At 37.9% G+C, this 121896-nt stretch overlaps 2 protein-coding genes across 2 annotated transcripts in view; one reads left to right on the top strand and one right to left on the bottom strand.

Moving 5' to 3' along the window:
• The first annotated feature begins 10388 nt into the window (after window positions 1-10388).
• LOC127454863 (transmembrane protein 260-like) lies at window positions 10389-78443 on the top strand. Its single transcript, XM_051722345.1, has 16 exons — window positions 10389-10941; window positions 17758-17789; window positions 25138-25289; window positions 53021-53198; window positions 53352-53465; window positions 53830-54009; window positions 54152-54192; window positions 55995-56081; window positions 56401-56509; window positions 56613-56785; window positions 61993-62164; window positions 62502-62641; window positions 65752-65928; window positions 73352-73405; window positions 73532-73616; window positions 76508-78443. Exons 1-16 carry the CDS (start codon window positions 10830-10832, stop codon window positions 76760-76762), a joined length of 2061 nt encoding a protein of 686 aa, XP_051578305.1. The 5' UTR covers window positions 10389-10829; the 3' UTR covers window positions 76763-78443.
• A 41441-nt stretch (window positions 78444-119884) lies between these two features.
• The window catches only part of LOC127454879 (homeobox protein OTX2), a 5455-nt gene continuing 3443 nt past the window's right edge, over window positions 119885-121896 (bottom strand). The window contains exon 4 of the mRNA XM_051722373.1: window positions 119885-121822. Within this exon, the coding sequence (XP_051578333.1) occupies window positions 121202-121822 (621 nt within the window). The 3' untranslated portion in view covers window positions 119885-121201. The remainder of the gene's footprint in view (window positions 121823-121896) is intronic.

Raw genomic sequence — 121896 nt, 5'->3', positions numbered from 1 at the left:
CTCCAGAACCTTCATCTTTTTCTGCTGTAACCACTGGAGGATCAACTTGGCCTTGTGCTTAGGGTCATTGTCGTGCTGGAAAGTCCAAGAGCGTCCCATGCGCAGCTTTCGTGCAGAAGAATGCAAATTGTCTGCCAGTATTTTCTGATAACATGCTGCATTCATCTTCCCATGCCTTTAGAGCTCACACACCCCCAAAACATCAGTGAGCACCACCATGCTTCACAGTGGGGATGGTATTCTTTTCACTATAGGCCTTGTTGACCCCTCTCCAAACATAGCGCTTATGGTTGTGACCATAAAGCTCTATTTTGGTCTCGTCACTCCAAATTACAATGTGCCAGAAGCTGTGAGGCGTGTCAAGTTGTTGTCGGGCATATTGTAACTGGGCTTTTTTGTGGCATTGGCGCAGTAAAGACTTCTTTTTGGCAACTCGACCATGCAGCTCATTTTTGTTCAAGTATCGTCGTATTGTGCTCCTTGAAACAACCACACCGTCTTTTTCCAGAGCAGCCTGTATTTCTCCTTAGGTTACCTGTGGGTTTTTCTGGCAGTTGTGGCTGAAATCTTTCTTGGTCTACCTGACCTTGGCTTGGTATCAAGAGATCCCCGAATTTTCCACTTCTTAATAAGTGATTGAACATTACTGACTGGCATTTTCAAGGCTTTGGATATCTTTTTATATCCTTTTCCATCTTTATAAAGTTCCATTACCTTGTTACGCAGGTCTTTTGACAGTTCTTTTCTGCTCCCCATGGCTCAGTATCTAGCCTGCTCAGTGCATCCACGTGAGAGCTAACAAATTCATTGACTATTTATACACAGATACTAACTGCAATTTAAAAAGCCACAGGTGTGGGAAATTAACCTTTAATTGCCATTGAAACCTGTGTGTGTCACCTTGTGTGTCTGTAACAAGGCCAAACATTCAAGGGTATGTCAACTTTTGATCAGGGCCATTTGGGTGATTTCTGTTATCATTATGATTTAAAAAGGAGCCAAAAAACTATGTGATAATAAATGGCTTCATATGATCACTATCCTTAAATAAAAGACAGGTTTTTTTGCATGATCAGTCATATTTTCAAAATCAATGCCAAAATTTCACAATTTCTGCCAGTGTATGCAAACTTTTGAGCACAACTGTATATCAGAACTGCACTGTCATAATTATATTTCTCTCAACAACACACTGGCAACTGACTATCAACCGACAGCCTGAATGTCAATACAACACTATACAAACTTACTGCACATATATATATATATTTTTTATTGTATACTGTGTATTGTATATTGTGTGTATTGTATACTGTACATTGTATATTATTATTTGTATATTTTGTTGAGTAATTATGTGTATATTAGTTTTGTAACTTGTGTTGTGTAAATCTGATGTTTATTGTAGATTGGTATATGTCTCATCACTGTCATGACTGCTATTTTGCTTGGAACTGCACCCAAGACTTTCACCCACTGTTGCACTTGTGTTGATTTTGGTTGATTTGGAAGGTGAAATCCACGGCCTATGGCTAATGCAGTGCAAGCTGAGCACTAGGTTCCCCGGACCCTTGGCAAATACAGTGTGAGCTCATAACTAGGGACCCCAGGACCTTTGCTAATACAGCACAACTGACCACTAGAGTCCCAAAGCCTTTCGGTGAAAACAGAAGAATGAGCTGATTGCTAGGGGCCTGTGATGATATACTATAAGGGGATCATCTGGGCCTGACCCTTTGGTGCATTTACAATAGCTTGGTCAGAAAAGGTCAATATGTAGCAATAGGGGTACTCTAGGGGGGTGTTGATGATACTACTCTTGTACTATTTACTCAAAACTAAACATTTGAAGGTAATGAACTCTCTCATGAATGGGCTTAAAATATTGTCATGGACAATTACGGTGGCCCAGGGGTGCACAACACTAAATTATTAAAGCAAATAGCCACTGCACACGTATGTCTTTAACCACCTCGTATAGCTGTTTTTTCAGTGTCTCACACAGGAACGCCGTGTTTTTAGATGCCATGTGATAAGTTAAAAAGAACTTAAACTGTTAAAAATATGTCTTGAGTAGGGTTGTGTCTAGGGTTGGGGAGTAACTGAATACATGTAACAGGATTACATATTTAAAATACTAAATATTAGTAACTATTGCACTACAGTTACAATTTAAATAGTTGGTAATCAGAATAAAGTTACATTCAAAAGTATTTTGATAACTGAAGAGATTAATTTGCCTTTTATTGTAATTTGTTTCATTTAATATTTAGTCTTTTCAGTTGAAAAACATTTATCCATATATATTATGTGATTTGAGGAGCTTTTGAACAGCGGTGAAACATTTTCTTATGATTTGTCTAATTCATATGAGCACTTTCACACTGTGGTGAGTGAAAAGATGGATACGACGTCATTGAGGAACTTTTCCCTTGGGAGCTCAGTAGAGAAGCTACATCATCCAGCTACAGCTTATCAAAAAACAGTTAGAAACGCTTAGACAGATGAAACATAAATCCAGTAAATATACGATAACATGCCTTGCCAATGTTTTTTATGCGATTAGTGAATTTTTACATGACATGCTAACCAATGTAGCCTTTAACATCGTATAGGAAGCTTGTATAATATATTTTCTGCCTCATTCTATGAAACAAAAAAACACAAACAATCAGAAAAGGATGTCATTGTGTACACTCTGTGGAGTTTTGAAGTTTGGAGCAGCAAAAACAGTTAACCTTATGTAAACTGTCATGTGAACATTTAGCTTTATGCTAAGCTAAAATGCTATTTCTCGCCTTTACATGCATCTATTACCAGGCGCAATATTTTACAATAAATTCTATGAAGAAAATTAATGTTAGAGCATAACCTTTTTCTCTAGTAAGATCTTTGATATTAGGGCAAAGATGTGCCGCAAAAAAAATAAAAATAATAATAATAATTTTTTAAAAATGAGAATTTAATCATGTTTTACTGTAAAAATATCGAAAAATATCGATAAATTTACTTGAGTAGCACAACTGCATTATTTCAACTGCGTTGAAGCACTCAAAAATGCTCCAGTGTCCCGTATTCGCATGGGGGAAAGTTAGCATCCCTATTCGTTGCGCTGCATCTTTCTTTTCTTTTCTTTTCTTTTTTAGCGCAAAGGACGCGTTCGGTGTGATTGCCCCTAACTCGTGCGGGGAAACATGTCTAAGCACTATGAAGTCCCTCCACTTTTCCCTGTCCACAGACTGTGAACTGGCAAGGCAATAAAGGCCACAGGTGGTCTTGAGGCTGGACGCCAAATTATCAATAGGGCACCTTCGTTCGACCGTGTTGGTGCACGTGATATTTACCTCTTTCCCCTGCTTGAGGCCCCGCGAGATGAAATGCAGATCATCGCCTGTAGCGATAGTAAGCGCGCGCGCGCTCTCTCACACTCACACACACACGTTTGTTTCCCCCGCGCTCCTAATTTTTTAATCTCCCGGCAAATTGAAGCGGTAGGGGATGGTGGCAAGTGTTGGATGCATGTTATTAATTCCTCGCTATTTCTGTCTAGTGCAATTAGTCACTGTTTGCCGCTGAAAATTTCCTATTAATTATCTACGGCCTGTAAGTGGAGTTGCGCTCATGGCTACTGTCTGAAGGTTTAGGTGCGGTGGGGAGAGGTCCGCATTCACTTTCCTCACAGACATTCACCTCTGAAAATGGGAGACGGGTTTGAAACGTCTCTTTAATTGCTCCTTTACGTGTAATCTTTGCCTCGGTATGAACGAACAGCGTGAGCCTGCTCAGTTGTAATCGCAGATTGTTTACAAGGACACAAAGTGGAGGTGCACTGCTGTTTATATATATATATATATATAAACCGTTTGATAGCATACATGACGTCAAATTAAACATCTACACACACACACAAAAATTGGTTTGTGTCATATTAGCTGTTCCATGTTATTTGCAGAGGACAGAAAACCATTATGGCAAATATTTCAATATAATGGCAGGCTATATGGGAGACTAGTCACACTTTTTACTCCAGTGAATATTTCTCAGGGTGTGATTATTTTTGAATGTAATTTTCTCAATAGACACATTACTTAAAGTCTTGGCTTCAAGAGTTTCTTCAGTTTCAATAGTGTTGACCCTGGTTGAGTGGTTGTCATACTGCATTATGGGTCAAGATTCTGCTGTTTATTGACATTGATTTGAGAAGAAATTTGAAACACTACTCTAAAGTAAAAAAAAAAGAAGAAAAAAAATGCTTTTAATAAAATAACTGTATTTAAAAGTTATAGGCTATTTAATGTTTTTTCCCCCCAGAAAAATAAAAATGGTAAAACAGTTATGGAATACAAATACACCAAGATGTAAAAGGTATACAAAAATAGAAACCATTGTTTTGGTCAACAGACAATGTAATTAGAGAATTGTATAAAATCACAGCATTTAAAACACACATGACAACTAGTCCCAATATCAGTTGGTAGATTACTTCTGAAATGTAATCTGGTATTGATTACAAACTAAAAGTGTAATCATTAATGTAATCATTTTGATTACACGTGGTATATAATATATTTGATTATCTGATTATTTTGGAATACTTTTGAGATTAGTTCCATGTTTTGATGAAAATTTCATTTTAAGTGTATTAAACGGGTAGTTCACCCATAAATAACAATTCTCTCATCATTTGCTCACTCTCATGCCATCCCAGATGTGTTTGACTTTCTTTCTTCTGCTGGACACAAATGAAGATTTTTAGAAGAATATATCAGCACTGTAGGTCCATACAGTGTAAGTGAATGGTGACCAGAAATGTCAAGATCCAAAAAGAATATAAAGGCAGCATAAATGTAATCCATATGACTCCAGTGGTTAAATCCATATCTTCAGAAGCGAAATGACAGCTGTGTGTGAGAAACAGATTCATATTTAAGTCCTTTTTTACTTTAAATCTCCACTTGCAGATTCTGAAAGTGAAAGTGAAAGTGGAGATTTATAGTAAAAAAGGATTGAAATATTGATCTGTTTCTCACTCCAGTGATTGTATTGCTTCAGAAGACACATATTAAACCACTGGAGTCATATGGATTACTGCCTTTATATACTGAGCTTCAAAGGTCTGATCACCATTCACTTGCATTGAAAGGATCTACAGAGCTGAAATATTCTTCTAAAAATCTTTGTTTGTGTTCAGCAGAAGAAAGAAAGCCAAATACATCTGGGATGGCATGAAAGTGAGTAAATGATGAGAGAATTTTCATTTTTGGGTGAACTACAGTATCCCTTTAAGTACCAATTTAGACTCTTTACACACTTTCATTAAGCATTAGTAACATTAGTAACACAATTCAACACTAAATGTGATAACTTGCCCTGAACTGACATTTATAATATACTGTGTGTGTGTATATATATATATATATATATATATATATATATATATATGCAATCTACCTTCATAATTTATATGACCTATGCCTTAATGTATGCCAGAGTGGTTTTATTGTTTTGACTCGTTTTCACAATAGCTTTTATAAAAAAAAAAAATGTATGATATTGGTATTTTAGTGTGAAGCATAGAATTCACACACACGCAAAGCAAAGCAAAATTACAAAATAACCACTTAGTCAAAACTGCCATTTATTTATACTCTTCAAACTAGGGCTAATACACAAACACATCACAAGCATCTTCCCCCTCCTCTTTTCACCTCTCTAATTTGCAGCTCTATATCAGCAGTGGCACTCTCAGCTCCACAAGAGGACAAATGACTTTAATTACAGAGTAATTGCCGAGCGTTGTGTTAATTAAATCTTGATCAGTTTAAGTAACTGGATTGCTCCCACATCGAGCCCACGCTGTGATGTGCTGTCTCACTCTCCCTCACGCACCTCCTCTGTCCCACACACACTCCTTGAACCTGGCAGTCTTTCCACTGTGTCTCAATTTAAATCTTTTTTTAAATGTTTTATTCTGTCGTCTCTTGAAGTTAAATGAAGTAACAGCTGGTTGGGTTCCATTACGTATCAGAATTCGTCACAACCCAAACCACTTTCATTTGTCCAATTTGAACAATTTCATTTACTTTTTTAAGGCTTATATTTAAGTTAAAAATACAGGTATTCTAAATTTTATGTGTTCTAAAACATGTTACTTATTCTTTCTGCATGCTTTCTGCCTCGATACCAAAACTTTATCGGCACCAGTTCCCAATTGCAACATACCTGTAAGGTTAAGAAAACTTCGGCCACATCCACACTTTGTGGATGAAAACGCATTCATTTTGCTTCATTTTACGCCTCTGATCCATGCTCGAATACATCATGCTCCACCAAACCTGCTATTTCCAAAAACACTTTCTAGTACCGCATAGTTTAGAAATCAATGACGTTATGAAACGGAAAATTTAAACCTTTTAACCTGAAAACTTATTAGTGTGGACATGGTTGGAATTGTAAAGTTATTATCACTGTAGGAGTTAAGGGGTTTGCTGCAACTGGCATCTACTGCAATTTAAGATACATGCATTATCTTTAGGTTCCTGTTGCTTTGGCTAAATTGAATCCTCTTATTTTAATTGGCCTCCATTAGGTGTTCTGCTCATGGCAATTTCAAGCAACCCCCGTTTTTGTTGTTTCCTATACCCCAGGCCCCACCGCAGAATATTAATCACAATTGTCCTAATCTCTGGGATTTTAATTGGAGTGCTTTGTAAACTACAAGGAGGTAAACAGAAGACAAAGGTGACCTAAATGTACCTTGAATAGTCAGTCAGTTGATGTATGCAAGAGCGCCTTTATGTTGTGCGTTGGTTGTCAAGAATCTGAGATCCCAATAAATTGTATATCATTACATGCTTGTCTCAGAGATTGTGAAAAGCTCGTCTGATAGAGCTGTATGTTAATAAATAGGGTACACTGCTAATACACAGGGTTCACTACATGAGAGAAATATTGCATTTACTAGTGCAATTAATCTGTTTTGCACTGAATCCTTTCATTGCTCTGCATATTTGTGTAGCTAACACAGAGGATCATGGGATTTTTCACTACAGATTTTAAAGGGCTTTATTGAAAATCCACTTGTTTGCTAGGCTCTTGGGTTTAGATTAAAACAGACTGTCAGTATACAGTAAGTAAGCAACAGGCTGTTAGCTGAAACATATTGCAATGAGTGGTGGATTTATCTGCGATTTAGGAAAACCTAATCCAGTTTTCATTGATGCATTGAGTGATTGAATTTATGTGCAGATGTCAATATATGATGCGTTACCATTTAGCACACTGGATTTGCACTTAAAATGCTGTGATTTTTTTTGGTGTCATCCTTGCACCAGCTGTAGTCAGCAGGCACATAAAAAAAAAAAAAAATAGTTTAAAATACATATTTGACATTTGTGGAAACCTGCCATTTTCTTCAGTCGACACATTTTACATTCAGATCCCTTGTTCCCATGTCCTTTGGCACAAAAGACGCCCCCTGAATCTAGATATTTCTCCATTCTGGCCCCTCAATGGTGAAACGAACACCCAAACTTTCTGAACAGCAGACTTAGTTACAATTTGCTGCAGAATTAAGACACACCAAGATTTACCCAGAATAACCTGTCAAAATAATAATATCTAAGCCTACCTTCAACATTTCAACCTAAATCTCACATCCTCTAAATGTCTCCTAGTGTTTAAACCTTAAAAATGAAAGTTCATATTTACAGTACATTTAAAATGTATGCATTTAGCACTACAGATACTAGTGTTCGCTGTTTTAATACAGTATTAATACTTTATTCTCATCGGCTTCTGAGGTTGAGTCTTAGTAACTGACTTGTTACTAATCCTAAATCACCTGCTTATGTTACTGCCACCAATGCAAATTATGCTCTTCCTTATGAATCAATTTTCCTGAGAGCAATATACCAATATCATAATGTAAATGTTATTTATGTGCATATTATTTCACTGTGGCTTAGAGAGGAAACTGTATGCATTAGTTAAAATGTGTTGTTATAAATGAGTAGTATTACGACCAGAGTGAGATGGATGACATATGCAAGATTTAAGGAATATGTCTTGAATATGATATATTTCTCTTAGTAATTTCAAAAAAAGTATTTACTGTAATATATTTTACTTTGAGAAACAGGTTTGTGTATATGTGTTAAAAAAGACAGAGAGAGAGAATGTGTGTGTGTCAGGTAGGTGGTTTAAACAGTGATTAGACAGTAGGGACGGTAGTAAGAGGGGGAGCGTGGAGGATTAGGAACTCTGAGGTGCTGACACATCTCTACCTCTCCAAGCTCTTAATTTAGTCAAGGATCAGACTCACTTTAGATGACATTTTTATGAGGGTAACCCTTCCACTCTTGAAACTTTCCACTTGTCAGGCATTGAAGGGTAAGTCATTAAGGTAGTAAGATTAACTTCATTTTTATTTTGAAAGTTTTTGCACACAGTTTTTCTAGAGAAAAATAACTAATAATAAAAATATCTGAATATTTATGCGTGACTCTTTTAATAGTAAAAACAACAATAGTAATAATAATAATAATAGCAGCAGCACAAATTTTTTTTTTTTATCATTACATCGACAGCTGTGGCCCTTGACTTTGTATTGTTGACCGAATTTGGCCCTTGGTGAAAACTAATTGGGGACCCCTGATTTACATGGTACTTAAATAAATTTAGTACAATTTAAATGAACATTTTATTGGAACATTTCACATTTTTAAATTTCCTTATAAAAATATGATTAATCATGTACCTCATGACATATGGAAGCTTTCCACAGGGAAGCTTATAGGGATAGTTCTCCTAAAAATTCTCATGCCTCATGCCATCCCATATGTGCATGACATTCTTTCTTCTGCTGAACACAAATGAAGATATTTAGAAGAATATCTCAGCTCTGTAGGTCCATTCAATACAAGTGAATGGGTGCAAAAATTTTGAAGCTCCAAAAATCACATAAGTCAGCATAAATGTATTCATACAACTCCAGTGGTTAAATTGATATCTTCAGAAGCGATTTGATAGGTATGGGTGAGAAATAGATCAATATTTAAGTAAATTTTTACTATAAATTCTGCACACTGCTCAGTCAATCTCCACTTTAACTTTCACATTCTTCTTCTTGTGTTTTTAGTGATTCACATTCTTCATGCAAACGCCCCCTACTGGGCAGATTGATGAATTTCTAGCAAAAATTGACTTAAATATTTATCTGTTTCTCACCCACACCTATCATATCACTTATGAAGATATAGGTTTAACAACTGGAGTCATATGGATTACTTTTATGCTGCCTTTATGTGCTTTTTGGAGCGTTCAAATTTTGGCACCCATTCACTTGCATTGTGAGGAACTAAGAGCTGAAATATTTTTATAAAAATCTTTGTTTGTGTTCTGCAGAAGAAAGAAAGTCATAAACATCTGGGATGGCATGGGGGTCAGTAAATGATTAATATTAATAAAAAAATATATTTTTGGGTGAACTATTCCTTTAATGCATGCTATGTAGTCAACTGGACAACATTACTTTAAATAAATGGCGATAGTAAAAAGATACAAGTCCGTGCAGGAAAACCTCAACACTTGGCACACCAAACACAATGACGGTAACAAGCAAAAGGTAATTTACTTTTATCATGAATGGGTAATTTTGAGTAGAAAATGAACGTCAGACTTCACAAAACAAGAAGTTACCAAATGTAATGACAAAATCAACTATAAAAAGGTGTAAATAAACTGACCATGCCAGCTAATGCTTGGAACACCAGCTTCAAAAAGTTAAGTAAAACTGACATATTTTATTTACCTGTGAAATTTACTCAAATTAGCAAATAAATATGACAAGGTTTTCTACTTTAGGATTGATGACAAATTGTAAAGATAACAAACAATCATGAATAACATTTACTTATAAGCTAGAGCATGAATTTTTACATGTTTGAAATCAGTACAAATTTAGAATTTACTTAATATTTTCAAGTTCACGCTTTAACTTATTCTATGTAGAAAGCACTTAATCTAATACTAAACTCTGGTTCTGAGAGACTCACAGGACTGCAGCTGCTCATACACACTATCCTGAGAGTGCATTGTTGTAGTGGGCTATACTGTAGTATGGACTCCCTAACTAAAAATTACCAAATTAACCATAGTTTATTAGTGCAGATAACACTACAGTTATTGTTACTGCAATAAACCTCTTTAAACTTATTAACCACCACTGTAAATAAAAAGATAGCGATTCTTAAAGCTTCATACACAGTTTGAAGGCGATGACATATTCATTTATTATTAATTTATAATGGTTTTTAGTAGTTACGGAAACTATGGTTACTATGGTAATTTTTTGCTAGTGCTCCAACAAACCCCGCCCAACCAGGAAGTCAGATTCAGCACCAGCTTCAAGTCCAGGCTGAAAAAGTCTCAAATAAACAATGCAGGTGTAAATATTGTCAGTATTTATATATATATTTGCTCTGTGTTTGATTGCGATTCTGCGAATATTAATATTAAGCGTAATGAGGTGATATTGATTACGGTCAGTTTGGCGCGAACGCTGCTGTTAAACGCAACATTTGCTATGCTATCTACAGAAACAAATGCTGCTGCCAGTATACACACTTGAGCGATACTTCTGTTCATTTTACTTTATTTGAACGTCGATAACATCTTTCGTGTACTGGCGTGCATTCGTGAAACAACATTAATTTATCAACATATTTTAACGACACGCGAAATGAATGGGTCTCGAGCCACGCTACATAACACGACACGTGCATAAACGTGCAAAGAAGAAACATTCACGTTAGAAGACGCCGTGTAAAATGTCGTCGGAGGCGGACAAGCTGACGTGGACGCTGACAGGAGCTACATTCGCTTGTGTTTTAGCGGTGTATGTAGCTTGCGCTGCTCGAACTGTACCCGGTGGAGACTCAGGTATGGCTACAGTCACATGTGTTTGTGTTTATATCACATGCAGCCTATAACAGAGCAGCATGCTGTAATATCACATACATACACCATATGGCATGATGAAATATGAACTGCAAGAGACCTTTTGAAATCTCATTTAATCGGAATGAATCTCCAGCAGTGGCCCCCAAAAGTATTTACACACACACACACACACACACACTCAAACTTGTTTTTATATCATTGTGGGGACTCTCCATAGACATCCATGCATTTTATGGATGTTATACAGATCTAACGATAATTTCTATCCCCTAAACCTAACCCTCACAGAAACCTTTTTGCATTTTTACATTTTTATCGTTTAGTATGTTTAATAAGCCATTTCCCTCATGGGGACCATTGGCTGGGCCCCACAAGGTAGGTGATCTCAGGTTTTACTATCCTTGTGGGGACAGTTGGTCCCCATAATGTAGTATAAACATACACACACACACAAAATAAATGCATGAATGGCATTTCATTAAATAATAATAATAAAAACACAAGTGTTTTTTATTATAAAGAAAGATAGTACAAGCACATTTTTCAAGCAAAACAAACATTTTACTGTTTAAAATGAAGACAAAGTATTTCTGCCTGTCAAACATTATTGGAAGATGTCTATAAATGATTTGATGAACCACACTTGTGGTTACTCTGCTAGAACACCTGTGTGACCTTTTCAAGGGAACTGACAAAAAATGACTTTTGCACCATATGTTTACAAGTTATTGCACAAATGGCTCAGAAAAGAGTCAGAGCACAGATGCCACTTGGTTTGATATTTTGTTATCTAATACAATTCTTACATTTTTAAGTGTCCAAATAGTTTTTGGGGCCACTGTACATGTTGATGCTTTTATGTTAAATTTTCACGTTCTATTTTATTTTAGCACCTATTTTTAAATGACTTATTTTATTATTAAAATATTTTTAGGATTGTCAGTCATACAAGATTTTTAGTTATGTTGTGAAATTTGTTTATGAAATTTGTTTACTTCAGACATTATTTTAAATAATTGAAGTCAAGAGGTTAGCAGACTTTGGCAGCATGACCATGGAGAGAAATATATTGTGATATTAAATAAATATTCTGGGTTCAATACAAGTTAGGCTCAATCCACAGCATTTTTTGCCATAATGTTGATTACCACAAAAATCTATAAAAAAAAAGAAGAAGCCAAAATCGAGGTTACAGTGAGGCACTTGCAATGGAAGTGAATGGGGCCACATTTTTAGAGGGTTTAAAGGCAGAAATGTGAAGCATAACATTTTATAAAAGTGCATACATTCATTCTTTTGTTAAAACTTGTGTATTATTTGAGATGTGAAGTTATTTAAAGAGTCGTTTTTATCGATGTTTTAGAGTTATAGGATTTACGGCATATGTCATCATGTCAGCGAAGTTGTACAATTGGATGTAACTTTAAAGACAAAAGGTTATTAACCCTTTAAACTCTGAAAGTGTTTTTAAAAATGTCCTGTTTCAGTGGCATGCCCAAAATTAAAGGCATATAACTCACCAAAAAAAAAACAAAAAAAAAAAACAAAGAGGGTCAGATGTTTGGGGTCAGATGTTTGGTATCATGTTAAAGAAAACTTTTAAATTATGTAGATTATAATAAATTATGAGATTCTCAGCCTACGAAACTACTAAAAAGTCACAAAAAACCTTTTCCTTATTTTTCTGATTTGACATTATATATTTCAGGATGTAAATGAGGTGGCTCTGAAAAACTGCTTTTGTTTTGTTCCCTAACAGGTCACCTGTAACTGAGTAAAACTTTGTGTTGATACAACAAAGCAAGTTCTAGCATTACAAAAATAATTCATTCTACTGTCCAAAAACATCTCCAAGTGTTTAAAAGCCTCTCCAAATAAATAAAACATAATAATTGTACATAAGAACTAATTACACATGCAAATACAACAATGACAAAAGGTATGCTCTCTCTCCAAAGCATGCAGGCATGAGTAACAAGATCTCATTCAGTTCCATTCTGTGTCATTTGAGTCATCATTGAGTCTGTGTCATGTACTTGGCGTCATCTCCTTGTGGTCATATGTAATTACAGTGAATGATCCTCTCTGCCCATATTTGGATGACTTCCACTTCTGGTTGCAGCGATCTGAATCCTAATGCGATAGTGTTCCATGACACTGGACATCGTACTACATAATTTCCGATGAAGTCTTCTGATCCAGGAAAGCAAATGTGTTTTTAGCCAGATAGCATATTATGTGCTGTTTGGAATATATAATGATCAATGCATCTGAATACATTGTGTGTGGGCTCGTTTTAACAGGAAATGTATTACTAAATTATCAAAACGAAACACTTCTGATTTGTCTGCAAATTTCAAAGTACTTGTTTAGTTTTGGTAATAATGTCTACATGCATTGTAAATTACAGCTTCTAAGCTTAAAAACTATACCTATTTTGTGTTGGTCAAGACTGTAGTTATTAGTATTTTGACAATTAATTTTTCTGTGCGGGCTATTCTGAGCTTAAAGAGTTAAGCAATTTGTCACACTTAAATCATGTTAACACGCATATTGTTTACTTCTTATGGCTATACTTTTGAAACAGTATGTATTTTAACATTTACGGATAGGCCCCATTAACTTCCATCGTAAGTGTCTCACTGTAACCCAGATGTTTGCTTTTTTTTTTTTTTTTTACAGAAAAGGAGGGACAAGTTCAACTTAATTTTTGTGGTAATCAACATTATGTCACAAATGCTGTTGATTGAGCTTAACTTGTGTTGAACCCAGAATGTTCCTTTAATGCTAAATTGGTGAAAACATGAAGTCTGGTTTCATGTAAGTCACATGTGAATGTGAATGTCATCAGAATTTAAACAGTATTTCATTGCTTAAGACAGTCAGCTGTATATAGTCAGTTTGGAACAAATGTTTCTTTTAATCAAATATTTTTAGGGATGCTCTCATTTTTGTATTTTATTGAACTCTCCTGCATATAGTTTATGAATTTTGATTCTTTATTTTCTTAAGAATGATTCTCACCGATGAGTTTGTTGTTCTTAACATTATGGTCCCATACGACTATTTCCTTTGAAGGCACCATTATTTATAGTGCTTTTGATTTGCTCAGAATAAAGTTAGTCTTCAAAAGATATACCATTTTCCTTTACTCAAGCAAGTATAGCCCTGTTTTCTATTATTGCAAAATACCCCACCAATGCTTTTTTTTTTTTTAATATTCCCCTCTAAATATCCAGGTTCAATAATGGAGAAGGACAAAATAATAGTTTTTCTTCTGGGGTGTGCAAACAAGAAGCAGTTGTTCTGTGAGCTTTTACAGCATCTGAGCGGGCAGGGTGGCTTTTGGAGGCTTTGGGGGGGGTGGCAAGAAGCTGTTTGGGGTTTACGGAGAGAGAGAACAAAAATCAGCCAGCCCCTTAAGCGTGGCGTTTAGGGACATTGCAGGATGCTGGCGTGATAGCGGTAGCTGAATGCTTGGCAGAAATTCTCCAGGTCTCCGTCTCGCAGTCCTAATCTCTTTAGGTGTGCTGCGCCCTGGAGAGGCTGAGCGGGTGCCCCGCGGGACCGCTGTTGTCTAGGAATGCGAGTGTGGAAATTATGGGGATTAAAGGGAGGAAAAAGGCTGCTGTTGGTGCCGGATGGTGTGCTATCACAGACACTTGGTTCCTTACATTTGCTGCCCTGTGCTCAACTGCATTTGCACCCTTTTCCCTATTAGCCTTCCTTCTGCGGGACTGCGCCCCGCATTCAGCTGTAGACACATTACTGCACTGCTGTGAATTAAACTGTGATGTATAACATGGAACATTTTGATTACAGGGAGATCCACACGCTTAGAAATGTGGTCGACCTGGCCTCACCGTGTGTGTGTGTGTATTTATTGCTCTTCTAAATAGGAAAGTGAAAGCAAAGAAAATTCAGGCACTGAAGTGTAAGGGGTCTGCACCTACAGATAGAGGACTTCCAAAACGACAACGAAAACATATGACAGCTAGTGATACGCAGGAAGTGCCAGCTAACGATTTAACATTTTTGTGATGCACTGAACATTTTGTATTGCATCAGAGAGCACAGTTTATAGGATTATTCTGTGTTTAGGCAAGTATTGCATCAGGCAGCATTGCTTGGATTTTTGCAACAGGGCAAAAACATTTGTGATTACTAAGCAATTAGACTTTTATTCATTGTCTTAACTGTAGTTTAAATACAGATTTTTTGTTTGTAGATTTCTAGCTATGTATATATAATGTGTAGTGAATTAATTAATTTCTGTCATGTTAAAAACTTTAGTAATGAATATGTCACCACATACCTGTGTAGTCATCTTTTGGAAAATATTTATTTTTTACCCTTAGCATCCTTTTAAAATGACTAGTAAGATTTACTTAATTTTTATTTCACAAGTTTTTGCTCACAGTTTTTTAAACCTTAATGGTATAAAACTAAGTAAAATTTATTGAACTTTATTACATTATTATTTTTTTATTTTCTCCCCAATTTGGAATGCCCAACTCCCAATATGTCCCAAGTCCCCATGGTGGCGCAGTGACCTGCCTCAATCCGAGTGGTGGAGGACGAATCTCAGTTGCCTCCATGTCTGAGACATCAATCCGTGCATCTTATCACGTGGCTTGTTGAGAGCATTACCGTGGAGACATAGCGTGTGTGGAGGCTTTACGCTATTCTCTGCGGCATCCTTGCACAACTCACTATGTGCCCTACCAAGAGCAAGAACCACACATTATAGCGACCACGAGGAGGTTACCCCATGTGACTCTACCCTCCCTAGCAACCGGGCCAACTTAGTTGCTTAGGAGACCTGGCTGAAGTCACTCAGCACGCCCTGGACTCGAACACGTGACTCCAGGGGTGGTAGTCAGCGTCTTTACTCGCTGAGCTACCCAGGCCCCCACTTTATTACATTATTGGTTAAAGTGAGTAACTTCAACTTAAACATTTTTGTAAATTCAGTACATTTTACTTACAAAAATGTTATACGTAGTATTTAAATAAACAGTAACATTTAAAACATATTATTAGAACATGTCACATTTTGAATTTTCCTTACTAACATATGTTTAATCAAGTACTACATGACATATGACATATATTATATTATTCAAGCCCAGTGCATGCTGGGAACACCAGCTTCGAAAAGTCATGTAAAATGTACTTATTTTATTTAACAATGAAATTTACTCAAATTAGCAAAAAATATGACAAGATTTTCTACTTTAGGAATAATACACACTGACACATTGTAAAAATATCAAACAATCATAAATAATATTTACTTATAAGCTAGAGCATTCATTTTTTACATGTTTGAATGTAGAATTTACTTAATATTTTCAAGTTCACGCTTTAACTTATTCAATGTAGAAAGTACTTTTATGCTACAGTATATTTACTTCAACACAAAATATTTTTTTTTCAGTGCATTTTTGTCCAAAATATATACTCTAAATTTGAACATTTTGATTTCTATGGCTGGATAAGACATAACAATTAATAATATATTAAAAAATCATGGACATTTCAATAATCAATATAAATTTTCTTGTATTGCTCTGCTCGAAAACTGTGATTCTTATCTGGTCAGCCATAGACCAAAAATGGGTTGCAGGTCTGTTGTGATAGGGCCAGGACAAAATGATAAAAATAATGCTAAATGCAAATAATAAAATGGAACTAACCATAGAATTTAAATAAAAAGGCTTATCAACTTTTTAAAGTATGGTGAGAATGCTTCCCATATCTATTGTTGTTGACTTCAAAGTCTTATAATCAAACTCTGCTTTCTTTGTTATTTTTGCACAGATTAATTTGTTCAATCATTTGGTAGAAGCTAGCCAATTAAGCAGATGCCAAAATGTACAGGTAATGCGACAATACCTCTTTCTCAAACCATGCAGGAACAAAACTATGCAAGGTAAAATAAAATTTAACACAGCCCAAAAAAAAAACAAAAAAAAAACTTAATGGTAATATTAATACATTGACATTAATAAATTAATATGAATGTATTTCACTGTTTGATTTTAAAGGACAGTTTTGTACTATGTTGGGTCATTAATTAGAGTAGAACATGCTCATGAAACAATAACACCAGTCTATTCATTGAAGGTTTTATTGGCGATATTTGCACATTAAACAATGATTAAACAATGGTTTCTAAATCATCCTTATCCAGTAATCATAACGACTGGAGATTTCATGAAAAAGTCATGGAAATTCATTGGTCAAAAAGTGTGGTTACAGTGTACGTGGGATAAATTTTATTATAACCTGGTTATAGTATGTTCTGGTCATGGTTTACAGGTCTTGAGATACGTGTGAAAATTGTGTGAGCATTCAGAGATGAGGAGAGGAAACACAGAAGTACATTACAGGCACTCATTGATTTTCAGTAGAAGCTTTTTGTATGTGTGGGGCTCTGCATAGAGGGACCACGCTCACGGGCATATGTTTACGCCTGTGTAAGCTATACGGTAATGGATAGGGTGCTACGCGTGCACCTCGAGTCACAGAATATGGAAAGACTGAATAGAATTGCCTGTGTATGTGTGCATCTGTCTGTTCAGGGATCAGGGGAGCTGTGTGTGCTAGAAGAGAATGAACGTGTCGCTTAGGAAATGTCACACTGGGAAGATTTTGCCGGTTTTGATCCGGGCAAATTAATGCAAAACCCAGTGCAAGTATTTGATTTGGGAAAACTTTCAGGAGCGGACTTGTCTCTTAATAATAATTATTGGGTTTACATTAATTTCCCTCTCTGTTTTTCTACCACAGGAGAGCTGATCACTGCTGCTTGTGAGCTGGGGGTAAGCATTAGCTGCATTGTTTAATCAATCCACTCATTAACTCATACACATTAAGAAAGTTTAATTAAGTATGGGGGGAGAAGAAAGATGATTAATTTACTTTTCAGGCCACAGGTTTTTTTGATCCTCTCTTCTTTTCGACGCACTTTTTTTTGACTAAGTTAGGACTAGAGAATGCTATAATTTGCAACCCTGTTCTTCAAATCCAATTAGACTGAATGGTTAGGCGATGGCTTTTGTAAGCTTTGCCTTATGTACAGTATAAGGCTTATTATACTCAACCCCTCTCTCTTTTTGTGCATGCGTGTGTGCGCTTGTGTAAGCCGCAAAGAATGAACTAAATCGGGTTAACAGTTATAATAAGTTTTATTATTTAATAAAGTTTATTATGCCACCACGATCCTTTTAGGGAGGCTGTGGCGATGTCACTATGCCAGTAATCCCTCCCTCTGTCCGTGTGGCCTGCCTGCCTGGCAGCTCTCCCCAGGGTCGGAGGGCTCTCTCTGGGCCTCAGGCCGCCGGCCCTCCCTTCTTGCTCCCTGGAGCTGTAGATCTGTTCTCCTTTAAACTCCTAGTCACAGGGCTGCCCTATACTGCCTTCCAGCTGTGTGTTCCTGCTTTTTCCGCCGTGCCACACGCAATTCCAGAGTCAGCGACAACACCTCTCCGTTCCTTTCCTCGCTGTCAATCTCATGTTTTGCCAGCGGAGGCATTTCTGCCACACACATCTTCATCGCAACACACTTGTGCAGTCACAAATGCACACACACTTACATAAGCCCCTTTTATTTCCACCTTGCTGGCACTTCCAAGTGTGCCCTTCCCAACCCCGCCATCTGTTTGCTGTACTGTGTCTCTCTCTTTCTTTTGTCCTCTCTGTCACGCCTCCCTAGACATTCTCTTTTTTTTTTCTTTACCTTGACCTTTCTTGCTTGTCATGAAGTTGCCTGTTCTTTATTCTACACCTCTTTTATAGACTTCTCTCAGTGTTGAGGAAGATGCTTTGAAATAGCCTCCAAAGCTACAAGCTACTCATAATCTAAAATAAACACTACTACAGTCAAGCTGCTCTTTTGAAAAAGTAGTTAGCTACACTACTAGCTACTGACAAAAACACCTAATAATGTTAAAGCTATGTTGGGTTCCTCAATAAAGGATGAGGAAACAATTAGGATCTCAATTAGGGTGGCAGCATTTGAACAGATAGATTTACACTTAATGTTTGTATCGTCATTACTTTTAGTTAATTACTCCCCAACACTGACTTCTGTGTTAGCACAGTTCCTTTATACAACCCATATTGGCGTGGACTTCAGCATTACGAAATTGATTATAGGGATCAGTTGACTGGGACCCTCGTTCCTGCTTTGATCATGAACTCACACTAGCTTTTTCACACCCACTTGTCCACTGAGTTTCCAGTCCACCCCTCAAACGTCTCTCTCCTTCTCTGAGACCTTTCCACGCTCTTCACTCTAGACTAGAACACAGCATTTCTCAGCCTGCTGTGCCTGTGTGTGTTATCAGGTCAGTAGAAGTGAGACAGCCTTTAATAGCTCCAGCCCTTATCACTCCGGAGGGGACTCATTGCCTAATTGCTGGGAAGGCAAGGAGACATAAGATCAGGCTTTTGGGGAGGGGGTAGGCCGCAAAAGTAAAGGCCCCGGCATGCTCGCGGCAAAGTTCTTCTTCGTTCTTTGCTCAGAGCCAAAAAGAAGCTTGAAACAGCTGAGCAAGGACATACTGTTTGTGAACATTAAGACACCAGCCACTTAGGGAGGTGTTTAGAGGTGCATTTAAATATGAGGAAGAACAAGACTACATGAAAACCTTAACTAATGTGACATGGCTCATTCTATTTTTTTAATGAAAATACACGGAAAATTACTTGATTAAAAGAACTGCATATAGTCTCATAGATACAAATTATGTGTTTTCCGTTAAAATTTTTCTGGATTCCATGTTACATTTTTAAATTAAATGTTATGATCAAATGGTGTTTAATCAAATTGATACATACAGCTTTAATCAAATAAAAATATAATAATTACTTTACTATGTTCTACTTAAATTTAATATACACTACCGGTCAAAAGTTTTGAAACACTTGACTGAAATGTTTCTCATGATCTTAAAAATCTTTTGATCTGAAGGCGTATGCTTAAATGTTTAAAATTAGTTTTGTAGACAAAAATATAATTGTGCCAACATATTAATTTATTTTATTATAAATCTAAAATGTAATAAATTAAAAAAAGGTTTTTAAAATTGATGATTTGGACCAAATAATAAAGAAAAGCAGCCAATAAGTGCCCAACATAGATGGGAACTCCTTCAATACTGTTTAAAAAGCATTCCAGGGTGATACCTCAAGAAGTTGGTTGAGAAAATGTCAAGAATACATTTCTGCAAATTCTAGGCAAAGGGTGACTACTTTGAAGATGCTAAAATATAACACATTATTTTGGATTTTGTTCAGTCACAACATAATTCCCATAGTTCCATTTATGTTGTTCCATAGTTTTGATGACTTTACTATTATTCTAAAATGTGGAAAAAAATAAATAATGAGTAAGTGTTTAAAAATTTTGACCGGTAGTGTGTGTGTATGTATATATATATATATACACACACACATACAGGTGCATCTCAATAAATTAGAATGTCGTGGAAAAGTTCATTTATTTCAGTAATTCAACTCAAATTGTGAAACTCGTGTATTAAATAAATTCAATTCACACAGACTGAAGTAGTTTAAGTCTTTGGTTCTTTTAATTGTGATGATTTTGGCTCATATTTAACAAAAACCCACCAATTCACTATCTCAAAAAATTAGAATATGGTGACGTGCCAATCAGCTAATCAACTCAAAACACCTGCAAAGGTTTCCTGAGCCTTCAAAATGGTCTCTCAGTTTGGTTCACTAGGCTACACAATCATGGGGAAGACTGCTGATCTGACAGTTGTCCAGAAGACAATCATTGACACCCTTCACAAGGAGGGTAAGCAACAAACATTCATTGCCAAAGAAGCTGGCTGTTCACAGAGTGCTGTATCCAAGCATGTTAACAGAAAGCTGAGTGGAAGGAAAAAGTGTGGAAGAAAAAGATGCACAACCAACCGAGAGAACCGCAGTCTTATGAGGATTGTCAAGCAAAATCGATTCAAGAATTTGGGTGAACTTCACAAGGAATGGACTGAGGCTGGTGTCAAGGCATCAAGAGCCACCACACACAGACGTGTCAAGGAATTTGGCTACAGTTGTCGTATTCCTCTTGTTAAGCCACTCCTGAACCACAGACAACGTCAGAGGCGTCTTACCTGGGCTAAGGAGAAGAACTGGACTGTTGCCCAGTGGTCCAAAGTCCTCTTTTCAGATGAGAGCAAGTTTTGTATTTCATTTGGAAACCAAGGTCCTAGAGTCTGGAGGAAGGGTGGAGAAGCTCATAGCCCAAGTTGCTTGAAGTCCAGTGTTAAGTTTCCACAGTCTGTGATGATTTGGGGTGCAATGTCATCTGCTGGTGTTGGTCCATTGTGTTTTTTGAAAACCAAAGTCACTGCACCCGTTTACCAAGACATTTTGGAGCACTTCATGCTTCCTTCTGCTGAAAAAATGCTGATTTCATTTTCCAGCAGGATTTGGCACCTGCCCACACTGCCAAAAGCACCAAAAGTTGGTTAAATGACCATGGTGTGGTGTGCTTGACTGGCCAGCAAACTCACCAGACCTGAACCCCATAGAGAATCTATGGGGTATTGTCAAGAGGAAAATGAGAAACAAGAGACCAAAAAATGCAGATGAGCTGAAGGCCACTGTCAAAGAAACCTGGGCTTCCATACCACCTCGGCAGTGCCACAAACTGATCACCTCCATGCCACGCCGAATTGAGGCAGTAATTAAAGCAAAAGGAGCCCCTACCAAGTGTTGAGTACATATACAGTAAATGAACATACTTTCCAGAAGGCCAACAATTCACTAAAAATGTTTTTTTTTATTGGTCTTATGATGTATTCTAATTTTTTGAGATGGTGAATTGGTGGGTTTTTGTTAAATGGAGCCAAAATCATCACAATTAAAAGAACCAAAAACTTAAACTACTTCAGTCTGTGTGCATTGAATTTATTTAATACACGAGTTTCACAATTTGAGTTGAATTACTGAAATAAATGAACTTTTCCACGACATTCTAATTTATTGAGATGCACCTGTATACAGTGCATCCGGAAAGTATTCACAGTGCTTCACTTTTTCCACATTTTGTTATGTTACAGCCTTATTCCAAAATGGATTAAATTCATTATTAATTGAATTTTACAAACAATACCCCATAATGACAACGTGAAAGAAGTTTGTTTGAAATCTTTGCTAATTTATTAAAAAAAATAAAAAAAATAAAAATCACATGTACATAAGTATTCATAGCCTTTGCTCAACACTTTGTTGAAGCACCTTTGGCACCAATTACAGCCTCAAGTTTTTTTGAGTATGATGCTACAAGTTTGGCACACCTATTTTTGGGCAGTTTCTCCCATTCTTCTTTACAGGACCTCTCAAGCTCCATCGGGTTGGATGGGGAGCGTCGGTGCACAGCGATTTTCAGATCTCTCCAGAGATGTTCAATCGGGTTCAAGTCTGGGCTCTGGCTGGGCCACTCAAGGACATTCACAGAGTTGTCCCGTAGCCACTCCTTTGTTATCTTGGCTGTGTGCTTAGGGTCGTTGTCCTGTTGGAAGATGAACCTTCGCCCCAGTCTGAGGTCCAGAGCGCTCTGGAGCAGGTTTTCATCAAGGATATCTCTGTACATTGCTGCATTCATCTTTCCCTCGATCCTGACTAGTCTCCCAGTTCCTGCCGCTGAAAAAGATCCCCCACAGCATGATGCTGCCACCACCATGCTTCACTGTATGGATAGTATTGGCCAGGTGATGAGTGGTGCCTGGTTTCCTCCAGACATGACGCTTGCCATTCAGGCCAAAGAGTTCAATCTTTGTTTCTCATGGTCTGAGAGTCCTTCAGGTGCCTTTTGGCAAACTCCAGTTGGGCTGTCATGTGCCTTTTACTGAGGAGTGGCTTCCGTCTGGCCACTCTACCATACAGGCCTGATTGGTGGAGTGCTGCAGAGATGGTTGTTCTTCTGGAAGGTTCTCCTCTCTCCACAGAAAAACGCTGGAGCTCTGTCAGAGTGACCATCGAGTTCTTGGTCACCTCCCTGACTATGGCCCTCCTCCCCCGATTGCTCAGTTTGGCCGGGCGGCCAGCCTTAGGAAGAGTCCTGGTGGTTCCAAACTTCTTCCATTTACGAATGATGGAGGCCACTGTGCTTATTGGGACCTTCAATGCTGCAGAAATTTTTCTGTACCCTTCCCCAGATCTGTGCCTCGATACAATCCTGTCTCGGAGGTCTACAGACAATTCCTTGGACTTCATGGCTTGGTTTGTGCTCTGACATGCACTGTTAACTGTGGGACCTTATATAGACAGGTGTGTGCCTTTCCAAATCATGTCCAATCAACTGAATTTACCACAGGTGGACTCCAATCAAGTTGTAGAAACATCTCAAGGATGATCAGTGGAAACAGGATGCACCTGAGCTCAATTTTGAGTGTCATGGCAAAGGCTGTGAATACTTATGTACATGTGATTTTTTTTTTTTTTTTTAATTTTTAATAAATTTGCAAAGATTTCAAACAAACTTCTTTCATGTTGTCATTATGTGGTATTGTTTTTAGAATTTTGAGGAAAATAATGAATTTAATCCATTTTGGAATAAGGCTGTAACATAACAAAATGTGGAAAAAGTGAAGCGCTGTGAATACTTTCTGGATGCACTGTATATATATATATATATATATATATATATATATATATATATATATATATATATATATATATATATATATATATATATTATTATTATTATTATTATTATTATTATTATTAATTTATTTATTTATTTATTTTTTGGTCAAATAAAATGCTGCAGAGCTTCAGAGTATTAATGAAAATCACAACATGCTGATAATACACTTGCATTTGTGTTATTGCTTACAGATGATGATAATAATAATAATAATAATAAAACAACCATTTAATATTATATAATTGTTATTATGAGTATTATTGTTACTTTTTGAATATTACATTTTTATACAGTAGTCTTCGATTTCACACATCCAGTTGAATAAAGCTTTCAATTAAGTGGGACTTTTATTTTGACGGACTTTTGAGTTTTTCCTGTTTTTGACAGGCTAGTTATATCAAGCTTGCCATTAATGCTGGGATAATCCTGTCGCAACTCTGGAGCTGAAATCTCCGAGCTGCACTAGAAGAGTTCTTTTAAATGTTAACAGCCATTTATACTCTAAACACACTGCATGAAAATTAAGCACCAGTAGTGTGTGTTGCATTTGTGTGCGTGTGTGCGCATGCGTGCGTGTGTGTGCGACTGTGTGTGTGTGTGTGTGTGTGTGTGTGTGTGAGTGAAGCAGATGACAGCAGAGCAGCACCTCTTGTTCATTCTGTAGCATGCAGCGCATGTGACTGTATAATCTTTAATAAAATTACATCCTTCTGCTGTTTAATGATCACACTTGGCCATATCCAGAGGTTTTTTATTTTATTTTCAAATTGTCATTGATTTCATCTCAAAACTGTCACATCTCATATCATTTAGCTTATGACCGCATACTGTAATATGGTACCGAGATTAGCAACAAGATGATATCGTACCATTTAAATTGGGATCGAGATACTTCACTTGTACTGGTAAACTGCACAGTCAAACAACAGAGTGAATGGGCACTTAAGAGCATTTGTGTAAATTTAATTTCTTTTGAAGACTACTTAAAAAAAAAATGTCATGACATGTTCTTGGAAAATGTCCTTACGCAAACGATCATACAGATGTACTGTAAGTTTGCATCAGCTCGCCAATAACTCTGCATGCCGGTGTGTTAGTGTTGACTGATCTTAAGTGACTAAACAACGTAACCGGAATGGCGCCAAACTAGTTGGAGCTCCAGGTCACACCTACCGATGACGTGGACCAATGGCAGTAAGAAGGTGTTTAGCAGTCATTATAAAGTTTTCATTAAAGTTCGTGCCGGCGAGCTGTTACGAACCACCGAAATGAACTAAAAAAACACCTTCATTTTGGTCAGATTTTGGTAGAAATTACTTCACACCCATTCGTTCTTCGATTTCATATGAAGTATGCCGAGGCCTTAAGGGTTGCCTTTGAAAGCTGAACTACAGTATAAGGTGATAGCTGGGGGCACTAGATTCTATTGGTGTTATCTGTGCTCCAGAATGTACTTGGAGAGGGTTTACAGCTGTGTCTTCCCCCAGGTGGCCCATCCTCCAGGATACCCCCTCTTCACCATGCTCTCCTCTCTGATGCTTACGCTGTTGCCGCTCAGCTCACCGGCTCACAGTATCAATGTCCTGTGTGCTGTCTTTGGGGCTGGGGCCAGTGGGGCACTCTGCTTCACTGTCTGCAGGTAGGCCACCCTCTGACTTTTAAAAAAGGTGACCAAAGTGTTAGAGATACATTGATACCAAGATCAAGTACGAGTAGCAATACTTGCTTTTTGGTACTCACTGATTGAACGCAGTATGAAGCTGCAATTTCAGGTATTACACAATAAGATAAATACGTTAATTTCATCAGCTTTTCATTAACATTTGAATAAGTAAATTATGACAGAATTTTTAACTCCACAGTTAAAACAATACAGGGCACTATAGTTGAGAACATCACAAATCAAAAATTGATTTTTTTCAAGCATTTTGCTTTCTGTTTTGCCGCTTCAATATGGGATACAATATCTGGAACATGAGGTCTTCATTTCGGCCAAAATACAGGATGTCCCTGCACGATCTTACAACGATCGATTTGACAAACGATTGCAGTTGATGTTAGCATGTAGCTAAGCTATTGAGATTGTAGCATAGCTAAGCTATTCGATAACAAAAAATGTAAAGCACTTTACAAATATTGAGTAAAATGCTACATTTTTAATTAGATGGAACAATTAATACTTACTGAATAAAAATACCTTTATAGTAAATATTTCCCTTGGCTCCGTCTGGGAATTGGATGGAAATTTTTCACTAAGCTCATCACAACTCTTTGAGACTGCCTTATCCATGGAGCATACTGTATATGCAATGTTGCCTCAGATTTTTTTAGAAGCTAGCACAATGTTCCTACCTACAATTTGAGAGGTGCTGGGTCAGCAGTGCTTCTATGACCATGTTTACACCTGGTATTAAGATGCATTTCGGATGATTCGATCACATGCGGTCAGGTAAGACACATCACTGTTTACATCTGGTCACTAAAATATCTCCTATGACCACTTGTGTTTGGATTTTAAGGGGAGGGTCTCTGATTTCATGACTACATACATCAATCACTATTTCAGTGTTACTGCATGATAATAAATTGCAAAAAAGTCCTAATAAAACAAAGGGCAAAAAGAAGAAAAAAGCTGTGCCGTTTCTCTCACATTTCTCCCACATACAATTGAAATAAGCACAAACGAGCCGAATTCTCTGTTATTTTAGTAGAGTACCTGTATTAACTAAGCTTCAGATGTGTGTGTTTGTCATATGTATACTTGAATGTTGATATCAGACACATTGATGAAGTTCTGTGATGTTCTCGTGTTTGTATATGTGTGTGCTTTTAACTGGCAAAGTTTAAACTCTTGCTTTAGCGCAGTGTTTGATTGGGACGTGAGGAGTGGTGCTTCGCTGCTGTCTAGGACACATCAGGATGGATAAGTGTTTACACCTCAAATGCGATGTGGTCACTACTAGGGCTGAACGATTAATCAAAAGCACAAAATTGCGAAATCGCAATATGACATAATGCGATTATCAAACCGCAAGAGCTGTGATTTAATTAAATAAATAAATAGTCTGCACTCGCTGCGGTTACTGTATGTGTGCGGTGCTGTTCTCTATAGTGTTACACATACTCAAAGCATGCGTGGGCTAATGAGTGAGTGTGTTATATTTACAATGCTCTAGATTCACTAATTACACATTTGCGCTATTCCAAATATCCTTGGCTGCTAAAAGTTACTATCCAAATCTAAAGTAACCTCATAACACAGGGTTTTGTGGACAGAAGAGTGGATGAAAGCATTTCTCTGCAATACAAGGCCAGTGTCAACTCAACCACAAACAAAAATGTCTTCTTTGTTCTGTCAAAATAAAAGCTTTTGCCAAAATAAAGGCTTAAGTGTTTAACCGAAATGCATAGCAATGACTTATGCAAGTTATTATTAGAAATTGTTACATAAATAATACTTAATACTAGGTTTAAATGAGGTCTATGATGGCCAAATAAATAAATAAATAAAACTCTTCATGTAGGCAGTTTAAAAGATTTAGAAACACAAATTCTATGTGTATTTTGAACTTATAAGTAAGGCTTTTTTTTTTTTTCAAAACAGTCCTAATATTTTCCCTATAATTTAAAACAGATTATTGTGGGAAAAAAAAAATCCATTCATCAAGAACCAAAAACAATATTAGGCTCAGTGTAGTCACCCATCCCTTCAAAAGTTCATCAGGCAGTCAAACAACAAAATGAAATCAAGCGTAGCATTAGTTCTGTCAGGTCACGTGAGTCAAGCTCCCAATCAGCTGACACTCAGCTGATCATGACGTCTACCAATACTATTCAGACGCTTATCAAAGCGGTCCTATTTAAGTCCTCCATTCCTTTATTCATTGCTTAGCTGTCTTTTCCATTGCATGGATGCAAGCTGCACTTGACACCCTCCTCCATCCCCAGCTTCACCTCTGTATGGCACCTTGCCTTTAGTTTCCCTACATCTGTCTTATTGTTTGGTGTTCTAAGACTATAGTTGAGTGCCAGTTTGGAATTCCTATCTTCAGTGTGTTATTCTGCCTTGTTCTTGATTGCCAACTTTATATACAGTATCTGAAGTTCTAGTAAGTGTTATGGAAATGAACAATTGTATCATGTACAGTGGCACTGTCAGAATGTAAAAAAAAAAAATGGAACAATGTTGTAATTCTGCTGGATCTGTTCTGTTACCCCTGGTGGGGTTTTATTTGCTGCACTCTGCTCTGTCCATGCATTACTGCCCTGAACAGAATGATACCCCCCAACACCAACAGATGATTCACTTGTCTATAATGGCACTTTTCCACTGCATGTTATGGTTCGACTTGACTCGACTCTGCTCGCTTTTCTGAGCTTGCTTTTCCACTGCAGTGTAGTGCGCCTCAACGTGGGTAGGATTATAGGCTGATCATCATAGTTGCACTGCCTCTACTGCCGTGACATCATCTTAAACGTGACACAAACATTACTGACCATAAACAGTAACAAGACCGCTAGCTGTTAGCTACTAGCTCATTGTGCAGCATAAAGCAGTTATTGCATGGTGATTTTGCCTGGTTGTTTTAGAAGCAAGCTTTCCAGTAGCTGGTCAACTAAATAAAGTGACGCTTTCAAGCAGAATATAGTGTTAACGTAACAAAACATACTATCCTCCATCGTGGACTCCAACAACGCCGAGTCCAGGACACTCTCCCTCCCATTGCTCACCGGTCTATTGCCAATAGATAGCGTCCATTTGGTCGAACCACTTCCACTTTCTTCTGTTTGAACCACTCCGGCTGTTGTGGTCCTTGATGGTTCTGTAGTCACTTTTAAGTTTTTTTTTACTTTTCCCTACACTGTTAGTAGGTCCGGTGGTAGCCGTGTGCGGCCAACAGCTGAGACACTTCCTGAAAGACTTTATCGTTTTGCGTCATTTTGTTCGTCGCTAACGAGAGGAACGTCTGCACCTCGTTTATTGACCACGGCGTGGTTTTGTGCAAAGCCATTTCTTTTTACAATTCGAAAGTTCCGTGAACAAATGATATTGCTGTCGCTGTTGCTAACTTTAAAACTAGCGGGTTGATGTCCAGTGTCGCAAATCCAGTGACGCTGGTAGTGGCGAATCTCTCTGATCAATCAGTGATCTGCAGGGTTTTGACGTCAAATTTAGTATGGGCTCGGCTCGCTTGGAACCTCGACCGAGGTGGTACTAAAAAAAGTACCAGGTACCAGGTACTATCCGCAGTGGAAAAGAACCATAAGTGAATAAAGTATTCTAATATACACTACCGTTTAAAAGTTTGGGGTCACTTGCCTGAAGTGTTTCTCATGATATTAAAAACCTTTTTATCTGAAAGCGTATGCTTAAATGTTTGAAATGAGTTTTGTAGACAAAAATATATTTGTGCCAACATATTTATTTCATTATAAAACTAACATTTTATAAAAAAAAATAAAATAAAATAAACGTTTTTGAAATGGATGACTTGGACCGAATAATTAAGAAAAGCAGCCACTAAGTGCCCAGCATATATATGGGAACTCCTTCAATACTGTTTAAAATGCATCCCAGGGTGATACCTCAAGAAGTTGGTTGAGAAAATGCCAAGAGTACATGTCTGCAAAATCCAGGCAAAGTGTGGCCACTTTGAAGATGCTAAAATATAACATAGTTTTGATTTATTTTGGATTTTTTTAGTCACAACATAATCCCCATATTTCCATTTCTATTATTCCATAGTTGTGATGACTTTACTATTATTCTAAAATGTGGAAAAAACCTAAACCCTAAACTTTTGAACAGTAGTGTACATTTGACGGAAGTGGTCCTGATTGAAATGCATTTATGACAGAATACACACAGAATGTTTTTTTTTTGTTTTGTTTTTTTTTTACTGTAAAAAGAACTTTCTTTAAAATAAGCTAAAGGCTATCTATTGAAAAACCAAAATTTTACAGAGCTAAGACAACCCTTCAAAAATATGCAGATTCAGTTCCACCAATGAACTGCCCAAGTTGGTCTTCAGAAAATTTGTCTAAACAGACAGTTGCTGCTGCATGGATATTAATATGTACATGTAATTCTTGCAAATGATGTGAATAATGCATTCCCCCACTCAGCTGAGTTTGCAAGCCAAGCTGACCACAGATTTGGCTGCAGTTACATGTCTAGTGCAACCTCTGCTCTTAAGCCTCAAGATTTAGTTCCAATTTTGGATTACAGCAAGCAAAAAAGTCATTTCCTTTGGCCCCTGCAACCTCGCAACCCATCCTACTCCCATGGCTGATGCTAGTGAGGATTTCAGTACACACACACGCACACACACACACACACACACACACAAAACCCTTTTAGCCCTTAAGTTTCAGTATATAATCTATGTTTTCAATTGAGAACATAAGCGTAATAGGTTTTGATGGTTATCTGTCCAGGCTTAGGCTGAGGTTTGCTCATGCTTATGTGTTGGGCTCAGAGCAGTAGCTGGCAGGCTTAAGATGCCAGAACTGTGAGGAGGGATTGTTTTGGGGTTTCAAAGCTTCCGGCACAGTCTGGGACTCCCCTCTGGGTTGGCATTGGGGTCCTTAGGTGCTTCATTCATGCCCAGTGGTAATGCTGAGGTGGCATGCCACTCACAGTAGGGACACTACCGGACAGGCCTGTCCCCAGGCTGCTACCCTGGCACACAACACCACTCTGAAACTGACCAGTTTTTGCCCTGTACACTCTCTCCCATCTTTTGCGTTGAGGAATTTCTGTTTATAAAGGCTTAAATAGCTCTTTTGTTAGTTTTGCAATATTTATCAAAATCTATCTACTATCCGTTCCATTCTGTATTGTGCAGTTTTTACAGACAAGGTCCACAACTCTTTGTTAAATTTACAGTATCATCAGCTAAATTTTAAAATTGAAATGGAAAATGTACATTTAGCAAAACTATGACACTGTCCATTAAAATCACAAAGAGTGTGATAACTTTTTGATGTTTTAAGTTAATGTAGGTGGACTGACTATTGTAAAGTTCTGCTGTCTTACTCCTATCCCAAAAGCTGCACAATAATGTTTGAGAGCCACACTACATGCTTTTATGGTTCCCCTGTGGTTAAAAAAATTATATAATGCAACTTTTTTGAAGATCTAGAGACAACTTTTCAAAACTATGGTGGCTTATCACATGAGACCCACTGGCTGCACTCCCATTGGTAGATTGAAATCTACAATAGCTCGAGAGCTATCTGCATAATACCATGCGAAAATTTACTCTAGAGCCACAGGAAAATTATGCCCTAACAACACTGATTGGCTGTTGGTTAGTCTATTTAGTCCATATAAGTCTATTAACCCTTTAAGCTCTAAAGGTGTTTTTTAAAGATATCCAGTTTCAGTGGCATGCACAAAATTAAAGGCTTATAACTGTACAAAAAAAAAAAAAAAGGGTAAATTGTTTGGTATCATTTTAAAGAAAACTTTTCAAATTTTTAATGATATACGGTTGAAGTCAGAAGTTCACAACTTAGGTTGAAGTCATTAAAACTCATTTTTTAAAAACTCCACAGATTTCATATTAGTAAACTTTAGTTTTGGCAGGTCGTTTAGGACGTCTACATTGTGCATGACACAAGTAATTTTTCCAACAATTGTTTACAGACAGACTGTTTCACTTTTAATTGACTATATCACAATTCCAGTGGGTCAGAAGTTAACTGTGCTTTTAAGCAGTTTGGAAAATTCCAGAAAATGATGTCAAGCCTTTAGACAATTAGCCAGTTAGCTTCTGATAGGAGGTGTGCTGAATTGGAGGTGTACCTGTGGATTTATTTTAAGGCCTAACTTAGTGTCTCTGCTTGACATAATGGGAAAATCAAAAGAAATCAGCCAACTTTTTATGCTCGTTTCGAGGGAAATAACACCGCCCTTACGGAGAGAGCTCTCGCGGCCAAAGCTACAGAGGTTAGTTCACTCTCCGTCTCTGTAGTGGATGTAACCCGATCCTTCCGACGGGTGAATATCTGTAAAGCCGCGGGTCCAGACAGCATTCCGGGCTGCGTTATCAGAGCGTGCGCAAACCAACTGGCTGGTGTTTTTACGGACATTTTCAACCTTTCCCTCTCGTTGTCTGTGGTCCCCACATGCTTTAAAATGTCCACCATTGTGCCTGTACCAAAGCAATCCAAAATCACTTGCTTAAATGACTGGAGTCCTGCTGCTCTGACCCCCATCATCAGCAAATGCTTTGAGAGACTAATCAGAGGTTACATCTGCTCTGTGCTGCCTCCATCACTGGACCCATTGCAGTTTGCTTACCGCAACAACTGCTCCACTGATGATGCCATTGCATCTACAATACACACTGCTCTCTCCCACCTGGAAAAAAGGAACACTTATGTGAGGATGTTGTTTGTAGACTACAGCTCAGCATTCAACACCATAGTGCCCTCCAAGCTTTATGTTAAACTCCGGGCTCTGGGCTTAAACAGCTTGCTGTGCAGCTGGATCCTGGACTTCCTGTCAAGCAGACGCCAGGTGGTTAGAATGGGCAGCAACATCTCCTCATCACTGACCCTCAACACTGGAGCCCCGCAGGGCTGTGTTCTCTGCCCACTCCTGTATTCCCTGTACACACATGACTGAGTGTCAACACATAGCTCCAATGCCATCAAGTTTGCTGATGATACAACGGTGGTAGGTCTGATCACTGACAATGATGAAACGGAGACTCGTTCTGTCTCCTAGAAATGAAGGTAGTTTGGTGCGAAAAGTGCAAATCAAACCCAGAACAACAGCAAAGGACCTTGTGAAGATGTTGGAGGAAACAGGTAGACAAGTATCTATATCCACAGTAAAACAAGTCCTATGTCAACATAACCTGAAAGGCTGCTCAGCAAGGAAGAAGCAAATGCTCCAAAACCGCCATAAAAAAGCCAGACTACAGTTTGCAAGTGCACATGGGGACAAAGAACTTATTTTTTGAGAAATGTCCTCTGGTCTAATGAAACAAATATTGAACTGTTTGGCCATAATTACCATCGTTATGTTTGAAGGAAAAAGGGTGAGGTTTGCAAGCCGAAGAACACCATCCCAACCATAGTATGGGTTGGCAGCATCATGTTGTTGGGGTGCTTTGCTGCAGGAGGGACTGGTGCACTTCACAAAATAGATGGCATCATGAGGAAGGAAAATTATGTGGATATATTGAAGCAACATCTCAAGACATCAGCCAGGAAGTTAAAGCTTGGTCGCAAATGGGTCTTCCAAATGGACAATGACCACCAGCATACCTCCAAAGTTATGGAAAATGGCTTAAGGACAAGTCAAGGTATTGGAGTGGCCATCACAAAGCCCTGACCTCAATACAATAGAAAATTTGTGGGCAGAACTGAAAAGGCGTGTGCGAGCAAGGAGGCCTACCAACCTGACTCGGTTACGCCAGTTCTGTCTGGAGGAATGGGCCAAAATTCCAGCAACTTGTGAGAAGCTTGTGAAAGGCTACCCAAAACATTTGACCCAAGTGAAACAATTTAAAGGCAATGCTACCAAATACTAACAAAGTGTATGTAAACTTCTGACCCACTGGGATTGTGATGAAAGAAATAAAAGCAGAAATAAATCATTCCCTCTACTATTATTCTGACATTTCACATTGTTAAAATAAAGTAGTGATCCTAACTGACCTAAGACAGGGAATGTTTTCTATGATTAAATGTAAGGAATTGTGAAATACTGAGTTTAAATGTATTTGGCTAAGGTGTATGTAAACTTCTGACTTCAACTGTAGATTATGATACATTATGAAACTGCTGAATATTATTTAAAAACTTGAGGCAAAAAAAACAACCTTTTCTTGTTATTTTTTCTGATTTGACATTATATATCGCAGGGTGTAAACTGAGTAAAAAAATTTGTTTAATTTATCCTAGTGTCCAAAAACATCTCCAAGTGTCCAAAAGCCACTCTTAACAAATAAAACATAATAATTGTACATAAGAACTAATTACACATGCAAACACAACAGTGATTAAAGGTATGCTCTCTCTCCAAAGCATGCAGGCATGAGTAACGAGATCTCATTCAGTTCCATTCTGTGTCATTTGAGTCATCATTGAGTCCGTGTCATGTACTTGGCGCCATCTCCTTGTGTCCATGTGTAATTAGAGTAAGCGATCCTCTCTGCTCATATTTGGATGACTTCCACCTGTTGTTGCAGCAATCTGGATCCCTAGTACGATTGGATTAGTGCTCCATTTAACATGCTAAATCATTTCTGATAATGTCATCTGATACAGGAAAGCTAATGCCGGTTTCATATATCCTCCATGAGCGGGTTGTGAGCAGCGCGTTTTCGTTTCGGCGCCCCTGTTAACAGATTATACCCTTCACATTGTAAGCGTGAGTTGTGAGGTGAAGCGTCCCAGACGTGGCTGTGAGCGGATAGTTTCGGCGTCACGCCTATTTTTTAAATTGTTTTTTTAGCAGAAAACTAAAATAATCAGGAGATTTTCAAAAAGACGCAAAAACAAATAAACAATATTTAAACTGAATCTACTTTACAATTTATTGGTCTGCATACAAACAAACTCAAAATAATTAAATAAAGGAAAGAATAAATAAATAAACTGCAGGACTTTTTCCCATGTTGTTTATATACAGAGACAGTTTAGAAGAGATGACCACTGGTATTAAAATGAATATTAAAATTAAAATTAAAATTGGACTGTCAAATTGCCTGTCAATCAATTCAAGAATGCGCATACGCATTAGCTGATATAGCCTGAGAAAAGCATTTTTTAGCATAATCTGAGGTAAAGCAGCATAATTTATGATACTATTGTTGTCAGATTGTACTGCTGATTTTAAATATGTTCTTTGATCGTAATCTTGACCAACCATTTTGGAAATTTTTGTCTTTCCACATTTAAGTAGATAGGAGCTGTACTTTTATGCCGCTTGTTAAAAAAAAAAAAGCTTCCCATCCTGCCCGAGAGCGTTCCAAAGATGGCCGCAGAGTGGACTGACTTGCCTTGAAAGGGGCTTTGATATATTAACCAATCATGACCAAGTATGCTGATAAACTAGTGCATGTGACTACCCACCATTGCTGTATGAGCCTTGAAAAGAGATGTGGCCAATGTGAAAGCCCAAACGCAATGCCTTGCTTACGCCACGCTCGAGCCCTGCTCAGGCAAGATATGTGAATTCGGCGTATTGCGTTTTTATCCAGTTAGCACATTATGTGCTGTGTGCTCATTGTGCTTCATGTGGATTGTCTAATGATCTATGCATCTGATTACATTGTGTGTGGGCTAGTTTTTACGGGAGTCCCCTCCTCTTAGTAATGGTATGTGACATTTATGTTCTGTTTATTTTTTATGAAGTTATAAGTGAAAACCCTGTTTACATATAAAATGAATGTCAAAGACATATACTTAGCTATTACTCACTATATTTTTGTCTTTGAGTAAAAAAAATAGGCTGGTTGTATTCTACTCTTTGGTCATAATGCCTACATGCATTGTAAAGTACAGCTTTTAAGCTTTAAAATGATACCTATTTTGTATTGTTCAAGACTGTAGTTATTAATATTTTTATGATAATTTTTATCCCAGCAGGCCGTTCCAAGCTTGAAGGGTTAAAGGTCCTCCAAAAATTGTGAACTGGTAAAACATCTACTATAATATGCAAAAATTAAATGTTTGTAATTTATATGTTGCTTGCAAAAAATTTGTTTAGTCAGAATGCTGTACATGGCTACTTTAGAAAGCCTGTTTGAATGACTGACGCTGCTCATTTTCTTAAACTTTTCTTAACTTGATCGCATCACCAAATAGTTGCTGTCACAACTATTCGTATATTTTATATTATATTATTATAGCCTAATAAGATCACATTTAGATCACAACGATGTATTGTGATGCAAAGCAATAATTACTTAGCATTTTCTATATGTTCATCTGTGATTTCATAATAGAAGTTGCCGCACAAATACCAAAGATACCTCCACCTGTCCTCCCCACACCCGGTTCCGGGTCCACTGCACCTGTGAGGGTGCACACCAGCCAAGAGTATATGGGTCCAATTCTGTATATACCAGCTCATATCACAGCTGACCGAGTTCCAGTGCCCACCTGTCTTGGTGCGTTTGTGTCCATATAAGGCACTTTACCATATGGTCATGACTGTGCTTTCCTCAGTGGACCCTTCATTTGCCCTTAGTCACCCCACTGCTCTCTATGGTGAGCTGTGTTTATTAGCAAGATGCTTGCTTTATGAGAAGAGTATTACAATGTGACATTGTTAAAGGCCTTTTCACACCAAATGCAATGTGATTATGAGAAGCGAATCACAGACGAATGGCCCTTTCCCATAACGAATGTTCACCGTTAGCACATTCACGGCTTTACAACAGGTGGTGCTAATCGACAAGCAATTTTACCCTTGTATGGTAGGTGGCTCAATGCACCTTTGAGCTGGTCTGCCCTCTGGCCATCACCAGGTGAGAAGAAGAACTAACCACTTGACAAGTTTGCTAAACAAGAAAGAAAAGCAAACGATTCTTGCGAACAGATTGAAACAAGATCGAGACACTTCACAAACTATTTCAGTTTACCTGCTATACAAGTTGACTGACAGTATTATCACATATACACAGTCTGAGGGATGATTAGAAAGAATTGAGTGTAAAAAATGGTTTAACGGTTAAAACATAATTTGGAACAATACTAATTATATGCAGCTGCCACATTTACTGTATGTACTTGTGTTAAGTGCATTTGTTTAAAATCACTACGTAATGAACACTCATAATGACTGTTTTTTTTTTCTCCTAATTTGGAATGCCCAATTCCCACTACTTAGGTCCTCGTGGTGGCACGGTTACTCACCTCAATCCGGGTGGCGGAGGACAAGTCTCAGTTGCCTGAGACCGTCAATCCATGCATCTATTCACGTGGCTCGTTATGCATGACACCGCGGAGACTCCCAGCATGTGGAGGCTCATGCTACTCTCCGCAATCCAGTCACAACTTACCACAAGCCCCATTGAGAGCGAGAACCCCTAATCGCTACCATGAGGAGGTTACCCCATGTGACTCTACCCTCCCTAGCAACCGGGCCAATTTGGTTGCTTAGGAGACCTGGCTGGAATCACTCAGCATGCCCTGGATTCGAACTTGCGACTCCAGGGTTGGTAGTTAGCGTCAATACCTGCTGAGCTACCCAGGCCCCCCATAATGACTGTTTAAACAAAAGTTTAAAACAAATGTTTGAATGGATCTTATTGCCATGTACATCTACTTGTGTTATATTTGCTCAAAACCCTGTTACTAATTAAACGTGATGAAATTTAAACGTTCCAATAGTGCAGGCAAGTCATTTTTATTTGTATAGCGCTTTTCACAACACACATCATTTCAAAGCAGCTTTACAGAAAAGTATGCTTTAACAGAAAAAGCTGTAATGTCTGAGAGTCATAATTGTGTGGTTTGATAAAAAAAAAAAAAAAAAAGGTTATTGTAAATTGTGCCTTAAAATAAATAAGTAAATAATATTTGTATTTAGACCCCCAGTGAGCAAGCTGGCGATCTCACCCAACAAAATCCATTTTCAGTCTGACCCATTATTAGTTGCTTTAATTCTGCTAGCGACAGATCGCAATACTGATTTTGTTTTTGGTATTCAAAGGCACACAGATTGCACTGCAAGTCACAGCAATAATATCAATATTAATATTTGGCGAAGAAAAACACTTAAGATCCCCAAAGTTGTTTATTTAAAAAGTGATACAAAGGTAAATATGCCATGGTATACAGTATATTGTATTAAAAATATAAGAGAACTCACGTAAGATGAAATGCAAAGGCCAAACAATGCAGCAATATGGAATACTTTTTAAAGACAATCCACATGAGGTAAGATCATTTTTTAAAGGGGTTGCAAGGCAGTGATGCAGCAATATCATTTACATGTTAAGAGAACCCATTTTTTTTCTTCAGTTTTTAATGCATTTGATGCAAATATGCTCACTGCTGGTTCAGGATTTCCTTCTCAAGTTACTTCACAGTTTAATGTCGGTGGTCAAAACCGAAATGTACTGTATATCTATGGTCAAAACAGCTTTCTGTGCTTTAGTGCCACCTGTTGCTCTGGTTCTGGTAACTGCAGCGGCTTCTGACACGTGATATACAGTTGTGCTCAAAAGTTTGCATACCCTGGCAGAAATTGTGAAATTTTGGCATTGATTTTGAAAATATGACTGATCATGCAAAAAAACTGTCTTTTATTTAAGGATAGTGATCATATGAAGCCATTTATTATCACATAGTTGTTTGGCTCCTTTTTAAATCATAATGATAACAGAAATCACCTAAATGGCCCTGATCAAAAGTTTACATACCCTTGAATGTTTGGTCTTGTTATAGACACACAAGGTGATACACACAGGTTTAAATGGCAATTAAAGGTTAATTTCCCACACCTGTGGCTTTTTAAATTGCAATTATTGTCTGTGTATAAATAGTCAATGAGTTTGTTAGCTCTCACGTGGATGCACTGTGCAGGCTAGATACTGAGCCATGGAGAGCAGAAAAGAACTATCAAAAGACCTGCGTAACAAGGTAATGGAACTTTATAAAGATGGAAAAGGATATAAAAAGATATCCAAAGCCTTGAAAATGCCAGTCAGTACTGTTCAATCACTTATTAAGAAGTGGAAAATTCAGGGATCTCTTGATACCAAGCCAAGGTCAGGTAGACCAAGAAAGATTTCAGCCACAACTGCCAGAAGAATTGTTCGGGATACAAAGAAAAACCCACAGGTAATCTCAGGAGAAATACAGGCTTCTCTGGAAAAAGACGGTGTGGTTGTTTCAAGGAGCACAATATGACGATACTTGAACAAAAATGAGCTGCATGGTCGAGTTGCCAGAAAGAAGCCAATGCCACAAAAAAGCCCGGTTACAATATGCCTGACAACACCTTGACACAGCTTCTGGCACACTGTAATTTGGAGTGACGAGACCAAAATAGAGCTTTATGGTCACAAACATAAGCGCTATGTTTGGAGAGGAGTCAACAAGTATTGTGCTCCTTGAAACAACCACACCGTCTTTTTCCAGAGCAGCCTGTATTTCTCCTGAGGTTACCTGTGGGTTTTTCTTTGTAATCCGAACGATTCTTCTGGCAGAACGTATTATTGTTCAGGGCATTTCTTCGCTGGGCAAAGAAAAAAAAAAAAAAGACACACCGTAAAATAAAGGTTTGCTTTGTCGCTGCACGATTTGGCGCGAATGTTCGCTCCAGGTGAGAATGGCTCGTTAAGAATCTATTGTTTCAATTCAAAATGTTGATCGTGGCGAGAAATCGCGCCGAACATTCGCGTTTGGTGTGCAAAGGCCTTGAGTGTAAATATGAGCAAATAGGATAAAGTGTATCCAGGGGCTTAGCCTCAGGCTCAAAACTATTTTAGGGCCCCTGACCAATTTGGGTTTGTGGTGGGGATATTATCCAGTATAAACATTTTAGATGGATATTTAACAGTGCTAATTCATAACTTTTTATGTTCAAATATTATTTGGATCAAGCAATACAAAATATACAAAACCTACTAACAAAATAAATACAGTACATGTATAAATGTATGAGTTTCTTGTTGGCAAAGTCACCATAACATTTCTGAAATGAGAAGAGTGCCATGTTGTTCAGTCTATCCTGATACATTTCTGCTCTCAGATAGTTTTAAAAAGTATTAACTTGCTAACTGATATTTTGGTTACAATGTCCATTTAACTTAAATATAAAATAAATTATTTCTTAGCTCATGCTGATAATTACGATGGGAACTTCTAACCTTTTAGGTAACCCTTCTAGATACAATTTGAAAATATTAATTTTACAAATTATACTTTGTCAGTTTTTCATCATATTGGTTGCATTTGAGCCTTTGAAAAACTGTAAAATTCATTTATATTCCATCAATAAATGTCTTTAAAACTTAATTTATTATTTTGCATATATACAGTTGAAGTCAGAAGTTTACATACACCTTAGGCAAATACATTTAAACTCAGTTTTTCACAATTCCTGACATTTAATCTTAGAAAACATTCCCTGTTTTAGGTCAGTTAGGATCACTACTTTGTTTTAAGAATTTGAAATGTCAGAATAATAGTAGAGAAAATGATTTATTTCAGCTTTTATTTCTTTCATCACATTCCCAGTGGGTCAGAGGTTTACATACACTTTGTTAGTATTTGGTAGCATTGCCTTTAAATTGATTAACTTGGGTCATACATTTTGGGTGGCCTTCCACAAGCTTCTCACAATAAGTTGCTGGAATTTTGGCCCATTCCTCCAGACAGAACTGGTGTAACTGAGTCAGGTTTGTAGGCCTTCTTGCTCGCACACACTTTTTCAGTTCTGCCCACAAGTTTTCTATCGGATTGAGGTCAGGGCTTTGTGATGGCCACTCCAATAGCTTGACTTTGTTGTCCTTAAGCCATTTTGCCGCAACTTTGGAGGTATGCTTGGAGTCATCGTCCATTTGGAAGACCCATTTGCGACCAAGCTTTAACTTCCTGGCTGATGTCTTGAGATGTTGCTTCAGTATATCCACATAATTTTCCTTCCTTATGATGCCATCTATTTTGTGAAGTGCACCAGTCCTTCCTGCAGCAAAGCACCCCCACAACATGGTGCTGCCATCCCCATGCTTCACGGTTGGGATGGTGTTCTTCGGCTTGCAAGCCTCACCCTTTTTTCTTTCATACATAACAATGGTCATTATGGCCAAACATTTCAATTTTTGTTTCATCAGACCAGAGGACATTTCTCCAAAAAGTAAGATCTTTGTCCCCATGTGCACTTGCAAACTGTAGTCTGGCTTTTTTATGGCGGTTTTGGAGCAGTGGATCTTCCTTGCTGAACAGCCTTTCAGGTTATGTTGATATAGGTCTCGTTTTACTGTGGATGTAGATACTTGTCTACCTGTTTCCTCCAGCATCTTCACAAGGTCCTTTGCTGTTGTTCTGGGATTGATTTGCACTTTTCGCACCAAACTACATTCATCTCTAGGAGACAGAATGCATCTCCTTCCTGAGCGGGATGATGGCTGCGTGGTCCCATGGGTTTATACTTACGTACTATTGTTTGTACAGAGGAACGTGGCACCTTCAGGTGTTTGGAAATTGCTCCCAAGGATGAACCAGAATTTTTTTTTTTTCTGAGGTCTTGGCTGATTTCTTTTGATTTTCCCATGATGTCAAGCAAAGAAGTACTGAGTTTGAAGGTAGGCTTTAAATTACATCCACAGGTACACCTCCAATTGACTCCAATTAGACTATCAGAAGCTAAATTAGGCTTGACATCATTTTCTGGAATATTCTAAGCTGCTTAAAGGCACAGTTAACTTAGTGTATGTAAACTTCTGACCCACTGGAATTGTGATATAGTCAATTAAAAGTGAAACAATCTGTCTGTAAACAATTGTTGGAAACATTACTCATGTCATGCACAAAGTAGATGTCAAAGTAACACCGTGATATGTAGTTAGTTTGGAATGTGCACTGGCTGAGGGACCAGACCAACTTCTTGAGGTATCACCCTGAGATGTTTTTAAACAGTATTGAAGGAGTTCCCATCTATGTTGGGCACTTATTGGCTGCTTTTTTTTAATATTTGGTCCAAGTCATCAATTTCAAAAACATTTTTTTTTATTTTATTAAATTTTAGTTTTATAATGAAATAAATTAATATGGTGGCACAATTATATTTTTGTCTACAAAACTAATTTCAAACATTTAAGCATACGCCTTCAGATCAGAAGATTTTTAAGATCATGAGAAACATTTCAGTCAAGTGTTTCAAAACTTGAGACCGGTAGTGTGTGTGTATATGTATATATATATATATATATATATATATATATATATATACAGTTGTGCTCAGAAGTTTGCATACCCTTGGAGAATTTCTTTTATTTCTTATGGGATTCATATTCAACTGTAGTTTATAACAGAATGGCACAATCTTAAAACAAAACATGGCAACAATGACTCCTGTTCAAAAGTCTGCATACCCTTAGTTCTTAATACTGTGTATTGCCCCCTTTAGCATCAATGACAATGACTACCTGACCTTGGCTTGGTATCAAGAGATCCCTGAATTTTCCACTTCATAATAAGTGATTGAACAGTACTGACTGGCATTTTCAAGGCTTTGGATATCTTTTTATATCCTTTTCCATCTTTATAAAGTTCCATTACCTTGTTACGCAGGTCTTTTGACAGTTCATTTCTGCTCTCCATGGCTCAGTATCTAGCCTGCACAGTGCATCCACGTGAGAGCTAACCAACTCATTGACTATTTATACACAGACACTAACTGCAATTTAAAAAGCCACAGGTGTGGGAAATTAACCTTTAATTACCATTGAAACCTGTGTGTGTCACCTTGTGTGTCTGTAACAAGGCCAAACATTCAAGGGTATGTAAACTTTTGATCAGGGCCATTTGGGTTATATCTGTTATCATTATGATTTAAAAAGGAGCCAAACAACTATGTGATAATAAATGGCTTCATATGATCACTATCCTTAAATAAAAGACAGTTTTTTTTTTGCATGATCAGTCATATTTTCAAAATCAATGCCAAAATTTCACAATTTCTGCCAGGGTATGCAAACTTTTGAGCACAACTGTATATACATATACATTATAACAAATGATAATATGATAGAATATCAATGAAGCCTTTATGTGGGCCCCCCTCCAGTGAGGGCCCCTGTTACTCAGGTCCAACATTACCTGTGGTCCGATGCCCCGAGCATATCTTTATAAGTGTTTTAAGCCCTAATAATAAATATTCCATTCTGTGATGTGTTAGTGGGGTTCTGCAGTGTGGTTTTCAGAATTTAATCTATATGTTTTTCTGTGTATTTGTTTTTGTTTGAAACTATTGAAAACACACTGTGGTTTCCCATGTCCTTTGGCTGCCCCCTCCCATATACCTCTGTTGTCAGGTAAATCACCGACCAAGAAGCAACAGCTCCTGGCAGCTTAAGCATTTGCTTTATGAGCCAGTCTAATCTGTAAAATGCTTTGGTTTGCAGCCATGCATTTCTTGTTATCCATATTAACATGATCAAGCATTCTTAGCAGGGGTTCCTCTTGAACTCTGGTGCCCACCTTTTGCTTTTTATGTCAATATATGTTTTTTGTTACGTAAGATATATCCTGAAATATAAATTCCTTTAAAGAGCCCATGAAATGGCTCGATGAGCGCCGTTGTTTTTCCTGCGTTGATGTATTTTATTATTTATAATGGAAGTTGGGTTGGATCTCCCTATAGCCAATAGAGTGCAACAGTCTTGACTTAAAAATACCATACATTTTCTCCATAGTGGAATTGATTTGTCACAAGAACTTCTAAACTTTTAAAGGCAGACCTACTGTGTGCTTTGAGGTTGTTAACTGTATATTTTAAATTTTTTTGTTTTTGTTGTTGCTGTATGATCCAACCATTTTCTGTTAATAAAGCTTGAATTTTAACCCGTAAAATTCTTTTAAAGACCACATGAAATCAAAATTGCAGTTTTGTGTCTTTAAGCCATCAGTCCATTTTATTTTTAACTTCATTTAAAAAAATAAAAATAATGTTTGATAGCGGAATACCTGGTGAAGAACTACAGTACCCATGATTCTGAGGGAGAAAGTCCACCAATCAGGCAATCTCGACAAACAAGTAATGCCAAAATAGCTCTGCAGCTGCTCTAAATGGGCTGTCTTTATTTATATCGACATTGCTTGACAATAAATTAAGTATATAATAGAATGCAGATGGTGCAATAACCGGAGAAGAACCTCCCAATTATATTGCACTTGACCCAGCACATTAGTGCTTTGTGCGCACTGTTTCGCCAACCCATTTGCGCCTAGACTTAGTGCATGATTGCATGAAAATATCAAAACTTCATGGCCATGCCCACTGACTTTGCACGTATGATGTATCGAATAGTGCTGCGCTTAAGGCATAGCGCTCTTAAAATAGGGCTCATGGACTTAAAGACACAAAACTGCAATTTTGATTCATGGGGTCTTTAATTTTATGGATTAAAATTCAAGCTTTATTAAAAGAGACCTTAGTTCGAAAATGGTTGGATCATATAGCACCAACAAAACATGAGACTAGTGTAATTTATTTATTTTCCTTGTCTGTGTAAACTTATATCCAATCTTTAAACTAGGGGGTGCACTGATCGATCCGCCACCGATCTAAATTGGCCGATCTCCGTCTTAAGTCTGTGATCGGCCTATCGTGCCTAGAGTCAGGGCTGATCTTTTTTGCAGCATGCAGGGAATCACACATACACTGCTACTGTAATGAATGAGCACTTTCTCATCTCTGATGCATGACAGTGTGGCCTCTGGAGGGTGAATTGTTGGCAATTCTAAGCATTCACGAATGTAAACTTTCAGATATGCTGTTATTCAGATGAATATGCAGGTTTGTTTTTAAAAATGTGTAAGAATTACACATGTATGAATATTAAGTTGCCCATTTTCTAGAGTCATTACGGTAGTAATTCTGACTCGCTGCACTGTGAGCACGGAGAGGATAAAGAGACTGCTAACAGGTTTAAAAACGAATTAAACAACAAATAAAAATGCATATACAAATCTGAGTATACGTGATGTAACGTAAGTCGTGACAATCAGACGTTGTGTTGAGCGATAGAGACTGTTTGAGCAATCATGAGCACTTCCAGCTTCACTCCCTTCAGTATGCTCACTCACGGTGCCAATCAAACATGCGCGCTCTCCAGGTGCTCTCTATATCTCGTCAGTCACTCATCTCAGTGCTATTCTGTGAGGATCCCAATTTAAATCAGATTAATGTTGTTCACATTACCACATAATCACAGCAATTACATTTGGACCATAACGGCACAGCATCTTCACGCATTTGCTTAATAATTAGTGATTTGAGTTACAGCAAAACGCTAAAGACAGTAAACAAATCATAGATATTAATGATTTCTCACTGGAGCAGTTTTAGAGCTTGTAATGGATCAATTTTTCTTATTTTTGAACATATCTCTGCTGTGTGTGATGCTCTCATTGTTTTTACTGCTTACCAGTATGTCACAATGACCTTTTGATATTGACAGCAGAACTATTCATAACCAAATTCATAACTGTTTCAAAACAAATAAATGTTAACAATTCACAATTAATGTAATTTTAATGTAATTTTGGTAACTTTATAAAAAGGTTCAATTCTTTAACATTAGTTAATGCATTAGGTATCATGAACAAACAATGAACAATATATTTTTACAGCCTTTATTAATTATAATGTTAGTTAATAAAATTACAATTGTTCATTATTAGTTCATGTTAGTTCATAGTGCATTAAGGTTAATTAATACAACTTTTGATTTGAAAAATGTAATAGTAGATGTTGTAACTAACATTTAAGTTCATTAGTTCATGTTAACTACAGTAATGTTTACTGTGTGGGGAATAAGCATACAGTATAGCTGTACAATATAACTTGCAAAAGTGTGGCAAAGGGCACTTCGGTAAAAATCGGTATCGATATTGGCCGATCTTAGTATTTAAAAATCGGAGATTGGTATCGGCCTCAATTTTCCTGATCGGTGCACCACTACTTTAAACTCATATTATGACTGTTTAAACTCCGTAAACCTGGTAACGTTTGTGTGATAGGCACATATAGTACATACTAGACAGGGATGTGATGTTGCTTTCTACAAAGAACTGTCTACATTGAGCAAACTTCACAGATCCACGATAAAACACAACCAGTAACATAACCTAACACAGTTGTCCTACTTTAAGGATAAGTTTACAAATTTACAGATCAACTAAAAACATTTTATATAGATTAATTTACTTGAGTTAACAAAAATAGGAATTTCACATTTCTGTTTTTTAAACTCTGCATTACACTTGACCCATAAATTTCCATAAGAATGCATTACTGTAAACACATTTTTTGTTTGTTTTTATAATCTGAGGGATGAGCCGAAATAATTTTCATTGGTAATCGACAGAGCTTAAGTTGTATTTAATAAGTTATATTCCTTTCAATATCTCAATAATAAGGCTTCATAGCGTACAACTCGGCATGACCAATGGCTCCATTTAAAGACATGCAGTAATATTTCCTTAATAAATATTTAATGAAGACATCTTAACCCTCATTACCCCATTCAGAATGGGGAAAATAGGGCTATTTTACTGTGCTATGCAATCACTTAAATTTCCCCTTGCCTGGAGGCCTAAGATTGTATCTGTTGTATCAGAAGTCAATATTACTCGAATATTACATTTTCCAAACTGTCTCCACAGGCAGTTTTTAATGGGAGTCATGCAATGAGATGATCAGCCTGTGCTGGAATACATGCATTTCTTAGGGCGGCCTAGTACTAGAGTTGATTAATGACTTTATTAAAATAATAACAGTGGAAAATAAAATGCGCATTTACTGAACGATATACACAATTCCTTTTTTCTGTTACGCATGAGTTTGTCCACATGACGCATGTCGTTGGGGGATTAGGATGGAGTTGGGGGAAATTGATGTCTATTGTTAGAGGTGTATTGAAAGTGAATAGTTTTTATCACACACTGTTCTATGGAAAAGAATGTCTCTGCCCAGCAGAACACTGTCTATAGGTACAATGACATATACACACTGTAATTCTACTGCAGAATATGACAATAATACTTTTCACAGCTGCCACCTAGAATTCAATCTATAGTCTGTAAAATTGCACCATTAACAACTGCTAACAAATATTATAGCTTATAGACCAAGCACAAATTATTCACAATAGTCTCAGTATGTTTCTCAACAACAATAACACTTTACATTTTCATAAACATAAGGTCGCCGGGCCTGACTTTGAAGTGTAGTTCAGAACTGCCATACCTTTTTTAAAGCTCCAGTCACAAGGCAGACATTAATTAAAAACACAGTTCACCGCAAAAATAAAATTATAGATGAAGAAGGAAGGATGCCATACTCACCATTATTTTCAGTCAAATCTGATTTGATATAATTTTCCCTTACAGACCCAGAGAAATTTTGGCCAATGCCAATTATTTTTATTATGGCCGATAACCAATACGATGGCTTATAAATCGATACTTTTTTTTGTCGGTTGTTTTAAAAAAGCAGTGTTCACAATGAAGTTCCAATTTAACCTAAATTCTAGATTTTAACAGTTCACTACTTCTGTAACCTGGCATAACATAGAGCAGTGTTCATTTTTACAGTTTGTTTTTAGTCATAGTTTTAGTCTTTTGATGAAAAAATTATTCATAAATATTTTATCATGTCATATTCATTCATTTTAGTCAGTTTTACAGTTTTAGTCAATGAAAATAACTGCATAGTGATGAAAACGCATGTCAGACTGTAACAGACCAAACTTTACTCAAAAATTTTATGTAAAATATAGGCATAAAAATAATATGTAACGTATCAAGCACAGAAAATAAAATAGCGTATTCACAATGCAGTTCTGACTAGCACGTAACTTAGGCCTCGTTTCCGCCTGGTATTAAGATGCGTTTCTTGTCAACATGTGATAACATGTGGTCAGCCCTAAATACAGGTCTAAAATGTTTTGTGATCGGATCACAAAAACCATATACAAATGTGGTCGAAAATGCATGTGACCACATCGCATTTGAGGTGTAAAGGCTAATCCTTCCTCTATGCATCCCGGCAGCAGTGAAGCACCGGCCCTTATCTGAAAAAAACCCTAAAAAAACAAAAAAATGCTGCGCTAAAACAAGAGTTTTAACTTTGATGGTTAAGAGCAGCTTTAAAGCAAATAACCTCCGATCGGGAAAATTTGAAAAAGTGAATACATACAAAAGCACGAGAGCTTCACGGATCTTCTTCAGTGTGTCTGATATCAACACAGATGAGAAGCACCTGAAGCTCCTTTAATACAGGTAATACACTAAATAACGGATAATTCTGCTTGATATTTTGCTTGATTAACTTCATTAAATTTCAGCCGCACCTGGGAGAAACAGAAGCCATTTTTTTTTCACGCTTTCTTTGTCTTTTCTGACTTTGTTGCACTTTATTATCACACTGCCATATTGATTGATGTATGTCGTCATGAAACAGAGACCCTCCCCTCCAAATCCGAACACAAGTGGTCACAGGAGACGCATTTAAGTGAGCAGGTGTAAACAGCGATGTTATCCGTTTCAAATATTAGCAGATTGAGATTCGATTCTTCAAATAAAATGCTAATAATGCCCAATACCAGTATAGTCACTGATACATCATGCATCCCTAATAATACTTAAACTATTGTCCTAATTTGGAAAATGTTATGTTCTTAAAAAAAAAAAAAAAAAACAGCCCTTCAGAAAATCAGCATAGTTATTTTTCTTCACAGCAGTGTTGATATTATTGTTGAAATGTACAAGGCAAACATGTTTGCATAACCATCTCCCTCTGCGTGTTAGTATTTATTCTGTAGTCGCCTATCTGTTTTGAGCTGAATTACTACAGAGACTCTAACACACTCAGCATCCTGCACAGCAGATAAGAGCAAACAAGCCTCTGATGCTGTACTCAAGCATCATTCGCTCTCCTTAACAGACGAAAGTAAGAGCGAGAGAAGGAGACCCAGGTGGTCCTACATCTGACGCATCCTTCATTCCGGTGCATACTTTCCTTCAAACGCACTGACACTCCTAAAGAGGGCCGTGTCAAGCCCCCTCAGTGGAATAAAGACAGGAGAAGGACAGCGAGCGACTGTCAAGCCTTCCCATTGAAACGATGATGGGGGGGAGGATGTGATATTTCACACGAGGACCCCTACCTCTTGATAGCACCACTGCACCAGCCCAACCATAGCCCCCTACCTCCAACGTGTGTTGGGGGTTGATTGGCACTCAACGGTGTACAAACGAGAGTGCAGGGGGTCCGCACCTTCACTGAGACTAGTCTCCTTCACCCCCTTACTGTGCACGAGTAGTAGTGGATAGAGAGAAGCTCACCAAGAATCCCCCCCACCGCCCCGCCTGCTTTGACAAGCTATTAGTCTGACTACACACACATATACACACACAGTTTCAACGCATAGGAAACAGGAAAATAAGAGAAAAGAGGGAAGAACAGAACCGAGAAGTAGACAGCATGCGTTAGTGCCCCCCCACCAATCATATATACACACCATCCTTCCTCCTTTCTTCCATGCGTACCCTTCTCTCCGTTCGCCTTTTTTCCTGACTTACTTTGCTTTCCCTGCGAAAGCTCCATTGTTCCCTTTCCCCTAAGTCTCATCAGGCTCTTTTGTGGCCGACTATCACAGCGGCAGGCAGACGCGCACTGGAAACGTCTAAATGGTATCAAGGACTCGTGATTAAGCGCGCGAGCTTCGGCAGTGCTGCCGCTGCTTATGAGTCAGGTCTGATAAGGCGAGGGCCCTGCTCTCTACTCAATTTCAGATACCGTTAATGGAATCTGTCTTGTGTGATTGTAATGTGAGAGCGCCTAATTTGCCATGGAGCTTGAAGCTGTCAGCGGCGAGGGATTGCGGGGTCAGGAGGGAGCTGGCAGCCGCTTGGCCCGCGGCGTGTATCTGTGCCTTTGAATAGAGCAGCTCTCCGCCTGTCACTTAGCTGATAGGCTGATGAGGACTCTAAGCCACTCGGCACAATGAGGAAAGGGCCATACTGCCTCACTTCCTCCCCCCCCCCACCCATTTATAATTGTCAAGCCTGCTAAAATTTTTCCAAGCCAGTGTGCTGGAGACTGGGCTGAGGGTTTTTATTCTACAGCTCCCTCTCTTTTGCATCTTCCTTAACTTTTTTCTCTCCTTGCTTTCCTTCATTTCTGTCTGCTTTGGTCTCAAAAAGGTTGAGCTCACTCATGTTCATATCATTTGCCATATGTCCTTTCGCCCCCTTTCAATCTGTCTGACTTTAATAAGTGGTGGGTCTTTGCATACAACAGTTTATCCATAAGTTTGCTCAAGTCAGGTCCAGAAGGGGTCTGGGCAGGGTTGCGCCAGCTGTGCGTAAGTTCTCACGTAAGTTGTGACGTAAAGTTCACACTAAGGGCTTAGTAACTACTAGTTAGTTTGTAACTAAGTCATTGCTTAATTTGGTTGCACCACCTGTTCTTAAGGCAAGACTTATCTACTAGGTTGTAAGCTCTCCGTAAAGTAATGCGTAGTCACATAATATGATATTTACCTGTATTATCCAGTAAACAGCTTTCAAATTTGTGCACAGAAGTGTTAAAAAGCCGTGAATTTCAGTTTGATCTCGTTATGGTTGATGTTCAAACCTTGTTTACTCACGTAACTGTCAGCTGTAATAAATTATATCCCCATTAAAATACGATATGTAATAAATATAGATTTGATAAATAGTATATTTGCCTTGTGTAAATAACAATATATAGGAACTGTATCTAAAATAAATAAGGGGTGATAAATAAATACTAATACAACAGGCTGGAAAAATAGACATTTATTCATTTTAATATCCTATATATATTTTGAATGTGTTGAAACTTGACATTTGGTGACGCACCCTGAAAACTGCACCGTTAGATCGGTTTCATGCTGAAGAGATGCTTAAAAGTAAGGGTTTTTTTTCCTCACTCGTAAATGTAAACAAGTGTAAATGTCAACATCATAATGTATGTCGAAAAGATGCAAAACATGAGCTCATTGATGTCATTAAATGAGTCTGCTTTTTTTATTCCAATTACTCCTGGTCGGAGGCTTCCGTAAATATTTAGTTTATACATACGGTTACGTCCTACCTAAGTTTAATGGTGCAATGCTCAAATAATTAGTAGTGCGTAAATTGCAACTTAGTGCCCATTTACGCCACAACTAGACTAAGTTGTAACTTACGTATAGCTGGTGCAACCGACCCCAGGTCACTTAAGTACCACTCTTTTCTGTAATGTTACAATGATTTTGATCTTGACTGTGTTTGACGTTGTGAATTTGAAACTTGAAAAGAAGTTCCATCCATCCAACCGACCAACTGGTCATGTTCATGTTTCACGGATGCCACATATTGTAGATTTTAGGATTTATAATCTATTTTTCTGTGAATTTGTCAACAGTAGGTCGAAAGTTCTTCAGCTGAACACGGTCTGTGCTTACCGAATTTCTAACCACTGTCCCCAGTGGCCAAAGCTGGAAGTGTTGTTGAACGGATGTGCATGTGTGAGCTCCTGTTTCCAAGTGAAATATCCACAGAGTGGTGCCAAAAGCAAGTCGTAAAGTAGTGGTTTTTAGTTTTAAATGATGTAAAACAGTCATCAGGAATGCAGAAACATACTCCTATACCCCAACCCTAAACCTTACTGTCAGTTTAGTAAAAATATATTTTTTTAAAGGGATAATGCAACCTCCGAATCGTGCTCATCATTGACTGTTAACAAGATTACTTCCTGGTTTCCATTTGACCAGAACCTGTAACTGAGGCTGCTCACACAATGCATCATTCGTGTCAGAGGAAAATGTAAACACAGTTGAATTGATACAAAGATGTCTGATGGGTGATGACATTTGTCGTTTACTCTTTAACTTTGCTGCAACGTTCTCTGACGTAGACTTTCGTTGACTGATGGGAAATCCAATTTGCTGTATTCCCACTTGATTTCAAACTGACCCTTCAAAACGGATCTTACACATTACTATCCTTTAAACACTCCATCGAAGCTTTCTGTAAGTGTCCTAAATTTTATATTTATACAGGTGCATCTCAATAAATTAGAATGTCGTGGAAAAGTTCATTTATTTCAGTAATTCAACTCAAATTGTGAAACTCGTGTATTAAATAAATTCAATGCACACAGACTGAAGTAGTTTAAGTTTTTGGTTCTTTTAATTGTGATGATTTTGGCTCACATTTAACAAAAACCCACCAATTCACTATCTCAAAAAATTAGAATACATCATAAGACCAATAAAAATAACATTTTTAGTGAATTGTTGGCCTTCTGGAAAGTATGTTCATTTACTGTATATGTACTCAATACTTGGTAGGGGCTCCTTTTGCTTTAATTACTGCCTCAATTTGGCGTGGCATGGAGGTGATCAGTTTGTGGCACTGCTGAGGTGGTATGGAAGCCCAGGTTTCTTTGACAGTGGCCTTCAGCTCATCTGCATTTTTTGGTCTCTTGTTTCTCATTTTCCTCTTGACAATACCCCTTAGATTCTCTATGGGGTTCAGGTCTGGTGAGTTTGCTGGCCAGTCAAGCATACCAACACCAACCAACTTTTGGTGCTTTTGGCAGTGTGGGCAGGTGTCAAATCCTGCTGGAAAATGAAATCAGCATCTTTAAAAAAGCTGGTCAGCAGAAGGAAGCATGAAGTGCTCCAAAATTTCTTGGTAAACGGGTGCAGTGACTTTGGTTTTCAAAAAACACAATGGACCAACACCAGCAGATGACATTGCACCCCAAATCATCACAGACTGTGGAAACTTAACACTGGACTTCAAGCAACTTGGGCTATGAGCTTCTCCACCCTTCCTCCAGACTCTAGGACCTTGGTTTCCAAATGAAATACAAAACTTGCTCTCATCTGAAAAGAGGACTTTGGAACACTGGGCAACAGTCCAGTTCTTCTTCTCCTTAGCCCAGGTAAGACGCCTCTGACGTTGTCTGTGGTTCAGGAGTGGCTTAACAAGAGGAATACGACAACTGTAGCCACACACGTCTGTGTGTGGTGGCTCTTGATGCCTTGACCCCAGCCTCAGTCCATTCCTTGTGAAGTTCACCCAAATTCTTGAATCGATTTTGCTTGACAATCATAAGGCTGCGGTTCTCTCGGTTGGTTGTGCATCTTTTTCTTCCACACTTTTTCCTTCCACTCAACTTTCTGTTAACATGCTTGGATACAGCACTCTGTGAACAGCCAGCTTCTTTGGCAATGAATGTTTGTGGCTTACCCTCCTTGTGAAGGGTGTCAATTATTGACCTGTCAGATCAGCAGTCTTCCCCATGATTGTGTAGCCTAGTGAACCAAACTGAGAGACCATTTTGAAGGCTCAGGAAACCTTTGCAGGTGTTTTGAGTTGATTAGTTGATTGGCATGTCACCATATTCTAATTTTTTGAGATAGTGAATTGGTGGGTTTTTGTTAAATGTGAGCCAAAATCAGCACAATTAAAAGAACCAAAGACTTAAACTACTTCAGTCTGTGTGCATTGAATTTATTTAATACATGGGTTTCACAATTTGAGTTGAATTACTGAAATAAATGAACTTTTCCACGACATTCTAATTTATTGAGATGCACCTGTATATAGGTTAGAGTCCAACATTGTCGTCTTCTCTCTGCTCAGGGTGGCGGGCCCCGGTCCAGGAGCCGTCCTGGCAGGAGGAGTGTTTGCTGTGTCCAGACTGGTATGGCAGTGGTCGGTCGTAGCTGAGGTCTTCTCCCTGAACAACCTGTTTGTGGGTGTCCTCTTCTCCCTCTCAGCCAGTTTCCATTATGCAGAAAGTGTAAATCAGAAGAAGAAGGTAATACAATACAAACAATATGCTACTCAATGATGGAAAATCAGTAGCTTTTTGGTATTTCAGGTTCTTTTTTTCATGAAGTTCTAGAGTGTTTTTATTTATTTTTTTAAATCTTTGTTGCAATAATATCTTTACTCTCTTGGCTTTTCTCAGTTTGCTCTCTGGGGGGCACTGTGCTGTGGTCTGTGCCTGTGTAATCAACATACACTTGTCTTGTATGTTGTCATCATAATTCCCTGGGCTCTTCTGCAGCTCTACACTCATGATGTGCGTATTGACCATCATAGTTCACCTGTGCAAGTAATTCAACAGTGTTCAGCAGTCAGGAAAATTCATTATCATCGCATCGTGTCTGGTTAGGACAGTGTTGTGCTTGTATTTGAGCAGCCATAAAAAAAAAGATTAAATACCAGTTAAATACTATAGTTGAGAATATTCAGTATCTTGTGATTTCTAATACACCTTAGGCATTGAAAAAAACAACTTTGTAGGTTACTGACACTACAGTTGTGTCAAATAGCATTTACAGTAAGGCAGTTGTTCTTGGTTAATTGTGGTTCTTTGTTAGGAACATTTGAACATTTGGCAATGAAAGTATATATCAAGTACAAGTGACATGTATTACCCACAGGGATTGTCTTTCTTTGGTCTGGTGTCTCTGGGGACGTGTTTCATGGCTGGCATTGTGCCCTACATCTACCTGCCCATTTCCTCCTATTTGAACAGAGCTCGCTGGAGCTGGGGAGACCAGACGTCTGTCAGCGGCCTCCTCATACATCTACTCAGAGCTGAATATGGCACTTTCAGCCTGGTAACAAAAGATATAATAATTTATTAAAAATATGCCTTCTAACCTAAATTATATTGAATACAGGAAACAAATGTGTCCAAGATGGATTTATTTTCTCAGTGTAATGCAGTTCATATTGTCTTTTCTCATATTCTGATTTCAGGCAAAAACTAAAGAAAACCTGAACCTCAAGGAGATGCTACAGTGAGTATAAGAAAATTACTGTTAAAATGCCTGGAAGCTTGTAGCCTTGTTAGATGGTTGATGGTTCAAATCTTCAATTTCAACTTTCTACTTTGTTTATGATTTGATGAAAGGAATATTTGCAGCATTTCCAGTAGGAATGACCAGTTCTTGCTAAGCAATAAACTTGCAACGTATTTTGGTAGCTTAGGTTTTAGGTGTAAATGAATTTTCGCATCAGCGTGTAAAGGCTATAGATGATTAAGCCTCCTATGGTCTTCATAAATGAGCAGAGGTATAACCTTTTTTTTATGATGATGATGATGATGATGATGATAATTATACCATTTCTTCTTCCCTGAAGTAATAACAATATAATTATGCACGTCTTTTGAATTTTATGCTATTTTGATCGTATTTACATGTACATTTCTCAATGTTACCATTCATTTGCATATGCAACTTTAGTACAGGAAAAACCTACACTTCTATAAGTTGAAACATGAAGGAAATATGAGAATGTGACATACTGGAGGCAGATTGCTGCCATCTGTTGAACAAAATATAAATAACATTACTTTGAAAATCATGTCGTGACAATAATAGCCAGTAGATGGCGGCAATGTTCTATGCAAAAGCCATCATAATTTAGTATGCAAATAAACCCAACAAAGAAGACAAATATAAATTCAGTATGCAAAGTTTTAACTGGTGCTAGTGAAGCCAAGGTCGTGGGTTGATTCCCTGGGAATGCACATACTGATAAATCGTTTCCCACTGAATGCAGAATTAAGTCTTTGCGAATAACAGCGCCTGCCAAATGCATCAATTTAATTGTAAGTATTATAATGATGCAATTGTTGTCGTTTAGATATTGAATGCTGAATTTTCTGTCAATATATAAGTCAATGGAAGATTTTTTTGCATGCAAAACAAAAGCAACAAATCAGCACACCAAAGGCTAAAAGTGTCCAAAAAACAAACAAATGTTCTTCATTTTCCATTTCACAGCAATGTCATTAAGAGTTAATGTTAAAAGTTTAAAAAAATAACTTTTTACCCTCCACCACAGATAATTCAACCAGGCAAAAACTCCTCTGTCTTATTTTATCTTGGTGTTCTTTCACTTCAGTTAAATTGCAGCATTAATAAAGTCTAATGACTCTGCTTTAATACACCCTCCCTCCTTAGTTCCTCTATACTACCATCTTGCAAACTGTCCTGCTATAATAACAAATCTCTGTTGTGTTTTCTTGCACTGGTTTTGAAACGTTTAGTGACGTTCAAAGCGCCTCTCATTATAACTAGTGTAACATGTCACGAGAGACTCGGGTCTCCACAGCCCACCCTCATCATACATTAGGGTGTCCCCCTGAGAGAGAGCTTATTTTACATCCCGCTAGTACCAATCAGCCATTTCCCATCACCCCCCACTGCTGGCACATAGTGTGATGGACAGGTGAGAGCAAGAGAGGGGAACATAACAAGCATGTCACAGCATAAACCTGCCATAAGGAGCTCAAATACACACACATGCACACTCGCTTTCACACAACGCTTAAATAAGCTGTCAGAGAGAGATGGGTATTAAGACTCAAGCGGGTAGTATCTCTTTCAGCAAGAAATTGGCCATTGACTGGGTTGGGAGACAGATAGAAGGGGAGGCTGTCACAAGACTACACTTAATGATAAAAAGACATTTAGACACACTCACATATAAACGGTTGCATGCCAGTATTTTGAGTGTCTGTCCATCACAGAAACATGTGCATACAGATGTACACAGTGTGCATTGGTAAGTGTGTGTGTCTTTTGTGATTCAGGGCCCAGTGGACTCACTGTATGAATGATTTGTCTATTCCAGTATTAGTGTTGGCAGGTCTAGGCATTCTCCTCTCTCTGTGGAACAGGTAAGAAACACTCAGTTAAATGTGATATGATCTTCAGTTTAATATTTAATAAGGCAATAAAAGTAAAGTTAAAATTACTGTAAACTTCTTAGACAGCTGTTCATACCAAAATCTCATTAATACATACATTTCAAATCTAGTTTCATTGTATTTTTGACATTATTATCATAATTTTCAGGTTCAAGTCTGGCTCACTATATGCCTTATTCTATTCCCCCCTGCCCATCATTACCTGTTATCTATTGATTTCCTTCCATCTATTGACTACCTTTGCTATCCATTAAAGCACAAAAAAATATATAATTTATCTGACCTCCAGACGGCGCTGTGTTTTTGTCTGGTTGATGGTCACTATGGTGAGCGTCTACTCTGTGTTCTTTGCTTGGAGAGCAAACCTGGATATTGAGAAGCCACTGCTACTAGGAGTGGTAAGTCAGGGTCAAAGTTTAAATATACTGTCACATTCTCAAATAGAATGAGTTTTTGTAGAATGCACTTTAATTAATATACTGAATGTGTTTTGGTGTGTAGGTGGAGCGGTTCTGGCTGCAGGCTGATGCTGGGGTGTGTGTTCTGGCTGGTCTGGGTCTGAGCTGGGCCTTACGATGGCTGGGCAGGCATCTTGGATGGGGGACAGCGTGGAGCACAGGGGCCTGGATTCTCACTGCAGGCTTCATCTCACACATGATCAGCTTAAATCATAGGTGAGCCATTCACCCACAGTCACATACAGTGCTATACTAAGTGCAGAATAAAACTTCTACAATGCAATGCAATCAGAGTCAGAAATTAACCTTTCCATTAGGGGGCAATATTAAATTTTCAGGGGCATTTTTTTCCTTTGTAAGGGCAATTTTTTTTTCTTACCTTATAAAATGACTGTTATCCTTTTATTTCAAATACTTCAATTTATTCATTTAATTCAATTAGAAAAATGAGATACTGTGGGCTGTTACCAATAAAATTAAATCAACATCGCCTAATATGTAGGGCTGGGCATTGGCATTGATTTCCCAATTTAATTTGATTAAATTCAATATCAGTTCATTTGTGAATATTTCAGTTACAATGTAAAGTAACAATGTAAATACATTATATTTTGTGATTTCACTTACCTGATTAACTTATTAAGACTAGAACAGTTTATTTTAAATAAGAGCAGCAACCGGTCACAGAATTTGGCACAGGAGCACGACATCGAACTAATGCGGTGCGAGAGAAGTGGAGTGCCCGTTTATGCGGGTCGATGGTGTGATGAAACGCCACTAGAATGGGAAAACTCTGCAACATCTGCAAAACGGAAGGCGCACTACAAATAATGTTCAGCAAAATTTGATGTATGTATTTATAACTATATCTGATGTAAAAAAAACAAAGCAGGAAATCGCTGTGGGTCAGTATGTTTTGCCCCAGTATTTTGAATTTTGTCAATTTCAGTGGCATTTTTGCCCTGACTCCCCATCAATTTCCGACCCTGAATGCAATATATTTTTAGCCACAGACATCTAGGCCTTGATCTTTGTCTTAAAACAAGTTAGTCGACAGATAGTCAGATAGCCTCAGATGGCAAGCCCTCAGTTCGTTCACAAACCGTTTGATGCATATTGTACACAAAACTGGAAAGCACTTTCTAGATCCACACAGCGTTAATCTAAATGGATGTTTTGATGGAACTTCCATGAGAAAAAGCACACAGGACTTTTTATTAGACTGTCTGGGGACAGAGTTGTGTTCACAAGGTTCCAGGTTAATACAACGAGTGCTTCTGAGGATGAAATAAACAAAGTTTGCCAACATGAACACATTTAAAGATATTCAGTGTTTCATTTGAGGCATGCAGTAGCAAGTAAATTGGATATCCACTAGCTTTATATTCCGCTTTGTTTCCTTAGTATTTAGTTTTTTCTGCACTGTACTTGGACTCTATACACATTTACTGCAATTTTTCCCATGTATTTTCTGTGCAATTCCTCACCACGTCGGACTTTTATTATTATTGCCACAGTTAAAGGTGCGAGACTAGTCGGCATAAAATATGTTGCTACTCAGATCATAGCTCTGCAGTTGTGGCTTTCAAAAAAACATTGGTTGGTATAATTTTCCAAATATTCACAGTCTGTTTAAAATACTAATTAGTGTTGCTTGCTAAGGCAGGAATCACTATTAACATTGATCATACTAAGTATTAGATTTATCGTTTAAGATTTGTTCCGCACCATTTGTGCTATGGACATGAGTGATACCTCAAATCATGCAGCTGGTTGAGGAGATGCATTCTATTAATTTTCTAAGGAACCAGACTTACAATATGTGCCTGGCGGATGATTAAACGGGCAAAAAAGTTTCACATTGAAGGAGCCTTCCGAATATTAGAAACACCTGTACACGTACATATTCATGTGATTATCTAATCAGCCAATCGTGTGGCAGTAGTGCAATGCATAAAATCATGCAGATACGGGTCAGGAGCTTCAGTTAATGTTCATATCAACCATCAGAATGGAGAACAAATGTGATCTCAGTGATTTCGACCATGGAATGATTGCTGATCTCCTGGGATTTTCACGCACAACAGTCTTTAGAGTTTACTCAGAATGGTGGCAAAAACATCCAGTGAGTGGTAGCTCTGTGGACAGAAATGTCTTGTTGATGAGAGAGGTCAACAGAGAATGGCCAGACTGGTTCAAGCTGACAGAAAGGCTACGGTAATTCAGATAACCACTCTGTACAACTGTATTGAGCAGAATAGCATCTCAGAATGCACAACACGTCGAACCTTGAGGCGGATGGGCTACAACAGCAGAAGACCACATCAAGCACTGTATTAGGACCATAATGTTCCTAATAAAGTGCTCAGTAAGTTTAAATAAATGGGTGGGATGCCATATTTAAGGACCAGAATATCATACAGCACATGTATATGCACTTTATAAGTTCAATTTCAGTCGACTAAAATAATAATTTGTCTTATTAAATTGTCTTGTAAATGCTTAAGTCTGACATAAATCGTAACAGACCTAGATTATGCAAGGCAAGACAAGTTTATTTATATAACACATTTCATACACAGTGTTAATTCAAAGTGCTTTACATGGAAATTATAAAGAAAATAAAAGATACATAAAAGTCCATTTTAAGATCACTTAAGAACAAGAAAATAGAATAAAAAGTAAGACAAAAATGTAACCCTGAGTTCCTTCAGTGGAAACGCTGAACAGGTCCCCCAGTGGTCCAAAGGTCGATCACCCCATGATATTGAAACGGCCACTCCTGTGACCTTTAATAACTCCTAACCTTTCTCGTTCTGATGTTTCCACCAAATATTTAAATTAAATTAAATGATGTAGTGCGATCCGTAAGAACAAGACAAAAAATAATAAAAATGATAATTGACACTGAGTTTGGGCGCCCCTTATCTGAGTAGAAGCACTAAACAGGTGCCCCAGGGGTCAGAAGTTTGTACACCAGGTGATATTAAAGTGGCCACCCCAGTGACCTTTAATAACCACCTTCCTATGCTCAATAAAGTATACAATAAAGTATACTTTATATAACCACCTTCCTATGCTCAATAAAGTATACTTTATATAACCACCTTCCTATGCTCAATAAAGTATATAGTTAATTATATTGTGATTGTAGCTTGGCTTTGTCCAGCATGTATAAACTTTAATCAGACCACAGCTGGCCTCATGCAGAGTAGTCTGAAAGATAGAGGTGATGCACAATGAGTATTGAATACATGTCAAGCATCACTAACATTGTCTTTAGAAATTTTTTTAATCTAGTTACTACTAATTACTTTGCCACTGAGTGAGCACCACTGTGCTATTTTGCTTCATTACAGACCTGCTGGCTGGATCCACTGAATTTGATATGGTAATATATTTGAGGTTGACCAGTCAGGCCATGGCAGTCACTCTCTAAATTCCTCATTTCCTCGATGCTTCAGCACACATGAAAGCAAAAGCAATCTTGCACTCTTCTGCTGCTATGACTCTATGCTTGATTAACCATCCTGGCCATGGTAGTCATGCAAATTAAAGCAGCCAAGTTCTTTGCTTGATTAGGCATCCTGGCCACGGCAGTCATGAAGATTTGAGCAGTGAGGTTTGGTACATTTCTGCCGCAAACTGTGCTGCTTTGATCAATCGCGAGACTGACGTTCTTGTCAGCGCTCATCACACCTGTCAGAGGCTAATTACAGCCGGGAAATGTTCCACCTCATCACTGCTCACCTCAACACTCAGAGAGGAACTGACTGCAGAACAGCCGAAGGAATGATAATGTCAAGGATGCTCACGCTTTTTGCTACTCTTCAGATTGACTTCAGACGTGGTCCATGAATGAATGTGCACATATTTTCAAACACTCAACTCAAACTTTATCATCTGTTATCCTAAAGACACTTTTACAAACAAGCAATAATGGGCAGTCTGGATCGAGGAGGTCGCAGTAACTACACATTTTGTCAAATAATCGAAATTGGGTCTCTTAGAATATGATCTGTCCTGTGAGTGATGGGGTTGGCTCAGCAATGCTTGGATTCAGTGACAACAGAGTATCAGACTACCAAACTACAAAATCCACACTAAAACCAAATCACTTTGAATCCATTTTTCTCAGTGTTGGCATAGTTACTGTGTTTTGTCTTTGTAACCAGTATGATCAAAGACAAATTATAGTCCAGCAAGCAAGCCTTGGCCCACTAGGCTCTTTGTAGGCCCTTCTTGTTGCAATTGTGAAATGTAGTGTCCAAATAACAAGAAATTACATCACAGATATAAGAAATAAAGCCACACTTGCAAGATGTAGTCACAAAGTTGCAATTAAGAAAATAAATGCACCATGTATATAATACATGGCAAAAGAGACAACAATGTACAGTTCTGTGAAAAAGTATTAGCCCCATCCTGATTTCTTCTGTTTTTGTGTATATCTCATACTAAATTGTTTCAAAAATTCAGACAAAATGTAACATAAAACAAAGGCAATCTGAGTAAACACAAATGATAATGTTATTTATTGAAGCAAAAAAGTTATCCAGTACCAACTGGGCCTGTGTTAGAAAGTATTTGCCCCCCTTAGTTACTAAATCCCCAAATCTATGAAACTACATTCATAATGGGGTTCAGCTGGACTAGACACACCCAGGCCTGACTACTGCCAGCCCTGTTCAATCAAATCAGCACCTAAATAGAACTTATTCAGCGGCATGAATTTGGCTAAAAGGTCTCACCCAGTAGCACAATATGCCAAAGTCGAAAGAAATTCCAGAAATGATGAGGAAAAAGGTGATTGGAATACATCAGCCTGGGAAGGGTTACAAAGCTATTTCAAAGGCTCGGGACTCCAAAGAACCACAGTGAGGGCCATTTTCTCCAAATGGAGAAAACTTGGAACAGTAGTGAACCTTCCCAGAAGTGGCCAACTTTCCAAAATTCCTCCAAGAGCACAATGACGACTCATCCAGGAAGTCACAAAAAAAGATAAGGACAACATCCAAGGAACTGCAGGCCTCTCTCGCATCAGTAAAGGTCACTGTTCATGACTATAAGAAAGACACTGGCCAAAAATGGCATGCATGGAAGAGTGGCGAGGCAAAAAACTCTGCTAACCCAGAAGAACATTAAGGCTTCTCTGAATTTTTCCAAAACACACCTTGATGATCCTCAAACCTTTTGGGGAATGTTCTGTGTACTGATTAGTCGAAAGTGGAGAAAGATGCTTTTTGCCCCCAGAATGGTGGGCTAAATGGCCCATGCTAATTAAACAAACCTTTGACCCCATGGTGTGGACGATACTTAAATGGGTTCCAAACAGCGTCTTTGTTTTTAAAAATACATTTCTTACTATGTATTTTGTGTATTTTGTACTATGTAAGTGTTTTTGTCTGTGTGTGTTTTGACAGGGAGTGTGATCAGAGCAGTAATAACGTTGTGGAAAGGTTTGCTCGTGAGGTTGTGTTCTCATTACCGGAGGGCTCGTTGGTGCTGACGCGAGGTGATCTCCCTGGCAACACGTTGCGCTACCTGCACTACTGCCAGGGTCTCCGACCAGACCTCAGCCTTGTTGACCAAGAGGTCAGTCATCTGTAACGCATGTTACTAATTCTCTCCCCACCATTCCCACTGTCATGAAATGACAATTTTGAAATTCCCAATTTCCAAGTAAATGAATAAAATCTAAAGAAGTCATGAGGAAGTTATGGAAATTAGTAAAATCTTAAAAAGTCTTTCAATTTCTTGGAAGTGAATCTAAATTTTAAGTATTTCATTGGCTAGAAATTGCTCTTCATGAGAAATAATTCGGTCAAAATTATTATTTGGTCAGAAGGTGTGGAAACCTTGTCTACCACAAACATGCTTTTCTGTCACTGTGTTGAACTTGTTTTTTAAGAATCTATGGTATTTATTGCAGATGATGACCTATAGCTGGTATGTGGCTAAACTCCAGAAGCATTTTCCCGGAGTGAAGTTTCCTGGGCGCTGGTGGGATCCGGTCAACTCTGCGGAAAAGAAAACATTCAGTATTGAGCAGTTTCTCAAGCACAATATGCAGTATGTTTACCACACATGCACTCACATGCAGGAGACTCTGTTCATAAATTCAGCAAAAAAAGAAATGTCCCTTTTTCAGGACACTGTATTTTAAAGATAATTTTGTAAAAAATCCAAATAACTTTACAGATCTTTATTGTAAAGGGTTTAAACAATGTTTTCCATGCTTGTTCAATGAACCATAAACAATTAATAAACATGCACCTGTGGAACAGTCATTAAGACACTTAACAGCTTACAGACGGTAGGCAATTAAGGTCACAGTTATACAAACTTAGGACACTAAAGAGACCTTTTTACTGACTCTGAAAAACACCAAAAGAAAGATGCCCAGGGTCCCTGCTCATCTGCGTGAACGTGCCTCAGGCATGCTGCATGGAAGCATGAGGACTGCAGATGTGGCCAGGGCAATAAATTGCAATGTCCGTACTGTGAGACGCCTAAGACAGCACTACAGGGAGACAGGAAGGACAGCTGATCGTCCTCACATTGGCAGACCACGTGTAAAAATACCTGCACAGGATCGGTACATCCGAATATCACACCTGCGGGGCAGGTACAGTATGGCAACAACAACCGCCCGAGTTACACCAGGAACGCACAATCCCTCCATCAGTGCTCAGACTGTCCGCAATAGGCTGAGAGAGGCTGGACTGAGGGCTTGTAGGCCTGTTGTAAGGCAGATCCTTACCAGACATCACCGGCAACAAACGTCGCCTATGGGCACAAACCCACCTTCGCTGGACCAGACAGGACTGGCAAAAAGTGTTCTTCACTGACGTGTCGTGGTTTTGTCTCACCAGGGGTGATGGTCAGACTCACGTTTATTGTCGAAGGAATGAGCGTTACACCAAGGCCTGTACTCTGGAGGGGGAACGATTTGGAGGTGGAGGGTCCGTCATGGTCTGGGGCGATGTGTCACAGCATCATCGGACTGAGCTTGTTGTCATTGCAGGCAATCTCAACGCTGTATATTACAGGGAAGACATCCTCCTCCCTCATGTGGTACCCTTCTTGTAGGCTCATCCTGACATGACCCTCCAACATGACAATGCCACCAGCCATACTGCTCGTTCTGTGCATGATTTCCTGCAAGACAGGAATGTCAGTGTTCTGCCTTGGCCAGCGAAGAGCCTGGATCTTGACTGTTACCACACCAGATACTGACTGTTACTTTTGATTTTGACCCCCCCTTTGTTCAGGGACACATTATTCCATTTTTGTTAGTCACATGTCTGTGAAACTTGTTCAGTTTATGTCTTAGTTGTTGAATGTTTTTATGTTCATACAAATATTTACACGTTAAGTTTGCTGAAAATAAAAGCAGTTGAAAGTGAGAGGACCTTTCTTTTTTTGCTGAGTTTATTAAAATACTCCTCTGTATATATGCTACTACCAAATGAAAGGTTCCACTAAAAATATTCCCAGGGCAAACCATTAGAAATAATCTGGTATTAAAGTTCACACCTTATTTCACAGTGGGAAAGCAAAAGAAATTAAGAATCTATACTGCCTCCCTCCACCAGACGGCAGTATTTCCTTGGTAAAACCCCCAGCCTCTGAGAGGGGGGCAATAATCACAAGCAGCATTTCCTTGGGAGGCAGAACAGAGAAAATAGAAACACACTGGGAAAAGCAACCAAGAATCTGTTTTTGAATGTTCCTGTCATGTGTATCCCGTGATTCAAAATCTACAATTTAAAGTATCAGATCAGTGCTCTAACATAACAAGGCAATTAGGACAGGCTTAAATGCTTTTACAGAATTCTACAGAATTGTCACAAAGTAAATTATTAATAAATAAAATGGTTGTTTTCCTAAAAAAATGTAATTTTCTAAACATTCTTGTTTGGGCAGCAAAACACTGGTAACACTTTATAATAACATTCATAATTAAGATATTAATAAAATTGTAATAACATAATAACAAACATTATTACATTATATTGCTTAACGAATGTATGTTCAATATTTTCATTTAAAATATAACTCAAAGTTTTAGTTCACCCAAAAATTCTCTCAGCATTTACTCACCCTCATGCCATCCCAGATGTGTATGACTTTATCTCTTCTGCTGAACACAAAGATTTTTAGAAGAATATTTCAGCTCTGTTGGTACATATAATGCAAGTGAATGGTGACCAGAACTCCAAAAGCTTCAAAAAGCAGATCAAGTCAGCATAAACATAATCCATCAGACAGTGGTTTAATCGATGTCTACTGAAACGATCCACTTGGTTTTGGGTGAGAACAGACCAAAATATAACTCCTTTTTCACTGTATATCTTGACAGCAGTCTCCTTGGCAATCATGATTTCAAGCTCGATTACACTTCCTATAGCACCATCTAGCGCTCTGCGCATGCATCAAGCACTATGAAGTGTAATCGAGCTTGAAATCAAGATTGTGCCTAAAGACTGCAATCACCATTCACTTGCAGTGTATGGACCTTCAAATTCTAAAAATCTTTTTTGTGTTTTGCAGAAGAAAAAAAGTCATGCACATCTGGGATGGCATGAGGGTGAGTAAATGATATGAGAATTTTAAATTTTTGGGTGAACTATCCCTTTAATTAAGCAATAAGGTACGAGAGATTGTGCTATAGTTCAAATAGCCAAGACTCAAGTGCATTGCGTGGCATGCCTACAACCTTCTTCAGCCGTGATTATATTCACAATATAGCATAGCCTCATTCCTTATTGCTTTTATAAAATGGTTTGTTAAATTTTAATGTAACATAATTTTATTAAAAAAAAAAAATTCATTAATTGCCATCCTTCCGCTAGAAGATATAGTGCCTGACATAACAAAACATTTCTATGCAACAAAATTAATGTTCTGCCAAAAAGTGTTTTGTGTCATACAGTAGCTGTTACTATATTGTGGATTTTAGCACAGCTGGAACACTGCATTGACCATATTGAACTATCCTTTTTTTTTTTTTTTTATTATCTGTGTTGTATTGATGTTATTTTAATTTAATTAATGAAAGCTATTGTAAACTTTTAACCACTCTATTAAAAAAAAAAAAAAAAAGCATATACTTTAACTGCAGACTGATGCTATGGCAGTATGTCCGCACTCAGTTTGTGCTCTGGGTGTGTCTGCAGCAGGCCTGTATTCGTGTGTATCGGCCTAACAGAGGGTGACCCCAGCTGGGAGAAAAGTTTCTCTCGCTGGCCCTGGGGCGTCTGTGAGCAGCTGGTACCCATCGAGACCCCATTTGACCCAGAGAAATGGGCCAAGCATACACTTCACCTTTACAACTGGAACCAGCCACATGACAGGTAGCACACCACTTATGTTAGTTTATTGTTTACTTCTTAAGGGATGCATTTACAGTATATGTTACCTGTTAGATCATAATATGTTATATTCAAGCCACAATACCATAATAGACACAAGATTGCTTTTGTTCTGTATATCAGCACGGTTGTGATCTGGGTGTAGGCATGAGGCCACAGGTAGTCACAGCTGCGCTGATATACAGATCAACAGCACGATTGCAAGTATGAAATTTAGGTTTGGATCGATGCCATTTTCACACATTGGTAATCAGAAGATTTTCGTGATGATTATCGATATATATATATATATATATATATATATATATATATATATATATATATATATATATATACAGTTGATGTCAGAAGTTTACATACACTTAGGTTGAAGTTATTAAAACTCATTTTTTAACCACTCCTCAGAATGAATATTAGCAAACTATAGTTTTGGCAAGTCTTTTAGGACATCTACTTTGTGCAAGACATGAGTAATTTTTCCAACAATTGTTTACAGACAGATTGTTTCACTTTCAATTGACTATTTCACAATTCCAGTGAGTCAGAAGTTTACATACACTAAGTTAACTGTGCCTTTAAGCTGCTTAGAAAATTATGTCCTTTAGACTGTGCCTTTAGATAGTTAGTCAATTCGCTTCTGATAGGAGGTGTACTGAATTGGAGGTGTACCTGTTGATGTATTTTAATGTCTACCTTCAAACTCAGTGCCTCTTTGCTTGACATAATGGGAAAAATCAAAAGACCTCAGAAAAAACAATTGTGGACCTCCACAAGTCTGGTTCATCCTTGGGAGCAATTTCCAAATGCCTGAAGGTACCACGTTCATCTGTACAAACAACGCAAGTATAAACCCATGGGACCACGCAGCCATCATACTGCTCAGGAAGGAGACGCATTCTGTCTCCTAGAGATGAATGTAGTTTGGTGCGAAAAGTGCAAATCAATCCCAGAACAACAGCAAAGGACCTTGTGAAAATGCTGGAGGAAACAGGTCGACAAGTATCTATAAACGAGTCCTATATCGACATAACCTGAAAGGCTGCTGAGCAAGGAAGAAGCCACTGCTCCAAAACTGCCTTAAAAAAGCCAGACTGCAGTTTGCAAGTGCACATGGGGACAAAGATCTTACTTTTTGGGGAAATGTCCTGGTCTAATGAAACAAAAATTGAACTGTTTAGCCATACTGACCATAATTATGTTTGGAGGAAAAAGGGTGAGGCTTGCAAGCCGAAGAACACCATCTCAACCGTGAAGCATGGGGGTGGCAGCATCATCTTATTGGGGTGCTTTGCTGCAGGAGGGACTGGTGCACCTAACAAAATAGATGGCATCATGAGGAAGGAAAATTATGTGGATATATTGAAGCAACATCTCAAGACATCAGTCAGGAATCTAAAGCTTGGTCGCTAATGGGTCTTCCAAGTGGACAATGACCCCAAGCATACCTCCAAAGTTGTGGCAAAATGGCTTAAGGACAACAAATTCAAGGTGTTGGAGTGGCCGTCACAAAGCCCTGACCTCAATCCGCTAGAACATTTTTGGGCAGAACTGAAAAAGTGTGTGCGAGCAAGGAGGCCTACAAACCTGACTCAGTTACACCAGTTCTGTCTGGAGGAATGGGCCAAAATTCCAGCAACTTAATGTGAGAAGCTTTTGGAAAGCTACCCAATATGTTTGACCCAAGTTAAACAATTTAAAAGCAATGCTACCAAATACTAACAAAGTGTATGTAAACTTCTGACCCACTGAGAATGTGATGAAAGAAATAAAAGCAGAAACAAATCATTCTCTCTACTATTATTCTGACATTTCACATTCTTAAAATAAAGTAGTGATCCTAACTGACCTAAGACAGGGAATGTTTTCTACGATTCGGTGTCGGGAATTGTGAAAAACTGAGTTTAAATGTATTTGGCTAAGGTGTATGTAAACTTATGACTTGCGTGCGTGCGTGCGTGCGTGCGAGTGTGTGTGTGTGTGTGTGTGTGTGTGTGTATAGTCAGGACATTACTGATGTAAAAAACAGCACCATCACTATTTAAAAAAAGTCATTTTTTATCAAATCTAGACAGGCCCCATTTCCAGCAGCCATCACTCCAACACCTTATCCTTGAGTAATCATGCTAAATTGCTAATTTGGCACTAGAAAATCACTTGCCATTATATCAGACACAGATGAAAGCTATTTGTTTCATTAAATTAAGCTTAACATTGTCTTTATGTTTGTTTTTGAGTTGCCACAGTATGCAATACACTGGTCTTAAGGTCAATATTAGGTCAAAAATGACAAAACAGAAACCGCTTTCTCAAGAAACTCATCAGTCAATCATTGTTTTGAGAAATGAAGGCTATACAATGCTTAAAATTGCCAAAAAACTGAAGATTTCATACAAATGTGTACACTACAGTCTTCAAAGACAAAGGACAACTGGCCCTAACAAGAACAGAAAGAGATGTAGCAGGCCAGATGTACAACTAAACAAGAGGATAAGTACATCAGAGTCTCTAGTTTGAGAAATAGACGCCTCACATGTCCTCAGCTGACAGCTTCATTGAATTCTACTCGCTCAACACCAGTTTCATGTATAACAGTAAAGAGAAGACTCAGGTGTGCAGGCCTTATGGGAAGAATTGCAAAGAAAAAGTCACTTTTGAAACAGAAAAACAAAAAGAAAAGGTTAGAGTGGGCAAAGAAACACCGACATTGGACAACAGATAATTGGAAAAGAGTGTTATGGATCTTAACCCCATTGAGCTTTTGTGGGATCAGCCACATGTATGGCAAGTGCTACAGGAAGTATGGGGTGAAATGTCACCTGAGTATCTGGGCAAACTGACAGCTAGAATGCCAAAGATCTGCAAAGCTGTCATTGCTGCACGTGAAGGATTTGTTGATGAGAAATCTTTGAAGTAGTTTGAATTTTTTTTTTTTTTTTGTCAAATTGTAATAGTAATTTGTCACGTTATTAATGTCCTGACTATACATTGTGAACAGTTGAATGCCACTTTGGTGAATAAAAGTACCAATTTCTTTCCATAAGAGCAAAATCTGTACATTATTCCAAACTTTCGGCCATCAGTGTATGTATATCTATATCTATATATATGTGTGTGTGTGTGTGTGTGTGCGTGGTTTCTTCAGATATAAAAAGGGCTGCTCGTTGCACAATAGCATTTGTCTTTGCAAACTTAGGATAAAGTGTGAGCGGCAGAGTTAAATGTGCTATAAGTGATTTTTTTAATGGAAAGGTATGCAAAAATGTTCCTACTCCCTGAAAGATATTAATAAAATAAGTGCCCTGAGATATCTTACTGGTCTCTGTAACAGCACTAGACTCTGTAAACAGCAAACAAAAAAATTTCTGTTTTCATAGTATTGTAGTTGCAGTGATTTGTTGAGGCATAATTCCTTTTTTTGCCATGTTGTTCATAACAGTTGTCAGTTAAGGTCGCTATTTTACTACTGTTGTTTTAATAACTGTTTCTGCTCTCAATAAAGCTCATTTTGGTATCTTTGGAGTTCTGGGTTTTGGAAAGAGGGGGCGTGGCTAATCCAATGGCTCAGTCTCGTGGAAGTAGAACGGCTGAAATCGCTTACAGCACCTTTAATTAAAGTTGGTTGCACACTGATCGTGTCTATGGCGTACATTCCACATTCTAAAAACTGGAACAATTATTTTCTGTGAAGGTACGTACACACAAACTGCGGGTTAGCCATCTCCAGAGGCTGTTAAAAATTCTGCAGTGCCACGGAGCTCAACTCACATAGTTTTCCATTAAATTCAACCCAAATCGTTATCAAAGGACAAAGATTGTTTGCTCTTCATTACTGGATGATATATTATGTATCTTTATAGAGCCTACACAATATATTGTCAGTTACAAACTGTCATTTTGCTTGAATGAAAGAGCTGTTCAATGCTACATACAGGGAAATTGCATAATAAATGTCACCACTTCTAGTCATTCAGTTTGCACAGTTACACCAGTTTCATACACTGACCTGCAAACTCATCAACGTCACTTTGTTAATTTTTTAAGAAGAACAAAAACCATTATAACATTGGACTGCCAACAGCTCGTCTGAATCAAACTTCTCACCACTATTTGGGAAACCACAAACACAGAGAAGCAGAGTGACTCAAAAAGTGAAGCATCCCAGTGCTGTTGGACTATATATGAGCTATCTTGGCATGCTGCTCATCCAATCAGAATTGAGAACCAGAACTAACTGTTATTAATATTCTGACAGTAATATACTATGTAATATTTTTAATGCACAATATGCTATATTTTATAGCAGTATTAGTAACACTTAGTGGTTGTGTAGTATCCCTTACAAAAATGACTATGGCAGTACCATGGTACAGTACTTTGATATGTACCATGGTATTAAATGATTTAATTATGAACCATGGAATTTACATGGTACTCCAAGGTTTTCACTTGAACAGTTCCAGTGGTACATGTCCAAAAAGTCATGGTAATACATGATACCATAGTATTTTTGTATATTTATGTTAGTGATTGAAGTCCAGGTTCCAATATGTTTAACTATTTAATTTGAGTACTATTTAAGTTATTTATATTAATTGAGCAAGAATAAATTGTGTAGGTGTAGTACGATGCAAGCATGCTGTCAGGTTCATGTTAGCTGCATCACTAGTCTGAGCATGCTTACCAGATACACCCCACCCTTGTTTTTACACCTCTCGCCGTTCCATTGAAGTGTTTTTGGTCTTCACCAATATTAAAGTGCACTTAAACACTCCAGTGTCTCCATGCTGTGCAGACAGCCTCCGTTTCCAGCTTCAAAGTCGTTATTAGTCCGCTGACCCCACCCTAATGACTTTCTAAACTGCGGCGTGTCAATATCTGTGTATAAAGTGAAATTAGTTCTAGTCTCCAGCACTGAGGCTCTCTGCAGCCGACTGGTATTCAGCAAGTTAATCGGGGTTGAATGGTGTGACATTACTCTCCTCTCACCCACTACAAGCGTGTCCATCCCTGCCTGCCAGCCAAATATTAGCGGGGAAGTCACATGCTAAAATATTCCTTTGAAGGAGAGGCTGCACGTTTGTAGTGATATAGTGGAAAGGGAGAAATGCAGAAATATATGGGTCCTTCACTAAAGAAAGAGCCTCCAAAAACAGGTGAGGTTGAAGATCAGCTGTTGTATGGTTTGAAGATATGCAGAATATGATCTGCTGCATTACTGGTTGGTTTAAAACCATACTGGACAAGACTGCTTTGATGCAGTCTGAATGGTGCAATGTATAAAATGAGTCACACTAATAAAGCTGTGCTCCTCAACTTGCCCTGCATACAAATATGCTTACTTTCCTAATATTCACTCACTGAGCACTTTATTAGGAACACTATGGTCCTAATAAATTTCCCGATGTGGTCTTCTCCTGCATTCTGAGATGCTATTCTGCTCACTACAGTTGTACAGAGTGGTTATCTGAGTTACCATAGCCTTTCTGTCAGCTCAAACAAGTCTAAGCCAGTCTATCATCAATAAGGCATTTCCGTCCACAGAACTGCCCCTCACTGGATGTTTTTTTGTTTTTGGCACCATTCTAAGTAAATTCTAGAGACTATTGTGTGTGAAAATCCCAGGAGATCAGCAGTTACAGAAATACTCATACCAGCCCGTCTGGCACCAACAATCATGCCACGGTCAAAATCACTGAGATCACATTTTTCCCCATTCTGATGGTTAATGTAAACATTAACTGACACGTATCTGCATGATTTTATGCATTACACTGCTGTCACACGATTGGCTGATTAGATAATCACATTTATAAGTAGGTGTACAGATGTTCCTAATAAAGTGCTCAGTGGGTGTATTGTAAGTCAAAAACTGCATCTACTCAGATTCTGAAATGTGCAACCAGTAGACACCTTACTTAACCAAAAGACAGCCACAGCCCATGCATTTTAAGTCTAGGCCTTCAGTGCAATTCATGCCATTAAGAAAACACAGTTTAACAATGAATAAGACATCATATGCCTATCATACATTACGTGGCAGTCAACTAATAATACCAATTGAAATTTTAAAAACACGTCCATGCACGGAAGCCAGAACCAAGGAGGTCTAATACCAAGAAAAAGCTCTCTAATAATATTTGCGATTTAAATTTTGCTTGCAATAAATTTTGTTTCGTCAGGGTACACGGTTACTTTTCAAAACTTGATCCGACACTGAATGCTCAAGCAGCCTAATTTACACTTAGAAAACTCCTGATGTTGTTATAACAATGCAAAAAGCACTTACCAATTTGCTTGAAGTGAAAATCAGCCCTCAATTCCTGTTTAATTAATCAATCGCACGATCATGCAGAACATCTCAGGTTTTTAAATCCATAAGGATCTCTTTCTCAACGGCAATACCAGCAGTGATGACAGCCGACTCGTCAGCAAGATCTCACGCTCTTCGCTTTCAAATTACGTACATCACTTAAAGCGTGATTGCGTCACTCAAGGCCAGCTAGAAGGTCTGGACTGGAACATATCCTAAAGACCACACCCACCAAGAACAAATAAATCAATCTGATTGGTTGATGAATCTGACAATCTGACTTTAGATGCTTATTCACTGTAGTGTTGAGGGATTCTGCAAAAATTATGAAGGCTGAAGGGGTGGAGCTCAGACTCACGCGCTGCTTCAGCTAAGGAGCATGGCTTCGGGCATGCGATTTGTGAAACAGTTGTCACACTTTGCTTGTAAGCATCGAGGAATAAATTTTTTTGTTTTTTAATATTCATTTGTAGATTAATTAGGAGTGGAATGTGATTGAATATACAGAGGCAAAAAGGTCAATGAGAATGAAAGGATTAAAATATATTTATATATTAGGCATGTTATGCCAGCAGAGTAGGCTTTGCTGGCTCTGAGAAATCGCCACTGCCAAAAGACCACGGGAACTAAGGATTCAAAATGGTTGAGAACTGCAAGTTGGGCGGCTCTTTTCTGTAATTGCTATGCAGTATATTACCAAGAAAGTTTTTCTTTGTGGTTAAATTGTACTTGTTTAACAAAAACAGAGTAAATTATTTTCGTAGTTTTTGTAACTAGGTCGTACATTCAAGTCATGAGACAATGTCCACGTTCTCAGATGAAGTATGTCTTGGAATGTATTTCTACATTCTGAATGTAATGCACTTTATTAACTGTTGTGAAGGTCTTCATCAAATGCAGTACATACTCTGATATTACTCAATACCATTTGTGCACAATACCAGTTATTTTATGAAAGTTTCACATACTAAGAGAAATCCTGATGGCAAGAAGCACAATATTAACTGCATATTTCAAAGATATGACATTTTGCTGTTTAAACCAGATCAGTTGAAATGGTCCTAAAAGCTTTAACATTTTATTCCACCATGACAGCTTCCACCCTGGTTCCTGGGAGAGAGTTGCCAATGACGAGATGTGGCAGGCTAGGTAATAAATGGACTACTGCTTTCACTGTTGTTAGCTTCACTGTTTTGTCTTGGGTTTTAGTGTTGTATCTTTACCAAACCCCCATATATAGTTATATTGAGGTACTTGTATTCCATCATTGTTTAGGATGAAGACAGCTTTCTTCCTGTTTGATCTGGCTGAGAAGATGGAGAGAGAACAGCAGGCTCGTCTCTATGAGATCTCCTACAATGTGAGTGGGAAATGACATCATATAATAGCCAATTTAGAAAAAGTTAGTGCATGCAAGACACGTTTCAAAAATGTTCTTCCTTTTTGTTTTATTCCTCTTCTTTGTTGTTGTCTTCTTTATCTTTGCCATCTTCTTTGCCTACATTGTCTTTGACCTCATCTTTGCCTTCTTTGTATTACTGCAATTAATCCAGTATAGTAATATTTGTATAGTAGGTAATTTCAGTCTTTGTCTATTTTTTAAACGTAATAATTTTTTAAGAAATGTAAGATTAAAGATTGAATATCTGTCTGTCTGTCTATCTATCTATCGATCTATCTATCTACAGTTGTGCTCAAAAGTTTGCATACCCTGGCAGAAATTGTGAAATTTTGGCATTGATTTTGGCATTGATCTTTTATTTAAGGCTAGTGATCATCACAAGGTGACACACACAGGTTTAAATGGCAATTAAAGGTTAATTTCCCATACCTGTGACTTTTTAAATTGCAATTAGTGTCTGTGTATAAATAGTCAATGAGTTTGTTTGCTCTCACATGGATGCACTGAGCAGGCTAGATACTGAGCCATGGGGAGCAGAAAAGAACTGTCAAAAGACCTGCATAACAAGGTAATGGAACTTTAAAAAGATGGAAAAGGATATAAAAAGATATCCAAAGCCTTGAAAATGCCAGTCAGTACTGTTCAATCACTTATTAAGAAGTGGAAAATTCTGGGATCTCTTGATACTAAGCCAAGGTCAGGTAGACCAAGAAAGATTTCAGCCACAACTGCCAGAAGAATTGTTTGGGATACAAAGAAAAAACCACAGGTAACCTCAGGAGAAATACAGGCTGCTCTAGAAAAAGATGGCGTGGTTGTTTCAAGGAGCACAATATGACGATACTTGAACAAAAATGAACTGCATGGTCGAGTTGCCAGAAAGAAGCCTTTACTGTGCCAATGCCACAAAAAAGCACGACAACACCTTGACACACTTCTGGCGCACTGTAATTTGGAGTGACGAGACCAAAATAGAGCTTTATGGTCACAACCATAAGCGCTGTGTTTGGAGAGGGGTCAACATGGCCTATAGTGAAAAGAATACCATCCCCACTGTGAAGCATGGTGGTGGCTCACTGATGTTTTTGGGGGTGTGTGAGCTCTAAAGGCACGGGGAATCTTTTTGAAAATTGATGGCAAGATGAATGCAGCATGTTATCAGAAAATACAGGCAGACAATTTGCATTCTTCTGCACAAAAGCTGTGCATGGGACGCTCTTGGACTTTCCAGCACAACAATGACCCTAAGCACAAGGCCAAGTTGACCCTACAGTGGTTACAGCAGAAAAAGGTGAAGGTCCTGGAGTGGCCAACACAGTCTCCTGACCTTAATATCATCAAGCCACTCTGGGGAGATCTCAAACGTGCAGTTCATGCATGACAACCAAAGACTTTGCATGACCTGGAGGCATTTTGCCAAGACCAGTGGGCAGCTATACCACCTGCAAGAATTTGGGGCCTCATAGATAACTATTACAAAAGACTGCATGCTGTCATTGATGCTAAAGGGGGCAATACACAGTATTAAGAACTAAGGGTATACAGACTTTTGAACAGGGTTCATTTCATTTTTTTCTTTGTTGCCATGTTTTGTTTTATGATTGTGCCATTCTGTTATAACCTACAGTTGAATATGAATCCCATAAGAAATAACAGAAATGTATTTTGCCTGCTCACTCATGTTTCTTTTTTAAATTAGTACATATATTACCAATTCTCCAAGGGTATGCAAACTTTTGAGCACAACTGTATCTATCTATCTATCTATCTATCTATCATCTTAAACCTAAATTTAACTAAAACTCCTTGCAAGCACAGGTATTTTCTTCAGGTAATACAAATCTAGATGAGAATCTAGTCCTTACACTAAATGCAGTTTTTTGGTACATGACAATTGGTGATTTAATGTTCTATCAGTTATGTTACCCGTTGACACAATGTGTCTTAAAAACCTTAAAATCCCTTTCAGTCACTTTTAAAAGGCTTTAAATATTGTCACTGAATTGCTTTTCAAACATTGACATTTATCTTATTATTTTACAAATCTTTTAACATGCACTCAAAAAATGAAGTCATTACCCTTACTTAATTTGAATGAAAGAAATTAAATTGCTTATAAAAACTTTCTCAAATTCAATGAAGTCAGTTTCATTCAGCCAACAAAATTTTGTTGGATTAGGACAAATCAGTGTACTAAAGTAGTTTTAACTCAACTATTACATTCATCAAACCAAATTTACTAATGTTTAATTTAATTTATTTTCTTATGTTGGTCCAGCTTAATTAATCATTAGTAAATGCCAGGTAAGAAAGTAAGGAGAGTGAAACTGTTGCACTGACAATTTAAAAGCAACTGCTTGTAGAGCTAAGCAGCACTCAATTCAAACATCACTTGAAAGTGAAAGTCCATCCTCAACCTAAGCACAAGTGCCAATCTTCACAACAATGGTAACCCCCAAAACTCCAGCCTAACAGACACTCTTTTTAAATACCAATATAACAGAACATTAAACATTATCAAATCTCCTCCTATTTTCATCTTGCTCAAAAATGCATAAAATAACACTTAATTTCAATATTTGTTCACCCCATTCAGTCCCATGAAAAAAAATGCGGGAAATGGAAATCCCTGCCCAGTTTCATCAATGCTACAAAAAATAATTATGTAATCCAAACTTAAATGGATTAAGTAAACATCAGTTTCACAAATTTAATTGGATAGAAAGCAATGAAATCAAGTTATTACATAATGTTGTAGAATTGTGTTGCTTTAGTTCATTTTAATTAAGTTAGCTGAACAAACTGCTTTTTTTTTTTTTTTGAGTGTGTGTTTTCTTTTTTATTGTCAGCTGTATTGTCAAATAGTGGACGCCCAAGTAGACTACCCAGCCAACTGGGATAAGAACCTGGCTCTAGCCGCAGAACGTTTGCTGCGCTCAGGGGGCAGAAGTCACGGTCCAGATACCCTCCTGAGTCGCAGCATCAGCCACTTTAGCCGCTACCTTCAGAGAGAACCCACCGATCCCCAGAGCAAAGCCATTCGCTCGGTCATCACACACCTCAGGAAAGAGAGGGACAAACTCAGAGACATACAAAAGGGCTGAGACTGGATGTGGCAGAGAAATTGTATAAAACAAGACTGAAAGCCTTCGAAATCCTAAAAAAACACCTACTCTACACATAATAGGTGCCCCCTTGGACAGGGGTAAACTACACAAAAAGGAAACAGAGAAGGTAACAAATTTAAAGAGAATCTCAAAAGAGTGCAGGTATGACCAAGTTTTTATAGACAAAGATTTGCACAGTAAAATGAACTTGATTTGCTAAAATGGACACAAATACAGTGGCCCCCAAAAGTATAAAATAATGAATATCATTACATTAGATAACAGAAAACTAAGCAAGTGGCATTTATTTTAAAGAAAGTAAAGCACAAGCACTCTTTTCAAGCAAAACAAAAAGAAGTTTTGTACCTTTAAATTTATAAAATAATAGATGTGTTCAAAATGAAGACAATGTATTTGGACACTTTCTGGTTGTCAAACTTTAATAAAAGATGGCCGTAGTTCATGTGATGAACTTGATGGAAACTGACATACTGTACATCCACTCAAACTATTTTGTAATAAAATAACATTCAACCATTTTAAGGGTGGCCTAAGCATTCAAATACTTTTTGGGGCCTCTGTAAATCAGAACGTATTTGTTTTGCACTGAGGTATTTTATATTGCGTAGGCTACTGATCCACATCCTCATTATTGTAGTAGCAGAATGAGACATCCATTTAGTTTGATAGAACTGATTTCAATAAAAAGGTCTGATGATGTACAATGTCAGTTATACTGAAATAATGGGTTAAATAAACTGTATGGCCAAAAGTATGTGGACATTCCCTTATAATTAACAGGTTTGGCTATTTCAGTTATTCCAGTGAAAACAGAAGTTACTGTTACACAATTCAATGACTATTAAGAATTATTTGCTTACAAATGTGTTTAAATAAAGAAAGGGTTTACTGATGAATTGGGATGAATTGGAATGCCAACAGCGAACCAGGCCCCATCCATCTGTACCTGACCTCACTGATATCTGTTTCTTGTTGAACATTTTATTCAAAAGCATGGGCATTTATCCTTTCCTTTGCTGCTTTCACAGCTTTTACTCTTCTGGAAAGTCCTTCTGCTAGATGTTGGGAAAGTGGCTACAGAAATTTACTCCCATTAAGACATAAGAGCATCAGTGAGGTCAGACAACGATGTTGGATGGTGGGGTCTGGCTCACAGTAGGTGTTCCAATTCATCCCAAAGGTGTTCAATGGTGTTCAGGTCTGGGCTCTGTACAGGCCAGTCATTTATTTATGGACCACGCTGTATGCACATATTTAGTCCAACATGACAACATTGCCATGTTGGAGGCCTCACTAAACTGTTGTAATAAAATTGAATGGACACAATTCTCTAGAATGTCATTGTATGCTGTACCATCAAGATTTGTCCTCACAGAAATTACTAGAATAGCCAAAGCCATTAATTAGAAGCGTAGAAGTGCCACATACTTTTGGCCATATAGTGTATTTGCTAAACATGCTGAACAACAACACCCAAGGCTAAATATTACCATATGATACTGTTAAAGTTTTTATTTTTATTTTGTTGATGTCCTACATGTTATTAGAGAATTTCCACACAGAAGGTAAGGAACACACTCTTGTAAACTGAATCTCAAGTGAAACTCTAAAAGACTTTACAATGTTTGTGTGTTTCTGATGTAATAAAATTTTCACATATTCAGTATATGTTAATATCTGTTCTGTTGATGATCAAAGGCGCCCTGATCCACCTCAACCCCCTGCTGTCATGCATGTCTCTCTCTCACATTAGGATCACAAAGGTCTCAGATTGAGATTGGAGGGGCTGGTAGGGACGCCCAATTTGGGCTCCATCATGAGAGATTAAGAATGACCCATTAATCAGGGACAGATTTTTAAAATACCCCATCCTGTTCCCTGTCTCTGCTTATTGCATTGCTGGCCCCCATCATCTCCCAATACAGCTCTGAGTTTTTTTTTTTAAAGGAATAGTTCACCCAAAAATTATAATTCTATCATTATTTAATCATCATAATGTTGTTCTAAACCTGCACAATATTTGGAGTCGCTGTTTTGCATACAGTGAAAGTAGACAGTGATTTTTACAGACAAGCTCAAACAACATTTACACGACTCATCGATGTTCCAAGTCTTTTGAAGCCATAAGATAACTTTGTGTAAAAACAGACCGAAACTGATAAAAAACCCAGAGCAAAATAATTTGTTATTCACTGGAAATCTTCCCCTTCGCAGTATTATCTTATTTACGCTTATGCATATTTAAACTGCGACCATCGACAAGACACACGAAAACCAATGATGTCTGACATAACCTGGCACACTGGATCTTGAGGCACGAGGTTTAAATGTGCAAGCTAGACATCTGCACTGGCATTAAAGCATGAACTCAACCCATTCTCGAGACCACGTGACCCGACCCCACCGGTACTGTCAAATTTTTTGCCGACCTGAACCTGAAATCACTCACTCTCTATAATTTCTTCTCCAAGCAAGTACATTTGAAGCAATAGGCTGTTATTTAAGCATCGTATGCAATATTTGTAAACGTGTAGTAACAGTAAACATGTACAGACAGTTTTAACAAGGCCCCTTAGCACACCAGAGCAAAAGGGAAAGAACAACTTTGCTGGGTAATGAACAATCTGTAATCATGTGTAGCGGTGTAACAGTCACATGAAGTCCTGAAAAAGTTCACGTGAAGTCCATATGAATTCTTTGTGACACCTGCGGTAAAAAAAAGCTACATTCAGCACAACGGATGAAACAGAATGCAGGTGTCTCGAGATGCGCTTTTAAAAACTGAAGTTTTTTTTTAACTGGACGTGTCTAAAAAATGCGGCAGTCTTGTGTGAGATGCAGTGTAACGGTCAAAGACTTCCACCCAGAACGTCTTTACATAGAATAACAGTGCAGACGCACACAAAAACATGTTCGTTGTGAACAGCCCCAACTCATCTGTTTGCGGTCGTCTGTGAGTGAGAAGACGTGTGCTAAACAAGTTACAGTTGTAACTTGGTGTGGTTGTTTCAAGAAGCATATATATATATATATATATATATATATATATATTAACAAAATATGTCTAAAAATAATAATTATTATTACCGTTATTACAAAACTGATCCCGGCCCAAAACCATTTCTTTGGGTCCTGTCGGGCTCGGGTTGGGTTGCAGACCTCTATGGCTCCAGAAGATATAGTGCACAGACTACTCATATCCACACTTTTTCTGATTACCCATGGTGGCTGACAGGATGATTCTAATTGCAGTCTCCATAAGAAGCAATGTAAAAACTACCAATACAAGCGTTCCAGATGCAGAACAACAACCACTGAAGTGTTAGTTGGAGTAAAAATGTGCTCAGGCTCAACTTGCGCAGTTGCTGGCTGTCATAACAACTCGAAGTAGTTTATGATAACTAACCTCGGTCCATAGCTACACATCATCCACCCACTCCTTAAAGGTGCACTCAGTCATTTTTTCCTCATTAAAAAAGTTTAACTCCTAAAGACGTGAATTGTCATTTTGTAATATATGTAGGAAATCATGACCACTCACATTAAAATGAAGACTCCAGTCATATCAGTAACCCTAGAAAAGCTGTTTTATTCTACATGGAGAGGGTCCGCACATGGGGGCAGCCATGTTAGAATCACATGACCAACCGAATACTACTCGCTTAATCTCAGTAACCATCCTGTTATTTGACACTTTCACTCATGGATTAAAGTAATCATGTGTGACAGTGAATGCTACATTTCTACAATGGCATCTGAAATGGAAAACTATTGATTTTTAATTATGTTGCATCCAAGCCACTAGGTGTCAGTGTAAGTCCAAGATGATACAAAGACAAAAGTTACTGAGTGCACCTTTAAACTATGATGGTTTGAGGCACTGTCAAAAGACTCTGAAAAGCAGGGCTCTTCAACTACTTTGGGGTCAGATTATCCAGATGAAAATGATTTTTTTTTCCATATTTATCTTTGCCAGCACTTTTACTGTGCTTTTTTAACATGTTAACATAAAAAACTAAACTAAACACCCTTAATACTGTGTGTTCATTTACATAAAAATAGTCAGGCTTATTCAATTAAAAAATTTTAAGGTCTGGCCATAAATTCCTTCTTAAGATCTGGCTGAAAAACAAACATGACTTAACACTCTCAACTAACAAATAAGTTTGATCAACTTTACTTTGAAAATTAAGAACCTTTTAACATTTTAGGGTTATTGTTTACAAATTATGAAAACTGAAAAAGAAAATTTTAGATCTGCTTAAGCCCATATCTTTCACAGTATCAACCTACATACAGTATGTAAATAATGGACATCTAGTATAGAAGAGTTATTTTATATAAGAATACATTTCAATTACATTTTCTTTTTGAAAAAAGATAAAATGTATATTCTTCCTTTTTCTCTAATAGGCAATATCCTCCCATCTCAGAGTGTAATCGGAAACAATAGGTTGACTCTTCTTTAGCTAAAATCAGTCTGTGCTTACAGAAATTTGAAACACTGTCTTTAGTGGCCACTGGGGGGAATTGTAAAACTATACCCCCAACCCAAACCCCAGACCTAAACCTAACCATCAGTGGAGTAAAAATATAATGTTAGAGGGAAAAATGCAACCTCCGAATTACTGTTTCAACATTCGCCATATGCGTCCTGTGCGCGACTCAGTTTACTTAACCCTGCCACTCACACTTTGAGACTGTTGTGGAACGAGCAGCCCTATTTATATCTGAAAAAAATCTCGATATATATCGATAATCATTGGGAACATCGGCATTGAACCCAAGCCTAGTAAATTATGACAGAATTTTCATTTTTGCTGTACCTAAAATGGATTAATATTACAGTTAGTAAAAGTTACAAACCAAATGGAGAAACGGTATGTCCAGTGTTAACAAACCATTGAGAGATTCTATATGTGTGTCCTGTAGCCCATTTGTTTACAAATACACCACATCACATGACTAAACACACACGCTTGCAACACCATTCCAAGAATGAAAGGCCTTGAACTCTAAATGCAAAATAAAGACCTGATTTCAGCTCATCTACTCCTCTTGGCAGATAAATATTTAAAAGCTTCTAGAAAATGGGTTAAAAGATAGCAAAAAGGTCTGAATAGAGGGCATCTGTGATATTCTACTGTATCGTAGGCCTAACAGTGACAATCAGCTCTCAGCTGGTTTTGTATTCATGAAGAATGTTTTCATCCTGAGTTGCCAGTTACAGTACACTTTATCACAAGCCTCTAAACTCCAGGTGGATACTATATAATGTCTCCCTTACTCATGTACATTCACCTCTTTCTCTTCTTCCACTGAGCTGCTTTTTCTCTCTGTCTCTCTCCGTCCCTCCCTGTCCCTCTTTTTGCCTCTCTCTCATCTGAGGGATTGTGTGAACCCATGGAATCACCGTGACCGTGGATGCAGGCAGAGAGCCACGGCAACACTGGAATGTGGGGTGCCTGAGCAGATAAGAGCCGAGAACTCTGCCAGAGAGAGAGAGACACTACTGAGCAAGCGAGAAGTAATAAGTACATAGGATAGTTTATATGGTGTTATTGGACAGCGTTAGACAGGAAGTGCTAGAAAGAAGCGAATGAATGCTGACAAACAAAAATGAAATAGCACAGGGACTTGGAGACAAAAGAGAGAAGGGAGGACCACGAATTGGAAAATCCTGAGCAAAGAGCTAAAGAGAGCAGCACAGTTGTACACACACACAAGATGGGAAGCCAGCCTTATTCCTCTTTGCATTTCATTTACATCCCTGGCTGTATCGACCAATCGGATTGGGAGTAAAGCCCGAGGCTTAGGAGAGGAATAAAAGGACAAAAATGCCTTCGCTGCTCTCATCCCTCTCTGATAATACCCCCTCTGTTTCTCCTTTCTCCTCTGCACCCGGAGAGAAGTAGATACTGTCCGAATGCCATAGCAGAAGCGACACCTCCGCTCCCTGTGCCTTGCCGATAGACCTCGCCAGCTGTGGGCCTGAAAAGGGGGCTTTAGCTGCGGGGACATTCTCCTCTCCTTCCTTTACTCCTGCTGGGAGGGTGGAGGGATGGATGGAGGACAGTGGAGGAGGGTGGGAAGGGATGGAGACAAAATATGTGAAATTGGCTATAATTTGCATTTCACATTACAGACTGGATACAACTAAATTGTCTAGTGTGGCAGATCGCTGTTTGGCAACTGCCTTGCTGCCTCGCAACCCAGTCAGCCAATGACTAAACAGTGTTTTTGTATGAAGGTACCTCCCAGGCTTGTCGCTAAAATCGATGTGGCCCGGGACCACATTTTTATGAATGGCCTCTATCGTCCAGGCCATTTAGTAGGCTATACCATAGAGGACCTTAGTGGGACTCCCTAATCACAGGGCCTGAGACAACTTTCTTGGTTGTCTCCCACAAAACATGACCAGATGAATGCCTTTTTGTTGTCAGGATTATACCATTCTACATATTTTGAGGTTTCAAGCACATCCATATTGTAGTTTTGTACATTTTACAGACGTTTGGTGGCAATCAATGGAAGAGGGACAAAAGATCCCAGAAACTGTACAGTAAATTTGTTCTCACATCTCATTGCTCCCCAACATAGCCCTTCCATTCTTGACCCCACAGTCACACACCCTTAAACCCAGAGACCTGCTGTCTACAACACCACCTCACCACCACTTCACCTCCTTATGTTCTCCTCTTCATCTCCTCATCCTTCCCTTTAATAAACCTCAGAACAATGAAAGGAGATATGAAAGGGATTAGGCAGAGGCAGGGATTGGATCTGTCTCCATTTATTCGGATTGATTCTTGAACCTGTGTTTAATCCCTGGCCCAAGACCCACATAGCTGTGGTTTGATGCCTGGGCTGGGTGGCTGGAAGCTGGTGGAAGGGTGAAGGGAAAAAGACCATAGACTGCTGTGCTGGGGTTGAGGGGGAAAGCGGCTCATGTGGTGGTGGTCCTACTGGCTTTGGGAAGCCCTGATAGGATGAGGCCATGACAGAACAGAGGGGCTAATGAGAGAATAGATGAATGGTATCCACAGGCTAGAGGGCTTTCAGACAATAGGTTTGGGTCCCTTTGATGATATAAAATAAATATTGGTATGTGTGTATGTTTGAATGACTATGGCCACATAAGAATGGCAGCTAAATACAGTTGTCCCTCTTCCTGTGAGTATGCTTAATCCCGTTCTGTATACATACAGTTTGGTTATTTTACAAGAGTAAAAACTGCATTCTACAGCCAAATTCACCCATGAAAAATGCAGGTAGTGACAACCAAATTTACATGAAATCCATGTAATGGAGAACCGAACTGAAAAATTAGATTCAGAGACACTGACAGTTTTGAAGGTGCAGTGCTAGAAAACCATTTGCAAAATGTGATAGCTGTCTGTTGCCATTGTAGTTTCTCCCACCAGTCTTGCAGTCTAGTGGCAACCAACCAACATAATTACATGGGAAATTGACATGTTGCTTCCGAAATTTCATGTACCCTGAAATCAACCCCATTCAGCTGAATTACTGCATTAATACAAGTTTGAACACATTTCCCCATAGCACGTTGCGAGAGCAACCCCCAGTGCATGGTTTCTGGTTGCACAGGAACCAGGTAGTAATCGCTTTCACATAAACATTGATGAGCGGAATTCAGAGGTTGCATTTTCATGCTAAAATTAAATTTGTACTCCACTTACAGTTAGGTTCAGAGTTGGGGTTTGGGGTTTGGGGGTAGGGTTAATTAAATATGAATTCTTGCTGACGGTATTACATCATTAACTTAAAACTAAAAACCTGCTTCTGACACCACCCTATGGACATTTAATCTGGAAACTGGAGCTCACACATGCACATTTGTTCAACAGTACTTCCAGCTTCAGCCACTGGGGGCAGTGTTTCGAATTTCGATAAGCACAGACTGATTTCAGCAGCAGATTTTTTTGATCTGCTATTGCCGAATTTACAGTCTGAGCCCACACAGCACCTCTATGAACGAAGGTTTACTAAAAATTTTGAATGATAATACATCTCTGGTAGCTATTTCTTTTTTCAAAATACAGCCAAATAGGTTGAACTCTTTCTTGTTTTTTGCCATTCTTGTTTTTTGTTTATAGCCACAAGATGCTGAATCGTCAACCATCGCAAATTCGAAAGTGGTTCCTGTATTCCATACACACATAAAAGGATAACTTTGGGGATACAGTCACACATTTAAATTTGGCTGTCACTCCCAAAAAACAAATATTGTGTGTACATGTAATATCTATCTTAATTATTTCTTTAGTTGAAGAACAGGCCACTGTGATACGACCAATGTGATCCTGTTTGGAATACCAAAAGAAACCTAGCGTCCACAGATGTTTCATAAAAGATCATTTTGCTTTGTAGCTTAACACTGCAGAATAGTCTCATTTTCTGATCCGTGTATAGAACTGTTTAAATAATGGTGCGGTAAACTCACAAATTAAACACCTTTATGAATGCCTGCAAGCTCTGGAAAAGGATGTCTCATTGTATAGAAGAAACTGTTAGAAGGGGTGAGATGATATCTTAGCTTTCATGTGATGAGTTGCTATAAGTGAGTGTGTATGTGTGTTTGTGTGTATCGGCCCAGAGCAGTGTTTCAAATTAAACAGACCTGTATTTCTACTCCCTCCGGTTCTAATTTTGTGCCAAATTAAGGAAGTGCGACACCATTGAGGACACAGAGCCACATTTTCATAATTTACTGCCGCAAAGTCCTTGCATCCTTTTGCATCTGTGGCTGTGTCTGAATGCATGCCTGAGGAAGAGAAACCATCCACTGAGAGAAACTTCATATCAATATTCACACTTAGCTGAAATATCAAGTGTTTCTCCAATTTGTTGCTCTGTTGTGTATTTAAAATTGTTTCTAGTCATGTTGCAGCACCTTTCTAGCACTTTCTGTACCAAAACATGGTATTTAAAGATATATCCAAAAATACACATTTTGTCATCATGTTACAAAAATGACAAAAATGCCGTTCTGTGTGACTTGAGCATTATGTTCAAAGTAATTAAAGCCCTACAATAGGTTTGTATGTAAGTCACTATTGACTAAAATTCTGTTGTAGCTCTTAAATCTCATTTGTATTTTTGTATATTGAAATGTGCTGCCCAAAGATGCGTCACACCAGTTTTGACGTCAATGATACTGAATGTCATTGGTTCTTGCATGTCACATGACCGATGAATATGTGTAAGTTTGAGTGAGATTGGAGAGCCACAACAGTGGGGAAGCTATTGTATAGTTTTACAAGACTCGGAATATAGCGCATGAGCCATATATACCACTTCTATGGTATTTTTTTCCTTCTTGGGGCTTGACTGCCCCTGGCAAACTATTCCTTTAAACTCTCAGAATATCAAATCCTGTTTGGATCCAAACTGCTTATTTGAACAAAATACCAACCACAGCTTGTTTTATTTCAACATTGCTGATGGTGAACCAATGGATTAACTCAAAATGTTACTGCATACTACAATTTTATTGGTTTACGATTCATATTGCAACAAACATTTAATCAGGGACTGCTTGGTTGACACTATTTCATCATTTCTTGTGGAAAATATTTTTTGAAGAGCTTAAAGGGATAAATCACATTTTGAAAAGTTTACATTTCCACCCTGACAGACAGGAGCTAATCGCAGCATTGGGGGAACATTGGGAGAATGTGTTATAATGGGCAGACATGGCTAATCTAAAAAGCTCCCCATTTACAAATGAAAATCCCAGGATCCAATTGGGCTAATGAAGACAGTTGAGCGGGATAATACGATGTGCTGTAATGCTGTGTAAGAGGCCTGTAATGTTGTGTTGGTGGTGACGCCTGTGTGCTGTGAGTTGTGTGACTGACTGAAGAGACTTCCAGGACCCAAAGGCCTGGCTGCCGCTCTCAGTGTCTGCCTCGAGAGACCTCTTCCCTGATAAGGTCTGTCTATCTGGCCCTTCTGGAGGAGGAGTGCATTCGGCATGCTAAAGTAGTGCAGAATGACTCTCCTCTGATCTCTTGCCCCATCCGTTCCTACTGTTCTCCATCTGTTTTTCAGTTTCAGACTGGTTTGAATGGAAAAAGTGCAGAATATCCACGTTTCCACTATCGGGCCAAATGAGGGCGTGCTAGTGCGTGCCAGGGCCAGTTGTGTTCCCACTGTTACTACTTTCCTCCTTGCCAATTACCCTTGGGCCAAAGAAGGCCTATTGGGGATTGTGGCAGGGTTAGTGTCAAAAGCAGAGTTTCGCTGAGTCAGGTCAGGGGTTTCAGCACCAAGATACTCATTTCACAATTTTCCATATCTAGCTACCATCTTACCTCAACAGGTCTATGGAAAATGGAGAATCATCAATACTGGTCATTAGATGAAATCAGGACTCTTCTGAATATTTGGGCTGATGAAAATGTGCAACATCAGATCGATGGCTTCTGCTGAAATGAATACGTGATTAAGTATATTGTCGCTGAAATTGCCAAGTTGTGTATTCAGTGCACAATGGTAAAAGTTTGGGAAAAATTCAGAAGAAATTGCGGGCACAGTACAAATCCATGTTCATTTTGAGGGCTAGCTAATCTCCAGAGTCTGAAACCTCAGCTTGAGTTTCCCCCTTGCTTGTGAAATGAGCGGGGTGTGACGTTGGCACCAGGGCGGCGTATTAAGGGCGGGTTTTAGAGTAACGCTGCGGGGCTATTGACTTGGTGGGAATGGAGATCGATTTTAGTCTCGTGACTCAATCTCCAAAGCTATTGGCCCTGGCTGACCAGTTGATAGCCCTGGCTCGCACTGGTCCGATGGTGGAAAAGCAGCTAATGAGTCTGTTATGTAATTTTTCTCCATGTGTCACTCTTGCATGTGGTTATGGACATATTTGCATTCTTGCCCTCTGTCTTTTGTTTTTGCCCTTATTGCACTTTTATATCTCTCTGATACATTAATTTTTAAAGGAGCACTCAAAAACATTTCTAAAAATACACTATTCACAGTCAGCCATGAGTAGTTTATTCCACGAGTGAACACGTCAAATTAGAGGGAATTATTTAAATAAAGCGAGTAATAGTCAGAATCAGAATGAGCTTTATTGCCAAGTGTTCTCATGTACACAAGGAATTTTTTTATTTTTTTTTGGTGATAGGAGAAACAAGTGCACACAAACATTACAGTGAGACACAGAATATAATACAAAGTAAGTGTAGTTAGGGTCACAACTAATCACCTGTGGTGTTTTGAATGTAAAATCACACTCTGAATGATTAAATATGGCTTTTAAATATCTGTCTACTGTAGTAGCCACCATGCATCAGAAGGTTATATATTACGGTACTGAATGACTACCACATTCATGCACCATGATATTTACATGGTACTCAAAGGTACTTCAAAGAATCCTATGGTATTACTTTGGTACATGTACAAAAACTATGACATTACCATGCTATCATACTCAAAATAACACAGTGACATCATTGCACTTTTTGGTACTTTTATGTTATTCCCTCTCTTTTATTACTGTACCTGTTTCCTTTCTCATCCTTGTTTTCACTCATTTTCACCAGCGACGGCCCCTCCCCCTCCCTCATGCTGTCGCTCTCACAGATGTGCACAAACAAGAAAAGATTAAAGCAAAACGAATCTAAACAGACAAACGGAATTAGACTGACGGGTGTTGGTGGCCTGGGTTGCTGTGATAAACACAGTATTGCTGTGTGTGTGTGTGTGTGTGTGTGTGCTTTCTAATGTCTAGAGGATTAACAGTGGTTAGGTGTGTATGCTGGGTTGATTGCTTTTGGGTACTGCGAAGTGTTTGTATAATGCGTTCTGTTTTTGTAATTGTTCTTTTTAATTTCTAAGTGACATCAGCCTAAACTGAATGTATTCACTGACACATACATATATCAAAACTGTAAAAATGTTCAGTTTATAATTATACAGTATGTACACTGTACACGTCCATGTAATGGCCTTGTGGGACAAAATATGACAATAAAAATTCTAGTCAAGACATAAGAATGACATGAAGACATGTTAGCATGTACCACAGAGGTATAGCGGCAGATCCTTGGCTCAACTATTCAAAGTGTCTTGTACTTGGCTGTGTGCGCCCAGTCAGCAGACTGACATGTGAGTAAAGGTGAGAGTCTGTCAATGGCCACTAATGGGTTGTTTTGATCACCTGTCTGTGTCTGATTTCAAAACTGTGAGCTACAATTCCATACGAGACGGAATGTGTGAGTGTGTTTATATGTGTGTGTCATGGTGAGAGTGTGTGGACAAAGGTCTGGCAGACACATTTTAGACCACCTTCTTCAAACATATTCTGATGTGGACCAAATGGAATTGCAAAAATACTAAACAGATTTCTCTGTACAAACACTTCTACTGCCCCTTCTGCCTGGCCCCTTTCTGCAATTGTTCAGGCAAACAGGGAGTCCGGCCCCCAAACTAACAGCATTTGTTAGAATTGTGAAGCTAGAGAAGTCCGAAGTTAACATGTTGGACCACTCAAACAGAACAACTTATGGTTGTTTCTGCACATTAAACCGGGAGAGGAAAAAGTATTTTAGCAATGACAAAATTACAATTTTGTGCACTTCATCCTTATTGTGTATACTATATTAAACTTTACATACAGAATATTAGTGTTAAGTGGTGCTTTCCCTACCACATCTGGCTGCCACAATACTAGGGTGTTGTGGGTGATGGCAGGGTGTTGCTATAGGGTTTCTAACAGTGGCGATTGCACAGGAAACACGACTAAGAAATGTGTCAATTATGAGTTAAATATGGCCCTTTACAAATAATCTGTGTAAATTGCATATTACATATTGCATATTATTACTTTCTGTGCAAATCATTATTTTAGGTGTTGCTTAAATGCTGCATTTTCACTTATAACTTCGCGAAAAATAAACAGAATAAAAAATATCACACCATTATTTAGAGGAGGCAATTATCTTTTAAATGATGTAATCGGACACATATATTCATTATATTATCCACACGAAGCACAATGTGCACACAGCACATAATGTGCTATTTGGCTAAAAACACGTTAGCTTTCCTGATTCAGATGACTTAATCGGAAATTATGTAGTACGTTGTCCAGCGTCATTGAACGCTAAACCAATCGTATAAGAATTCAGATCACTGCTACAAGAGGTGGAAGCCATCCAAATATGGGCAGAGAGGATTGTTCACTGTAATTACATGTAGCTACCAGGAGATGGTGCCAAGTGCATGATACAGATTTAATGATGGCTCAAATGACACAGAATGGAACTAAATCTCATTACTCATGCCTGCATGCTTTGGAGAGAAAGCATACAGTGCATCCGGAAAGTATTCACAGCGCTTCACTTTTTCCACATTTTGTTATGTTACAGCCTTATTCCAAAATGGATTAAATTCATTATTTTCCTCAAAATTCTACAAACAATACCCCATAATGACAACGTGAAAGAAGTTTTTTTGAAACCTTTGCAAATTTATTAAAAATAAAAAATGAAAAAAAAAAAATCACATGTACATATGTATTCATAGCCTTTGCTCAATACTTTGTTGAAGCACATTTGGCACCAATTACAGCCTCAAGTCTTTTTGAGTATGATGCTAGAAGCTTGGCACACCTATTTTTGGGCAGTTTCTCCCATTCTTCTTTGCAGGACCACTCAAGCTCCATCAGGTTGGATGGGGAGCGTCTGTGCACAGCCATTTTCAGATCTCTCCAGAGATGTTCAATCGGGTTCAAGTCTGGGCTCTGGCTGGGCCACTCAAGGAGATTCACAGAATTGTCCCGTAAGTCTGGGCTCTGGCTGGGCCACTCAAGGAGATTCACAGAATTGTCCCGTAGCCACTCCTTTGTTATCTTGGCTGTGTGCTTAGGGTCGTTGTCCTGTTGGAAGATGAACCTTCGCACCAGTCTTAGGTCCAGAGCGCTCTGGAGCAGGTTTTCATCAAGGATGTCTCTGTACATTGCTGCATTCATCTTTCCCTCGATCCTGACTAGTCTTCCAGTTCCTGCCGCTGAAAAACATCCCCAGAGCATGATGCTGCCACCACCATGCTTCACTGTAGGGATGGTATTGGCCAGGTGATGAGCGGTGCCTGGTTTCCTCCAGACATGACGCTTGCCATTCAGGCCAAAGAGTTCAATCTTTGTTTCTCATGGTCTGAGAGTCCTTCAGGTGCCTTTTTGGCAAACTCCAGGCGGGCTGTCATGTGCCTTTCACTGAGGAGTGGCTTCCGTCTGGCCACTCTACCATACAGGCCTGATTGGTGGAGTGCTGCAGAGATGGTTGTTCTTCTGGAAGTTTCTCCTCTCTCCACAGAGAAATGCTGGAGCTCTGTCAGAGTGACCATCAGGTTCTTGGTCACCTCCCTGACTAAGGCCCTTCTCCCCGATCGCTCAGTTTGGCCGGGCGGCCAGCTCTAGGAAGAGTCCTGGTGGTTCCAAACTTATTCCATTTATGGATGATGGAGGCCACTGTGCTCATTGGGACCTTCAATGCTGCAGAAATTTTTCTGTACCCTTCCCCAGATCTGTGCCTCGATACAATCCTGTCTCGGAGGTCTACAGACAATTCCTTGGAATTGGCTTGGTTTGTGCTCTGACGTGCACTGTTAACTGCAGGACTTTATATAGACTGGTGTGTGCCTTTCCAAATCATGTCCAATCAACTGAATTTACCACAGGTGGACTCCAATCAAGTTGTAGAAACATCTCAAGGATGATCAGTGGAAACAGGATGCACCTGAGCTCAATTTTGAGTGTCATGGCAAAGGCTGTGAATACTTATGTACATGTGATTTTTTTTTTTTTTTTTTTAATAAATTTGCAAAGATTTCAAACAAACTACTTTCACGTTGTCATTATGGGGTATTGTTTGTAGAATTTTGAGGAAAATAATGAATTTAATCCATTTTGGAATAAGGCTGTAACATATCAAAATGTGGAAAAAGTGAAGCGCTGTGAATACTTAACGGATGCACTGTACTTTTAGTCATTGTGTAATTAGTTTTTATATACAATTATTCTGGGTTTTTTTGTTGTTGTTTTTTTGTTTTTTGAAGAGGCTTTTCAGCACTTGGAGACATTTTTGGACACTAGGATAAATTATTTTTGTAATGCTATAACTTTTGATTGCTTTGACAGGTGACATGATTGGGAACAAAACAAAAGCAGTTTTCTGTCTGTTTTCGGAGCTACCTTTTTTACACCCTGATATATACAATGTCAAATCAGATTTGTTTTGTTGTGATTTTTAGGCAGTTTCTTAAGTTGAAAGTCTCAGAATTTATCGTAATTTATATCATTAAAAAATGTGAAAAGTTTTCTTCAAAATGATACCAAACACTTAACCCTGCTTTTTTTTTTTTTTTTTTAAAGAGTTATAAGCCTTTACATTTTGGGTATGCCTCTGAAACAGGAAATCTTTCAAAACACCCTCAGAGCTTAAAGGGTTAAATCTGACAACAATGGTATCATATATTGTGCTTCTTTAACTCAGATCATGCAAAAAACAAACTTTTACCGGCTGGTGAGCTAATGCGCATGTGTGTTCTGGAGTTGACTGACAGGCGATGTCTGTATCTAAAAGCTAATTGGCTCTTTTACTTGTAAGGCAGGACATCCTTTTCTACTTCCGCCATATTTCGTGTTCCAATTTATCCCATTCATTTTAATACAAGTGGTCCTTTTAGGGCTAAACAGTCTTTAATATTGCACAAGATCTATGTTGATTCGACAGCATGCTCTAAACATGCTATTTTGGGTCCTTTCCAGACGCAGTGCTTCTCTGAGTGCTATTTACATGTGATCTGCATCTGATTGTCTATTGGACATTGGGCTTTCAATCAGTGTATTTCTGTGACGCCTGGAAACCTGGCTTCTCTATATGATGATTGATTAAGCACTCAAATGTGTGAGACTTTGCAACAAATGGCCAATAAGGGAAATTGTGATGTAGGTGATTGACAACATATGAAATGTAAAAGAACAGCTGTTCAGTGCAGAGAGTTCAGCAGCTCAGAGATACACATGCAGTTATTTGCAATCTGATGTAAAACATTAATTCCTTATTTCATAATCAGATATTTTATTTGGGTGCAAAAACAGTTTTGAGCTTAGTTAATTATTTTGTCAAGACATTTCACTGTTTAAGCAGTATTGGGAGCAACATGGCAGACACCAAAAACAATAGTCTGTCTTTCCCCACTTTTGAAAAGCACCAGTTGCCACTGGTTTCTAAGGTGTTCTGAGTGGTTTTCATTGTGTTTCTACGTGGTTTCTAGGGTGTTATTGATGGTTGCAGTGGCATTGCTTTCTGACCCAAATCAAAAGAACCCACCTCAAGTTTATATGGTCCCTGAATATGGTTCGAATCTCTCCTTTAAGGTAAGTCGATAGAGTTTTTTTAAAAACGGTTTATCATCCGCCATGCAAAAGTCTGATCACTTACAATAGTACACTTGTAATACTTAGGGTTAGGGATTTGAACAAACCTTAATGCTAAGTATGAGCAACTGTAATAGTGATGCTTACCTTAGCAAGTACCACTAATTATGTATAGTTTATTTAACAGTAACAGAATGCAACAGGCCTAAGTCCCATCTGGGACTTCCATTCTCAGCACTCCTCAAAATCTCCTCCCAAATACCAGAAAGCAGATTACATGAGAGAATTGTACAGACAAATGAAAGATTACAGACTGTAAATGTCTTCAGGCCAGTGCCCTTTTAACCAGCTGCTGAAGAACAATGCAATGTTACTCCATCTTTGTCCTTGCAGCAAAACTTGTGAACCCCCCCCCCCCGCCCCCACCCCGTGCCTGTTGGTCTGTTATGGTAGAGGGATTGTTTTTGCTGCGACACATATTGGAAAAGGTATTCTCTTAATGACTGTTTCACACCAATGCCCTATCTGCTCAACCGGTATTAGTTAGGCTTTGGGGTTCAAGTGACTACAGGGGTTTGAGATGGATTTAAAAGGAGAAGAGGAGAGAGGGAAGAAAGAGAGAGACTCTCTGTTGTTCTTGAAAAGCTGTATTTATCCAGGATTAGAGACACCAACATGTTAATAATTGTTTCTCAGAGAACTGCAAAGAAGCACTTCCCCTGTAATCCCCTAATCAGACATTACACCTCTGAGCATGCCCGCGACAGTGGCACACCAACCGCTCACGTTCAGTCACTTTCCCAGCATCCAACTCTTCTGGGGTGATGGTGACGCACAACAGAACGCAATGATAATGTAGTGACACTGTTACATGTCTTACAGAATCATACGTCCATGCTCAAAGCAAAGAGAATGACAATCTACCAAAGGGAAGAATTGGATTCTTAGTTAATCTGGGCCATACAATTCCATTCTCAGAAGCATGCCAGTTGCATTCTGAATAATCCAAACATAATAGACACCCAGAGATTGAAACCTGTTATTTGAACCGTGGATCCTCAATGGTGACTGACTTTAAACATTACACTACCTGAGTGGCAATACAGTAGCCCTCTTTTAGACCACACTTAAAATGTTGAAATTTAATTGCATAGATAACAATATCAAACCAAGAGGCATCTGCAAACAAATGATGCTTCCAAGGTAATATTGAGGATGTATGAAGTCAGTTCCTTCAAGTTCACACAGGTGTCCTAGCAGCATAATCACAGGTGTAGTTAATCATCTTAACTGTGGTCAGATGTTCCACTAATGTTTGACAAACAGAAACCCACAAACTTGCCGCAAATTCACCACTGATAATTTTCACATGCAAAAGAGTTTTGCGGCAAACTTGCAGCAAATTGCCCATTGTTGCCAAAGGTTTGCCGGAGCTTCACCACTACCAGCAAAGAGCTGCAAACTTCTGGCAAACATTTGATGCGAATCAAAAATAACGAATGCATGTGAAAATAATGAGCGGCAAACTTGCATGACTTTCTTCCATTCTGCCTAACCTCTCCTCTTGTGTTCCATGAAATAAAAAAAGTCATATGGGTTTTGAACAACATAAGGGTGAGTAAATGATGACAGATTTTTCCTTTTGTTTCCAAATACTTTTTGGGGCCAGTGTGGATATTTAATCATTTTACCCATTTGGGGATCTGTTAAAATGTACATAGCAATCCAGTGAACTGGTGAGTTTTACCATAGGCCATGTAATAAAGTGAGAGGATCATTTAGAAATCGTGTAAATGGTCAAATGGTTCATCAAAACACCATTCCTCACTGTCTGGGCGGTCCTGAGGTCACGAAGGGCAATGAACCTTTGTGAGTTCATTAGCAGTGCATGCTGGGAGAATGACAGACTGACAGCCTCTCTCTCTGGGCTGAGTGGAGGGTCTTAGACCCCAAACTGTGCTGGAGGTCAAAAGTTAGTGTTGCTGATTATGAGCAGTTCGTTTTAGTCCCTTTCATCAAGACGGTGAAGTTCAAAATTCAAAACTGAGATGTTTTAATCATCAGCATTTATCCTGAGTATGAGTGTAAAAAATTAATGTTTTCTATTAGAAGGCAATATATGCCAGCTGAAATGGACTTTTAGGGGCATTAAAAATATATATATTTTTCGAGCTATAAAGAAATGCACAACATGAAGCCAATTTACATCAAATACTTTAATTGAATCAGTCATTTGAAATACATTCTCAATCAGAACAATTATGGCTGTCAAATCAACATCAAACACAAAAGAGTCTGTAAATAATGTACAAATATCTTAGGGTTTTCTTAAAGGGATAGTTCACCCAAAAATGAAAATTTTCTCATCATTCACTCACCCTCATTCTATCCCAGATATGTATGACTTTCTGTCTTCTGCTGAACAAAAATGAAGATTTTCGGAAGAATATTTCAGCTCTGTAGGTCCATACAATGCAAGTTAATGGTGGCCAGAAATTTAAAGGTCCAAAAAGCATATAAAGGCAGGATAAAAGTAATCCATATGACTCCAGTTGTTAAATCTATATCTTCAAAAGCGATATGATAGGTGTGGCTGAGAAACAGATCAATATTTAAGTATTTAATTCCTATAAATCTCCACTTTCACTTTCACATCCTTCTTCTTTTGATTTTGCCGTTTCACAATCTTTGTGCATATCACCACCTACTGGGCAGGGAGGATAATTTATATTAAAAAAGGACTTAAATATTTAATTGTTTTTCACCCACACCTATCATATCGCTTTTAAAGATATGGATTTAACCACTGGAGTCATATGGATTACTTTTATGCTGCCTTTATGTGCTTTTTGGACATTCAAAGCTCTGGGCATCATTCACTTGCATTTTATGGACCTACAGAGCTGAGATATTCTTCTAAAAATCTTCATTTGTGTTTAGCAGAAGAAAGTCATACATATCTGGGATGACATGACTGAGTAAATGATGAGAGAATTTTCAATTTTGGGGGAACTATCCCTTTAAGTTAAGGGGTTTCATGCAACTTGCCATAGAATAAAATTATGGAATTTATTTTATTATGTTAAAAGTTAATAATAATTAAAAAAAACTATGGGGGCATTTTTGCACGTTTTAAATAAAATGTTGTTTTTAAATAAAACTTTTAGTAGCATTTTCAAAACTTTTTTTTTTTTTTTTTTTTTTTTACCAGACAGCTGAGACAGGATGCATACTATGTGAGAAAAATACCATGAATTCTGGTTTTTGGAAGAGGGCATCACACTAGAAAGTAAAAACTGCCTTTTAGTCTCACTAACTGTTAAATGCTTATACAATAGTACAATAGTACAATAGTACACTTGTTTATGGCAGCAGGTGTATGCTATTGTTGTGTTATTTTATATATATATATATATATATATATATATATATATATATATATATATATATTATCATCTGCCTTGTGTTTGTTTTTCGCGTTCCCTTTTCATAACAATGGCATTTAAACCCAATGGCCCATTGTTTACTTCATTTCACCCACTGTATTTCCTTTGTTTTTGTTTTTTTCTCTGTTTTACAGTTTTTTGTTGCTATTGTTAATGATGAATGTTGATTGTTCGTCATCTGCCTCTCTCTCTATTGCCCCCCACTCCCACCCCCCCGTTTTGGGACAGAGAGTGAGTAGCGGGGACACAGAGGGATTAACCTGGCAGAATTTAATTAGTGGGGCTGTTGTCTCTGCCCTTAACCATCCAATCTCTTATAGCAACAGCTTGGCCTGTGACGGACAGGCCTGTGTTGGGGTTGGGAGGGGGAGCTGGGACAGTGTGTGTAAATGTGCTTGTTATTATATTTCAAAAAACAGCAGATGAGCTTTTCTGGACGTTTATTACACATGTTTTATAATTATTAAATAGTTGTATAATTTAATAACCAATTTAATGGATGGACAGATACATTAAATGGTTGGGACATTTCACTGAATCGCCCACGCTGTATTATACGAAGAACATCATGTAGCCTTTAATGTTATGCTTTTTGCTCTCATCTTCTGACCCCTCTCTCTGTCTCCTGGTGGGTCGTATTGAACGTGTTGTCCAGCGCGTGGGCTTGGGGGCAATCATTGGCAGATCTGAAGCTAACACTGTTGCATTGTAATCTTGATGCTAAGCTTCCCATTAACCCATCTGGGGTCCAACGCCCCGCATAACCTCTCCAAACACACGCACACACACTTTTGATGCTGGTCATGTGCAGGAAGTGTGCCTGTACACATAAAACCCCTGCTGAGCATTAAGGAACAATTAATATCCACATATTCTATAAAACAAGAGCAAATGCCCCCCAAATATAATCTGGGGATGCTAAATTACAATGGATGGAAACCCATTGACACAGATAACAAAAATCCTTGTTATCTTTCTGTAAGGACATCTGACATGTTAAACGTACATATAGACATAGGGGTGGTGTGTTTATATCTTTAAGCCATTGTTGCACTGAGATCAAGGCAATTCAGATATCAATAATCAATGACTTCAGATTGGCAGTGACTTGCTACTTGTGTATCAAAATGAGAATGATGTTTTTATTGATTTATTACTCAGTACGTGTTATCGATTATTATCCAATTACAAAGTAATTAGTTACTGTAATCTAATTGCTTTTTTGTTTAAAAAAGTAGTGTAATGCATTACATTTTAAATTCTTGTAAGCAGATTACAGTTGCTAACTTTCAGTTTATGTAATTACTTTTAAGTACAGTGTATTATAGGGTTATGCTAATTTCTAATATTTTATTTATGTAGAATACGTGAATTATGGCCCCATAACGAGTCATTGTGATTGAAAAATATATGGTGCTTAGTGGATGACTTGTGTTTAACAATGAACAAGAAAGAAATATAGACATTATTTTGAATTTGTTGAACAGAAAAGTGTTTTAGATAGTAACTTAAAAGTAAAGTAATTAGTAATATGATTACTTTTTCAATTAAATATAAGAGAAGTAATCTGATTACAATTTTAAAGAACTAACTAGTCATTTGTAGTGGATTAATATTTTTAAGTAACTGACAAATTGTTTAATATAGTAGGTGTTTTGTTCTTTAGATATATGTTAGAAAATAGAACATGGAATTGGAACATATACAGTAAAGTGTATTAAATCGTTCACAGTTTAATAATAATAATAATAATAATACAGGATCCAAATAATGTTTATTTATGGAAGGAAATATTTTCTTCACTTATAAAAAAGGAGAGGTCCAGAAACTAAGCTTCTTTAAACCCCTCCAACTGTCTGATAAACAAACACACCCACCCACCCCACCCTCTAAACCACTAATTAGGGGCTCATTAGGAAACTATAGAGTTTCACTGTCCTAACAAGAGGGGAGTTACAGCTCAACAGCTTACCCCAGCTGACACCTGCTAAACTGCTTTCGTATCTAAAGTCAAAAATCAGTCTAATCTACTTACTAACTCTAGTTGATTTGTAGTTTTATTATTTAGGTGTATGGCTGTTTCCGTACCTATATTGCTAATTTAGCCTGATACTTTTGATAGTTTTTCTCTTCTGCGTAACATTTCTGCTATTAAGATGTTCTGTTAATATGCACACAGACATATGGCACATACTGAGAGGAACTTCTGTGACTGTTTTTTTGGGACTTATATTTTTCCGCAGTTATTATTAAACCCATTGTTATTGAAAAGTGTTGTTTGGCTGTTTTCCACCAAATGCCAAACTGCTATTCAGTCCCAACAATAACGTCCCTTATTGCTATTGTTCCGTATACTGTATGCATGTTTTCTTTATTTACATGAAAATGACAGCTAGAAAACAGAGTAAAGAGATGCGTTGTTTGTAAGAAACTAGGCCAGACGAATGCTGGCAAACAGAAGGGCCGTCATGGGTCACAGTCTCGACGCGGGAGCGTCAAAGCCGCGACAGAGGAAACAATAAACAAAAACAACTCTCACTAACGTGCAAATTTGTGACATAGTACAATCTAGACTGTCATAATTGTACCTCAATATGTCTCCTTAATTTTTCATGTCAAGCGATGCATTAGTAAATTAGAAATAATTTGTAGCATAGATTTCTGTGGTAAATATTAGATTTTGTATTAATAAATTATATAAATATGACTTTTTAGGCCAATCGGATTTAGACTTTATGGCTTTATTTTTGTTGGGGGCGCAAAAGCATTTCAGAAAAAGTAATTTGTGCGCTAACCATTTGTATTTAAAAAATTTTTTTTTTTTTTTTTAAATACTCATAGATGTTGACAGACCATGTTGCATTTTGATATACTTTATGCATCATACAGAACCTTGACCTACGATGTGAGATGTGCCATTGAGAGGTTGAAAGCGTTGCTATCCATGGGGACTCCAGCGTGATCCTCAGTTGCTTGTCCCCTGAGAGTGAGAAGTCAATAAAATGCTATTGTGACTACAGAGGTGGGCAGTCAACTTAATCTATGAACATTTACACTGGACCACTGCTTTTTACCCACTGTTTTTCCCAGCTATGTCAAAATATATTTTATAAGTGTGTCACAAAGAATCTAAAGACAGATTAGATACCTGTGGGATAATGTTTTTGGGGACGCATAGAGTTGAGATTATAGCTCTTAAGCAAGACATAAGACATTTCCCAATCTGTAATTTGGTAAATGATCTCTTAGAGGGATAGTTTACCAAAAAAATAAATGTTGTACCAAACCCACCACTTTTTTCATCTTTGGAACACAAATGAAGATGTTAGGCCAAATCCAACAACATGATCACACGGGAAGTTGGGATGTTATTTCTGAGAGTTCCAGTATGCTAGGATCGGATACATTATGCTGAGTCACTGACAAGTGGCATCTCCTATCAGACATTTTTGCATCGGCTCAGGTGTGTTAACCTTCCCTAGTGGTGTGACTGGAAGCGCATTATGTCAGCAGTGTGGGAGACCAGATTCAGATCCTGCATTGAAACCAGGAAGTAATTGCGTTCTCATAATCAGATTCAGAGGTTGCCCGTTTAGTATTTCGGTAAGCACAGACCGATTTTAGCTTAAGAAAAGTCAACCTATTGTCTTTCGATTTCACTGTGATTCACAGTCTGGAATCCAAGGCACCTAGTGCTTCAGTCACTATTCACTTTCTTTGAATGGAGAAAAGATGCAATGTAAGTGCATGGTGACTGAGGCTAACTTTCTATTCTCGTTTTATGTTTCACGGAAGAAAGAAAGTCATACAGGTTTGGAACAATATGAGGTTGAGTAGATTATGACAAATTTTCATTTTTGGGTGAACTATCCCTTTAAATAAAGACTTAAGGCCCAGATATACTTCATCATAAATCGAAGATCAAATGGGTATGACATCATTTAGAACAAAATCTGGCCAAAAAGAAGGTGTTTTTGTGTTTGTTTCGGTGGTTCGTAACAGCTCATCTGGGCAAACTTTTAGGAAAACTTCTAACCGGCTGCTAAACACCTTAATGCCATTGGTCTACGTCATTGGTTAGAGTGACCTGAAGCTCCACTCTTCTACTTTGTTTGCATTTTTCAGTCAGTATTCAACATGAACGCACCGGCGTGCAGAATTATTAGGGAGCTGGTGCAAATGTACCTACATCACTACAATCGTTTGCATAGAGACTATTTCCAAGAATATGTCATGTGATTTTTTAGTCTACATAAGAAATCAAATCTACTCCCATCTGTAGCAAAAGCCATTCACACATCTGCCCAAAGTAAGATATGCCTCCATCACCATTCTTTTGTCTGTATTCTAAATTAGCACTCTTTTATAAACCTATCTTTGCAGTAGTATCAGTGTCATCATAAATTACAATAACAGAGTGACAGGCACATATTATGGCTGCTTATAGCATGTTCGTGCATTAGCGTCATAAATTCACAATGTAAACAAGACAAACATTTTCTACTGCATATACACTGGTGTCCAAAAGTTTGGAATAATGTACAGATTTAGCTGTTTTGGAAGGACTTTGGGAAATTGGTACTTTAATTCACCAAAGTGGCATTCAGCTGATCACAAAGTATAGTCAGGACATTACTGATGTAAAAAACAGCACCATCACTTTTTGAAAAAAGTCATTTTTTATCAGGCCCCATTTCCAGCAGCCATTACTCCAACACCTTATCCTTGAGTAATCATGCTAAATTGCTAATTTGATACTAGAAAATCACTTGCCATTATATCAAACACAGTTGAAAGCTATTTGGTTCATTAAATGAAGCTTAACATTGTCTTTATGTTTGTTTTTGAGTTGCCACAGTATGCAATAGACTGGCATGTCTTAAGGTCAATATTAGGTCACAAATGGCAAAAAAGAAACAGCTTTCTCTAGAAACTCATCAGTCAGTCATTGTTTTGAGGAATGAAGGCTATACAATGCTTTCTTTGTATAAGATTTCATACAAAGGTGTACACTACAGTCTTCAAAGACAAAGGACAACTGGCTCTAACAAGAACAGAAAGAGATGTGGAAAGCCAGATGTACAACTAAACAAGAGGATAAGTACATCAGAGTCTCTAGTTTGAGAAATAGACGCCTCACATGTCCTCAGCTGACAGCTTCATTGAATTCTACCCGCTCAACACCAGTTTCATGTACAACAGTAAAGAGAAGACTCAGGGGTGCAGGCCTTATGGGAAGAATTGCAAAGAAAAAGTCACTTTTGAAACAGAAAAACAAAAAGAAAAGGTTAGAGTGGGCAAAGAAACACAGACATTGGACAACAGATAATTGGAAAAGAGTGTTATGGATCTTAACCCCATTGAGCTTTTGTGGGATCAGCTAGACTGTAAGGTGCGTGAGAAGTGCCCGACAAGACAGCCACATCTATGGCAAGTGCTACAGGAAGTGTGGGGTGAAATGTCACCTGAGTATCTGGACAAACTGACAGCTAGAATGCCAAAGATCTGCAAAGCTGTCATTGCTGCATGTGGAGAATTTTTTGATGAGAACTCTTTGAAGTAGTTTAAGAAGTTCTGAACATTTTTTCAAATTGTAATAGTAATTTTTCACATTATTAATGTCCTGACTTTACATTGTGATCAGTTGAATGCCACTTTGGTGAATAAAAGTACCAATTTCTTTCCATAAGAGCAAAATCTGTACATTATTCCAAACTTTTGGCCACCAGTGTATATTACTTTAAATCATCATCGTGTGGTTAAATCAGCATCTATTACTGACCTCATGTAAATTCTACTTATAGAATGAGGCATGAAGTCATTGATAACACATTTTAATGTCACATCATTTAAGGTTTTAAGGTAAATGTAGTTCTAAACGCCTCCCACAGCGGTGTGGCGGATGTCTGAATGTTCGCAAATAGCATACCGTTGCTCGGCTGCTTAAAACGTATTTTTACCCCTGAACGAAGAACAAAGATGAACTTCTCCGGAAGTATATCGGGGCCTTTAGTTCCACTATTCCCACCTAAGTATTGGGCATATGGGCTGTATACACAAAAATCTTAGAAAACACACTCACACACATTCATATCCCACAAATAAACAAGTACAAACAGCTGCCCCCAATACACGCAGCTCACCCAGGGGCCCAGCCAGGCAGTCTAAAACCCCACCAGCTTTGCTCCATAATCCCCACTCCCTCCCACCCTCAGGATCCACATTCTGCCCATGGCTGTATAACCCAGCCTAAATAGCCCTTTTGTCTGACTGGGACAAAAAAACAGTGGCTGAGTGTCTGGTGTGGCATGTGCTTTCCTCTGTGTACTAAACAGGTGGGTTTAGACATTAAAGAGGATAAGGTGAATATGGACAAAAACAGAGGGAGGAGAAAGAGTTAAGTCTGCCAATCACCATGGTTACTTAACTCTTTATGATGACATACATTGGCTCCAAAATTAATTTGGACACTTCAGTCACACTTACTGTACTGTAAAAATCCAAAAATTATTTAATTCAGTTACAAAATATCAAATCAAGTGATGATTATTTTAAAGGTGCACTCAGTAATTTGGGGAGGCCGAGGCTAGTTGTCACACTTTTACTTCAGTGAATAATTCTCAGGGTAGGTTTATATTTCTGCATAGCCAAATACCTTAAAGTCTTGGCTACAAAAGAACCTATTAAACTTTTTCACCCATATTGCCCATGAAAAAAAGATAGAGTTCACTGAACACACTTTGACCTTTTTCTGACAACATGCCTCAATCGCAGGGCAAGTCACACTATAACTAGCCACTAAACCAGTTGTGCAGGTTTCAAATGAACATTAAGTGGTGACAGAGGAACATATTCATACCATTACAATTACTATAACAAAATTGATGCCTCTCTTTAAATCTATGCCTACATTAAACAACCTATATAGCCTTTTCATCAACATATAAAAAGTAAAACAATTATGAAACACAAAACTATTAATTCAACAACAAAATGGAAAAGGTAATCTCAAAACATTGTTATATTGGAATTAATACATTGTATAGGTTTATGACATTTAAAACATATGTGACAACATGCACCAACCTAACTCTAATAGAAAATACATTTGTCCTAAGATGAAACCTTTCCATAAAACTCTGCCTTCATTATACAGTTGACCCTTGTCTAGTATGCCAGTGTGGTTTTATTGTGCTCGATTGTTTACCCAAGAGTTCTAACAAAATTTTGATGATAGTAAAAATTTACTTTGGAGGGTAGCATTCACAAAAATTATTCTAATTTAAGAGGGTTCAAACTAGTTGTTTGAAACCAACATACAAAACCTCCGCTAGAGAACTGCACGTGTGCACAATTTTATTTTTGACTCCAATAGTAAAGATTGCAGAGTGAAATTGTTTTTCTGGCTTTGGAGTTACTGGAGGCAGCAAGAGTATCCAGATAGGATTTTAAAGTCCTTACAAAAAAATAGCAAAATTGGGCTTGGCACACTGTTGACTCCAAATCTTATTGTTTCTGGGATATAGCCCTTGTGGCAACGTCCCTGTGTGACAACCCCACACTTAAAAAAAGGATTTTTGCTGCTTATTCAGTTTACTTAATTAAAATGAACTCAAGCAACACAGGACAACATTTTGTCACAACTTGATTTCATTGCATTCTATCTAACTTAAATTTGTAAAATGGAAGTTTATTTAATCCATTTGAATTACATGAATTCTTTTTGTGGTGTTAATGTACTATAACATTGATGAAACTGGGAATACTTTGAGTGTTTAATGTTTTGTTATGTTGAGTTTAAGAAGACTGTTATGTTGGAGTTTTTGCATTATGGTGAGGTGTGGAACTTGAGCTAACGATGAAGACAGGTAGCATTACTAAACTACACTCTGTAGTGTTTCCAACCAGCATGTATTTAGCATGCTAACATTCACTTTCACTAGTTAGTACATAAAGAAATAAAATATTTATTTGAGTTACATTGACATGTCTGATTTTGTTGGGTTGACCCAATTCAACTAGGTTCACTGAAGTGTTTGTGTTGAGATTACATAGTAATTTTAAGTTGAGAAAACTCATTTCAAACACATGGAACCGTTGTCCACGATTAAATCAAGTTCAGCCAAAGAGATATTTTTTTGAGTGCAGTCTCCCCTATTCCATCATTTAAAAAAGTTTTACCCCTTAGGAAATGAATGGTTCATATGATCAGTGTTTAAAATGATGTACACTCGAGGGGGCCTGGGTAGCTCAGCAAGGGTTGACGCTGTCTACCACCCCTGGAGTTGCGAGTTCGAATCCAGGGCGTGCTGAGTGACTCCAGCCAGGTCTCCTTAGCAACCAAATTGGCCCAGTTGCTAGGGAGGGTAGAGTCACATGGGGTAACCTCCTCGTGGTCGTGATTAGGGGTTCTCGCTCTCAATGGGGTGCGTGGTAATTTGTGCGTGGATTGCGGAGAGTAGCATGAGCCTCCACGTGCTGAGTCTCCGCGGTGTCATGCACAATGAGCCACTTGATAAGATGCACAGATTGACTGTCTCAGAAGTGGAGGCAACAGAGACTTGTCCTCCACCACCCAGACTGAGGTGAGTAACTGTGCCACCACGAGGACCTACTAAGTAATGGGAATTGGGCATTCTAAATTGGGAGAAAAAGGGGATTAAAATAAAATTAAAATAAAAAAATGATGTACACACAAATGAGATGTGATATTCCAGCCATATCAGTAGCCTAATTAAATTTGACATTTTACAAGAGTTTTATTTTACATAGAGCTGGGCTGTGTCATGGGGGCTGCCATGTTGAGATCACATGACCAGCTGAAAACTACTCATTTTATCTTGGTAACCTCATGTTATTGGACACTTTGACTCAAAAAATAAAGCAATTGTGGCTTACTGTGAATAGTGAATTTCTACACAATGTTGCATCCACACTCCTAGGTGTCAGTATAAGCTCAAACTGCCAGCACAACATAAACAAAACGTTACTGAGTGCACCTTTAAAAAATAATCTTCACACCTTTCAAGCAAAACACTTATTTCACACACCTTTCAAGCAAAAAAAAAGTTTGTTGGGTTTTTAATTATTAAACAAAAGATAAACTTTTCAAAATAAGGATAACGTATTAGGAGACTTTCTGATTGCCAAACTTTGTGGAACATGTGACCATAGTTAATGTGATGAACTTCACCTGTGGTTACTGTGCTAGGAGTATGTGTGTGAACTTGAGGAGAACTAACTTCATACATCCACCTCAGCAACAGCTGGTTAAAGGTTAGAAAAAAGCTCTAACATTGTTATTTTGCAGATGCCACTTACTTGGATATTTTGTAATCTTATACAATGACATTCTGCTATTTTTAAGTGTCCAAATACCTTTTGGGGCCTTCATATATCATATTATAAAGGAGTAGCCTGTAAAAGAGGAATTGTTATATTGTATGGACTACTGATTCACAACCTTGTTATTGGAGTAGTAGCCATTTATTCATTTTGATAGACTGGATAACATTAAAAGATTTAATTGTGTATGATATCAGTTACTGATATTAGGGCTTAAATGTGTTTCCTTAAAGGGTTAGTTCACCCAAAAATGACAAAATTCTCTCATCATTTACTGACCCTCGTGTCATACCAGATGTGTATGACTTTCTTCTGCTGAACACAAACAAAGATTTTCAGAAGAATATTTCAGCTCTGAAGGTCAATATAATGTAAGTGAATGGTGACCAGAACTCCAAAAGCTCCAAAAAGAAAATAAAGTCAGCATAAAAGTAATCCATAAGTCTCCAGTGGTTTAATCAATGTCTTCTGAAGCAATCCAGTTGGTTTTTAATGAGAGTAGACCAAAATATAACAATAGTTTTGACTGCACATCTTGAGAACAGTCTCCTTGGCGATTATGATTTCTAGCTCAATTACGCTTCCTATAGCGCCATCTAGTGCTTTGAACATGCATCAAGCACTAGGAACTGTAATCAATCTTGAAAACATAATAATCCATAGAGACTGCAATGAAAAGATGTACAGTGAAAAAGTCACCATTCACAAAAATCTTCGGTTGTTTTCAGCAAAAGAAAGAAAGTCACTCACATCTGGCATGGCATGAGGGTGAGTAAATGATGAGAGAATTTAACTATCCCTTTAACATGCTGAACACAAACATCCAAAACATTATGTGTTGTTAACTGACTTCATACTGTACATCCACAAAAAATACAATGGGAGCAGCTGGTTAAACTTAAATCCAGAAATGTCTAAGAAAAGTGAAAGGTTTAGTATCAATTGTTTGCAGATGCCACTTTTCTGATATTTTGCATCTAATACAATTATAAGCATACATCATGAAGTGTGACTTTATTGTCCAGATACGTTTTGGAGCCAATATAATTTCAGCATCAACCCAGAATGTCCAATTCTGCGATCAGATATTGTTTGCTGTCTTTACCTGTTGCCTACAGGCATCACCAAGGGAACATGTTCTGTGGAAAGGACCATGCTGTTTCTTTCAGATTAACCTAGAACCTATGGGCACCTCATTGCCATGGGAACTGCTGAGGCGATCAAGTGGAGGTTACCCATGATTGGCTCATTTGGAAATAGCATTCAGGCTGGTTTCATTGGGATTTGTACCTACTACGTTCCAACAATGAGACAAAGTGCATTAGTACAGCCACTGTAGTCTCACATAGAGAAATACATTGTCCCAGAAGAGTATTATGGACACTTAAGCCACACTGAAAAATGCATGAGTGTCACTGCATTAGAGAACAAAATATCCAACCAAGTGGCATTTGTTTTAAAGAAAGATGGCACACTTTTTAAGCACAACATTTCTCAAAAAGCAAAATGCTAGGACCCCTGTGAACTTTAGGGCAACTGATTACATACATCCACCAAAATGACCTTAGGACCAGTTGGTTAAAGGTAATTGCAAAAATGGCTCAGAGTGAACAAAACCTCAAAGTGAAGTTAGTTCTGAGAAAAGCTCTAGCATCATTTGCTTGCAGATTTTACTTGGTTTGATATGATTAAAGTTATTCAAATTTCCTTGGCAGTATTTACATATTTCATTTTATGTGACATTTTTTCTTCATAAAAACTTTTTCTTAACTTTTTCTTCATATTTTTGGGAGCCTATTTAATCCTAAAAGGTTCTAGGACAAATGCTTTGTGTTTTATTTTTTAGTTAAACATTCTTTTTAAAAGGGATAGTTCACCCGAAAATGAAAATTCAGACATTATTTACACACCCTTATGCTGTTCTAAACCAACATGACTTTCTTTTTCAGCACACAAAGGGAGACATTTAAAAAAAAATACAATGGCAGTGGATGGTGACCACCTCTTCAAGATTTAAAAGGATGCAAAAGTATAATTCAAAAGTCTAATAAATTATTCCATGCAACTCATGCCTTGTTCTGAAGGCATATGATAAGCTTTCCCTGCTGAAAAGACCAGCATTGCTGGTCATCAGCTTATGTTGTGTTTTGGGTGCTGGTCCCCCAGTATGGGTTGCTGGTATGCTGGTGTGTCTACCAGGCTTTTAAACTAGCTAAGCCAGCTTCATCAGAAAGACCATGCTGGTCAACCAGCTTCACCAGCTAGTTTTTGCTGGTGAAAAGCATGGCTATGCTGGTCCACCATCTAGACCAGCACCAAACCAGCACTAACCAGCATAACCAGCCTAGACCAGCATGGGAATTGCATGCTGGTTAAGCTGGTCTTTTTAGCAGGGTTGGTGAGAAACAAACCGAAATCTATTATTTGGTGAAAATCTTCACCAACCGTTGCTCTTGCGCGTTCATGAGAGTGCACAAGAGCAGCAGTTCATGCAGCCCCTGCTCACGAGATGGGCCATTCAAGCAAGAACTCACTTTTTTTGTTGCTAAAACAAAACACCACAGAGATATTAACAACAGAGAATACAACCAAATTGCTCACAAACCAGAGAACCAAACAAAACATGTCTGAAGAGTTTGAAGTCAAAGAGGAGATGCATTTCTATGCCCAGGCTTATTTTTTATGAGTTTCTATTTCTGTGGTGTTGCGCCAGGTAGTCCATCCACTGTGAACTGCCACTGGTCCAAAATCTTTGTCATAACAGTATATTAAAGCCAGCATCTCACTAACTGGTTAAAAAAAAACTTTATTTTGGACGAGGGTGTCACGCCTACATGGGACTATTTCTCTTCAGGAGTTTAGATTCATAACGATGTCTTTATATTCTTCAGACCTGAGTTATACAAATGCAGGTATCTCCAGACATCCTCACACACGTGCTCTTGACGTGCACATCACTTTTGTTGTTTTTACCTTAATCTCCTGATGTTTAGTGGGGATTACATCTTCTTCTAGCGCTTTTTCGTGACAGCAATGGCTCAAATGTGAGTATTGCCACCTTGTGGATCCACTAATTACTGCAAATAATTCCAGGTGAATGCACATTCTGTGCGTTCAAAGATGCACCGTTAGAAAAATCGGGCCGCATGCCTTCAGTGCTCGAGCATTCTGCTGATGACGAGATTTGTATCATGCATCCTGCATCCTGCACCGAAGTATACTTTGGGCTTAATAATGTTTATTTTTTATTTTTGGGTGAACTATCCCTTTAAGTAACTTTATTTGAAATGCTCAAAGTACAGGCTTTAAAGGAATAGTTCACGCCAAAATGAAAATTGGCATCATTTACTCACCCTCATGTTGTTCCAAACCCATATGACTTTCTTCCGCAGAACACAAAAGGAACTATTCTTTACATTTGCTAAATTCAATACAATGGCAGTTGATAGTTACTCACTTTAAAGCTTTAAAAGCACACAAATGTGTCATAAAAGTAGTCCATGAAACTCAGGTGTAATATTCCAAGTCTTCTGAAAGACAAAAGCAGAAAAAAGAAAGTCATACACTTCTGGAATAACATGAAGGTGAGTAAATGATGAGAGAATTTAAATTTTTTGTGTGAACTATTCCTTGAAGGCATACAATCATTTTGTATTATGAACAGATCAAATTTAAAATTATTCACTCAAATCAAATAAAAATAAAATCATTGATCAGAACTCCTATAAACAGAGCACAAATCAAATAAGGTGACACATCAATAACATTAAACCTCACTGGTTCTTGCGCATCTCTTGACTAAATGTCATGATAGAAGAACCAATGTGATTTTATGTTTTTGACGTCGACCAGGAGTTGATCGATGATTTTATTTGATTTGAGAGTGGATAATAACTTCAGTTTTGCCTTTAAAATATCTCCTTTTGTGTTTTGCAGAAGACAGTTAGTCATATTGGTATGGAACAAAATGAGGGTAATAATGACAGAATTTTCATTTTTGCTTGACCTATTCCTCTAAGAACTTCCATTTTACTGGTACTTGGACTTATGCCTAAAGCCCCTTCACTTTGGTCAATATGATAGACACAGGTATCTATATCTACTCTCTCTCTCTCTCTCTCTCTCTCTCTCTCTCTCTCTCATATATATATATATATATATACATACACACACACTCACTACCGGTCAAAAGTTTTGAAACACTTGACTGAAAAGTTTCTCATGATCTTAAAAATCTTTTGATCTGAAGGCATATGCTTAAATGTTTAAAATTAATTTTGTAGACAAAAATATAACTGTGCCAGCATATTAATTTATTTAATTATAAAACTAAAATGTAATTTAAAAAAAAAAGTTTTTGAAATTGATGACTTGGACCAAATAATAAAGAAAAGCAGCCAATAAGTGCCCAACATAGATGGGAACTCCTTCAATACTGTTTAAAAAGCATCCCAGGGTGATACCTCAAGAAGTTGGTTGAGAAAATGTCAGGAATACATTTCTGCAAATTCTAGGCAAAGGGCGACTACTTTGAAGATGCTAAAATATAACACATTATTTTGGATTTTGTTTAGTCACAACATAATTCCCATAGTTCCATTTATGTTATTCCATAGTTGTGACGACTTTACTATTATTCTAAAATGTGAAAAAAAATTATAATAAAGAATGAATAAGTGTTTCAAAACTTTTGACCGGTAGTGTATGTGTGTGTGTGTGTGTGTGTGTGTGTGTGTGTATATATATATATATATATATATATATATATATATATATATATATATATATTTATTTTTTATTTTATTTTTTTTTACCAATCACATCAACACTTAACTCAGAATAACTTACTCAATAATAGAGACACTAGGTCTGTTTTAGGAGGAGTAGTAGTACCAGAAGCAAGGCTGAGTGCCACTGAGGTCAATGGTGCCATCAATCACAAAAAGCAGTTACCGAGCTCTCACAAGCACAATCAAGTGCTCTGATTTCTCCAGCCTTTGACTAGGATAATGAAGTATTCCCGAGAGCAAATCACCTCTTTATCCCCAAACAATTAGGAGTCTTTGGAGGAATAATTACCCTGCTTAGGAAAAGGACCTGAAAGTTGAGGGAGAGGACAAAGAACTGTAGGATACAGTTTAGTCTTCTATAAAGTTTATAATAAATTCCAGTGCACCAAAACAACAAAAATAGCACTGTTATGTTCTTCATTTTTTGGTTGAATATTTCTAAATCTGTGGGGGCAGCGCAGAACACCGATTAAGAAAATTATGAATGATTAAGCAAAAATCATTAAAATATATAATTCATTTATAGTTTTTTTTTTTTTTTTTTTTAGATCTACTAAGCGGTCTATCTTTAGCAAGAGGAGTTCATTATTTCACAAAATTGTTTAAAAACTATATAGGCTCTGTGAATTGGCCTTCAGGGCTGACAGACTAATGAAACCTGATTACCTTCTCCTGTCTCTTTTCCACTAATATACAGGCTTAGCATAAACCACTGTCCATCCAGGAGAGTCTCATGGTTTCGGCTAATTAATTTGTGATCTCTATTACTCTTTCTTACAAGTGCACCTTGTTTGTGAGAGATTAAGAGTGAGTGAGAGATCATTGGAAAGGTGTAAATGATTGGAAAGACCACCTCTGTGCACCTGCTTAATTGGGCTAATGATGGACCCCAGAGGGCTCGCGGCAGAGTGAGCTATAATATGTTTCATCAGGTCGGCTTCTGTCTAAGGCATCAAGTTAAAGCAAAAAGACAACCATAAATAATGACTGCACAACAGGTTAGCAGTAGTAAACCACAGGCACTACATAAAATACACTTAATAGACATGTAGCCTATGTCACGTAGGTCAATTTAGACGATTATTGAATTCCCGTTGACCGCTTCATTCTCAAGTTCTCGGAACGCTTGTCTGTGTTTGGGATTATCATTTTGCTTTTACCATGTATGTTCATGTAGGACATTTAAAAACATTGCCATTAGAGTCCAATAATCCGCTGTGAAAGTATTTCTATTTGTCCCTTTAAGGAGATTTTTCATAAATGGGCTACAGGCCTATCAGAGGAAATAGGCTAGATGTTGGTTAGCTGTGCCATCCAGCATAATCCACAACTTTAGTCTCATGGGGGGTCTAAATGGACTCTGACTGCGGACCTTGGCCGTGCATTAGCTAAATAGGTATTAACTTGACCAGTAGACGCTGCTATGACACACAATTTCAGCACAGCATATGTTGAGACTTTATAATCAGCTTATACATTTTAGTTTTAGATCTTTCTCCTCCAGCACCAGTCTAAATGACCAAATATTGCTTCGTTTAGTCTTCCTTGTTCACTTGCACTGTGGTGGTAGTTAATACCAGGATCAAAGACCAAACAGGAAACTAAGTCATGGAATTACAATGGCTGAGGTTCTTGCCACTGAGCTCAGATTGTAATGTAAGAATGCATTCTGTGTGAGTTATGTTTCCACCTTCTAGGTTTTCCTCCAGAGCACAAAATTAATATATTGAATGATTATTAAATTATGAATTAAAGGAAAGAGGAAGGAAGCCAGTAGAATGTCTGTTTTGTTTGCACGTGTTTGTGTGGCCTGTACGTTAACAGACATCTAAAGTTGTCAAACTGTTAGGACTATTATCAGTTTCAGATCTCCACAAATCCATGGATTTATGTGAGCAGTCTGAGAAATTAAAATCACATGCTTTTTAGTGCTCTGCAATCCCTTTAGACTTCATTTTTTAAAATATCTAAATCTGTTATTACAGGCACAAAACCCTTTTAATTTAATCTTTGACAAGATTATCAGATTCATTGATGATGTCACAAACTTAAATAAATAGTGCAAAAAAGCATAGTCAGCTTAGACTGGATAAGCAGGACAAAACGGATAACCCGCTGCTCGATTGATTAGCATTGATGGCCTGATTATTATCAGCATCATTATTTATTAAAGTAAGCGATTTAACCTCCTGAGACCCAAGCGTGACAGCTGTGTGCATTTTCCATTGCCCTTTTTGATTTGTAACTAGTAGCCCCGAAGAAACATGCAAAAAAAAAAATATATAATAATAATAATAATAATAATTAGCAAATAGTTTTCCTAAAAATGAATGCCCATATATGTGGACAGTGGGACTAAGTTTAAATAATACCAAGCTATAGAAAGTCAGTTTTTTAATCAAATTGTTTATTATGTTTCCAGAAGTGTTGGTTATTCGTGATTTAGAGATGTTACAGACATAAAATGAGAAATTAGCATAATTAATTCTGATTCAAAGTAATGGCCAGCATCATCCAATCACTGCCAACCATGTTAAAATAAAATTGTACATTATAAAATTCTGAATCTATGCACTGATTACCATTGTCCCATGTCTTCCAAACATATTGAGTCATCCAAACATCATCTGCAGCCTGAAACTGAACTTTTGACCGAATGTTAGAAGTGAATGCACTTGGCTGCATTGGAAAGTTATAGGATGCTCCCTTGCTCCCTAATTAGGGAATGACTATCTGTCTGCACTGGTCTCAGAACAGTTTAAAAGGCACCTTATTTTCATCCTAACTCTGTGTAAAGCCTCTGAAAGCAACAGTTTACAGCTTTTGGATGCATCCATTGATTCTCAATATGATAATGCACAGTGAATATAGGATATTTTAAGGAAAAGAGCCTATAGTCCACATATGTAGTCATTTGTGTTTAGCCATTTCGCGATAAATCATTGAAATTTTAAAAATGGCATATTGGATGAAACTACACACTCTAATCTTTTGACTCAAACTTGTTTTAATGTAAAAACTTTACAAGATTTCTTATGAGATGCAGTTTTGTTGCCAATTCTCCCAAAGACAAACTCCGCTGAGATCAGTGCCATGTTGTTTTGTCACATACGTTGAAAGTTTAACCCTTTAATGACAGCCTAGAGTCTGCTGAACTGAGATCAGTCAGTTTAAAGGAATTTAAATAATGCATAGCCTTTAGCGAAGCCAAAACGTAATGTCCACGTATGTGGACACGGGGTCTCAGGAGGTTAAGGGTGGATGTTCCATAGACCTTAGGGGCCGTTTACACGACAGTGGTGTTTTGGGGCCTGAAAACGCAAACTTTTGAAAACGGGTTTCAAAGTGCAAGTTTTTGAAAACGATGCCGTTATCATCTCCGTGTAAACATACAAAAACGCGAATTTGTGAAAACAATGATGTCATGCGCACGCATATTACGTGTTCAGTCTATAGGCATGAACTTCAAGAACTTCGTCCTTACCTTCAGGGTGAACAGACCAACATGAGATCACCAGTGGAGTCCTTAAAAAGGTGGCGTGATTTATAGTCCAGGGTCACTTGTAGTAATAAAGCAACCTCATCGTCTGTCCAGACAGAATTGCTCAATGCTTTCGCCATCTTCATTGTTTGTATTCGCCGCTCCGTGGAAGAATGCTTATGTGCGCAGGCGCGTAGTGTTTCTTTAAAAAGTGACATCGCCAACTACTGGCCTGGCATGCGTAATACAGCGTTTTTAGTCGTTTTCCGGATCCGTGTGAACGGGGATCATTTTGACAACGTTGTCGTCTGTACGCAAATCTTTTCAAAAACGCAAAGGAAAAACGTTTCCGTTTTTAGTACATTGTTGTCGTATAAACGTACCCTTAATAATTTAACATTTAGCCAATATTTCATCTGAAAGGTGAATGTGTGAAAAGCTCCATTTCTTTAAAACCTACTTTAATTATACATACAGTTCAGCAATTTTCAATAAATCAAAAATTCTGTTGGCTAACTAATAAGCTTTTGCGTATATGGGTGACTGGTTCTAGTTGATTCTTTACGCCAAGGTATAAAATACTCTATATAAATTATTATAGACCTATCATAGGCTAATTAATGGCAATATTTAAAATGTATAACAATTAAAAAGCACAAAGCAATGTTTATAAAAGAAAAGATTTATTTTAACAGTTAACATACAAATATTAAACCATTGTTTTGGCCAACAGATATTGCAAATGAATCATCTAAATAACTGTCCTAACTGACAGTTTGATAAGAACACACCTTAATTATAAAGTTGACCTTTGCCTTATTGTGTGACTAGGTGGTTTTATTAATTTTTTTATTTTTTTGTTTTAAACCCAAGATCAGTTACATCATATCATGATATTGGAACTTATGTTTAGTGGAATGAATTTGCAAAAAATGATCCTATTTCAGTTTGGAACTAAATGTTTGAAACCAAATATAAAACCACTGGGATGAGAAGCATGACTGAAACCTGGCTTTGCAGAGATATCATATTTGTGCTCTTGTGACAACGTCCCATTTGACAACTAGCTCCCATCTCTCCATTGCAGTTATTTTTTTAAGCTGTCTGACAGTCTAAATGTGGTACTTATTTACTTTTTGTTGCTATTATTGCCTGTACAGGCTGTACAGGGTTCTTCTGTGCCTCAAAACAAGCATCTAACACATGCAGGCACAGGTTGCCATGGCGCTTGGGGTAGCCCTTGACAGGGAAGTTTGGACCTTCTTGAAGGATCAGTGGCTGTCTGCGACTGTCTGTTGCTGTCCCAAACGCCAAGGCAACCTGTGCGCATAAGAAGCCTCTGGCTCGTAAATGGTTAAAGAGAGCCCATTGTTTAGCCTAACATCGACCAACGCGGGGTGCGGATTAGAACGGCGTCTGCCCGTCCCATATGTTACTTGAGGGCTGCATTGCCCGTAATTAAAAAAGAAAGATGCGCTCTGCAGGAATGGAGGCCCTTGGTTTTGCTCATGAACGTCAAGGCGTCTGATCTTTCAGTGACTCTCAGTGCACTATTAAAACAACACCAAAAGCAAAGTTACAACCCCTGTGAGCATCCTACTGTGTGCCAGATCGTGCCTGTACACGTACGAAACAGACTGTCACATTATTAAGTCAGTACCGTGTATCCAGTAACCCACAGGAGTTGTGAGCTTCCTTCACGCCATGTTTATCGGTAAATAAACAGTGGGCCGCTGCAAACATCACGGAAGAAACTGGCTTGTAAAACTATTGTAGTCAGTCTGTAAACAAGTTTGGTTCTTGATATTTCTGGATACTTCTCTGAGAGATGCGCAACATAGTTAGCTTACGTTGAAATCTGAAAATATATCCATATATGAACGCGTAAAAAGGATGGTTTATATACAGTATGTCGATTTTTTTTTTTTTTTTTTTTTTTTGTCAAATATAGTCTATATTTGTAGCTATTGGTGACTAAGTTGGGTACATGTGTAAATATGTATAACACTGTTTTCCTCTTGTGAGATACAGGCTAAATGAATTCATGCTCGTTTTGTGCAATCAAAAGTCTTGCTTTCCATAAACATCAGCTGAAGTGGTGAGCTATTGGCGATGAGTATGATGAGAGCAATTGCGGAAATCAAGAGAGAGCAATTCATCTATTTGACCTGTTATAAGATATTTCTGGTTGTGTCCCGACTTGTACTTGACCTCCTGAGTGTTGGGGTGGGTGGCAATGGGGTACAGTTTCTGTAGCTCAAAATTCAATTAACTGTCGTTGCAACTGACACGTGTTTCTCCACAATGGTAGTAACTGTCGTAACTGACCTACTTAGCCCAAGTATTTTCTCACTTCAGTGTTAAAGGCACAGTATGAATGTTTTATTGGTGATGAGGATTATGACAAGATGTGGATTATTATGATAACCTGTAGCCTGTATCATTGTATGAGAAAGTGGGCGCTTAAATGATGTGCGGATTTCTCACCTGGCATGGTGCATTGAATGGCGAGATCATATCATTGGGGTATACATATTTTTTCCCACCCTGTTTTCGTGTTTTTCTTTTTCTGTCAGTCTGAATGCCGCCTAATCTATTTCCGAAATAATTTTTTACTATTTAGCAGCTTTAAAGTGAGGATTTTAACAGTAATACTGTAGCAGAGAAGCATGTTTTTTTTTTCTTCAGATTTATTCTTAATCTTATTTTTTGTTACACATATTAATTCTGCTATTTCAACACGTTACTGAACAGCTGATATATATGAAGGCTATGTTTATTTCCCCATGCACTCTACATTTACAGTATGTTGTGCGTTTTGTGTGGTATAATAATGTAGTGCTGTATGGTGTTTACTAATGTGTTGTTGTGTTGAACTTTGTTCTGTATCCCGTATATTGTATTGTATATTGTTTACTATTTATCACCACATTTTGGGAGCAATGTCAATTACATTTCTCGTAATTGAAGCTTGACCAATGCCCTACTAACTTGAACTTCGAGAAGGTTTTTTTTTCTTTTCTTTTTATTTATTTATTTATTTATTTTGGCAATAACGGAAGAGAAGATTAGTCAGATATATTGTAAGTTGGATAGTCACTAGCAAACACATCGTGTGTTCACTAAACTTTACTATCCGTCTTGTACAATTCAAACAACACAGACGACTTGTACATGTTATAATGTACCCTAAATAACCATTGATTAAAAGACAAAATAGCCTTATTTTTTTTTATTTTTTATTTATTTATTTTTTTTTTGGTAGGCCTACGTTAGGGTTCATTCATTAAAACCTGGAGAACATCAGTTATTGCATTCTTGTCTTGTTCCAGAATAAATAATTTTCGTTTTGGTTCCTAATCGTTAATTGTCGAATGTGAGTAGAACATGAACATAGAAATGGGATGTAAATAGAGTTACATCAGTTTCTTGTAAATTACGCCACTGCTCCTTTAAATCTGTTTTATACATTAAATGATGTTCAGAAAATGTGTAGCTTAAAGATTATATTATATTATAGCTAAGTTCAAAATATGATATGAATAAAAAAATAATAATGAATAATAATTCATTAAAAATCCACATTACTTTTTCCACAAAGAAGTTTACCGGATCGGTCGGATATTCTTCACAATATAATATTATTCGACTATCAGGTGACGCTGTCTCATAAAGCCATTTTTGCTCAAATATTATTGAATTTGCAGTTTATCCTCTTTGTTTTTGTTTATAGTTTTAGTTTTATAATAATAATAATAATAAAAATTATCGGTATTTCGTTTGAATTGTATACTTCTAGGTTGATTTAATTGTACCTTTATGTAGGCTGCGATGTCTCAAAAAAAAAAAAAAAAATATATATATATATATATATTAAGATTTACGCATTTCAATTTCATAACAAAATTCCATCCAGTTGTATTAAGTATTCTTCAATAAAATTAAATGAAATTAAAACCCCTAAATATGTTACGTTTTACTCATTTAATTTTGTTAAGCATTACACAGTTCAGTTTGATGGAATTTTGTTATGAAATTGAAATGCGTAAATTTTAAAAATAGGCTGAAATATTTTTTGAGTGTATTATTACATCTTTATACAACGCCTGAAGTGCATTTACATTTTCTCTTATATATTCACGAGTTTAGCATGCTTTTTGACAGCCTGTATACAGAATTAAGAGAGATGTCGTGGGAAACAGACGAGAAGCTATTCAGGAAAATACAGCTAAGATTGTGAATTGTGAGAATGTTTCGGACATACAGCATCAATTTAGTAAGCTTCATTTTGTTACAAGGACGCGCAAATGATGGAGAAGTTTCATATCAACTATCTAAACGTTTCGATTATTTCAAGCCATTCTTTTCGATGATTGTTGACTTCTAGTGACGATGTGAATGAATGTGATTATTTCACAGTGTCAACGACGAAAACTGAACGTTCCACTGCTCGCAGTTATGATGGAAGAGCATAAAGAATCTTTAAAGATTCGTTTCTGACTCCCAGTGAACTAGTGCAATTATAATTCAGATCCGTACAATAGAATTCCTCCAGGAGCCGGCGGTAACCGTATAGACCTCAACTCGTTCTTCACCCCTCCTTTACCGAGGAAACTTTTTGTGAAAGTTTTTTCATTCAGCCACAGAGGACTCTATGTGTTAGTGTTGTCCGCACAGCTGTTTTAATCACATTTAGAATTAAAGTAGCAGTTGGATTTGCTGCAGCCTTATATGACGGGACTTTTCGAATGAAAAATCATATATATATATATATATATATATATATATATATATATATATATATATATATATATATATTAGTACCTTTTGTATGTTGGTTGGTAATTTACCATTCATGTCATAGGAACTTTATACAAAAATATTGTTCTAGAATTTGTTGAATTAATGCGTCATGTGAAATATATATATATATATATATATATATATATATATATATATATATATATATATATATATTTTTTTTTTTTTTTTTTTTTTTTCTATTGTAAAATGCTGTCCATATGTGGCGACACGGACCACAACGATGCGGTTCTGCCTGCAAAGAAAAAAAAAAAAAAAAAAGATCTTTAAAGTAGGCTTAGAGTTCAATTTGAATTGCCCTCTGCCCTAAAGAAACCCCGCCAGTGAAATATTGGGATTAGCTGGTCTTTGAGGCGCGGATTAGCGCGACTTTCTCAAACCGCACATTCCTGGTGCCATGTCTCTTAAAACGAAAGGGCCGGAAACCCGGCGGGGAAAATTAGAAATAATTAAAATTGGCTAACGCCTTGCAGTCACAGAGATACGTTTCCTTTAAATGTACGTTTCTTTAATAACCATATTACAAGACTTGCTTCTCAAGTTTTAGCTTTAATTTAGACTTCTGAGTACGTTATCAAAGCCAAACCTTTTATAAAACACTTGTTTACACCGATTTTATTAAACATATATTATAATACAGTGTTCAGTGCGGACACATTCCGCCAGGAAAAAAAAATATTTTTTTTTCTTTTTTTCTTTTTTTTTATATGAGAAAATAATGCAGCTTTAAATGCGGTTTTAATTTATTTCCATAAATCTGTTAAATAAATAAATTAGATACTATCAAATTAGATGGCAGTTGCTTGATAAAAGATGAACAGTAGCGTAAAACAATTGAGTAAAAATGTGGTGGTTGAAGTGATTTTATTTTTTTCTTGTAGCCTCATAAGTCGTGCCTCTTCGTCCTAATCAACTTTATAGTCTTTTAACTTTCAAGCTATGGTAACCTTTAAAACACAAGAAAACACAAACAATTCATAGTCAGTTTTAATAACTCCTCCAGACTTAACTTTAAATATAGTGTCAGATTTGACATTGTTTATTACAGTTTCTCTGGATGGACCACATTACCACTCCAGACAAGTTTAAGATCCACGTGGGTGGTATGTTATCATTTATGACCAATAGAGATCAATAAATGGGGACAGACAGTTTCTTCTCTTTCTTACACATTCTCTTGAGTCCCTGTGTTCTCGAGATGGTTTCTCTCTTGAAAGTAATTCAATAGTAATCATGTGACTTATTTACCGTCGTGGAAAAAACAAACAAACAAACAAAAAAAAAAAAAAAAAGAGTTAAAAATCTATTAAAATTACAGCCGAGTCTTCGCAGATGCGACGGAGCTCACAAATTGCATACAGTTACAACAAATCACAGTTTCGAAGGCTAGCACAGATTAAAAAAAAAACGAAAAAAAAAAAAAAAAAACACACACACACACACACACACAAATGTACCATTTATATAAGACACACACTGATTGTCTTTTAAAAACTATACGTATTGATTCCTTATAAACGCCTTTTCTTAAATAAAGTAGTGCATCCAGGTCGCCATGGGGGCGTTCAACACACACACACACACACACACACACATACACACACACATACACATCCTCTCTATCATCCTCCTGATGGAAGTGTCTCTCGTCTTGCCAACACTGAAATAGGTCGGCGTGCAGTAAGAGGCTTAGAGAAAGCCTGCCCATTCCAAGCACTTAACCAATAGATTGGCTCCTTTTGCCGTGTAATTTTTTTCTCCTCTTTTCTTCTGTAATGATTTTTTATTTTTTTTCCCGTGGCTTTGACCTAACTTATTACAAATGCACTTTGATTCCCTCTACCGTAACAGGTTGTGGTCAAAAGCCCTATGTTTTTATACATACTCACGACCCTTTAAATACTTTGCACGCCGTGAAGGGTGCATGTAGCTCAAAATCAAATAGATATTTCATGACTAAAACGAACTTCAAAAGCGCTGTCGGGCACAGTGCAAGCATCCACCTCGGACAGTTCACGCTTCACGGAACACTTCTGTTTTTGGAAGGATGGCAGGTCTACAACGTTTATTTTATAGTCTTTTAGTGTGTTGCTTGGACAAATGGCAGATGTTTTGTTAGTTTCACAACACCTGGAATTTCCAGGAGGAAGTCTGATCTTTGTAATCCAAGCAATCAGCATTGAAGTTCAGTTTCCACGAGGACGCTTGGTCCTTATAATCCAAGCAATCCGCAGTGGAATTGAAGCCGAGCCCCGAGGCACCGTAACCCTGTGTGGGGAGGGATGCTGGAGACTGGTTCAGGTGACTGGTAACAGCGTTGCTGCTCATGGGGCTCAAAGTTGATCCCGGCCCGGTCAGCTGATGGTGCATGGGCGTCAAGTAAGAACCGCAGTCCATGCCCCCAAAGTAGGATGTGGAACCAGCATAACCCTGGCTATATCCGGACGCTTGAGTGTAGGTCATTGGGTAGGATCGCTGCATGCAGGAGGAGGAGGTTGAGAGTGGGTCTGAAAGCGGCGAGATGGAGGCCGGGCTCCAAATGGACACCGGCGCTGTTGTGGTGGAGATCGCCGGGACTGAAGTGCTGGAGGGCGGGGTGAACTGGCCACTCGCCCCGCTTTCAGAACTGGCCTCCCTCGCTGGAGAGCTCTTCTTTTTGGCAGGTCGCACCTTGTTCTGGCCTCCGTTTTGTTGTTGCTGCTGCTGCTGGCGGCACTTAGCCCTTCGGTTTTTGAACCAAACCTGACGTGGAAAAATAGGGTTCGTCAGCTTACTTTAACTCCAACTGTTGGGCAGCGTAACCTTCAAATTAATAT

The sequence above is a fragment of the Myxocyprinus asiaticus genome, chromosome 17, assembly GCF_019703515.2.
Source record: "Myxocyprinus asiaticus isolate MX2 ecotype Aquarium Trade chromosome 17, UBuf_Myxa_2, whole genome shotgun sequence".
Lineage (NCBI taxonomy): Eukaryota > Metazoa > Chordata > Actinopteri > Cypriniformes > Catostomidae > Myxocyprinus > Myxocyprinus asiaticus.
The sequence above is the reverse complement of the archived record's forward strand: the minus strand, read 5'-3'. Positions and strand labels throughout refer to the sequence as shown.

What these genes read in the sequence shown, in the direction of transcription:
- LOC127454863 (XM_051722345.1), top strand. Translation starts at nt 10,830, where the DNA reads ATGTCGTCGGAGGCGGACAAGCTGACGTGGACGCTGACAGGAGCTACA. An exon ending in TGCAGCTCTACACTCATGAT is followed by an intron (nt 53,466 to 53,829) that starts GTGCGTATTGAC and finishes TATTACCCACAG; the next exon opens with GGATTGTCTTTCTTTGGTCT. An exon ending in TCAGCCTTGTTGACCAAGAG is followed by an intron (nt 62,165 to 62,501) that starts GTCAGTCATCTG and finishes TATTTATTGCAG; the next exon opens with ATGATGACCTATAGCTGGTA.